The 139,173-nt window shown below is 50.4% G+C and overlaps 7 protein-coding genes across 9 annotated transcripts in view; 3 read left to right on the forward strand and 4 right to left on the reverse strand.

Annotated features, from left to right (window-relative positions):
- Nucleotides 1–5,377: 5,377 nt before the first annotated feature.
- On the forward strand, nucleotides 5,378–66,763 carry Srebf2 (sterol regulatory element binding transcription factor 2). The gene is made up of 19 exons (XM_051160062.1): nucleotides 5,378–5,629; nucleotides 29,532–29,954; nucleotides 30,868–31,049; nucleotides 32,659–32,805; nucleotides 34,981–35,202; nucleotides 37,144–37,258; nucleotides 37,407–37,588; nucleotides 40,443–40,635; nucleotides 41,076–41,257; nucleotides 43,694–43,970; nucleotides 46,505–46,674; nucleotides 53,185–53,353; nucleotides 55,678–55,795; nucleotides 56,784–56,893; nucleotides 57,936–58,068; nucleotides 60,094–60,262; nucleotides 62,146–62,331; nucleotides 65,472–65,583; nucleotides 65,970–66,763. Exons 1-19 carry the CDS (start codon nucleotides 5,542–5,544, stop codon nucleotides 66,188–66,190), a joined length of 3,399 nt encoding a protein of 1,132 aa, XP_051016019.1. The 5' UTR covers nucleotides 5,378–5,541; the 3' UTR covers nucleotides 66,191–66,763.
- Nucleotides 66,764–69,313: 2,550 nt separating this feature from the next.
- Nucleotides 69,314–74,998, reverse strand: Shisa8 (shisa family member 8). The gene is made up of 4 exons (XM_051160063.1): nucleotides 74,064–74,998; nucleotides 70,725–70,858; nucleotides 69,969–70,115; nucleotides 69,314–69,755 (listed from the first exon to the last, which is right to left on the reverse strand). Exons 1-4 carry the CDS (start codon nucleotides 74,585–74,587, stop codon nucleotides 69,361–69,363), a joined length of 1,200 nt encoding a protein of 399 aa, XP_051016020.1. The 5' UTR covers nucleotides 74,588–74,998; the 3' UTR covers nucleotides 69,314–69,360.
- An 8,962-nt stretch (nucleotides 74,999–83,960) lies between these two features.
- On the reverse strand, nucleotides 83,961–85,384 carry Tnfrsf13c (TNF receptor superfamily member 13C). The gene is made up of 3 exons (XM_051159407.1): nucleotides 85,000–85,384; nucleotides 84,593–84,853; nucleotides 83,961–84,214 (listed from the first exon to the last, which is right to left on the reverse strand). Exons 1-3 carry the CDS (start codon nucleotides 85,142–85,144, stop codon nucleotides 84,036–84,038), a joined length of 585 nt encoding a protein of 194 aa, XP_051015364.1. The 5' UTR covers nucleotides 85,145–85,384; the 3' UTR covers nucleotides 83,961–84,035.
- Nucleotides 85,385–93,690: 8,306 nt separating this feature from the next.
- Nucleotides 93,691–109,661, reverse strand: Cenpm (centromere protein M). The gene is made up of 6 exons (XM_051160065.1): nucleotides 109,465–109,661; nucleotides 109,003–109,082; nucleotides 105,611–105,703; nucleotides 101,737–101,816; nucleotides 99,282–99,373; nucleotides 93,691–94,091 (listed from the first exon to the last, which is right to left on the reverse strand). Exons 1-6 carry the CDS (start codon nucleotides 109,519–109,521, stop codon nucleotides 93,897–93,899), a joined length of 597 nt encoding a protein of 198 aa, XP_051016022.1. The 5' UTR covers nucleotides 109,522–109,661; the 3' UTR covers nucleotides 93,691–93,896.
- LOC127201468 (ribose-phosphate pyrophosphokinase 2-like) lies at nucleotides 104,423–109,056 on the reverse strand. The gene is made up of 3 exons (XM_051160064.1): nucleotides 109,003–109,056; nucleotides 105,611–105,703; nucleotides 104,423–105,426 (listed from the first exon to the last, which is right to left on the reverse strand). Exon 3 carries the CDS (start codon nucleotides 105,397–105,399, stop codon nucleotides 104,443–104,445), a length of 957 nt encoding a protein of 318 aa, XP_051016021.1. The 5' UTR covers nucleotides 105,400–105,426; nucleotides 105,611–105,703; nucleotides 109,003–109,056; the 3' UTR covers nucleotides 104,423–104,442.
- An 8,032-nt stretch (nucleotides 109,662–117,693) lies between the features above and the next one.
- Nucleotides 117,694–120,575, forward strand: Smim45 (small integral membrane protein 45). Its single transcript, XM_051159408.1, has 2 exons — nucleotides 117,694–117,811; nucleotides 120,207–120,575. The coding sequence occupies exons 1-2, from the start codon at nucleotides 117,772–117,774 to the stop codon at nucleotides 120,425–120,427; spliced, it is 261 nt and encodes an 86-aa protein (XP_051015365.1). The 5' UTR covers nucleotides 117,694–117,771; the 3' UTR covers nucleotides 120,428–120,575.
- A 12,212-nt stretch (nucleotides 120,576–132,787) lies between these two features.
- Septin3 (septin 3) overlaps nucleotides 132,788–139,173 on the forward strand; it is a 23,401-nt gene continuing 17,015 nt past the window's right edge. For 2 of the 3 annotated variants that reach the window (XM_051160068.1, XM_051160069.1), the window contains exon 1: nucleotides 136,812–136,971. In XM_051160068.1, coding sequence (XP_051016025.1) covers nucleotides 136,962–136,971 — 10 coding nt within the window. In that variant the 5' untranslated portion in view covers nucleotides 136,812–136,961. Of the gene's footprint in view, nucleotides 134,222–136,811; nucleotides 136,972–139,173 lie in introns of those variants that run through there. The other variant, XM_051160066.1, reaches the window with a different exon arrangement.

Genomic DNA, 139,173 nt, shown 5'->3' on the forward strand with positions numbered 1-139,173 from the left:
AGCTGGCCTAAGAGACCTGGGCTGCAACCCCAGCCCTGTCCACAACCCAGCTGATCCCTGAGAGGCTGATATGAGATGACAACACTAGAGTTTGTGGCCATGGGCCTAAGAAAACCCCATCTATTAAACTTGTCTTAGTGCTTGTGGGACCAGGGACCAGAGCCGGCCCCCAGGCCTCTCCCTGTTTCCTTCATTGAGAGAGGTTGTACTTGTTGGCCTTGCAAGAAAAGTCTTCTTGAAGGAAGAGTTTCTAGAGACATTCTTTAGAGGCCAACTTGGCTGTGGATCTGACTTTTTTGTTACCCTTGAGACAGAGTTTCACTGTGTAGTCCTGGCTGTCCAGGAGCTCACCCTATAGACCAGGCTGGGGTCAACCTCAGATCTGCCTGCCTCTGCCTCCCTCCCAAGAGCTGGGCTTAAAGGCGTGTGCTCACTGGACCTTAGAGGATGTGAGGAGGCTAAAGGGTGGTGCATCAAGCAATGCAGCTGCAGCTCTGGCCTAGACTATGGAGTGACTTCTGTGTGCTGTCATCAGCAGGATGTTGTCTACCTCCATTTCCTGAGACAGCACCACATCTGCCCATCAACAGGAATCTTGATGTTTTGATTGTGAGCCTAACCTTTAGCAACTGAGGCCAGGAGTTTTCTAATTTGAGGCAGAGCCAGAGAACTGTAAAAGTGATATGTGAGAGGCTGGGGAGGAGGCTCAGTATTTAAGAGCACTTGTTCTTGCAGAGGACGTGGGTTCTGTTCTGTTTCCAGCACCCAAATGGTAGCTTACAACCCCCGCGAACTCCAGTTCCAGGGGATCTGATGCCCTTTTCTGACCTTGGGCACAAGGCACGGACATGGTACACATACACATATTCAGGCAAAACATTCTTACAAACATAGTATGCATATTTCGGTTGTATGCCTAGCCTTGAACAGCTGAGCTATCCACAGCCCGTGTGTGCGTGTGTGTGTTTTAATTTTAAAAAGTTGAGGGAAGCAGCCCCATGTAATGGGAAAGCCTAGGCTATGCCTCTCCAACTAATGTCATCAAGATCACGCCCTTCTCGAGTTCTCCATCCTAGAATGCTCACGTGTCTTAGAGAAAAAGGCCCTGTCAGCAGAGGATGTCTAGGATCTAGCTGGTTTTGGTGGCAGTTTAGCCTTCTCAGATGTCACCTATTTGCTGTGTGCCCACTGTGTTCAGGGCCTAACAGAAGGGCCCAGGCCTCTGTTTCTGTTTACTCCATCCGAGACCTTTTTCTTGGGTTTTCCCCTCTGTGCTCTCAGTGCCCATCTTGGTAGACTCCATTCTCTCTTCCTTGAAAGAGCCCCGGGGTTTCCATCTGCAACCTTCTGAGAAATAAGCAGCTGTCTCGCAGGCTCCTCTCTGCTGCGGTTGCTGCGGTGTTGATCGCTGTGGTCACTTCTCTGGGAACTCCACCTTTGAGCCTTATGCAGGCACGGAACAGCCCAGCACTCAGGAGGCAGGCCCATCTCCAGGAGTTTGAAGCCTGGTCTACATAGCAAGCTCCAGGCCAGCCAAGGCTACACAGGAAGACATTGTCTCAAAAAAGGTGGTGAGCGGGTGGGTGGCTTTAGAAAACAAAAACAAAACACCTGAGGGAAGGCACTTGCCCCTCCAGCTGTCCCAGCAGCCGGGATTCAATGATGTGACTATAGCTTTACCAATTGTGTGTTTAGGTAGTGGCTGTGCCCTAGCTAACAGAATGTGTTTGTTTCCTAGTGGCCTGGGGGTGGCACAGGGGTTATACTGTGGTTACAGTGATAGTGTGGACTTCTAAGCTTCCACGTTCAGTTTGTGACCCTCAAGACTCTGGGAGCCTCTTAGTTTCCCTTCAGGCAGGGCACCTCAACAGTGGCACTGCTGACAGTTTGGACTACTTAGTTGTGTGAGAAGGCCTGTCCTGAGTGGTGTAGGATATTTAGCATTGTCCCTGGTCCCTACCTACTAGATGCCAGTAGCGGTCCCTCAGTTAGGACAACTAAAAATGTCTCCAGCATGTCTTTGGGTTGACATGCTTCTCCTTCCTCCCTCAGTCCACCATTTTCCTCTGCCTTCCCAGTCATTGTCCAGAGAGATGTTGAGGGCTTTGGGATGATCCTTTCGGGTTATTCCTGTTCTGAGTTCTGTCCCCTCTCTCCTAGGTTTTTTGTTTGTTTGTTTCTTTCTTTTGAGACAGAGTTTCTCTGTGTGTAGCCTGACTGTCGTGGACTCACTTTGTAGACCAGGCTGGCCTTGAACTCACAGAAATCTGCCTGTCAAGTGCTGGGATTACAGGCGCGCACCACCATGCCCAGCCCTCGACTACTCTTTAAATGAATAGGTGTTCTGGCCTAGCTTCCCTCCTCTGCTATTTTCTTCTTGGACAATCAAACCCTCTAGACTTAAGAGTTGGTGGCATCTGCCCTGCTACCACCTTGTCGAGTCCCAGCCCTGGGGAAAAATTGAATCAGGGTTCACCTGAAAGAGGGAGTGGGGATTGAAAGTGGGATACAGAGACGCGAGAAATAACAATCAAGTCAGGACATTTCTGATTAAGATTCACTTTATTGCCGGGCGGTGGTGGCGCACGCCTTTAATCCCAGTACTTGGGAGGCAGAGGCAGGCGGATCACTGTGAGTTCAAGGCCAGCCTGGTCTACGAAGTGAATCTAGGACAGCCAGGGCTACACAGAGAAACCCTGTCTTGAAAAACCAAAAACCAACAACAACAACAAAAAAGATTCACTTTATTGCCAACTTGAAGGAACATATATAGGGCAAGGTCAATAGGATCTATTCTCATCTCACTCACTCTAGCCCCCGGGCAAGAATACAATAGCCTAAATCGCTCCCTGTAGAACTTCCTAGTTCTCTGAGTAGTTCCTTGTAAGAACTTCCTAGATCCTCTGAGTGGTTCCAAGTTGAGACTTCTCTACTTCTTTCAAAGGTAAATAGTCCAAGGACAGCCTAGAACACAAGACCTCGTGGTGAGGTAAAGGTCAGCAACTCGAAGGTTACAGCATACAGCTTAAGCACAGGATTTCTTACATGGCAGAATTTGGCACGTGTCCCCACACCACCTGACAACCATCGTTGCAATCCAGCCAGAGCACTTCCTAGGGGAGGAAGGCTGAAAGCAGAGCTCTTGGAGGAAATCTATGGGAAGTGTTTCTACGATGTATGGCAGCTACCCAACCAATACTAGATACCTAGGTGTAACTGTCAATTAGTTCAGTCTCTTCAAATAAGGTCCTGAGGAGTACCTTGTGCAATGTGATGGGCTGAACCCGCCTCCCCAGGTGGGCGGGAGCCAGCTGGCAGCTGAAAAGACAAGGCTGGAAGGAGATGTCAGTGTTTTGCTGAGGTGTGAGCCGGTACACTGGCCATCTTGTTACATTTCTGCTGAGTCTTAATCTGCGCTTTTTCAGGCCAGTTGGTAAGCACGCATGTGAAGGTCAGAGAACTTAAGAGAATTGGTTGACTCTACTCTGAGTCCCAGGCATTGCACTCAGGTCATCAGGCTAGGCAGCAGCATTGCTACCCACGGAACCATCTTGATGGCCCCTTGACATCCCTTCATGGAGTCTTGACATGAGGCCCCTTGTTAGTTTCATCACACCTTTTACTTTTCCTTGGTTACTTGTACTATTGCCTGTTATTTTTATGTTCAGTGATTTTGTTCTGTTTCCTTTTTCAAGACAGGGTTTCTATGTGTAGCCCTGGCTGTCCTAGAACTCATTCTGTAGACCAAGTTAGCCTTGAACTCAACAGAGATCTGCCTGCCTTTACCTTGTGAGTGCTGAGTGCTGGATTAAAGGTGTGGGCTACCACCAACTAGACTATGTTCAGTGTTTTTGTTATTACACTAGGAAGTACCTAGTGTAAGCCCCTCAAGGTGCATGAGTGGCCAGGCCCCGACCCCAAGACTTTTCCAGCCAAGCTCATCCCACAGGGGAGGAAAAAAAGCCCAATCCCAGGCTACCCTGGGACGCTCCCCTGCCTGACCAAGAAACCCTATATAAAGCCTATCTCCTGCTCAGTTTTTTGTTGCTTCTTGTCCTGAGCAGAAGTAGCCGCTTTTTCGTGCCTATCCTAATAAATCTCTTGTGTGAGGCTTGTGGTGCTGTGTGACTTTGGTGTTCCTGGGCTCCTGGCGGCCAGGACACCTTTCCCTTCAGAGCTGCAGCACTTGCATTGGGGAAACTTTTCCCTCAGAGTAGTTGAGCTGTTTGCTTGCTACGGAAATCCAATAAATGTGAAAATTAACAACTGTGGCCCTGTGCTGTCTTGAAGATGACAAAACAGGCTTAACAACAGTTGCCTAACCAGCCCATAAACACAAGGTGGATTATTGGATCCACAAGTTTCTCCATACAGCCTGTATGTTCTTCGTGTCTGACGTCCAAAACAGCTGCCTCTGACTCACTGGAAGCTCCTACATATGTCATGAAAACCTTTTTCCTGTTAATACACACTTACGCCCTTTTTCTAATGTCCATTCTGTAATTTTTTTAAATGATGCCATAACATACCACAGTGTGGAGGTAGTTTATGTATCTGGTGCCTTAGTGTGCAGCTCGCTTTCCTGTTAGAAAGTTGTGGTGAATGCCTTCGAATGTATGTGTTTGCTCAGCATTTCTTTCAACACTAATCTTTGCTCCCTCAGATAAATTCTTGGGAGTTTGCACCTTTGTGTGCTATGTGGCCACTTGTAAGATGAGGTAGTGAGGTGCCTGCTGGAGTGGGATGATGCCAAATCCTGAGGCCCTACTTCCAGGGGCCATTGGTGGGCTTGGACAAATGACCTTGTCTAAAGGCCTGGAATGCTCACGATGTTCCGAAAGACTGAGGGCCTGCTGTAAGATGTGGACAGCACTAAGGCGATTCAAGGCCCTGTCTAGTGTGACTCACAGGGTCTGGACGAGATCTATCCCCCAATTGTTGGGGTACTAGGATTCTACCCAGGGCTAGGGTTAGAGTAGAGGCATTTGGGGAGATGACGTAACGTGCTCACAGCGTAAAGGGGGCGGTGGTAGGAGGTAGCGCCGGACGATAGTACGTTAACCCTTCTATTTCCGGACTCTTGACGAAATTGCTCCTGGAGCTGATCCAACGGGAAAGTAGCGGCTCCTTTAAACCAGAGGAAGGCTAAGACGAGGACCAGACGGCTGCTCTCCGCTGGCTCTTGAAGGCCGAGAGGGGCGGGGTCAGCTATGCAAATCTGAGCTGCTGATCGATGACGCACCATCACCCCATGAGCCGCTTCGCGCGCCGATTGGCTAATGCAAGCCTGGTCCCATTGACAACAAACATGGGGGCTGCGGAGGCCGGGGGCGGGGCTGCGGTGGGCGCGGCCCTGGGCGGGGGAATCCTGCCCCGCCCCTTCCGTGGAGTCCGGGCGCAGCTCAAACATGGCGGCGGTTGGCACGGGCCGGTGAGGCGGTACCAGGTGGGGGCTGTCGGGTGTCATGGGCGGTGGCGGCGGCACCGCCTCCGCGTCTCCCTGAGCCGAACCTCACGGGGGACTCTGCGCCACGCTGGGCGATGGACGAGAGCGGCGAGCTGGGCGGTCTAGAGACCATGGAGACCCTCACGGAGCTGGGCGACGAGCTGACTCTGGGGGACATCGACGGTGAGCTGCGGCTGTGTGGGAGTGCGGGGGGCGCGCGGGGAGGAAGGGGTTACGGCGGCGCTCGCGGGTGCGCGTGCGCCCACCCCGCGATCGCCCTGGCGTGCGCGGGAAGGAACCCGTGGATCGGGCTGCCCTGGCGGTTCCCAATTCTTCTTGCTTCAGAATCTGATCCCGGGCCACGGTGCAGGGCTCCCGGAGGCTGAGGAGTCCTGGGCGCCGCGGAGCCTGAAGCGGGGCTGGGGGCGTTGCGAGTGCTGCCAGCGGAGGAAGCGAGGCGGCCGCCTCCCTCGCGCGCCCACACGCGCTCTGGTTCGTCCCGTCTTCGCCCGCGTCGCACCTGTCACTCCCAGCCTGGCCCCTGGAGCGGCCTCGGGATTTCCCAGTCTGGGCTCCTGGGCTCTGCTCCCCACGCCCCTGCTCTTTTCGGGATTGACTGACTGCCGGGCGCTCTGGAAAACTTTGGGCAACAGCTGTAAAAGCAAGTTACCGATGGAGCGGGCGGAGTGCGGCAGCCTCGGATGGAGACCCGGGCGCTCCTGCTGTCGCACTGCAAAGGGAGTTGAGCAGCAAGAATTTTGAATTGTGGCCCCCCGGGTACAGACTAGGGAGCGGGTGGCCTTTGTTTCAGCGGCCTTTACGGCGAAGTGGAAGAGCTGGTAGGAGCCCAGGCATCATCTCTTGTAATTCTCTCACTTTTCAGCCACGGGAAGGAAGGTTTGGAGAGGGTCCCAGACTTGCCCTCGGTCTTCATGCTGGTTAACAAAGCCCGGTTCTTTCTGTTTCTGAGTCATTCGTTTCTTTCCACTCCACCTTTGAGGATTTGAAGTTTAATGAATAGGCTAGTAATTCACAGTAGTCGGACGCTCCTGAGATTCTCAGTCCCAAATGCTTTGTGATATTTCTTTTATTCCTCGCACAATCCTGTGAAATAGGTATCGCTCCCATTTTTTTTGCAGGAGGTAATTGTCTGAAGTCACGTACTTTAGAGAGTCCAGAACTCCTAAGCAGTGACTCAGTTTATGGAGGGTTGTTACATCTAGAATCTACAACCTTGCAGGCAAATAACGATGGCTACATCCTCATTTGGCAGATGAAGAAACAGTAGGGAGAAAGAAGTGACAGCAGTTGTTTGAAAAAGGTGTTTGCCAGGTTCCTGTTTTGCTTTTCTAGCATCCACCCCCACTCCTGCTTTGTCCTTACTTTTCCTTTTGGTCATCCAGGCAGTGTGACAAGACCCTGTAATCAAATTCCACTTTTAACCACAGAGTCTTCCACTAAGTATTGCTAAACACAAAGATGGGTTAACAAATGGGAGGAGTTATTTCTTGGAAAACGGGGTAGTTAATGTGTTTTGAGCACTCAGGTGCAAGACACAGTGTTAAGCATTTGCACACACTCTCGATCCTTCTAACAGCCCTATCAGATAAAGGTGACTGTTACACTAGTCCTGTCCCCCCATGGTGCTGAGACAGAAGCCCACCCAGGACTGTTTATTAGCTTACCCAGGGCTCCACAGTCAGCAAGTAGTGCATCTAAAACTGCCTATTAGCTGGGACACAAGAAGAACTTCATGTGGTTTTTTTGTATTTATATTTTATACTGACCTTTATTTGTATTAATTTTCAGTATATGAAATTACCTAGTGGTTAATACTAACTTTGTCTTCATAGATTATTAACTTTATGTATAAATAAAATGTACACTCTAGAGTCTACAGCAGTGAGTCAGAAGTTTCATAGGCCTCTATGCCAAGTTCGGGAAGTGTTTCCTTGCTCCAGGAGCTGGCTTTGGTGTCTCTGTTGTGAGGTGCCATGGAAGATAAGGATGGTATTTTATGGTCACATGGGATTGAGGTGAGTGTGGTAGCTCTGGGTAGAGATAACTTGTATGTGCATAGGGAAGTAAGTGAAAGTCAGAGGTGTGGAAGCTTCCTGGAGGCTCTTTACCAGAAAGATCACCCCAGGGAGATAGCCCATGACCCTTAAAAGACAAGAAGAACCAGTTGGGCCGAGTGAAGGCCAGCGGTCTAGGCACAGAAGTGTCCCTTGAAACCCTTCTGTTCTCCTGAACTTGTTTCTGCTATGAGGGAAAGGGCCTTTCTTTTCTTCCCACAGTTCTTTGTGCCTAGAATAGCAGTTGGTACAGTGAGAATGCTCAGTAAATATTTCTTTTTCACGAGCCTGTATGAATGCCTGGGACAGGGTACTAAATAGCATTAGTTTTAGTTCTCAGGGTTGGATTAGGTCAGGGTGACCAGCATGTGCTTCTAAGAGGAGGAAGAGAGATGATATGGAGGTGAGGGTAACTTACAACCTAGACACCTCACCAGCTGCCTCAAGGGGTTATGAGTCCAACACCACCAGGGACTTTCCTCTCACAGAGCTTTAAGTTTTTGTTTCATCTGAGTGAAATAAATGGTCAGTGCCTAGAAGTATAGCTCTGTGGTGGGGCGCTTGCTTGGGCTGTGTAAAGACCTGGGTTCGATACCCACTACTTAACTACAAAGACAAGCAATGTGAGTGAACCAGGTGGCGCACACTAACAATCTCAGCTACTTAAAAGACGGAGGCAGAAGGGTTGCCTGGGGTTCCAAAAATCCCGGGCAACTTAGTGAGACCCTCACCTCAAACTTAAAAAGTAAAGAGAGGGCTTTGGGGCCAGGGTCTAGCTCAACACTAGAGCTGGTGCTCAGCACACATGAGGGTCTAGGCTCAATCTCCAGTACTGTCTGTGGGCCTCTATGTTAATGAAGTGGGGCCCGGTTATAGCGGTGGCTGAGGTAACCTAGGTTAGCCGAGGGAGCAGAGTGGAGCTTCCTGGAAGAACACCGTTGCCGTTCTCTTTGCAGCAGTGCCAGAGTCTGGATTCCTACCTTTTTTTGAATGTTGGCTTCACTATCTTTTCTCTTGGGCCTGTGCATGTGATCGTGGGCACAGCTGTGCCTTGGCCTTTGAGTGGAGAGTGGAATATGACTTCAGGGGTCAGGTTTTCAGCTGCTTCTTTGCAACAGTGCATTTCTTTTTGTTTGACACTGCATATGCTCTGTGGCCTTGAGCCTTCCAAGGATTCCCCTATCTCTACCTTCCGGCTTTGCAGAGGAGGAGCACTGAGATTATAGACTTGCATTAGCACACGCAACCTTGTGTGCCTTCTATAACTCTCTAGGCCAGGTGTGGTAGCACTAGTCCAGTTAGTGCTGCCCATATGTGCCTAGGTGTGTGAGTTGCAGTCCACTGTAGCGTGGACCACCTTCCAGGAGCCACACCCTTGGGGAGAACTGACTCTATCCCCCCCTTTGGTAAAGATGCTGTAATTGATTGGCCACACCACCAAAACATGGCACATTTTGTAGTTACAAGGGATTGTGATTTTCCTTTTGAACATGTAAACAAGGGAGAAGCCTTAGGAAAATTTGGGAAATTAGTCTCAAAGACACAGAGTTCGTGGGTGGAAGGGACAGAAAAAGACACAGAGAGGGGAACACAAGTAATGACCATTAGCTGTTTCTTCTTACTGTTTGTTTTTGGATAGGGTCTCACTCTGTAGACCTGGCCAGCATAGAATTTGCTGTGTAGACCAGGCTAGCCTGAAATTCACAAAGATTGCCTGCCTTTGTCTTTTAGGTTTTGAGATTAAAGGCATGTGCCACCAGTTCACTGGTCTTGTCTCTCTTATTTTTAATGATGGAGAAACAAACATCTAAATCCAAAGGTTCTGAAAGAACCCCTTGTTTTGACCTGTCTTGTATCTCTCCTCACTTTTCACCTTGGCCTCCCTCCTACCCAGCTTGTGTTTCAGAGTAGAGTCTCAGAAGACATCCTTGTTGACAGCAGCCAGGTCTCCCATAAGGGCAGAAAGACTCTTCTTCTACTGCGATCAGAAAAGGCAAAGCCAAGAAGGTGATCTTTTTGCTAGGCACAAAAGAAGTAGAGGTTGGAGGTGGAAGGTGCTGCAGAGATGGCTCAGCAGCTAAGAGCACTGGCTGCTCTCCCAGAGGACTGAAGTTCAGTTCCTAGCACCCGCATGGTGGCTCACAGCTGTCTGTAACTCTAGTTCTAGGAGATCCAGTACCCTCGTGGTACACGGATATAAGTACAGGCAAAGTACCCATACACATAAAAATAAATTAATTAACTGAGTTTTTAAAAATAAGTGTCAGGAACAGCACTGGCGAGCATATGAAAGAAAAAGCAAGCTACCTTAAAAATAAAAGGCTGCTAAAGATTTTTTGTAATTAATATGTGTACGAAAATAGTACATAAGATCCAAGAGGTGAGTTGGAACTAAGCTGTGCTCTAGATACAGATATTTTGTGGACTATTAGGAAAGGACTTGTTGAGCATTTCTAAGTAGACCTAACTCCAATTGTGGATTAAGAAATTTTAACTCTGTTGATAAGAAACTTCCAAGTGTGAGGGTGTGACCTCTGTGAAGGGTTAGCCCTGAAGACCGAGCTTAGGTGGAGTTGTAGGATTCCACTGGGGCCTTGAGCATGGGCCTTTGAGAAAGCTTAGAAGATAGGTGCAGGAGGAAGGCTTGCTAGGGAGGTGATGTCTTAAAGGGGCATAGTCCCAGAGTAGGAAATGGGAAACATTGAATGGGGATTGAGGTGAAAGAAGAGAGCTGGAAGGGGTCAAAGAGAGAAGCGTAATAAAGGCGTACTAGCAGGCGAGCTTCGTGAAGAGCCGTCAATGCAGGGTGCGCGTACGCGTTGCAGAGGGCAGCAGGGATGGTCGGGCCATGAGAGGAATCAGGAACTGGGCAGGAGGTCAGCGTTTGGTAGAGCTAGCGGAAAGGGAGGGATCTAAAACTAGATAAACCAAGCAGGGGTCAGAAGTGAATGGGTGAGGGGTAAGCAGAGGGAACTGTTTTCCTTGGAGAAGGCTGAAGAACTTCTGGAAACTGCGCGTTGGGCTTTATGCATGTGAGGCAACTACTCTACCACTGAGATGTAGTCCCAACCCTGGTTTTATTTTGAAACATGCGCACACTAAGTTGCTCAGACTGACCTGTCTCAGCCTGCAGAATAGCTAGGGTTGCAGGCCTGTCATTGCCAAGCCCAGCTTTTCTGTCCTGTCTGTATGAGTTGCCTGTTCTAAACATTTCATATGAACAGAGCCAGAGCCTGGGCCTTCCTTCACTTAGCACATGCTCAGAGTCATTCAGGTTGCAGTGTAGTGTTTCCACACAGCTCATTTTGTTAACGTGCTTGTCAGCTGCCAGACACCTGGGCTCTGTCTCCCTTTTGGCTATTTGGAAAGAAGCAACTGAGAAATTTGGTTTTCTGTGGACATGTGTGTTCGTTCTTGTGTATTTGTGGTGTGTGTCCATTGCTCACTTCATTTCTTTTTCTTCTTTTTCTTTCTTTCTTTTTTTTTTTTTGGTTTTTTTTTTTTGTTTTTTTTTTTTTTTTTTTTTTTTTTTTTTTTGAGACAGGTTTTCTCTGTGTAGCCTTGGCTGTCCTGGACTCACTTTGTAAACCAGGCTGGCCTTGAACTCACAGCGATCCGCCTGCCTCTGCTTCCCGAGTGCTGGAATTAAAGGCGTGCGCCACCACTGTCCAGGCTCACTTTGTTCATTTCTATGCTCGCTTCTGGTTTCTTGGAGCCCTCCCTTTGTTTGCCCGCCTCCTGGTCAAGTCAGCCACCTTTAACCACCCTCAGAGTGCTGTTGAGATTCCTTTCCCTAGTTCGTGGTTTGGGGAGCTGGTAGTGTTTGCTTTCTTGTTTTTATGGAGCATATCCCTACTTCTAGAAGCAAGTTGTTGCTGTTTGATACTGGGTTTAATGTAGCCTAGAATGGCCTAAAAAATATACATACATATCTGTCTCTCTGTCTATCATCTATTAATCGATGGATCGTGCACTGGGGCTGACTTTGAATTGTGATCGGCTCACTTCTGACTTCCAGTCCCTCCGTTTCTCTCTGACTGTTCTACTAAAGGCTGACCTCCCAAAGTTCTGGGACCACAGACATGGCTTGGAGGTAAACTTTTGAGGATTGCCTGTTTCTAAGTACGTAGCTAACTCTCACTCAAGTTTAATAGTTTGGTTAAATTTAGAGTTTGAGGCAGGCCCCCCGCCCCTTAATTCAAGGTCTTACTGTGCAGCCCTGGAGCTCACTATGTCAAAGAGGGGCATGCTGGGATTAAGATATGTACCACAACTCCCAGCTAAACATAACATGTTTTGAGACCAGGTCTTGCTCTCTATCTCTAGCCTAGGCTGGGCTTGCCATATTCTTGGCTAGGCCGTCCGAGTGCTGGGGCTAGAACTGTGTACCATGAAGCCCGCTGTAATGGGTAGCACGGAATTTGTATTCGACTTCTGAAGAGCCAGCTTGTGCTTTAGCTTCTAGTAGTTGGAAACTTTGATCCCAGTGTGTAGCACAGGCTGCTCTGGAGCTCACATCCTCTTGCCTCCACCGCCCTCTTCTTGAGTGCTAGTATTAAAGCCTACCCTGCCATCCCCATTTCACCATTGAGATTTGCTGAAAACTGAATTCAAGACCCTATGCCCACCAGGCTACAACCCCAGTCATACCATTTTGATATTTTGTCCTTTTCCTCCGACAGCTCTTGAGAGTTTGCTGTTGTCCGCAGCTTGCTTATTTTGTACAGGCTTTAAGCTCGTGGTCTCATCGACTTATATTTTCTGCAATTTCTCAGACCACCAGCTCAGAGTTCCCTTGAATTTCTCCCTTCTCTGTCTGTCCTGCCTCACCCTAGTTAAACATTCTCTGTGCTCACACCAGGCCTTTGGGTTAATAATGTTCTTGAGCACTGCCTGCCTCCCATTAACGTCTCCAATTAAAACATTTATAGTTCCTATACTCTGCTCAAGATCCTGCTGGTTTTAAAAGTGTGTTCTTGCTTCTATCTCAAGTAGGTCTTATTCTTTAGTGAGTACCTAAAAAGGAAACCCTGACAGCCCTAATCTATCTACCGATCTATCTAGCTATTTTGAGACAGGGTTTCTCTGTGTGGCTCTGGCTGTCCTGGAACTCTCTCTGTAGACCAGGCTGACCTGGAACTCAGAAATCTGCCCCTGGGATTAAGCGCATGTGCCCCCATGCCTGGCCGAGCAACTTTATTTCAGTTAGACTTTCTCGGGGCTGGTTTAGCAGTTCAGTCGGCAGCACCACAGAGAGCCAAGAGCTCCTGCAGTGGGGCGTTTGGGTGGTGGTGCGGTTCCTGACTAGCCAGGCTGCAAACAATCCTGTCTCAGCAGCAGCAGCAACAACAAAAGAACTCCTGATATCAGGTTGTCTGTATCCATTTGCACTCTTGTCTGAACTTATTTATTATTTGGTTTTTCAAAACCGGCTTTCTCTGGGTAGCCCTGGCTGTCCTGGAACTTGCTCTGTAGACCAGCTTGACCTTGAACTCACAGAGATCCACCTGTTTGTGCCTCCCAAGTGCTAGCATAGCATTAAAGGAATGCACCACATTACCTGGCTAGCCAGAACTTTTTAAGTATATACACAGTTGTTATATTTTCACATACAGATTGTTATATGTTGCAGTATTTTTAGTGTAATAGGCATATAATTGAGTATAATCCAGCCAAATAGACGACTTGCAGGCCTTTGGCGCTGGTGAACACTTTCAGTGTTTGTGGTCTCTTGTGTGTAGTGCTGTTGCTGTGAGCACGTAGGAAGAGTCACGTTGGAGTTAGTTCATGGGTATGTGTACGCCAGGGAGAAGTCTTCAGGTTAGAGCTGGATTCTACATTTCGAGCTGTAGCCTTTCCATTTATCACATTTTTCCATTGCTACAAATGACTATGGTAACTTTTGTTTACTGGGGTAGAGAAATGCTGCATTTATATGGATCAAAATTTTAGACATGTGGAACTGGAGAGATGGCTCAGCCGGTTGAGAGTACTGACTGCTCTTCCAGAGGTCCTGAGTTCAATTCCCAGCCACCACATGGAGGCTCACAATTATCTGTATTGGAATCTGATTCCCTCTTCTGGTATGTATGAAACACAGAGCATTCATATGCATAAAATAAATAAATCTTTAAAAAGAAATTTTAGACATGTAAAACAGGACTGAAAATTCTTGCCCTGTCTACTAATCTCCCTAAACTATGCCTCCTTAGATGTAACCAAACTTGAGCTGGAGAGATGTTGCAATGGTTGAGAGTACTGGCTTCTCTTCCAGAGGACCCAGGTTTGATTCCCAGCACCCACATGGATAGCAACCACACGGAACTCCAGTCTCAGGGGATCCAATACCTTCTTGTGGCCTCTGAGGTCACTGCACCACATGGTGCAAAGACAAACATGCAGGCCAAACATCCATACAAATAATACAAATAAATAAATCTCAAAAAAGAAGTCTTAGTTTCTTTTACCTCCTGTTAAACTTGTTATTATAAGTACAAGACAAGACAGGTGAGATGACTTAGCAGGTAAGGAGCTTGTGCTTGATGACCTGAATTCATCCACAGAACCCCTAGGAACTGCACACTGTTTTACACACACACATACACACCACTGTAGCACACAGGAGGGAGAAGCAGGTAGGGCTCTGAGTTCAAGGCCAGCCTGATCTCTATAGTGAGAGTTAACTCACTCTGGCTCACATTAGGGGCACAGTTCTTATGCCCACCAGAAGGATCCAGCTGGCATCTAGTCTATTTTTTCCCCACGTCTGCCGTACTCTGTCAAGTTTAAAGCTGAGTCCCTCCTCCTGTGCTTGGGATATACAGTCTTCCTTCTGTGGTGCTCCTCAAGGGCAGGCAATGGTTCTGGTGTCCAGTCTGTGCTTTGAGGGACTTGGAAATGTTTCTTACACCTCATAGAGATTATTCTGGGGGTTTGGTGTTCTCTTCCTCTGTTTTCAGGGTATCATCACTTGCTGCCTGGTCTTTAGGTACATCGTCCCCTAAAAATTCTTTAGGGCTTTTTACTGTTGTAAATGCTGTTGCACAGTTGCTTCTTTCCACTCTAAATTGTTTGGCCACTTTTCACCAGAATCTCTGGGTAATTTAGGAAAGGTCCTTCTGTTATAAGTCAAGTCTTTTCTCGTAGTATTTTTTTTTTTTTGGATTCCAATTCTTTTTAAAAATATATTTTATTGATTTATTCATATTACGTCTCAGTTGTTATCCCATCCCTTGTATCCTTCCAATTCCCCCCTCCCTCCCATTTTCCCCTTACTCCCTTCCCCCATGACTCTGACTGAGGGGGACTTCTTCCCCCTGTGTATGCTCATAGGGTATCAAGTCTCTTCTTGGTAGCCTGCTGTCCTTCCTCTGAGTGCCACCGGGCCTCCCCATCCAGGGGACGTGGTCAAATATGGGGCACCAGAGTTCGTGTGAAAGTCAGACCCCACTCTCCAGTCAACTGTGGAGAATGTCCTGTCCATTGGATAGATCTGGGTAGGGGTTCAAAGTTTACTGCATGTATTGTTATTGGCTGGTGCTATAGTTTGAGCAAGACCCCTGGATCCATCTCACAATATTTTTTATATTTATTTATGTATTACTATATGTACAATGCATGTACACCTGCAGGCCAGAAGAGGGCATCAGACCACATTATAGATGATTATGCGCCACCGTGTTGTTGCTGGGAATTGAACTCAGGACTTCCAGAGGAGCAGTCAGTGCCTTTAACCTCTGAGCCGTCTCTCCAGCCCCCTTCTCACAATATTTTTAATAAAAAGAATTTCTCTTGAAGGATCTGAGCAGTGGTCCTCAGCCTGTGGGTTGCTTCTCCCACAGTGAGGGATGCATATCAGATATTCACATCACAATTCATAACAGCAAAATTACAGTTAGGAAGTAGCAATGAAAATAATTTAATGGGGGCTGGAGAGATGGCTCAGCGGTTAAGAGCACTGTCTGGTTTTCCAGAGATCCTGAGTTCAATTCCCAGCAACCACATGGTGGCTCACAACCATCTATAATGAGATCCGGTGCCCTCTTCTGGTGTGCAGGTGTATAGTGTATGTGTAGGCAGAACACTGTATATGTAATAAATAAATCTTTAAAAAGAGAGAGAGAGAGAAAGAGACCATAAAATGACTGATTAGATCCCTATTTGCCAAAAACTCACAAGAGGAAAGAAGGGAGCATTATATATAAAAAAGAAAAAAAAAAGAAGGAAAATAATTTTATGGTTGTGGGGTTACCACAACATGAGGAGCTGTTTAAAGGGTCACGGTGTTAGCCTGGTGTGGTGGCACACGCCTTTAATCTCAGCACTCAGGAGGCAGAGGAAGGCGGATTGCTTTGAGTTTGAGGCCAGCCTGGTCTACAAAGCAGGTCCAGGACAGCCAAGGCTACGCAGAGAGACCCTGTCTCAAAAAAAAAAAAAGGAAAAAAAAGTGTCACGGTGTTAGGAAAGTTGAGAACCACTGGACTGGAAAGGTGGCTCAGCAGTTAAGAGTCTATACTGCATTTACAGTGGACCTAAATTGGTTCCTAGCATCCATAGCAGGTTGTCCTCAGCTGCTGGTAATTTCAGCTCTAGGAGTTTGGGTGGGTCCAGTGCCCACTTCTGGCCTCTGAGGGAACCTGCTGCACTGATGCACACATACTCACATACGGATACACACTTACATATAATTAAAGGTTGGTTTTTGTTCTTGTTGTTGTTGTTTTGATCAGCGTTGAAGTTGGGCCTTCTAGCACTTGGGAGGCAGAAGCAGGTGGGTATCTGTGAGTTGGAGGCCAGCGTAGTCTGCATAGTGGGTTCCAGGCCAGCCAAGGCTTACATAGTGAGACCCTGTCTAAAACATTATCAGTCTTAGTAGTTTTTCCTGAGGTAGGTGGGCAGGCTTTCTCTTTATTTCTTGGGCAGGGCTGGGCTGCAACTTGTGTTAGCATTTTTTATGGTGTTTAATTTTTTTGTGCATATATGTACACATAAAGTTACATATAACTGTTTAAAAGATTATTTTATTTGTTTATTTACTGGGAGGGTTGTGTGTCATGGAGTGTTGGAGTGTGGGTGGTGATCAGAGGAGAACTTTCAGGAGTTGGTTTTCCTCTTCCCTTGTTGGTCCTCTAGTTAGACCATGTGGGTCCCAGGATGAGCAAGCTCAAGAGTAAAGGCTTGGTTGCAAGCACCTTTAATACACTGAGCCATCTTGCTGACCCAGGACCATTTGTCTGTGCTTGTAGATGCTGACATTGATGCTCTCCAAGTATATATGACTTGTTTTGTTCTTTATTAATTAGCTGTCTGTCTTAGTTGGCTTTTTTGTTGCTGTGATAAAACCCCATAACCAAAAGCAACTTGAAGGTGAAAGGGTTTCTTCTGCTTACACATCTGGATCACAGCCAATCACTGAGGGAAGGCAAGGTAGAAACGCAAGGCAGAACTGAAGCTGAGGCTGTGAAGGAGTACTGTCTCCTGGCTTGCTTCCTATGGCTTGCCCAGTCTGCTTTATTGTACAATCGAGGCCTGTGTGCCCAGGGATGGTACTGCCCACAGTGGGCTGAGCCCTCCCACATTAATAATTACATTATAACAATTAATCACATGAATTAAGAAAATGCTCATAGACTTGCTTACGGCAATCAGATAGAGGCACCTTTTCACTCAGGGTTCCCTTTCCCAGATGACTGTAGCTTATATCAAATTGGAAAAAAACTAACAACAAACTAGCCAGCTGTCCCTATAGGCAGCACTCACCGTGTGCTCCACACTGCATCTGCTCAGACCTTTACAGGGGATCCATTTTGAAAGGAGGATCTTGGGTGTGACACCATCAAAGGTAAACAGCAGCCCTGAGTTCCAGGCACTGTTTACTTTCTATAACTGTGTTTTCTCCTAATACAATTTTGTTTTTAATCTTTTCTCCAGTTCTCCAATTACTTAGGATCTGAGGCCCTCGCAATACAATTATAAGCGGTGTTGGTGGCCTTAATCCTGATGTGTGTGTGCAGTTCTGACAGCTGTGTGTGTCTTTCCTCTGGCCCATGCCACGTTCCTGTCTGATATAAGCACGCATCTAAACCTCAGGCATGAGGCGGTGGGGTGGAATTGGAAGCTAGGGAGAAGCCAGATTCCCTGCCTTCCGTGGACATGTGCTCCTCCCTGGGGCACTGGAAGTGACTTCCCCTGGGTCCCCTGGTCCTGCTGTGCATTCCCTTCATGCTTAGGGTGGGGGTTGGGATGTCTGTATCTTGGTACTTGAAGATGAGGGGAGCTAAAGCACGCAGTTGGAGCGGCCAGGAACTAATAGGAACTAATAGTTGAATGAGCTTCAATTTGAGCTGACTCTAGGACCAAGGGCATTTTTGAGAACAGTTTTAGAATGTTTATTTTTATTTTTTTCCTTTTGAAAAGGGCTTTTGTAAGTATAGTGGGTGGGACACAGCAGTCAGAGTGTGGTATGAGTTGTTCCAGTTACCTCCACAAGACTCAAGGGTTAAACTTCTTTTTTTTTTTTTTTTTTTTTTTTTTTTTTTGAGACAGGGTTTCTCTGTGTAGCCTTGGCCATCCTGGACTCACTTTGTAGACCATGCTGGCCTCGAACTCACAGCGATCTGCCTGCCTCTGCCTCCCGAGTGCTGGGATTAAAGGCATGCGCCACCACGCCCGGCTTGGTTAAACTTCTCGACATGAGGGGATTTTTAGAGGCTAGCCTGGCCCTCTAGCTAAAACTCCCTGGGGAACTCCTGCTTAGACGCTGGCCTCCCAGTGCTGAGGGACTCACAGGCTGGAAGGCGGCTCCAGCCTTGGGAGTCGCCAATGTCCCGCACAGTCTGACTCTTTCATCTGGCCTGGAACAGGTCTATTGGGTTCAGGGTCTGGTTTGGGTGAGGAAATTCTGAGCTGCTAAACCAGGTATGCAGCTGCTCTGCTGAACTGCCTTCTGCCTAGCCCTGGTTCCTGCCCTCCCACCGCTGCAGAGGAAGCAAGCACTTCCTGAGTGCTAACATTCCTGTGAGCCTTACAGGTGACAAAAATCTGCCTGGTAGCATTTGTCTGTCTTAACAGCGCTGTCTTACTTCCTTACTGCCTTACTTCTGTCTGCAGTTTTCACGGACATGCATAGAGCTCAGTAAAAGAGAAAGAAATGATTTGCCCAGGATTTTCCATGCTGAGCGGGGTGTGCCATTCATCCTTGCCCCGTGGCAACAAGGTGGGAGATGTCCTGATGTAGGAAGGTGACTGTCCAGGAGCCTCTTCTCTGGGCGGAAGTTACAATGAATGAACACAGTAGTCATAGTCCAGTGCTAGAAGGTATTTGAAATTAATGAAACAGTCTTTATTTTCAGGGAGTTTTTTTTCTTTTTGATTTCTGTACTCAGAGTACAAGCTTACATCCAAGTGTTCACAAGGAAAAAGTGTAACAGGAGCCATGGCAGGAAGCATCCAGATGTTTGAGGCTCTATGGAGGACTCAGGGACTGTAGCACTTGGGCTCAGTTGTGGAGGAGGGCGAGCAGATCCATTGTTGATAAACTGTTACCTTCTCAACCAGTTTGGATCAGGTTCTTCTTTGCTTCTTTATTTGACTAGCTTGAACTAAAAGTCAGGGTTTCTTTGGGGGAGGGTAATAGGTGTATTGACCAGAGAAGCCAGGAAGCTAGGCTTGGGAAGTGGATTCAAAACCTGAGAGGCTCAGCAGTGCCAGAGCCCAGCCAGGGTTCGTGTAAACAGCAGCCTGCTTAGGAACCCGCCGTCTTGATGAGCTGTTGTCTACCTCCCTGGGCCATTCCCTAGTAGGAGCATGCTTGGTCAGAGCTGACTTGTAGGAAGCCTTGTCAAGACATGCCTGGGGGGTATTCTCGAGAGAAGACCAGGTGCTCATGGGGGACACTGATGATGGTGGGCAAATGAACCAAAACATGCCAGCTGTCCACTGTGCTTCTACTCTGATGATGCCTTTTGTTTTGGTTTGGTTTTTTGAGACAGAGTTTCTCTGTGTTAGCTGTGGCTGTCCTGAACTCACTTTGTAGACCAGGCTGGCCTCAAACTCACAGCGATCCGCCTGCCTCTGCCTCCCAAATGCTGAGATTAAAGGCGTGTGCCACCACTGCCCAGCCGATTACTGTATTCGCATCTTGCAGGACATTTCTTGGTGCTGTGATTTTTGTTGTTGTTTTTGTTTTTCCCCTCAAACTGTTTGTTTTTCCTTGAACACTCTTCTTTCCCTTTAGCTCATAAAACTCCCTTTATCCTAGATTTAGCTTTCAATCTCCCAAAATGCATTAGTTTTTTACTCTCCCACAGCCTTTTCTTTTTGAGGCATTTGTCTGTTTTTCTTTATGTTGAAGTTTATGGAACTGCTTGGGTTTCTGTCCTCTGAGATTTTCTTAAACAGGTTAGGCAAGCACTCTACCCCCAGTATCACTAAGCTACATCCCTGGTATGTCCGCCTCCCTCTGAGACAGTGGCAGTGCAACAGACTGGCCTCCAATTCATAGACTTTGTTTCAGTTTCCCAAATGTTGGGGACTAAATCCAGGGCCAGGCAAGCACCCTGTCACTGAGCTATATACACTAGTGCTTCTCTGTGAGGTTGTGGGGTGAAAAACAGTTCCTTCCTTCCTTTCCTTTCTTTCTTTTTCTTTTCTTTGAATCTTTTATTATTTTTCGCTCTTCTGAGATATGAGGTTTCTCTTTGTATCCTAGGCTAGTCTTCAGCTATCATTGTAGCTTGTGTTGAGGTTACAGTTGTAGGCCACAGTGCACAGATCAGTGCTTTTCCCCTTGCTCTGTAATGGGGCTCACACAAGGCATTAAAGATCTTCCAAGCTATCAAACATGTAGTAAGCATCCTAGACAAGTACCAAATGGAGGTTTGTATATAACTCAATAACCTACGTTTCAAGTATTCTTGGCCTTCGTTTTAGGAAGATTTGAGAGTGTGCTGGTGAATTCTTGGGTCTTATGTGTTCACCTAATGGTTCTAGTACTAAAAAGGGTTGAGGTCCTTTGCTTTGTGGACTTTGCCCCTAAGAGCACAATCCAGGTGAAGGGCTTTGTGCGTGGCTTTATTGGCAGTGGGCCATCTGCCGTGTGGAACGCAAGGCCTTCTTCAGGCACAGAGTCATGTAGGATCAGTTCCTTGAGCGTCTTGCTCAACTTTTAGTCTGCTGTTTCAAGAGTGAGAGAGCCTTGTAAAACTAGGGTGGGGACAGATAATGAGCCAGGAAAGACAGGAAAGGCTTGGGATGACACATCCTTTCCTTCCCAAGCTCAGGTGTTCACTCCTGCTCACTTGTCAATGCAGCACTCACTAAGTGTCCGCCTTGTCCGCCTGCTACAGACTTGGTCCCCTGAGATCCGTGTGATAGTGGAACCGAAGTGTGCAGTGACTGTGAGCTTGATTTCAAATCCCAGCTCCACTCTCTGCCAGTTGTGTGATGCTGGTCAAGTTACTGTCGCTGCTACTTCATAACTGTAATTTTGCTGCTGTTATGACTCTTAATGTAAACATCTGATATTCGACCCCTGGCCAAGTTACTTAACCTCAGTGCCTTGCTTTCTTATCTGAGAAGTGGGTGGTAATAACACCTACTTCAAAGTGTTGTGGAGATTGCATGAAGACGTCTATGAAGTGTTTAATGGGGTGTTGTCATGAGCTGTTTTTGTTATTACTGTTACTAATCTGCCCAGGGCCATTTCTTCTTGATTGTTGCACTCAGAGTACAGGAATTTCAAAGTAATAACTGGAACTTGGGCTGCCATCAGCCTTAGTTAGAACCAGAGTGCCTGGGTAGGAACTCCCATTGGAACGTTCTAGAATCCAGCTACTGTGAGATGAGGCAGTCCTAGTTAGTGGTAGAGTTCTTCAAGGAAACCACAGTTTGTGTTTATGGGGATAACTTCTGTAGCAGTGAGCCTCTTGGAGGGTGAGGGGGTGTGGAGGCACAGGACTTCCCCAAGAAAGGCTCCCCTCCCTTCCTAAGTATCTATCTTCTCATTTATATGCCTGAGACTATGTGCACAACTCCTCTTTGGACTTGACCTTGTTTTCTTTGGCACTTAGCACCCAGGCAGTATGCACTATGCCTTACATAGGAGTGCTTGAGCAGATACCTTGTGTGGTGGTTTTGAGGGTTATACAACGATGTGTGGAAGTGCCTAACAAGGCAGTAAAAGTAAAATAACAGTGGCAATGCTAATGACGTTTAAAAAAAAAAACACCAGCAAAATATCTATTCATACTTTACTAATAAACATTTACAATCTTGTGCACAAACACGGGTCAAGAAACAGCAGTGAAAACACAACGCCTTTTCAGGCAACAGACCCAGTTTTACAATTCCTGTGCTTTGTGCTTGGCCTTAACACATGTTTGCACAGGCTTTTACCACCAGAATCTGCCTCTTGGAAGCATCTATTGTGTTTGACATGTAATAGGATCTCAGTTCACGTTTATTCCATGCATGTCTTTGCCGCTTGTTCTTCATTAAAGCAGAAGGGGCTAAGGAGAGAGCGCATTGGAGGAAGTATGTTGTCAGAGAAGATCTCCTTTATAGGATAAGAATTTGGGTATGGAAGTATGCCTATTAAAAATGGTGCAAAGAACCAGGCAAGACTATCTGCTTCCTGTTTCTTGGATGAGTCAGTTACACACGTGCTTACCTAAGATAGGCGTTCTTTGCTGAGCTTTGTGGGGGAGTTTGTGTTATGGCGCTAAACATGGAACCCCAGAGTTCACTGAGCTCCATCCCCAGATCTCTTCCATCGACACTGAAAGCAATCTGTGGGTTATTCCCTAAGTGCCTTCTAGCACAGCTTCATGTGGCCGTCATTGTCACTCCAGGCCTGCAATTCATCCTTCCCCAAAGTCGAAATTCATAGAGACACATTTGGGAAGCAGGTGTGGTGGCGCACGCCTTTAATCCCAGTACTCAGAAGGCAGAGGCAGGCGGATCTCTGTGAGTTTGAGGCTGTGAGTCCAGGATAGCCAAGGCTACACAGAGAGACCCTGTCTCCGGGGAAAAAAAAAGAAAAAGAAAAGAAAGAAAGACAGAAACCTTGTGTTCAAGAGCGAGCAGATAACTGGATGTGAGGTAGCGAGTCCGTGGTGGAAGCCATTCCGTAGTTTTGAAGGAGACGGCTACACAGGTCTTAGGGAAGTGTGCAGCTGATCTTAAGGCCAGAGCATGAGAGTGAACCCCCAGCCGCAGGCGTGTGCAGAAAGGGGAAGAGGTACAGGAGAAACTCTGCTGAGTAGACATGGAAAGAAACCATTAAGAGTTGGAGCGTGGCTGGGTGTGGTGGCGCACGCCTTTAATCCCAGCACTTGGGAGGCAGAGGCAGGCGGATCTCTGTGAGTTCGAGGCCAGCCTGGTCTACAAAGTGAGTTCTGGGACAGCCAAGGCTTATACAGAGAAAAAAAGGGGGGGTGGGGGGACGCTGAAGAAATGGCTGAGAGGTCAAGAGCACTGGCTGCTCTTCCAGAAGGCCTGATTTCAATTCCCAACAACCACATGGTGGCTCACAGCCATCTGTACTGAGATCTGGTGTCCTATTCTGGTGTGCAGGCAAATGTGTAGTCAGAACACTAGTAAATAAATAAATCTTTAAAAAACAAAACAAAACCAATAACAACACAAAAGAATTGGAGAGTGTGTGGCTGGAGAAACGGCTCAGAAGCTAAGAGTGCTGCTCTTCCAGAGATCTAAAATTCAGTTTCCAGCACCCACAGCGGGTGGCTTACAACCACCTAGAATGAACAAGCTCAAGGAAATCTGGCTGGTCCCTGGAGCACCACATAAGCTGGACGGATGGACGGACAGACACACATACACACCACAAATCTTTAAAAAAGAAAAAGAGAAAGAGTTGCTCAGAGCAATTGGTAGGAAGCTCTGTGTGTTTAAGAAATTTGTTTTAGACAGATGCAGTGGTGCATGCTTATAATCCCAGCACTCTGTGAGTTCGAGGCCAGCCTGCTCTACAAAATGAGTCCAGGACAGTCATGGCTACACAGAGAAACCACGTCTTGAAAACCAAAAAGAAAGAAAGAAAGAAAGAAATGGATTTGGAGCTGAAGAGATGACTCAGCAGTTAAGAGTACTTGCTGCTCTGTAGAGGACTTGAGTTCAATTACCTTGGCTTTTTTGGTCTTTTTGTTAGTCTTTTTCTTTTTCTTTTCCAGAGCTGAAGACCTAACCCAGAGCCTTGTGCTTACTAGGCAAGTGCTCTACCACTGATCTAAATCCCCAACCCCAAGGCTTGAGTTCACTGCCCTGCACCACAGGGCAGCTCACAACCATTTAACTAGTTCCAAGGTGTCTGATTTGAAACATGCTTGTGCCAGTCAGCTACTCAAAGCTGATTGCTATCCGACAGGGGACTAATTGGATTCAAAGCAGGGTGTGGAGTGGAGTGATAAGATGCAGGACAGTTTTAGGGTGAACTTGTGGCAGAGAAGAAAACCGTTGAAAATAGCTCTCCCACCGAGTGTGGTGGCGCACACCTTTAATCACAGCACTTGGGAAGCAGAGGCAGGCAGATAGCTGTGAGTTCGAGGCCAGCCTAGTCTACCAAGCAAGTCTAGGACAGCCAAAGCTACACGGAGAAACCCTGTCTCAAAAAACCAAACAAAGAAAAAAGAAAATAGCTCTCCTGGGTGAGACTGTCAGAACTGTCTCTAGGACTAGAGAGCTGCAGAGGTACCTCCTGGGAGCCTGGGAAAGAAGAGAGAGCAACCAGGAGACCACATTGAGAACTGCTTTAGCGGGGCCTGGAAAGATGGCTCAGGGGTTAAGAGCACTGGCTGCTCTTCCAGAGGTCCTGAGTTCAAGTCCCAGCAACCACATGGTGACTCACAACCACCTATAATGTGATCTGGTGCCCTTTTCTGCATAATAAATAAATAATTAAAAAAAAAAACTGCTTTAGAGCCAGGTGGTGGTGGCACACACCTGTAATCCCAGAACTCTGGAGGCAGAGGCAGACAGATCTCTGTGAGTTCGAGGCCAGTCTGGTCTACAAAGAGAGTCCAGGACAGCCAAGGATACACAGAAAAACCCTGTCTCAAAAAACAAAAAAAAATTCAGGACAAGGTTTTTCTATGTAACAGAGCCCTGGTTGTCCTGGGCTCTCTTTGTAGACCAGATTGGCCTTGAACTCAAGAGATTTGCCTGCCTCTGCCTCCAGTGTTCTGGCATTAAAGGTGCGTGCCACCACCGTCCAGCATAAAAAAAATTTTTTTTTGCTCTAGATTTGTGTGCCTTTGCTCCTAGTAGTGTGGGGTGTGTATGTTATGCATGTCAATGCACTGTTATGTGGAAGCCAGGACAGGCCGTGTCTTCCTGTCCTAACCTCTTACTGAACTGGGAGCCAGCTTGGTGTCTCTACCTCCTAATTCTGAGGTTAAAGCACACGCAGCCATGCCCACCTGTTTATGTGATGCTAGGATTTGACCTCAGATTCTCATACTCACAGAGCAAGCACTCTTGCACTGAGCCAGGTCTCCTCCTCCTCCTCTTCCTCCTCTTCCTCCTCTTTCTTCTTTTTGTTCTGGTTTGTTTGTTTGTTTGTTCTGTAGACCAGGCTGGTCTCCACCTGTCTCTGCTTCCCAAGCACTGGGGTTAAAGGCATGTGCCACCACCATCTGGTCTATTTTTCTAAATTTGTCTGTAATGAGTACATTCTTTTCATGATTTATTTAAAATATTATCTAGGCCTGAGAAGTGTCTCAGCAGGTAAAGGCACTTGTCACCAAGGCTGATGACCTGAGAGAGTTCCATCACTAAAGCCTACATGGTGGGAGGAGAAAAGTGACTCCTAGAGGTTGTTCCCTTGCCTGTACACATGTGCCCTGGCATGCATAAATCCCGCCTGAGGTAAATAAATATAATTCAAGGGTAAAAAAAGCAAATTAAATTAATACAACACTCATAATTAGTATAAAATGTGAGAATAACATTGTATGAAAGTCTCAAATAATTAAGAAAATATGTATTAGAAAAGTAAATAGTAGGGCTGGAGAGCTTGTAGAGGGCCCATGTCTAGTTCCCAGTACCCACCTGGCAGCTAATTACAGTCTGTACTCTAGGGGATCCAACGCCCTCTTCTGTCCTCTGTGAGCACTGCTTGCCCATGGTGCTCTGATACATGCAGGCATAGCACCCATACGATAAATGTAAATGACTTGTGGTGTGGTCACTCACGCTGTAATCCCAGCTCTGAGGAGGCCAGCTTTGGCAACATGGTAAACACCCAGTAACGTGGTAAGTTGTGTGGTAAGGCTCTCTCCACCCTACTCCCCCGACCCCGCAAAAGCAAAAAAGCAAAAAAACAAAACAAAAACCCAAGAATTAATGACCTTTGTTCTTCCTTCACCTCTCAGGGCTAGATAACAAATACCTTCAGGACTATTAGCTGACAATGTCATTTGAAGACATTCTTATTCCATTTGCAGGCTTTGGATTTATTCCTAATCAAAATTAATCTGGTGGGGGCCTGGAGTGATGGATTAGTGACTGAGTTGCCCTGGCTGCTCTTCCAAAGGATCCAGGTTCAATTCCCAGCCACCTACATGTCCGCTCATAGCCATCTGTTCAGGGCATATAGCGCCCTCTTCTGGTCTCCATGGGTATGACACAAGCACTTGGGGTTCAGACCTACATGTCGGCAGAACACCCATACATACATAACTGAAAATAATAAAAATGGAGTCTGCTCATGCTTCAGGTTAGTTTATGAGTACCAGTGGCTGCTGACTAAGCCAGCCAGGTAATTCATGTTGCCTCTGGGACATAAGCTCCACCGAGTGACCGTGAACCTGCATCTCTTTAAGGCATGAAACCATGAAGAATATGGGTGCTAAACAGTGCCTCTGGTTTTGTTTCCTTGCTTTTAAAGAGACTGAACTGACATGTCTCTTGGCGCCTCAAGGAACAGCTCTAAAGGGGACATGGTGTAGAAGGGAGTGAGGTGAGCTTGGGTGTGCTGGCCTACTTCTGGGGAGCCTCTCCGCCCCTGTGCTCCCTGAACTGCAGCTGGAACACAAACTCCATTTTCAAAGCTTCATAAACCCTTCTCCCAGACCTCACTTGTCCTGGTTTCATGGTTCTCTGTGGAAATGAGAGCCTGTGTAATTGCCTGACACAGGGCATGGTGCAGGGAGCAGTAAGGAGGCATTCCGATGCTCCCACACAGTGGGGCGTGCGTGGAGCTAAAGAGCCTAACTGACTGTTCTGGAGCCTGCCCTTTAGCTCACTGGGGTCCCTCTTGGTGTCCCTGTATGGAGCATCTTCCCACAGTGCCCATCCTTCCTTACCACTTGGTTAGGGCCTGCTGCCCAACTGACTGGAGATGCCTTCACTGCAGAGTTCTCTGAGAGAGTTAAAAGGGATTTGATTTCAAGAGAAAAAAGCAGCAGCAGCAGTTCAGTTCCATCTGCTTACATACTCTTTTTTGAGACAGGCTTTCTCTGTGGCCTTGGCTGTCCTGGACTCAGTTTGTAGACCAGGCTGGCCTCTAACTCACAGCGATCCACCTGCCTCTGCCTCTCGAGTGCTAGCATTAAAGGCGTGCGCCACCATGCCCAGCTGCTTGTATACTCTTAACCTGCTTGTGAACTAAAACCTGTGGCCTTTGCACACCAGCGTGTGTGTTCGCAAGCAAAGGGTTTTTTGAGAGCTCTTGGTGAAATAAACTAAGTGGGCCTAAGGGCCTGTGTAGTGGGTGCCCTAAGGGTGCCTGCCACTGAGGAGGGGCTTCATAAGGGCCTGCCCCTTAGCAGCACTTTGCATAAATGGTCTTATTTATCCTCAGAGCAAAGAATCAAGTGGGTTTTTATTTCCCAGACAACCTTTTGTGGTGAGGAAACTGTATAGAGAAGCCATTTGTCTGTCCTCACAGTTTCTTGGGCTGCCTTCCTGAGACCCTGGCCCACACAACACCAGAGCCTGCATGTCCCTCCCTCAGATTGCTCTGCTGTGTAGGTTTTGTTAAAGTTTTCTATGATCTTGTGCTCTGCTAGAAATGTACGAGCACTAGATTGGCATTTTGTCCTGAGAGTAAGGACAGTGCTTAGTTAAACAGTGTTCAAGGAATTGACAGAGTTGCCGCATCTGTGGCATCTGCCCACTTCAGAAGTTCCGCCCGGATGGTTAACTGACTGAGTGCCTGCAGTGCTGCCATTGAAATGCTAAGCTACACTTGCTCCATTTCAACCACACTAGGACGCTCCAGTGACACTGCTTGTCCCACACACAGCTCTCCTTCCTCAGACATCTCCCCCTGAGGCCCCTCCCCCCTTTAAAGGCTTGGAAGGGGCTTGCTGGGAGGGATTTGGGGAAATGAATGGAGGTGGTGAGATGGCGCTTTTTTGTTTGGGTGGCTGTGTTTTGTTGTTGTTGTTGTTATTGTTATTATTATTATTTACTTTGTCTGTGGGTGACACATGGAGGGAGGTTGTAGGACACCTTGTGAGAATCAGTTCTTTTTTTCTACCATGTGGATTCTGGGAATCAAACTCCAGTCATCAGGCAGAGTAGCAGTGTCTCTCTTCCCACTGAGGCATCTTGCTGGATGTGGCGCTGTTTTGGTTGCGGTGGTTTGTTTGGTGTCTGCGCGACAGCATCGCTACCCGAGGAAGTTTGGAGATTCAAGGGTGATAGACAGTTGGAATATGATCTAGAAGGGGGAGCTTGGTTTCCAAGTGCGCACATCTTGGCCCCACAGCCAGAGGTCCACAAGGGCCCTGAAAAGCATGGAATCTGGTGCAGGGCCAACTGCTGTGCCTTGGCCTTCAGGCAGGGCTCTGTGGTACCGCAGGTGAATGAATTGGTATGGCAGAAAACTGGATCTAACCCTGGCTGTGTGCTGACAGGTTGTTACCATGTTCCAGTTACTTCCAGGGCTTTACATACCATCTTTCCATCCTTTCTTCTCCTAAGAATTCTTGGCAACTTAACTGCTGTAGCCTCAAACTCATGAGCTGAGCTCGTGCCTCGGCCTCCGGAGTGCTAGAATAACAGGCATGTGCCGCCGGGCCTTGCGCTGCCTAGGTTACCAGTGATAGCCAGATTGGTTGGAGAGATGACCAGAGTGCGTGCCTGTAAGGATGAAAAGCTTACGAGAAATAGTATTTTCGTACAGCTGCAGCCCAGCATAGCTCGAGCACTGCCACTGGGAGCAATGCTGAGCCTGGAAGGTTGCTTCATGGCCAGGGCTTCTGAGTCAAAGCTTTACGACAGTGAAGACCTACTCTGATCCATTTCTGCTATATATAGTCTTAGAAAAGTCATTAGCGAGCTGGACATGGCGGCTTCACACCTGGACTGTAAGCACTCAGGTGGCAGAGGCAAGAGGACTGATGCAAGTTCTAGGCCAGCCAAGGCTAGTAGGAAAACCTATCTCAGAAAAGACAAGACATGACATTAGATTGTCACACTCTCTATTTTCTTGCCCAGCGTTCTGTTGCTTCTGGAGCCCAGAGCCTTGTACGTTTACATAAATGCTAAGTGTCACCCTCCCCCTCCAACTCCAGGGCATCAATTTGTTCATCAAGTTTAAAAGTTAGTGTTTGGGGAGCTGAGGATAGAGCCCAGTGATAGAGCACTTGCGTAGCATGCACCAGGCCCTAGGTTCAATTTCCCAGTACCTCAGAAGAAATCACCAAGTAATTAATAACCAGAACCATGTTAAAGACAAGTTGGCTGTCAGTTCAGCTGTTGGTTACCAAGGATACTAGACTCTAGGCAATGGGATTGCATACAAATCCACAGGAGCCATTTGGGCAGGGGTTGGGGAATTACAAAGTGAAGATGTTTGTGTTTCATCAGCGTGCTGTGGTGGCACCTCCCTGTAATCCCAGAGCTTGGGAGACTGAAACAGGAGGATTGTTTTGAGTTCTCAGGCCAACCAAGTCTACATAGCAAGACCCAGTATCCAAAAGACAAATCCAAAAAAGTTTATATTTTGGGTTGCAATAAAATTACTCCTTTTCTTTTGTTTGCAGAGATGCTACAATTCGTCAGCAATCAGGTGGGAGAGTTCCCTGATTTGTTTTCAGAGCAGCTGTGCAGTTCCTTCCCTGGAGGTGGTGGCAGTGGCAGCAATGGCGGCGGCGGCAACAGCCATGGCAGAGGCAGCAGTGGTGGAGCCACAGATCCCGCAATACAGCAGTCATTCAGCCAGGCCCCGTTGTCTAGCTTCTCTCCCTCAGCGGCCTCCCCTCAGGCTCCAGCCCTGCAGGTCAAAGTCTCTCCTACCCCACCAAGGGCAACCCCTGTTCTCCAGCCCCGACCCCAGCCCCAGCCTCAGCCTCCAGCTCAGCTGCAGCAGCAGACAGTAATGATCACCCCAACATTCAGCACTGCTCCCCAGACGAGGATCATCCAGCAGCCATTGATATACCAGAACGCAGCGACCAGTTTCCAAGGTGATTCCCAAGTCTCGGACCCTGTGTGCCAGGTGTGCAGTCAGACTGCAGATCTAGCCTCTGAGCATCATAGAAAATTTCAGTATGGTCCTGTCTGGACAAGTTTCTGATCATTGGCAGTACGGTGCAGGAAACTGTCTCCTTCCTCAGAGAACTGAATGTCTGTTAGACCTTCTTCCGAGTCCAAACATAGTAGAGTCAGGCTTGTTCTGATAGAGGTAGAATCCTGAATAAAATTAGGTCCAAAACTTAACATAGCCCTAGATCTGAGCATCCACAGATGAGACCTGCTTCCTAAGCAGATAACTCCTAAGCAAGCACTGTGGAGATAAATACCATTTTTAAAATAGGTGCTACATCTCTAAATAGCAGCCCTATGGCGGATGAGAGGTATATGTTGAGTGAGCGACTGAAGAACTTATTCTTCCTGTGGTGTGCTATATCCCGTGACAACAGGGGGCCCTGGGTAGGCTCAGAACTGCTCTCAATTTGAAGACACACATAATTTTCCGGTGGGTTTTGAGACTTTGAAGGAGGAGGCAGAAAGCAGAGACCATGATCCCAAAGCAGATTTCCATCTAGAAGGGATGGGAAGCAATGAGGCTCCGGGGGGCTGTTAATTCTCAGCGTCTATTAACTCTATCTCCGTGCAGCCATTTGCCGAGTAGCTTCCCTTACGTTCACTCCAGCACCCAGCGTAATAAAACAATTTGTACCCATTCCATCAGATACTGATGCGGTCCTTATGGGATGTGCTGTTCTCTATAGCAGCTTGTAAATGGCTGTGCGCATCTTCCTCAGCAGCAGGTGGGAGGCGAGGTCATCAGGAAGCACTCCATCCTCAAGTCACGCTGCAGCTGCAGTGACACCGTGCACTCCGTATCTGCGTAACTTTTCCTTCTCTTCTCCGAAGTCCTGCAGCCTCAAGTGCAAAGCCTGGTGACGTCCTCACAGGTGCAGCCAGTGACCATCCAGCAGCAGGTGCAGACGGTACAGGCCCAGCGGGTGTTGACCCAGACAGCCAACGGCACGCTGCAGACTCTTGCCCCAGCCACAGTGCAGACAGTTGCTGCACCCCAGGTGCAGCAGGTCCCGGTAGGTGTCTTGGAAAGGACTCAAAGAGGAACAGGCGGGGGGGGGGGGGGGGGGGGGGGGGGGGACGGGGACGACACACTGACTCTGAGCTAATCCTCAGTTGAAACTTTGACATGCTAAGAAGGGTCATCCAGAGTGTACACAGAGTAGCTGGGAGGCCTAAGAAGGGAACCTGGACACTAGGCTATACCTGTGAGTACCATGGGGAGATCTGACAGAGCCTCACCTATAGATAGGCTCTAGCAACCTATGGCTGCTACTATGACTGTTGACACATATGATGGGCATAAAACCAGAAAGAGATCTACCAGGTGGCTCTGTGGACACTGACGCTTGTTACCAAGCCTGAGAGCCTGAGTTCAGCCCACATAGTGAAAGGAAGAAGCAGCTCTTGCACGCTGTTCTCTGACTCCTACACCTGAGCTGTGGCGCGCGCATCTGCCTCCTGCCCCTTTCCCTGCAGTAAAACTGGAGAGAAACATGCTAAACTATCTCAGTTAATCTTTAATTTTGCTTTCCCTGTTTTACAGTGGAGGGACAGGGGAGGTAAATGTGCACTGTTTTTAGGGGGGCTAAGGAGATGGTTCAGTGGGTAAGGTTGCTTGCTCTGTAAGCTTGATTTTTGGTTTTTTCGTTTGTTTGGTTTGGTTGTTTGGTTTGAGCTCTCTCTGTGTAGCCTTGGCTGTTCTGGAACTTACTTTATAGACCAGTCTAACCTCAAACTCACAGAGATGCATCTGCCTCTGCTTCCCAGGGGCTGGGACTAGAAGTGTGCACCACTTCCATCAGGACCTGTGTTTGAACCCCTGTACCGTATAGAAATGGGCCTGCTGCTCGTGCCTGTAAACCCAGCCTGGGAAGGGCAGAGGGGCATGTCCCGAGAGCTCACTGGCCTGCCAGTCCACCAGAGGGGCAATAGCCAGATAGGTGTGTGTATCTGCACATATGTGTGCATTTACCACACATGTACAGTATAATGTATGAACTTACATTTTCTTACTAACAAATGAACCTTTTTATTGTGTTTGAAGGTTTTTATTTTGCCTGCATGTATACGTGGGTGGGTGGAGATGAGCGGACAGCCTGCAGGAGCTGCTTCTCTCCTTCCACCTTGTGAGTCCTGCGCCTCAGAGTCAGATCACTAAGCTTGGAGGCAGGCACATTTACTACCGAGCAGTCCCTGGCCCCAAATCAACTTACCTAAAAACCAACAAAAGAGAAACAAACAAATAAAACCTGGGTTTATCGTTTTTACTTCTTACCCATGTTTCTGGTTCTCCCAAATCTATCCGAAGCCAGCTCTCTCAGCCTTCTGTTGTGACCCATCCTTGCTCTGTTGCTGCCACACAGTCGCATTGCTTGCCTGAAAGCCTGGAAGCCCTAAAACTCTCTTCAGCTGTCTCCTCCCTCCCCTTCAACAAAGGATGGGAGCTGCACAAAATAGCCAACTTTGGGAATTGTCTGTAGGGGATTTTCTTTTTGTTGTTGGTTTTTGTTTGTTTGTTTTCTGTTTTGTGAAAGTGTTTTCTTATTCTTTTGTGATGAGTCTATGCAGCAAGAAACAAATAAAAATTATGAAAAATAATGCTACTTTTTGTCCTTTTTCTAGGTCCTGGTTCAACCTCAGATCATTAAGACAGATTCCCTTGTTTTGACCACACTGAAAACAGATGGTAGCCCTGTTATGGCTGCAGTCCAGAACCCAGCCCTCACTGCCCTCACCACCCCCATCCAGACGGCCGCCCTGCAAGTACCAGTAAGAGTCGCATTCTCCTTCCACCGGGCTTGAGGGTCTCTAAAGCCCACTGCTGAGAAGAAGTTGGGAGCTTTATAAGATGTGCTGGTTAGATTGTAACTATCAGTCCACTTTTAGTCTTGTTTCTTCCCTTGAAGCAATGTTCCTGGAGTGTGTTAGATTAAGTCTTGGGATCTTGCAAGGGAGTGGAAAACAGTTCCACATGAGCCCTGCTACTGAGCAACAGCTCCACACAACCGTCATCTTTTAGGCACTACAGTTGCCATGAGGTTTGACTTCTTTTTTTTTTTTTTTTTTTTTTGAGGTTTGACTTCTAAAGGATAGTAGGGCCACTAGACAGGAGAGATGTCAAGAAGAAAGATAAAGAAAGCACCATCGTCACTTAGGGAATCCCAGCCCCTTTGAAAGAGTATTGAAATTTTGGAAAGCACTAGCTTCATTCATAAAAACCAAGAACTAGGGTTGGAGATGTAGCCAGTTACTAGAGTACTTGTCTAGCGTGCTTGAGGCTCTGGGTCCAATCCCCAGCAACACAAAAATGGTGTGCTCTCACACGATTGTGATCCCCAAACTGGGGAGGTAAAGGTGGGAGGTTTGGAAGTTCAAGGTCATCCTCAACTGCATAGGCAACCTTGGCATTTCCTGGGCTATGTGAGACCTTGTCGCCAAACAAAATAAAAACTTGCAAGAACTAGAAACAATCCAAATGTCTATCCATGGGTGAATAAACAACTCACAGTGCACCTGTAAAATGAAAGTGTTCCCAACAATAAAAAGGGATGGTTTATGCACAAGGCAGCCAGGCTAAACCTCAAAGTGACAGAGAAAAAAGAAGCTTGTCTCAGAAGTTCAGCTGGTCATTCCCTTAGTTAGACGCTCAAGAGATAAAACATGCCTGTGGTGATCGCCAGCAGGGTGAGAGCGCAGGGGATGAGTGGCGCTCTCTACAGTGACGGGCCTCTGTCATGACTCGGATGCTACAGAGAACACTCATGTGTAAAACTTCATCAGAGTTCTAAAAATGGTGTTTGTTATGTTCAGATTATTCTTTCTTTTGTTTTTGTTTGTTTATTATGTGCATTCATGTTTTTCCACGTGTGTGTCTCTGTGAGGGTATGAGTTCCCCTAAAACTGGACTTAGAGGCACTTATATGCTGCCATGTGGGTGCTGTGAACTGAACTCGGGTCCTCTGGAAGAGCAGCCAGTGCTCTTGACTGATTAGCCACCTCCCCAGCCCTGTTTGTTTTTATATAGAGTCTCTCAAAATAGCCCAGGTTGGCTTCAAGTTCAAAATCTTCCTGAACAAGCCCCTGAGAGCTGGAGTTATAGGCATGTGCCACCATACCTGCCTTTTTTTGTTGTTGTTTTGTTTTGTTTTTCTTTTTTTGTTGTTTTGTTGTTGTTGTTATTGTTGTTGGGTTTTTTGAGACAGGGTCTCTCTGTGTAGCCTTAGCTGTCCTGGACTGGCTTTGTAGGCCAGGCTGGCCTCGAACTCACAGCGATTCACCTGCCTCTGCCTCTTAAGCGCTGGGATCAAAGGCGTGCGCCATCACAGGCAGCCCAGTGATTTCTTTCTAATTCTAATGAAGTAGAGCAGGTTTCTTAGTCTCCTTATTGACCATCTGGATATTGAAGCCATTTATTGAAGAAGATAAGAATTAGTGAACATAGAAATAGGACAAAGTAGGAATTAGCAGGAGCCTCTGTGGCTTGCCTGACAAAGTGAGAGAGCAGCTCTGAGGGAGACCGTGTAACCCTTGCAGTCTGACGGCCGAACTATATAGAGATGTAGGGGTTTGCCTGTCATTTGAGAAAATAAAAACTACGTCAAACACTCAGAGATTTTCTCTGGGCCCAGCTAATGTCGTTCACATGTGTGTGTTTAGAGTGGCTGACAGTTCGGCAGCAAAACCATACAGCTTTTCCCTAGCAACCCCAGATGAGAAGGGAAGGCTCTTCTGGAAGTACAGTTTACTGACAGTGACCCTGAAAGGAAGATAGGAGCTGGTGTGCCATAGCTCTTGAGGTCTTTTGGAACCTAACCTCCTTAGCCGAGGAGGGTATCAGGTGACAGGAAGCACTGCCAGGTGACACCGCATATGCAGGAGCAAGCCACTGTGTTGTGAAGTTACCATATTTAAACTAACAAAGGGGAAATTCTGCCGTCGTTCTAGACCCTGGTGGGCAGCAACGGGACCATTCTAACCACAATGCCTGTGATGATGGGACAAGAGAAGGTTCCCATTAAGCAAGTGCCTGGGGGTGTCAAGCAGCTCGAGCCCCCCAAAGAAGGAGAGAGGCGGACAACACACAATATCATTGAAAAGAGGTACCGATCCTCTATCAACGACAAAATCATAGAGTTGAAGGACTTGGTCATGGGGACAGATGCCAAGGTAAGTGCCACTAACAGTGTCTCCGCTGTCCTCGTCAAGAGTTAGGGAAGATTCAGGCTGAGTGGACACAAAGTGAGTTAGAGGTACATTTCTGTTGAAGTATCTTGGTGTTTGAAGGGATTACAAAATATTGCCCAGGTACGGTGGCATATGTTTATAATCCTGGCATTCGGGAGACAAGGCAGGAGAATTGCAAGTTCTAGGCCAGTCAGGCTAAAAGTCAGTTTCATAAATGAATGAATGAGGAGGGCTAGAGAGGCAGCTCAGCAGTTAAGAGCAAATGCTGTTCTTCCAGAGGACCTGGGTTCTGTTCCCAGCACCCACGTGGTCACTCACAATAGACTATAACCTTAATTCTGGGATCCAACACCCTCTTCAGGTCTCCTCAAACACCAGGCATACATGAATGGCAGGCAAAGTACTCGTTCACATAAAATAAAACTAAATGAGTCTTTGATGAATAAGCACAGGTTATCATCTACCATAAATGGAATGTTGAGAGTTGATGATGTATGTGGCAGCCTCCCGGCCCCTCTGACTCCCTCAACTGTGCTGTATTGTGGCTGTCTATGATACCCAATGTAAGAGGGAGTTACATAGCATCTTACCTAGTAGCCGGGTACAGGATGGTATGTACCTTGAAGGCAATGGAGGGCATTCTTGACATTTTTTAAGTTGTTTCCTTTTTAAGAGTGTTCCCTTTTAGGGGAGAAGCAAGAGTAGAGATTGACTTTGTCCAAGAGCAAAGCAAAGGAAGTTAATTTTTCATACATAATTTTTTTTTTTTTAATGAATGTGTCTCTTGGGAAAGGGAGGAGTTTATTTAAAATAATAATCTGCCAAGCGTGGTGGCTTATGCCATTAATCCCAGCACTTGGGAGACAGAGGCAGACAGATCACTGCGAGTTCGAGGCCAGCCTGGTCTACAAAGCGAGTTCAGGACAGCCAAGGCTCATAGAGAAAACCTGTCTCGAAAAAGCAAAAAAAAAAAAAAGAAAAAGAAATCTTATTTTAAAAGGAAGTTCATTGTTTTCCTTATAGTTAAAAGAGTATAAATACAAATATATAGTTATTTAAAATAGCTATCCAGAAAGCCAGGCATGGTGGCACACACCTTTAATCCCATCACTTTGGAGGCAGAGGCAGGTGGATCTTTGTGAATTTAAGGTCAGCCTGGTCTACAGAGTGAGTCCAGGACAGCCAGGGCTACACAGAGAAACCCTCTCTTGGCAGGAGAGGGAGGAATAGCTGTCCAGAAATGCTCCGGGGTTTTGTGGTATTGCTAGAGATTGATGCCATGGTTTCATAAATACCGAGTAAGCACTGGATCACTAAACTATATTCCCAGCACAATACTGGGTTTGTTTGTTTGTTTGTTTGTTAACCTGGGTCTCATTAGCCCAGGATAGCCTGGAACTCTCCATGTAGACCAGGCTGCCTCTGCCTAAGTCCTGGATTAAAGGCTTATATCACTGCACCCAGCGTCCAATGCTATTCTTTTCTTGTTTGTTTGCCATTTGTTTCCCTTAAAGTTTGTCTTTATGCTAGATTATTATAAGAATTATCATAGCCAAATATTTATTGTGTGTCAATTCTATGCCAGGATCAAGGCTAAATTCTTAGCATATCTTGTCTCATGAAGACCTTACTTCCAGCCTGTGGTTTACATGCTATCATTCATATGTTAAGGATGAGGGGGAGAGTTAGGGTCTAGCTCATGACAGCGCTAGAATGTGCCAGACCCTCTGTCTAGTCCCTAGTATTGCCACCACCCCACCAACCCCCCCCCCCAAAAAAAGGGCGAGTTTTGTCCCAGTTCTCCCGTGTTTGAAGCAGTGTTTGACACCTCACTACTGTGTTCTCCACTCATGAACTCTGGGGGTCCGCTCTTTGCTCCAGCATGCATGGCTGTACCTGTATTTCTTCTGTCCTCCTTCCCAGATGCACAAGTCCGGCGTTCTGAGGAAGGCCATCGATTACATCAAATACTTGCAGCAGGTCAATCACAAGCTGCGCCAGGAGAACATGGTACTGAAGCTGGCAAATCAGAAAAACAGTGAGTGTGCTATCGAGAAGGGGCTGTCAGACCTCACAGTTGTTTGGAGAAGTCCTCTGTGGGCACTAGGGCAGACTCATGTGCATATGGCCCTGCCCAGGTGGGACTTCATACAAACAGATAGTTTCCTACGGGGTTTTCTTTGCAGAGCTCCTGAAGGGCATCGACCTGGGCAGTCTGGTGGACAATGATGTGGACTTGAAGATTGATGACTTTAATCAAAATGTCCTCCTGATGTCTCCCCCGGCCTCTGACTCGGGGTCCCAGGCAGGCTTCTCCCCATATTCCATTGACTCTGAGCCAGGAAGTCCTCTGCTGGATGATGCAAAGGTATGGGCTTTTGATATTTCTCACTCTCAGAATCTCTTGCTTTCCATAAGGGAATAGAAACCACAGAGAGATGTTCAGTCCAGTGGTTAAAATAATGTGGGGTGGAAAGGACCTGGAGTTCTGTGAAAATAGCTGTATTTGAAGATGGGGGGAAACTGCTAAGTATGGTGGTGCACGCCTGTTACCCCAGACTGGGGAAGGCTGAGACAGGAGGATCATGAGTTCTAAGCAAGCCTGACCTCCTTCGCAAGACCATCTCAAAAACAAAAAACAAAAAGGAGGCCAGGCGTGGTGGTACACACGCTTGTAAAGGCAGCACTCAGTGTGGCAGAGGCAAGTGGATCTCTGTGAGTTTGAGGCCAGCCTGGTCTACAGAGTGAGTCCAAGGCTGCACAGAAAAACCTTGTCTCGAGAAACGAAAACAAACAAAAATCTGAGAGGGGACAAACTGACTCTGGATAGGACACAAACAGACCCCCAGATTTAACAGGTCCTTATCAGAGGCCCATCCGATGGGTGGAGTGCCAGCTCTTGAGTGCAGACACAGAGCAGCTGCCAGGCGGGTGGGCTCTGGGAGCAGCTGGATGCCCTCCATCACTTTCCCTGCCCATAATAGGCCTGGCGTGACCACTTTCCGAGAGGGCTATGCCAGCTTAGAGTGTTCTTTCCAGAAACAACTACAATTTGCAATCAAACAGATAACACTCCACCAACCAAGGGCTCTTAAATGATCCCTGAACCAAAATGCCCATGGTGATTGAAGTTTTAATGGAATTAGTTAGAAGAGGCTCTAAGCGCAATGACTTTCCTGGAACCTTTGGAGACACTGGATCCTGTACTGAATTTTGACGCTAGAGTTTCTAACCAGAAGCACATGGTTTCATTCCATGTGGTTTTGTTAGATTGAAGGCTACCATGTTTCTCTGGCTGGCGTAGAGGTTGCTCTGAAATTAGGATAACCTTGACCCCCTGATCGTCCTGTCTCTACCTACCAAGTGCTGGGATTGCTGCCATTGCCAATACCTGAGCAGCCATCTGCAGGACTTTGTGTATGCTACATATGTACTCCCCCCCCCCCCCCCCCCCGCCTTTTTAAAGACATACTATGTGGTCCTCCATGTTCTGTATTTAAACCAGGCTATCCTCAAACTCACAGAGATCCACCTGCCCAGCACAAAGCAAGCATTGTTTTGAAATGTTTTTTTATATATGACTCTATTCGGTTGTAGTAGTTGGGGTGTGTGCATTGGGACTTGAGGAAAAGCTTGGCTCCAGGGCCCTGCCTCACCCCTTGTCAGTTCCCTAGGGCCTCTGCTTCCAGGTCTGTCTGTAAAGTGAACGAGCCACAAAAATGCTCATTCTAGATTTAGTAAGCTAATTCAGTCACAGGGTTCTTTGTCCTTTTCTGTGTTGAAGAGAAGCTGAGGAGACAAGCCGCTCAGCTCTGCCGCTCAGCTCTGCCTGGTATGGTAAACTAAACCTTAGAATCCATGAGCAAAAGGAAGCCTCTCCTTTGAAAAAAAATTACACTCCTTTACTCTAAAGCATAGTTTTTCATCATTGTTAAGATACAGTGTAAATGCAATGAATCATTAACCTATTTTAAAAGGCTGGTGGAGCCAGCCATGGTGGCCCACACCTTTAATCCCAGCACTCAGGAGGCAGAGGCAGGCGGATTGCTGTGAGTTCAAGGCCAGCCTGGTCTACACAGTGAGTCCAGGACAGCCAAGGCTACACAGAGAAACCCGGTCTCGAAAAACCAAAAGAGAGAGAGAGAGAGAGAGACTGGTGGAATGGCTCAACGGGTACAAGTGATAACCACACAACCTTGACCACCTGAATTTTAGAACCCACATCAAAAAGCCAGATGTGGTGGGCCAAATTTCTAATTCTTTCTATAGGACTCTTAATTTTTTTTTTTTTAAAGCTGGGCATGGTGCTGCACACCTGTGATCCTAGCACTTGGGAGGCAGAGGCAGGCAGATCTCTGTGAGTTCGAGGATAGCCTGGTCTACAAAGTGAGTCCAGGATAGCCAGAACTACACAGAGAAACCCTGTCTCGAAAAAGGTCACTCTGGCTCAGGTACGCAGCACAGTGGTTTGGTTTTTTTGTAGTCTTGAAAGTGCTGTTTGACCTTTACATCTCCAGCGCCAGTTTGTTTTCTGTTGTTGTAGAAATTTTTTTTGTAAGAATGTTGGCCTGGTACTCAGGAGGCAGAAACAGGTAGGTCTAGGAGTTCAAGGGTCATCCTGGTCTATAGAGAGAGTTAGTTCTAGGCCAGCCAGAGGTGCATAGTGAGATCCTGTACACCTTGCTTTTCTTTGGAATACACTCAGTCAAAACCAGAAAGGTTAGTCCAGTGTTGGAGCAGTGGCCTGTGAATCGTGGACCCCTCAAGGTCCCTCTTGACTCTACTCCTCTCTACCTTACTGGTTTGGTTTAAACCTCACGGTCTGTTTCTTGGCGTATGTATAAAAACAAAGTGTTGTGTTTGACCAAGGCAATTTATTAAAAAAGAGAAAGTGTTGAATTGGACTTAGAAATTTAGAGGGTTAGTGCCTGTGATGGCAGAGCAAAGAAAGGCAGTGCAGTTAGAGTGCACATCTGGACCTCCCAGCAGGAGGCAGAGAGCACACCCTGCTATGTGTGGCAGGAGCATTTGAAATCTCAAGCCCACCCATGTGACATACTTCTCCAGCAAGACTTAGCCTCCTACTCCTCCCCTAAGCCACCAGCTGGGTACCAAGTACCAAATGCTCAAGACTTATGGGGGACATCTCATTCAACCCACGACACAGAGTGCCATAGAAACGCAAATGGTAATCATCCTGACCGTGAGTTGCTGTTTTGAAGGTCAAAGATGAACCAGACTCTCCTCCCGTGGCGCTGGGCATGGTGGACCGATCTCGAATTCTCTTATGTGTCCTCACCTTCTTGGGCCTCTCCTTTAACCCCTTGACTTCCTTGCTGCAATGGGGAGGGGCCCACGACGCTGACCAGCACCCATATTCAGGCTCTGGCCGCAGTGTGCTGTCACTGGAGTCAGGTAGGTGGGTCCCCTAATGCTGCCTTGGCTTAGATGAGCTGCGGTGGCAAAAAGAAGCCCACGTAACAACCATGTGGTATATCTACCCAGTCCTCCTTGCTTTCCATGGGGCTGTCCTAAGTCTCCAAACTTAAGTTCAGTTGCGATAAGCAAAGCCAATCTTTTTTAGCACGGAGCAGGGGGGGCGGTAGCATGGGGGGGCTGTGCAGCATTATGTCAGGTGGGAGGTCAATGTTCTAGTTTCCTTTAATGGGGTCTTGTGGAACACAGCCCATGGTACCAGGAGGCAGAAGGATTACTGTTTAGGCTACAGAACCGTCTGCCATTTCCTCTGAAAATGATGCAGAAGGCTCTTTGATCTCGCACTCTGGAGTCCGTCGGGTGCCTTGCTGTTCCGCAAGGCCCTTCCTGGTCTTCTCAGCTGAGATGCCCGTCTTTAGGTTCTGGGGGCTGGTTTGACTGGATGATGCCAACTCTCCTCCTATGGCTGGTAAACGGTGTGATTGTATTGAGCGTCTTTGTGAAGCTGCTGGTCCACGGGGAGCCAGTGATCCGCCCACACTCACGACCCTCAGTCACCTTCTGGAGACACCGGAAGCAGGCGGACCTAGACCTCGCCAAAGTGAGTTCAGTTACCCACCTTTCTTTGGCTTCTTCTATACTCAGTCAAGAGCCCAATGATTGTTGTTGAGACCCCATGTGTATGAAGTCCTGTGGGGGTACTGGGGTGACTGAGGAGAGAAAAGGCCCCCGTGCACGTGACAGCCATAGGGCAGTGAAGGAGAGTGCACCTGTACACAGATCGTGCTGTGGGCACAAAATGACCTTTGTGTTAGGACATACAGTGCTGTGAGTCTTGGAGTGCAAGTGGTGCTGCCTTGGTCAGAAAAGATGGGCAGGCAGGCATGGGGGAACCCTCAAAGCTCATAGTGCCGTGAGTGGTGCATCAGTCACTTTGGCCTTGCTATAACCAAATACCCAGCAGAAGCAATCTAAGTGAGATTATTCAAGCTTACAGTTCAGTCCCTTGTTGGAGAGGCTGGTGGCCGTGCAGCAGAGCTTATGGCATGGGACCTCATATCTTGGCAGATCAGAAAGCACCCGAACTGCAAGTGGCAGTTACTCGCAAGAGCTGCCACTTGCAGTGCCTTTCCATCAGGCAGGCCTTAGTCCCAAAGGTTCCGCAACCATCTCAGGCATTACTACCAGCTGGGGACATGTTGGACTATGAATCGTGGGGGGCATTCGCATTCAAACTGTGACAAGTAGACCATTTGAGGATATGTGTGTCTATGTCAGAGAGATGGCAGCAAAGGCTGGTGGTCCAGCTAGTCACTCTTTGCAGAGAGTTTGACTTGTAACTGAAGTGGGTCTTTTTTTTTTTGAGCCTTATTTTTCCATGTGTGTCTGTGTGAAAGCATATGCATATGAGTGCAGATGCCCTCTGAGGCCAGAAGAGGGCGCCAGATCCCCTGGCTCTGGAGTTGCAGGTGGTTATGAGCCTCCTGGTGTGGGTGCTGGGAACTGAACTGTGGTCCTCTCTCTGGGAGAGCATCAAGTACTCTTACCCTCTGAGCCATCTCTCCAGCCCTCTGAGTTAGGTTTTGATTTCCAGTGACCCAGGGAAGATTTTGGGCAGGAAAATTAGCTGAAAGTTGTTATTTGGAGTCAGTATAAGGAGAAATTATAGGCGGGTTCTATGGCACCAGATGACAGTGAAGAGGTTAAACATTTGTACTTGAGGAGTCATGTGACTCAGAACATTCCTGAGCAACAGCAAATCTAGAGCTTATTTCTGCAGGCTGTCACGCCAGAGTCAGGCCCCCTCAGTCTGTTCCCAGAACCCTGGGTCCTAAAATACAGGGTTGATTCGGGAACAGCAGTTCACAGGAATATTCTAGAGGCAGATTGAAGGGTATCTGGAAAATGCCCTTCTGGTGGCCGTGTGAAGAATGGGTTGGGGACAGGTACAGAAACAAGTTAGGAGCTTCTTAGACCAACTAGTCCAGACAAGAGATAAAGACCTGGAACTCAACAAAGGGTAGAGGTGAATAAATATTTTGAGATATAAATTAAGTAATAACAAAAACTCAAAGGTGGGAGAGGCTGGAAGATATTGAGGGCTCTTTCTAGGTTGTTCCTGGAAATACTCGGATGCCTTTGCATAGTGAGCAACAGCCAGGAGGCAGCTGGCAACCCGGCCCATGGTAAGAGTCCGTGCTGAGGAAAGCTACAGTCTGACTGGGAGAGGGTGTGTGGGCAGAGTTGCACTGGTTGAGGCAAAGGAGTGAAAGCCAAAGCCAGCCTGGAAGTCAGCCAGGAAAGGAACTTCTGGCTGCCATTGATAACCTCTCTCCATCGCCAGTGTCAGCAGGGTGCCGTACACTCCATTAGCCCCTCAGCTTGGCAGAGATCACAAATTGAGGCAGTTCAGCATTTAGCAGGGAGTTTGCCTTAGCACTGTGGTTCCTGGGCCGAATCACAGGCTACAATCCCAGAGCCCTGACTGGCAACTCTGAGGTGGGGCACAACAGACTCCCAGAACCAAAGTGTACACGTTGTCCAAAAACTAGTACTTACTTATAAAAGCTGCTGTGAGAGCTGGGCAGTGGTGGCGCATGCCTTCAATCCCAGCACTTGGAAAGCAGAGGCAGGTGGATCTCTGAATTTGAGGACAGCATGGTCTGCAGAGTGAGTTCCAGGTCAGCCAGGGCTATGCAGAGAAACCCTGTCTTGAAAAACAAACAAAAAGGCTGTTGTGAGAAACTGCCAGCATTTGCTCAAAGACAGAACACGGTACAGTTTAACAGTAAAAAGGTCAGGGAATTTGTTATACTGTCCACAGTAATGTTTGCAGAGGATGAGATTACAGGTGGCTGCTTTTTATGTTTTTGTAGCTTTCCAGTGTTTCTCAGATTTTCATAATGGAAATTATGTTTTATTCTACTAACAAGCATGCTTTATTCTGATAACAAGGTGGGTAAAATAGAAGAAGTGTGTTAAAACCGAAATGCCACAGCAAGGCCAGTGACCATTATTCCCACTTGCTGCTTTATAGGGCGATTTTGTGGCTGCTGCTGCCAACCTACAAACCTGCTTATCAGTTTTGGGCCGGGCACTGCCCACCTCCCGCCTGGACTTGGCCTGCAGCCTCTCCTGGAATGTGATCCGCTACAGCCTGCAGAAGCTGCGCCTGGTACGCTGGCTACTCAAAAAAGTCTTCCAGCGCTGGCGGGCCACTCCCGCCACTGCAGCTGGCTTTGAGGATGAAGCCAAGAGCAGTGCGAGGGATGCAGCCTTAGCCTACCACAGGCTGCACCAGCTGCACATCACAGGTGAGGCGGGAGCGGAGCGCTGCACGGTGCCTGCGCACCTCTTCCTTAGATTGCTTCACTAGAGCTCAACCTTGACTGAAACCATTCTCCATGGCTTCCAGCCAGCCATCAGCCTGTGCTGTCCACACCTATAGTTTACTATTTCTTTCTTTAAAAAAAAAAAGGTATTGATTTTATGTGAATAGATGCGCACCACATGTGGGCAATGCCTGGTGGAGGCCAGAAGAGGGCGTCAGATCCCCGGAACTGGTTGTGAGCTGCCATGTGGGTGCTGAGAATCAAACCTAGGTCCTCTGGAAGAGCGGCCAGTGCTCTTAACCACTGAGCCATCTTTTCTAGCCCTGAGCTTAACCATTTCTAAGATGGAGATGGGCATGGTAGCACAGGCCTTTAATCCCAGCTCTCAGAAGTAGAGGCACACAGATCTCTTGAGTTCCAGAGCTACACGTTATGCTCTGTCACCAAAAAAAAAAAAAAAAAAAAAAAAAAAAAAAAAAAACAGAACAAAACAAAAACGTTCTAAAATGGATGTTATTCACAGTGACATCTCTACGTGCTTAATTAAGCATGGCCAGGAGGCACATACATGTAATCCCAACACCAGCATGGTTCAGGAGGCTGAGATCATCCTTTGCCAATCTGGGCTACATAAGACCTTGTTGAAAAAGAGAGCCAGAGACAGAAAGACACAGAGACAGACAGACAGACAGACAGACACACACACACACACACACACACACACACACACAGAGAGGGGGGGAGAGAGAGAGAGAGAGAGAGAGAGAGAGATAGATATGGGACGGTAAAGGCACAAGGTGGCTCAGTTGGTAAAGGCCCATGCCACCAAGCATAGCGACCTGAATTCAATCCCATTGACTCCCATGGCAGGGAAAAGTAACTCCTTCAAGTTGTGCTCTAATTTACACACACACGTTACAGCACGCGCGCGCACATAACATAAATCAATAAATGTTTAAAATAAAAAAGTGTTGCTTAGGTTGGCTTCCTGGCTTCCTGCTCAGGAGTTCGGTGAACAGTGGTACCACTTGCAGAACTGAAAGAAACAGGAAGAGAAGCAGTTTTCCAAGGAAGGATGTGATGCACTGTTTTGGACAGTTGCTTATGAGACACAGGAGAAATCTTCTGTAGACATTGGACCTGTGGGATCTGCAGCCCAGATCATGGGCCCTGAGCCTGCAAGGGAGAGTGAGAATCCAGGGAACTGATGAAAGGAAACCAGAATATCTCACACAAAGGACAGGTGAAGCAGCGTTGTCAAGACTGGCACTGCCTAGCTGGGTACGGTGGCATCATCTAATGCCAGCACTCAGGAGGCAGAGGCAGGTGGGAGTCTGGGTTTGAGGCCAGCCTGGTCTACAGAGTGAGTTCCGGGTCAGCCAGGGGTAAATGGTGAGCACTTGTCTAAACAAACAAAAAGAGACTGCCTGAGAGGAGCGACAGTCAAAGGTCGGAGGAGAACAGAGGAATTTGGAGGGTGAGAGGGACAAGGTGAGGACAGGTGGTTGAGGCGAGGTTGCTACTACTGTGTCCACTAGCAGTAAATGAAGTCAGAGGTACCTGTCCGGTGTGGTCCTCTTGTGGAACATTCCTGTGCCTTTGAGCTTCATCCAGAGGGGGAGCAGGCCTAGTCATTGAGGATGGAGATGAAATTGTGGCCATCAGCTTTAGCAGGAAATCCTATCTTCAGATCTCGTTTTGGTTTTGGTTTTTTCCCCTCACAGTGCCCTTATAACAACCCCCCTATCCAGATCTCTAAGCAGCGATCCAGCTGCTAGATTCTAAAGAGTTCAGGCAGAACCTTCACATCGCCCACCTGCATTCACTGAACATTCCTACCGCAGGATCTAGGGGGCCCCTGAGGGGCTGGGGCGCCCACAGCAAGGTATGCGTGCTGTGCTTTGTCTTCTCCCTGAGGAGAAAGCTTAGAGCTTTGTGGGGAAGCGGACACCCCTGCCCTAATACAGAGTAAACTCTGGAGAGTAAGTTCCACATGCTGGTGATGGAGTGGCAGCTGGGGGAGAAGGACCTCCGCTAATGAGTGAAAGAGGCGTGGAGGCCCTGAGGTCAGGAGACGGACCTGAGCTTCACGGCGGTCACGCCCTTGGGACCTAGGCCTTTGTCCACTGATTTCATAGCGTTAGCCTTCTACCTACCAACCCAGTGTGTGTGTGATTGGCGTCGTTTCCTTTTCTGGGAAGTCTGTGGGAGGAGGGTAATGAAAACAAAACCCACTTGGTTTTTGTGTTGTGTTTTCATTTTCTTTCTTCAAATATTTGGAAATTTAGACCTTTATCAACAGTATGTGGCCCTGTTATTGACAGTGCTTTGGGAAGTGTTGCACCACACACCTGAATTCTATCCAGTAATAGCAATCCTAACGGTTCTCATTGTCACAGAATCAGATGCCATGTCCCAGTCCGTTGGGAGGTAGACATAATGGTTGTGCTGGACAGGCAGAGAGCTGGTTGTCTTGGAGACCCTGTCAACGTTGTGTCTGTTTCTGCCCATCCTAGGGAAGCTTCCTGCAGGCTCTGCCTGTTCAGATGTACACATGGCTCTGTGCGCTGTGAACCTCGCTGAGTGTGCCGAGGAGAAAATCCCACCAAGCACACTTATCGAAATCCACCTGACAGCCGCCATGGGGCTCAAGACCCGATGTGGAGGCAAGCTGGGCTTCTTGGCTGTGAGTACCTTCTGTTCCCATCACTGTGGTAAAGTGCCTGAAAGAAATGCCTTAGAGAAGAGGATTTACTTTGGAAAGGGTGTGGTCTGTCATGGTGGCAGCAGATCATGCTAATTACAAATCAGTATGGGGGCTGGAGAGATGGCTCAGCAGTTAAGAGCACTGATTGCTCTTTAAGAGGACCTGAGTTCAATTCCCAGAACCCACATGGCAGCTCACAACTGCCTATACCTCAAAGATCTGACACCTTCACAAGACATACATGCAGGCAAAACACCAATGCACATAAAATAAAAATTAAGAAAAAAAATAAATTAAAACAAACAAACAAACAAAAAAAACAAATGAATAGCAGTTAGGACTCAAGTACTCCAGGAGCAGGGCCAGCCTACAGCCCTCAAAGTTACCTCCTCTGTAGGCCTGTGTCTGCCATCCAGGCCCCATGTCCAAAAGTTCCACAACTGTCAAAACAGTGCCACCGGCTGGGGACCAAGTCTTCACACACACAGGCCTGTGGACAACATTTTGCATTCACCCATAACCTTTCCTTCCCACAAGTTGCCCCAAGCACCTTCTCAGCCTGGCGAGGTACGTGCCCTGCCACTTTAAGGGGTAGGTTTTCACTTACTTTTTCACAAATATTGAGAGCACTGAAGAAAATACAATGTGATGTTTCCCTTGCAGGGTTTTTCAGGCATAAAGCCTTACGAGGACATTCTGGTGCCCTGCCGTGAAAGTACCAGTTCACAGAAGCACACAGCATGGCTGTGCAGGGTTCATGTATGACTTCAGTCCTCGGCACTTACTGCATACATCTCCTGTCTCTTTAATTCACTCAAACCTTATATTGATCTCAGCCCTTTAAATCCAGAAACAAAACAAAACAAAACAAAACCCAGTAGCTCTCCGCAGAGAGCTCAAATCAGATGCAAGGTGGCAACTGAAGTTAGGAAGCACTGTCCTACTCGCCTGGCAAGGTGCCGGGATTGGCTGTTCACAGCTGGCTGATCCCCAATCCTTGTTATCAGCTAGTTTGGAGCATCTGCTGACCACAGGCTTTCTCTTACTCCAGCAGACACAGGCACATTTAACTATGCCCCACTTTTCATAGATAGCTGAAGCCATTAGCCGTGTTGAGAGTGGCATTATCTTATGTCTGTGTATAGCCACTTGGTACCGCAGGTGATATGCTGAGGGCAGACGGAGAGCGTGCCTGTGGTCACACTGAGCAAGTGTGCTGCTGTGCTGTGCTCTGCTGGCAGAGCTCAGGGAAGCTCCACTCTGATCTGTGACCATAAATGAGATATCCATTGGTTGATCTAGCAGCACAGTTTACCTAGCTCCTGTTCTGGACAGGGCTGCCAGTGTGGAGAACACAGAGAAGCGCATTCACTGGCAGGAGACTCAAGAGGGTTCAGGCTTTCAGAGAAACACACGGCAAAGTGTCGAGACACAATCATCTTGCTACCCTGAAGCCCCACTTAGCTTTCAGCTGTCATTGCTAAGGTGCAGCTGCCAGTAAGAAGGGCTCCGGCTGTGAGGGAAGCACACACAAACTGGCCACTGGGGGGTTGAAGCGGGAGGATCGATCCCTTGTGCCTAGTCTGGGCAGATAGCAAGATCTATCCATCTTGGCCTCATACCCTCCCCCGCCCCCCAAAAAAAGATAGTAAGACCTTATCACAAAGCAGGAAAGAAAGAAAAACCCTCTGCCTGTGGCTTCCCCTGAAAGTATCTGTGTGTCTACTCTACCGTCAGCAGAAAAACCCATGTAGTCCCTGCAAGTCTTCCTGCACGTGCGTTATATTCCACTCCAAGTGGTGGCTTACACCTTAAACCTTAGTGAGTGGCGGTGGGCATCTTGGTGTACAGAGGTAGCTGCCACTGCCCCGGGTGTTGGAGCGCTCCCTGTATTAGCTGTTACACACTGCTGCTGAGAGGAAGCTTTTTTTTTTTTTTTTTTTTTTTTTTTCTTTGTTTTTTTTTGAGGCAAGGTTTCTCTGTATAGCCTTGGCTGTTCTGGAACTTTCTTTGTAGACCAGGATGGCCTCAAACTCACAGAGCTCCGCCTGCCTCTGCCTCCCAAGTCCTGGGATTAAAGGCATGTGCCACCACACCTAGCTTTCACCTCCACTTCTTAAGTTTGGCTGTTACAGACATGCACCACCATGTCTTCGAATCAGATTGGACACAACACCCCCATTCCCTGTTCCACACTGATTTTCACACACTAATTGCTTTTTAAAAATACTTTATTTTAGCCGGGCGTGGTGGCGCACGCCTTTAACCCCAGCACTCAGGATGCAGAGGCAGGCGGATAGCTGTGAGTTCGAGGCCAGCCTGGTCTACAAAGTGAGTCCAGGATGGCCAAGGCTACACAGAGAAACCCTGTCTCGAAAAACCCAAAAAAAAAAGAAAATACTTTATTTTATTGTGCATGGGTGTTTTGCCTGTATGTATGACTGTGTGAGGGTGTCAGAAGCTCTGGAACTGGAGTTATATACAGGTATGAGCTGCCATGTGGGTGCTGGGAATTAAACCTGGGCCCTCTGGAAGAGCAGCCAGTGTCTAACCACTGATTCATATCTCCAGCCCCACTAATTGCTTTTTAAAACAAAAACAAAGCAAATAAACAATTATATAAAAGCTTCTTAAAATTCATCTTTGCAAAAAATATGTTGTCATTAAAGGAAGGTAGTGTAGTTCGGCTTTTGCCATGTGAAGCACATCATGTCCACATGATATCAAACATTCGTATTTTCATCAGAAATATCAGATAACTCTTGGCTTCCCTGAGCACTCACTGTGGCACTTAGGGTGCACGGCACACAATTGTGAGCTGTAATGGAGGGCTGGAGTTGGTCCAGGCATACTGGTTCGCTCTCAAGATCTCAGCAGTTCTGGGCTGCTGCCTCGCTTCTCATGGCAGGCTGTTAGCAGACGAGCTATGTGCTGCAGCTCAGGATAGGTCTGGTGTCTGTAACATTTAAAGGAAAGGTATATTTTTTAAAATTAGAACAATATAATTAGGCTATAAAGCAAGAAAATTAAAAGAGCAATAAAAATTATTCTCACAGTTTCCTTTCTAGAAGCCTTTATAGTTGTGCTGTCTGTCCTGGATTTATATTTCTTATTAGTTCAAACCACTAAGCTAATGCTTCTTAAACATTTAGTCTACAGGCCTGGAGAGATGGCTCAGAGGTTAAGAGCACTGGCTGCTCCTCCAAAGGTCCTGAGTTCAATTTCCAGCAACCACATGGTGGCTCACAACCATCTATAATGAGATTTGGTGCATTCCTCTGGCCTGCAGATGTACATGCAAGCAAAACATAAATAAATAAATCTTTAAAAAAAAAAAAAAGTTTAGTCTACAGAAACTCAGACACTCTCTTCTGGCCTCTGTGGGTACTGCACTCATGCACAAACACACAAGTAAATCTTTGAAATATTTAGTGTCAGACCAGGCATGGTGGCTCACACTTTTAATCCCAAAACTCAGGAGGGGCACATGTATCTCCATGAGTTCAAGGCCAGCTAGAGTTAAAAGGCAGACTGTTTCAAACAAAAATCTTTGTCTACAACATGATTTTTTTTTTTTTCGAGACAGGGTCTCTCTGTGTGGCCTAGGCTGTCCTGAACTGACTTTGTAGACCAGGCTGGCCTCAAACTCACAGTGATCCGCCTGCTTCTGCCTCCCGAGTGTTGGGATTAAAGTGTGCACCACCATGCCCAGCTTCATGATTTATATTTTAATTTAATAATTTCCTAAATGTCTTCTGTAGGTTCTTCTTGCCATGTGACCTAAAAGGCTTTCTTTGTACTTCTCTGTATTACAGTTGGATCCCTAAAGAGACCAGTACTCTTTCTTTTTTCTTGGGACAACCATCATATTACCTTGCTAATGAAGCCTATGACCTGGAGAGAGTTGGACTCAATTATTAAAAGATTCTGGGATATAGAAGGCCCTGGAATTACACACACGCGCACGTGCGCAGCTTCTTTTGTCCCACAGTTGTAGTTATCAGTTGAGCTGCAGTGAACACTTTGAAGGTCACAGCAGATCATAGGTTCTGCTGTATTCGCCCTCACAGTACCCTTTATCAAAGCTAGGCAGTACAGAAGAGGAGAGACGGTCACTGTCCCGATGAATTTAAGAGAAATGCTCTCTTGGTACAAACTGCTGTGAAAATGCCAGTCAGTGTCTGTAGAGCAGTTTAGCCAGATAGTCTTCTCTCATCCAGTCAGCTGCCCCCATGTCACTCTTCAGAGTCTCCCCAGCGCATCCTTGAGCGGCTGCGCTTTGGCTGTGCTATTTCTGACTCTGGCATTCAAGTTTTCTGAAGCTGTTACATTAGCTGATTGCTGCTTGAAGTCTACTAAAGGTCAGACCCATCAGACTCCAGACCCTTAGATGGATGCCCTCATTAGAGCCAGTGCCCGAGCTTGGGAAGGGAAGCTCCTGACCGACAGCCCTGGCTGGCCTCCCCGAGCTCCACAGATGCCTCTTCCTTCCCATCCACCGCTGCTGTGCTCCATATTCAGACTAGTTTTATAGAGCAGAACTCACGGGTTTAGAATGGAGATGCTATCACTCGAAAAATAACAGAACTAGGGGCCAGGGTGGGGGAAGAGTTTCTAAAACCACAGCAGACAGCGTGCTCTTGTGTGTGTCTTATACACAAGGGGCCCTGGATTGATTTTGTCCTGCCTAGGCACTGGTGGTTTGAGTGCCAGACAGACACTTGAAACATCCTTTTGTTGTTTTTGTTTTGTTTTGAGACAAGGTCTTCCTATGTAGCCCTGGCTGTTCTGGAACTCACTATGTAGACCAGGCTGGCCTCGAACTCACAGCGATCCGCCTGCCTCTGCCTCCTGAGTGCTGGGATTAGAGCCGTGTGCCACCACGCCCAGCTACAGTGAGCTATTCTAACCTGACTGTGGTGAGCTAGTCTCCTTCCCAGCCCTGTTACCTGCAGTCTTATGGAAGTTCCCCCCTCTCTCTCCTCCCCCCACCCCTCACCCCTGCATGTCCTGCCTTACCCTCTCCTGCCCTGCTCTGTAGGCTGCTTAGCTCTTTATTAACCAATCAGAAGTGCTGGAGAACAATTTTCACACAACACTGAGTTAAGAGATGCTTCATAAAGATGACAATGGCAAAGTCTAGACTGCAACCAGAGCTCAGCCTTTGAATACACAGTGTACAAAAACATCCTCCAGTATATACAGAGATTCACCTGCCTCTGCCTCCCAAGTGCTGGGATTAAAGAACGGTGTATGCCACCACACCCAGCTCAACATCTCTTTCTCATGGAACTAGCCTACATGTCCATCAACAGATGTTGGTAGGGTAATGAGAGACAGCTCAGAGGTTAAGAGCACCACCTGCTCCTCCAGAGGTCCTGAGTTCAATTCCCAGCAACCACATGGTGCCTCACAACCATCTATAATGTAATCTGCTACCCTCTTCTGCAGATAAAGCACTCATATGCGATAAATAAATCTTTTTTAAAAAAAGAAAAAGAGGAGAGAGAAAAAAACAGAAAGGAAACTACTGGAAGTGGACAGGTATGGGGTCGGGGAGGAAAAAAATGGAAGAGAATCCACAAAAAACGCAATTTGTTTGAAGCTGCCTTGATGAAACCTACCTAACCCTTTGTATGTTAATTAAGAGGGAGGGGGAGAGAGAGAGAGGGAGGGGCCAGCCAGAGAGCCATTTCAGCTGTTGAGAGTACTTGCTGTTCCCTTCCGCAGCCACACCCAGGGCCTCACGCCCACCTGTTCAGTTTCAGTTCTGACACCTCTTCTGGTCTTAGGGGCACACACGTGGTGAACATACACATAGAAAAGTGTTTAGGTCATTTATATTATCATTTTAAGCTTGCCTAGAAGAAAAGAAGGCCCTTTCTGGTCTTTCCTCTCAGAGTGGGGCTCACACAAGGAAGGCATGAGACTTTCTGTAGAGACTTCCTTTCAGGTCAGACATAAACATGCCATGGTCCTGTGCAAGCCTCCTGCCTCGTGTGGTACTGAGAGCTGGTCCTGAGCGTGTATTGCTCTGTAAACTTCACACAAAGGTAAGAGAGCTGAAAAGGTAGCCAAAAAAAAAAAAAAAAAAAAGATACACAATTTAAATGACCTGAGAAGTCCCAGGATTGAGGGGCCTGCTTGGCTAGGCACTCACAGGGTCACAGATGGAGTCAGGGACTTCCGAGGCTCCTCCCTGTGTTACTGCTGAATACCAGCAGGTGAAAGAGAAGTAGATTCCAGAAGGCTTAGACAGGCTCGGCAGACGGTGGAGCAGGAGCTTCGCTGCCTGTGCGGTGGCCTGCTGCTTGATGGTAAGAGGACTTAGTTACCTCACAGGATCCCCAGGACCTTGTGACTTTCTCTAGTTTCCGAGGTGGGATTGCGTCAGGACTCATTCAGGGCCTGCAGCCTTCAAGGGACCCACAGTAGCTGCAGCCAGCATTCTGCTGCCTCCACATCACCCCTTGTTCTTCTCTTTTACAGAGCTACTTCCTTAATCGCGCTCAGAGTCTGTGTGGCCCAGAGCAGAGCGCTGTCCCTGACTCCCTGCGCTGGCTCTGCCACCCCTTGGGCCAGAAGTTTTTCATGGAGCGAAGCTGGTTGATCAAGTCAGCAGCCAGGGAGAGCCTGTACTGCGCCCAGAGGAACCCAGGTGAGGCTGCTTTCTCCAGAGCTGTGACAGGCGAGCAAGGGACACAAGGCCAGGTGTCTCTGCCTTATTTAATTTTTTTTTTTCCCCTTTTCTGAGTCTCATAAAGGTTGAGTAACTTTCTTGAGGTCAAGTGTGAGCTCTGCTGGGTGACGCAGGCAGAGTCTGTGGTCACCCATGACAAGCTGTGACTAAGCACCAGCTATGTTCTTAGCCCACATTCTAGACACTTTGGGGACATCAAAGGTGTGGAGCTTGCTGTTTCCTGGCCTCTGGGCCTTCGGGTCCTTTGGGACAGCACAAGGACATTGTAGACGAGCAGCGAGAGAACAATAGGCGCAGGCAGCCATCAGTGCTCAGGACGGTGACAGGGACAGGGCTCCAGGCGTCGGCCGGAGGTGCGGGCTTTCCGTGCCTGGCGTTTGATGGTGATCGGAGCTGACTTGCGGGTCTTACGCTGCAGAGGCTGCCAGGGTAGACGCACACAGGGAGCACTGGAGTAGATGTCTGCCATGGCTGCTCTGCTGAGTGGGGAGTCTGGGACAAGGAGGCGTGCTCTGTGAGTACAGAGGACAGAGTCGAACGTGGGGGTGGGTTGTTTTGTGTTCTTTTTAAATAACTATTGTACAGTGTAAGGATTATACTTGACACCAAAAATTGAATAAAAAGAAAGGAGAATGAGTGTGAATCCTCTGGGAGCTCTATGCACAGGGTACACTCCCACAGACCTGCTCCTCCTGCCTTTCCTAGGGAAGGTGTCCAGAAACAGCCCTGTCCTCTTGGTCACATCAGGGCCAGGACTGGAAGGAGCTGGTGATGGCATGGTGAGGGCCTGCCAGTAAAGGGACTTGTCAGCCATTAACGCTTTGCAGGGCCCTTTGTCCAATCCAAGCTGAGGCAGAGCATGGCTGACCGCAGCCACTGCCATAAGGAGAAACAGGGTTTCCTATAGTCAGGAGCACTGCAACCCGCTGCCATCCTTCCCTTCTTGGCTAGCACTTCTCACCTTTTTGTTTTGGTTTGTTTTGTTTTTTTCTTTCGTCTGTTTTTTGAGACAGGGTCTCTCTGTGTAGCCTTGGCTGTCCGGGACTCCCTTTGTAGACCAGGCTGGCCTCGAACTCACAGAGATCTGACTGCCTCTGCCTCCTGAGGGCTGTGATTAAAGGCCTGGGCTACCATGCCTGGCCCGGTTCTCACCTTTTTAGTTTTCCATTTCCTGATAAGGCTTACAGCCATTACCTTATAGCTCCAACTTGGAACTCCAAGCCCTGCGCCAAAAGATGCCATTTCACAGGGTAATTTTTCTCTTTCCCTCCTTTCTTTCTTTTCTTTTTTTTTTTTTTTTTTAATTTTATGTATTTTTGATAGGTATCTGATAGAGTTTGTAGGTAGTATATTTGATAGGTAGAGTTACAGCACCAGATGATAGGTACTCTCCATCAATGAAGTGAGCCAATTCGAGCCAAATTAAAGTATAAATGCAGGTTAATTGGGGATAGCTCTTGGGTGGGTTCACTTGTCCCAGGGAACAGGCAAGCAAAGTCATCACGCAGACTGGAAGCGGGGAGAGAAAGAAAGAGCATGCTTGTGCAGAGAAGAGGGAGAGAGAACCACAATGCTGGGTTATACAGCAAAGAGCCTGTTGGGGGAGAAGGAAGCCCAGCCCAGGGCTAGAAAGTTCAGATCCGGACTGAGGGATGCTAGGAGAACCTGGAGGCCACGTCCTTTTGGTATGTTCAATAGACACCTCAGCCAATTGTCCCGGGTCTGAATCCCAACAATTTTGTGTGTGTTGGTAGGGACAAGTGTCACAGCACACATGACATCAGAGGACAATTTGTAGGAGCCTGTTCTCTCCTACTGTGTGGGCTGCAGGGTTTGAACTCAGGTCATCAAGCTTGGTGGCAGGCACCTTTACACACTGAGCCATCTTGCCAGCCCCTAAAGGGTAATTGAGGGTTTGGTTGGGGAAGAGTTGGTCCTTGTAGCGGGCCCAGCTCTTTCCAAGGCTCTTTTGCTACCTTTTTTCACCGTCAGAGCTCTTAGTTTTTTGTTTTTGTTTTTGTTTTTTTTTTCTTGCTGTACAAGAGAGACCTGAAGCATCACAGGTGCTTAACGTGTGCTCTCACTGAGCTGCACCCTCAGCTCCAGCGGGGCTCATAAGTAAGACCTATTTAACCAGGTGGATCTCTGTGAGTTCAAGGCCAGCTGGTATACAAATGGAGTTCAGGATAGCCAAGGCTACAGAGACAAGCCCTATTTTGGTCAGTTTTATTTTGTTTTGTTTTTAAACAAAGACCCATTTAACCCTTCTTCTTTCTCTCCAGCTGACCCCATTGCCCAGGTATACCAGGCTTTCTGCAAAAACCTCCTGGAAAGAGCTGTGGAGTCCTTGGTGAAACCTCAGGCTAAGAAGAAGGCTGGTGACCAGGAAGAAGAGAGCTGGTAAGTTCCCAAGGCCTCCGGTATGTCTGCCTTGGAGCTAGTCCCCTCAAGCAGCATTCCTCAACCAAAACAGCCTGTCAGAAAATGGAATGTGAGGTTATTTCTCAAATCTGAAGTCTGGCTCATAACCTCACAACGTCCTTTTTTTGCCTTTTACATCCCTTCACCAACTGGGGCCAGTTGTCAGAGCAAGTTAGAAATTGGATGGATTTGCTTTGCTTTTGGGGACAGAGAGCAGTGAACTGTTGAGAGAGACAGGAGTGAGATATGGTGAGCTTACCAGGCACACATCTGGCCCAGAGAGCTTGGAAACCCAGCTCTGCAGTGACCATGCAGTTTTTAAATTCTTAGTTTCTGAGCACAGCCTTTCTCTCAAGATTAAGACCCAGTAAACAAAAAAATATCAAAATCACCGGGCGGTGGTGGCACATGCCTTTAATCCCAGCACTTGGGAGGCAGAGGCAGGCAGATCGCTGTGAGTTCAAGGCCAGCCTGGTCTACAAAGTGAGTCCAGGACAGCCAAGGCTACACAGAGAAACTCTGTCTCGAAAAAAACAAAACAAGCAAACAAACAAACAAACAAACAAATCAAAATCACTCATACCAGGGCCAGGCCCTGACTGGAGTGCTCCTGAGGAAAGAGGGAGGGACAGTTCTACCTAGGCAGTAGACAATTTCTGGAAGAATGTGGCACTAGAATCTACTGGAGGAAGATTCAGGGTTGTCCACAAGGATGAGAAGGCTGGCCCTCAGGGTGAGGAATATCAGCGAAATGCTGGCCTGTAAAGCATGTGTATGGGCAGAACTGGTGAGCCCGGGATGGTGGGAAAAGGGAGCCAGAGAGGGCCATTCAGCCTTAGAACTGGATCCCTACGCAGCCAAGCTTAGAGGTGTAAGTATGCAGGGCAAACGTGTAAGGCCGTACATAAGTACGGTCTTCTGTATGTCATAAACGTGGACTTTTTTTTTTTTTTTTCTTTCTATTTAGTGAATTTTCCAGTGCTCTGGAGTATTTGAAATTACTGCATTCTTTTGTGGACTCTGTGGGATTTGTGGCCCCACCACTGTCTAGCACCTCTGTGCTCAAGTCAGCCCTGGGTGAGTCTCTCTGGCTGGGTCCACAGTCCAAAGAGCGTTGACTTCACTCTGTTCGCCTCCGCCCGGCACAGTTAGTTAGCAGTGTGTCTTAGGCATCTTCCCTAGTCCTAGGTTGCCCCAACCCACAGTTAACCCCTCATGGACCACATTCTCTGAACAGAAAATAATGGTCCTTCTCTAAGTGGACGGGTGAGTGGCTGGGTGGCTTAGGTGAGGCTCTTTCCAGATGCACAGGACAGGCTACAGAGGGTCCCTGAAGCAGGGTCCTAACACTCCCGGCTGGGAAAACACCCATCTGTACCGCCCAGCTCCCACTCCCTCAGCTGTCATCTCCCTGCTGACTACAGAGCTGAGCTGTTTGTTGTTTCTCCCTCTAAACTGCCATCAGAGTGACAGCACATCAGCTGCCACTTCTCAGCGCCCAAAGCACCTGGGAGTCCGGGATGCCAGGGTAGCCTCTCCCTGCCCCTCTAGGGAGAGAAGGATTCCAGAAAAGCAGCTGTGGTGGCTGGACTGCAGAGTTTAAAGGAATGCATGTTCCTGCTCCTTTTCTGTCACCCAGCTGTTCCTCGCTGGTTTTGTGAGGTCCCTGATAGCATAGTGGAGAAACCGGAGACTCAGAAGGGAAACTGCAACAGTAAAAGTGTAAAGTAAATAGGCTTCGCTGGGCAGTGGTGGTGCACGAGCCTTTAATCCCAGCACTCCGGAGGCAGAGGCAGGTGGATCTCTTAGTGCGAGGATAGCCAGGGCTACACAGACGAACCCTGTCTCAAAAAATAAACAGATAAAATTCTAACATTAAAGTGAACACTTTTGTTAAGCTTCTATTCAGACCAGCTTCCTAATGACAGAGCACCAAAGTGAGCATCTTAAGGTCCTAGATATGTGTTGGCAGATGGGGTGGGTGGGAGGCCGGAGACCTTTACCCAGCACAGCATTACGGTGCCACATGCCATGGAGGGTCAGGTCCCGCACCACAGAGCTCCTCAGACCTGCTTCCTGTGGGTCCTAATGGACGCCTCCTGCTGCTCTTCCCATCCAGGTCCGGATGTCATCTGTCGGTGGTGGACTTCCGCAATCATGATGGCCATCAGCTGGCTCCAGGGAGATGATGCAGCCGTGCGCTCTCACTTTACTGAAGTAGAATGGGTCCCCAAGGCCCTGGAAGTGACTGAGTGCGTAAGCTCCTTGATTGTTCACCTACTTCTCTTCAGGGGAGTCTATGCAAGGAAGCAGAAAGGAGCAGATCCAGAGAGCCATGCTGATCTGGGGTCGGAAATACGTGACAGATGGGAGCTGGAGGAGGGGCAGAGGGACCACAGAGAAGCGATCTGGGTTGGCACCGCCCTCTCTGTGTTCTGCTCATGGCTCTCCAGGCGCCCTAGCTTATCACTGATCCCTAGGGTGCCGTGCCATCTAGAGGAGATGGCACCAGCATAGCCCCTGGCAAGCCAGGAAACAGCAATGTGCACCCTGCAGCTTGTACAGCTTGTATGAGCTGCATTTCCAGCCTCCATAGAGCTACTCTACTCCCTGCAGTCATCTCAGCGCGCGCGCGCTCGCTCTCTCTCTCTCTCTCTCTCTCTGGTGTGTGTGTGTGTGTGTGTGTGTGTGTGTGTGTGTGTGTGTGTGTGTGTGTGTGCGCACAAACATGTATATCTGCTCAAATGTGTGCTTATTATGGCATACATGTAGAGGTCAGAGGACAGCTTACAGGAATGGGTCCTTCCTTCCCTTGTGGGTTCTGGAGACCAAAAGGTCATCAGCTTTGTGACAAGTGCCTTTACATGCTGAGCTATCTCTCCATCCCCCGCCTTTTTTTTTTTTTTAGATAACTAAAGTACCAATAGCATGAAGCATAACCAGAAACTTTGCCATTCTTTTTGACCCTTGTGTCAGCCCTACCTGGTTTTTGGGTAGATCTGGGTGCTCTTGGTAAAACTATAAAATGCAATGAGGCAGAAAGTGCCCCTGGGGTCCTGTCTTGAAAGCCAAGACACATTTCTTGCCAAACAGAATTCTACCCAGAGCACAGAAGGGCTGCAGAGAGTGGGCGGGAGCCATTTGAGCTGTCCCAGTTTTACTTAAGTAGCCCTATTTTTTATTGTTGTTGGTTTTGGTTTTGGTTTTTCGAGATAGGGTTTCTCTGTGTAGCCCTGGCTGTCCTGGACTGGCTTTGTAAACCAGGCTGGCCTTGAGCTCATAGCAATCTGCCTGCCTCTACCTCCCAAGTGCTGGAATTAAAAGCATGCGCTACACTCAGCTTAAGTAGCACTAATTTTAAGCCCCCATCCATTAAATAACCAGCCTGTGCAAGCTGAGTGTGTCTGCCTCTGACTTCTCCAGAAGATATTGAGGCTTCAGCAGGTAGGTTAGCTAAAGTCACTTTGCCGCTAAGCCACAGAGCCACAGCAGACGCTAAGTAAATGCCTAGCAGGTCTCCCTCCCCCTGTTCTTCCTGGATTCTCTGCTCTTCAGAACTGTGATGAGTGGGCACCCTTGTAGCCAGCCTTTTGCCTACTTTATTCGGTTCTTTTTCCTACCACCCTTCTCCACCCCAGTCACTTCCAAGCCCCCAGTCCTAGGTAGGAGAAAGAGACGGCTAGAGGAGAAAAGGGGTATAGATCTCTTTAAACTACTTCCTGCTGATTAGGGGCATCGAGTTCTTGGGGCAAGTCCATGATATCTCCAACCAGCCATCCAAGAGTGACAGCAGCCACCAGAGCGCCTCTGGGCATTATCTACCCCCTGAAGAGTCCTCAGAATCCCAACTGTAGACTATCTGCAGCTGGTAAAAACATGCCCCTGCTAGAGCCCAAGACAATTCATAGCTGCTGTGGTCAGCCTGAAGCAGCCTCATATTCCACACCTGGGATTGAAACAAAATGTTTCCAACACAACTGGGCTTTTAACCCAAGATCCTACCTCCACAACCCCCACTGTCAGCACTGGTCATTCTCTCCGCAGTCCAGAACCTTGACACTAATTCTGGGTATCTAGTCACCTCCAGCACCAAGTAGGAGGACTGAACAGGAAAAGACTTGACTTGCCTCAAACCCAGTGTTTCCTATCTGGTGCTAGCCACTGTGACAGCAGATGCCGCAGTGATAGAGGGGTAAGGAGCCCCGACTTAGGCTCTTCTGTTTGCTACCCAGCTAACGGGCTGTCGTGTGCTTCTCCCCTCCCGCTCTCTGCTCTAGGAGCCCCTTGGTGAAGGCCGTCTTCTATACCTGTAGAGCCATGCATGCCTCAGTCTCTGGAAAAGCAGATGGGCAACAGAATTCCTTCTGTCATTGTGAGAGGGCCAGTGGTCAGCTATGGAGCAGTCTCAATGTCAGCGGAGCTACTTCTGACCCTTCCCTTACCCATGTGAGTGAGACCTACCTAGCCGCCCCTCAAGGCAGCACTGAGTCTGGTCCACATGAACACTCCCACCCCAGCTTAACCAGCCTGTTGGGCTCTCTTAAGACACAGAAGCCAGAAGAGTAGTTCCCTTCCCCAAAATGGAATTTACTGGGGCAGACACACCTTTTGATTCCTGGGGCAAATGTGTTCGTACCTCCTCCATTTCAATCCTAGATCCTGCTAGCAGGCAGCTTCTTATAAGCAGCAAATAACAGGCCAGGACTCCGCACTTGCACTACTCCGCCAGTTTCCTACTCTCCAGCCAGCGGCACAGCTCCCGCCACAGCCCCCGCGGGCCGCTGCGGTGCATTGTAGTTGCATTGCATGTTCTGGCAGCACGTGTGCAATGTTCCCACAGTGCATCCCAGAGGCCTGCCCCGACTTCCCAGCGGGCTACGGCCTGGCCGCATCACTTGGCGAGACGACCTTGATTTAAAGGCACTGCTGAAGGCCTGCCTCTCCTGGAGAGTGAGCTGGTCACAGCTGCTCTCCTAGGAAGATAGTGGTGTGACCCCAGAGGGGAGGGCCAGGGGTCTTTTTGGAAGGTTAGAGCTAGCTGCTCTCTGGGGTATTGTCCCAAGTGGCTGGGCTGGAACTTGAGATAGTAATTGTCAGTAGAGTGGGTGACCATCACCTCTACAAGGATAGGCAGTGTATAGATCACAGGCTAGGTGGCAGGCCACTGCTAGGCTTCCTGTTGGTCTCCTATGGTGTCTTCATGAGGAAACCACTGTGAGCCTTAGTTGAGGAACTGGAGAGCTTCGTAGTGGCCACCCTTGAAGCTGTGGTTCCTGGGTAGCAGTTCAGGGTGGGAGAATGGACCTGGGAGAGTGTGGTCAGAGAACAAGATCCAGTCCAGGCTTAAGAGATGTTCCTTCAACACCTACAACTTAGAAATGCCAGCTTTGGGGCCTGGAGAGATGGCTCAGAGGGTAAGAGCACCTCCTTCCAGAGGTCCTGAGTTCAGTTCCCCAGCAACCACACAGTGGCTCACAGCCATCTATATTGAGATTAGATGCCCTCTTCCTGTCTCCTGCTGTCTTCTGTTATGCAGGTGTACATGCAAATAGAGTGCTCATATACATAAATAAGTAAACCTTTTCAGATGAGAAGTGGCCCTCAGGGAATCTCTGTGGCTACGCCCCCTTTACTGCTACAGGTGGTGCTGATGGGCCTCTGGAAGCCCAGTAGGCAGCCTGGCCTTGTCAGCACTTGTGCAACACATGCAGCTTGTCCTGTGCGTGGTGCACACAGTGCTGTCTTGTAAAGTGTTCATCACATTTTACAGATGGGGAAGCTAAGGCTTAAAGCCATGTGCCAGGGTCATGGAACTACCAAGTGGGAAAACTGGGGGTCGTTCAAACAAACATGACAAGCCCTTGTGGTTCTGCATTCATGGTGCCCCTCCTCCTTTGTTCGGCTGCCTTCTATCCCAGGATCCACTGCTCCATCAGTCAGCCCTGTGATTCCCCTAGGAGAGAAGCCTTGGTACCTTTGGGTGACTTACCCTGCAAACCAGTCATGGGAGATTTCCCAGGAGCTGGGAAACCTGTGCCCTCCACCCTGCAAGAGTTTTCTCCCTGCCCCTGCCACCTGAGCTGCGTCCCTTTTAGAGAGTTTGTTTTCTTACCTGCAGAATGAAGAAGACAGACCTCCCACCTCAGGGGCAATGGGGGGGGGACAGGATTAGTATCCCCCAGAAGTGTTTTGCAGACCCAACCCCTGGGTTTTGCACCTGGGTTCAGGCGCCAGAGCTACTGAGCGTTGGTCTGAGGGTCTGGCAGGGTGCTGGGATCCTTGCATTAGGCATAGGCCAGTCACCTGTCTCCCTTCGGTTTATCCCATAGGTGGTCCAGCTGCTCACCTGTGACCTACTACTGTCACTGAGGACTGCACTCTGGCAAAAGCAGGCAGGTGCCAGCCAGGTCCTGGGTGAGACCTACCATGCATCAGGCACCGAGTTGGCTGGCTTCCAACGGGACCTGGGCAGCCTGCGCAGGCTGGCCCACAGCTTCCGCCCAGCATACCGCAAGGTGAGGCCTAGCAGGCTGCTGGGATGTGCAGCCTGGTGTGTGTAGGCCTGAGCCCCAGGTCTCTTCATAGGCTACTGTGGTTGTGACACTGGAGATGACCAGGTGACCTGTCAGGCACCCACTCGGGCCCAACACTGAGCTAGGTGCATGGGTTCCTTTGCACTTGCTGTGTGCCCAGCCCAGAGCCATGTGTCACCAGCCAGATGTACAAGAGCATTCAGAGGGAGAGAGGCAGCTAAGGAGCTGCTTCTGGCCACAAGGGAGCCTGGCAGTCATAACTAGTTGTCAGATTGCTGGTAGCCTTGCCTGAGAGCCACATTCAAAGGGAAATTCACTGTAATTTATTTTCTGAGCCACTTGGGAACTTTTCAGCAATACTGCTTTCCCACCACAGCACCCCTAGCTCAGGCTACAGCATCTGCAATAAGCCTCTGAGGACGGTTGCACAACCACACTTCTCTAAACTTGAGTCATTCCTTCTCTGTATTTGCTCATTAGAATAATGTACTGGACATTTTTGGTTTTGTTTGTTGGTTTTTCAAGACAGGGTTTCTCTGTGTAGCCTTGGCTGTCGTAAACTCACTTTGTAGACCAGGCTGGCCTCGAACTCACAGTGATCTGCCTGCCTCTGCCTCCCTGAGTGCTGGAATTACAGACGTGCACCACCACACCCAAATTCGTTTTTGTTTGAAGTAGTCTCAATATATTGCCTAGACTGGCCTTGAGTCTGCCTCAGCACCTTGTGTATAGAATTACAGGCACACACCTCCAAGCTTAGGTTGTATTGAACATTTCAAGTGGCATGTAGGAGAGTGGCTGGAACTTGCTGTGTCAGCCAGGCTGGCCTTGAACTCACTGAGATTCATTCAACTCCGTCTCCCAAATGCTAGGATTAAAGGTATATACCACCATGCCCCGCTTAAAAATATATTTAAATTTTTTATTTGACACATAATAATTACATATATTTATAGGTTTATATATAAGACATATATATTGCAAGTTAATATATACATAATATATCATAATAATGGCATATCGTTCACTTTATTTTTTGTTCTTATTAGCACATTTTAATTATATATAATGGTTTTCATTATGACATTTCCATGCATGCATACATGTGCATATAATGTGCTTTGCTACCATTCACTCTGTTACCCACTCCTTCCCACTCTGCAGCTCCCTTTCCTTGTCCCAACTGGTCCTGTTTCTACTTTTTTTCTGTTTCTTTGCTTTTTAATGGCCCAGTGAGTTTCCCCAGGTTTGCTCGTAGGCACGTGGGACCTTACCCGTGGCTGCACTTCCACTGCTGATGCTCCATCTCCCATAACTGCATAGAAGTCTCATAAGAGGGCTGAGACCTCACAAGCTCCACCCCTCTCCATGACAGTTGGTGAGACCAGGCTTGTGAGGGCGCTGGTTGTGTCCTGCCCAGAAGTCAGTGTTCCATGGCCTTACTTCCTCTGCTTCACCACTAACTTTGATTATTGTGTGAGGATCCACATACTGGTGCCTGAATTACTTTACGAGACCAAAAGAGAACATCACATCCATAGGAGCCAAGGAAAGGAGTGGGCCGAGCTGGAAGGGCACTCAAAGGAAAGGCTGCCGCTGGGGAAGAAGTCCCTTAGCCTAAAGTGCACTGAACACTGTGCAGCAGACCAAGACAGCTAGCACGGTAGAAGGATACAGCCATCAGCACCTGCACTAGCCATGGGAAAGCAGCCTAGTTGATAGCATGCTTGCCTAGAATGCACAAAACCCTGCAGCAACCCCAGCACCAAATAAGTCTCAAAGGTCATGGCACACACCTGTAATCCTAGCGCTTGAGAGATAAAGGCGGAAGGATCAGGAACCCAAAGTCATCCTTGGCCCATAGTAAGTTTGAGGCCAGTGTGAGCTACATGAGTCCTTACCTCAACAAGAGGGGGTGAGGTATGCCCCCAGGCTTGGCCTACACCCATTCAGGTCAGACCTCTGGTCTGCTCACAGACTGGCTGGCACCCAAAGCCTTCCCTGAAACGCCTTTCTTCATGCTGGTCCTTGCTCAGGAGGCTTTGGTGCTCCCCTCCTGCTCACCGTCCCTGCGGAGCATCACTAGCTACTCCAGAGGCTGAGTGTTGCAAATTCAAGGGCAGCCTGGCCAACGGAGTGAGACCTTGTCTCTAGCACTGGGAAAAGAAAAGTTAGAACACTAGACCTGGGCCTCCACCCCCAGTGGGCTCTGTTTAACTAAACGCGGCTGATTTAGGCCCCTGGATGGTTCAGCAGGTAAAAGCACATGCTATCAAGCATGAGGGCTTGAGACCCACAGATCGCCCTCAGACTTCCACATGCATAGAGTGGCATCTACTCGCTCACACACGCACATCCACACACAAAACAAATAATTTTTTTTGAGCTGACATGGTAACTCATATCTTTAATCCTAACACTCTGTGGCAGAGGCAATTGGGTCTCTGAATTTGAGGCCAGCCTGGTCTATGCTGGGACTACAGTGTGACCTAGTCTCAAAAACAGAAAAAGAGACATTGATTTATCCCAGGAAACATGGACCAGGTCTGACCAACCAATCTGAAGACCCCATGTGACCAAAGAGAACAAGGACACAAAGCCAGACACTTCAACCATGAGATGCCTTGGGGTGAGGAATTGGCTCGATTGTACCCCTTCAGCGTGACCCTTGGAGAAGACAGCGCTGTGCTGCAGTGTCAAAGGGCCGAACCAGACTGAGAGTCTCGGCTTCTGTAGAAATAAGATAGTGAACTTGAGACCAACCTAGCTGTTCTCCTCATCCCCCCCTCTCTCCTCCTTTGTCCTTTTGTCTGACTGGGACAGAGCCTTCAAGGACAAGGTTTCACCCAAACTACTGTCTTCAAACTCTAAAGGGCACCTGCAGGGGAAGTCACCTTTGCCTCTGGAGCATCCTGTATTGTTCCCGCTGGCAGCTGGCCTGTGCTCTCTGTCCACTTTCTTACTGCTCGTGTCGCTGTCTAGCTTGGCTTGAGGATAAGATGGGTTGTTTTCCAAGAGCAAGAAAGCAGAGTGACATGGCGGAAAGAGGGAGGCATCGGGGAGCAGAAGAGATTGCTTGAGAAAATGCCTAGAGTTTGACTGATGTCCCCTGTGCTTGCTAGGTGTTCCTGCATGAAGCCACTGTGCGCTTGATGGCAGGAGCCAGCCCCACCCGCACACACCAGCTGCTGGAGCATAGCCTAAGGCGGCGCACCACCCAAAACAGCAAGCCGGGTGAGTGCAGCAGCGCCCCTACTGCAGGTGTACCCGTGTGGCCTTGCACTCAGGAGCAGAGAGGATGGAGCCCTGGCATCTGGCCAGGTGCTTCAGCGCTCCTACACACTTGTCGGCTCTCTTGGCTACTTACTGGGGAGGGATGAAAGGAGCTGGCACTTGGCTCGGTGGCAGCAGGAATGAGTTGATGTCCTCCCACCACAGGAGCAGGGTGGAAGTTGCATGGCTTGGAACATCTCAGTCAACACAGTTGCCAAGTCCATCTCTGTCCCTTGAGGAGGGCTGGGGAGAGCAGAGCACACCTCCTCACAGGGAGAGGGGGGAGGTCAACAAATGAGGTCACAAAAGTCCTTGGGACAGTGCTTACATAAATCTCATTCCCACAGGAGAGGTAGACTCCTGGCCTGGCCAACGAGAACGAGCTACTGCCATCCTGCTGGCCTGCCGCCATCTTCCCCTGTCTTTCCTGTCTTCCCCGGGCCAGCGGGCAGTGCTGTTGGCTGAAGCTGCCCGCACCCTGGAGAAGGCGGGTGACCGCCGGTCCTGCAGTGACTGCCAGCAGATGATTGTCAAGCTGGGTGGAGGCACCGCCATCGCTGCCTCCTGACCACGTCTGGGGCTTGGCCCCCCTCTTTCCGCTTTCGCCCCTTTCTCCCAGCTCGTCCCTCTGTCTCCCCACCTGTTTTTCTCCCTCCTCCAAGAGCTGTGAGAATGAAGGCAAGACTGATTTTCTGAGCTTTTACCTGCTGAGGCTTTTGGAGCATTTTAGGCCAGTAGGACCATGGGCAGAGCTCCTTAAAACTGTTGTGATAAATCCATGGTCCACGCCCAGGTGGGCCGAGAAGAAAGATGGCCTGAGCAGGAATGGGGTGATCTCCCCACTTGACAGTAGCATAGGGTGCTGCCCAGCCCCCTCTTTCCCCAGCCCTCTAGACACTGTCCCCCTTTCTGCCTCTTTGGGTTTTGTTTTGTTTTTAATTATTATGTTTTGTTTTGGTTTTGTTCTGTTTTTATCAGGCTTTCTCTGGGAACTAGGTCTCTATACACCAGAGAGCATTTTGCATTCTGGACTTGTCTGACGTGCCCATTTTTATACAAATGTTTTTATATGTGTGTGCTTGGGTCTGCCATGATACAGGGCAAAGTTACTGTGGCATCCTTTCATCCTTTCCCTGGGCCTGACTGAGGCCGTTCCTTGTTCTCTCAGTGTTATAGGGACAGCGGGGGAAGGGAGCCCGGCCCTGGGGAAGTGGGTGGGAGGCAGGGCCAGGCCTAGGGATGGGTGAAATGATGTTGGCATTGTTTTTTAATTTTTTAAAAAATAAATGGTATCCTATTTAATTGTCCTGTTCCTTCCCACTCGTCCACCCCCTGAGATGGCAGCCTGAGCTCACGGTAGGCCAAAGGGGCTGGCCAGGATGAAGCCACCAGTGGGGCTGAGGTCCAGGGGTCTTCAGCATGATTTATTTGTTCCTACCCACACCCTAACTCCTACCTCCCATATAGTTTATTTTTATCCTTAATTCCTGTCTGTGAATAAGCCAGGGTGGCAGACACTGGTCCCAAGCCCTCCCCAGCAACAAGCCTCTTTCAGGGTAGGCAGCAGGAATCAGGTCTCTTGCCTTGGGGTGGGGGGGGGGGGGTCCTAGGAAGAGTGGTCCTGCTCTTGTGGACTGCTTGGCTCAGGGCTTCCTGAGAGACTTGAGAGGAATCTTCCTCCTGTGCTTCTCCCTTCAAGCTGGGTGAAGCAGAGAGCGGGTGGTGCGGGCCTTCCTCTCCTCAGACTCCACCCATCTCTCCTCCGCCTCTCCCCCATCACTGTAATTTATGGCCCCTGCCCAAGGGGCAGCCCAGCCCTTGTGTCTTGTGTATATACTGTGCCTTTTCTCCTTGTTGAGGGGCGGGAGGGTGGTTTTTCACTGAACAGGGGATATACCTATGTCTTCCTTGATGTTGAAACAGTCACGTGTTGGACATAGGTTACTCAATAAACAGATTGGTACCACCTAACACACGGCTCTGTGAGTCTGTAGTGTGACCGCTGTGGTGACTTAACTATGGTGACTTGACTGTGTGACTTTGCCAGCATTGAGCTAGGGACTGAGGGCACCCAGATGGTTGCAGTCTGATGGACCTTTCTTGCCCGCAGGTGTACCTGACATTCTAGGGATGGGTCGTCCAGGTTCCTGCCCTTGCTGCTCAGCTGGCCGGCCAACTGGCTGTTAGTAGCAGTTGTTGGGAACTTGAGGTCTGAAGTCACTTCTCTATCAGGTAGTCCATTCCTTCACTTGCACTTCCTGTAGGCGGGGCCCTCCTAAGCATTTCACTGTCTGCTGGCCACATACAGCTATTTTCTGGTATTCCCCAGCTGAGTCACTTTGGTAAACTGGCCCCTCACCATTGCATGTGTGCCTAATGGGACACTAACCCCTACCTCCCCGCCATAGGGTTACTGCTCAGATGAGAGCAGTGTGACCTGCAAGTACTGAAGTATAGCAAGTGCTTTGTGAAGTGGGTGAGAGGCTGGCAGCTTGAGGTAGAGGTAGAATGGAAGATCCAATGTGAGAGTGAGCCAGGGGCTGAGCTGCAAAAAAAACATTGACCCATACCCTTTCCCCAAAGGGCATTAACAGCAGATTACACTCCCCTAAAGAATTGGAGCAGTCAGGAGGGTCCCACCTGCAGTGGTCACTCAAGTCAGCGTGCAGTAGCAGCCCCTGCCCTTGGCCTAACCCTAACCCAGTGAAGATCTAAGGCTCTGAGCAGAGAGGTCATGCTAACCGCAGCACAGTACAACCAAGGCTGCATCAACATGGCAGAGGCCTGAGAGGCTCTGGACAAGGTACTTAGGTCCCCAAACCTTAATTTATCTGCAGACAGCCCTGTAGGTCTCTTAGGACTAAAGAAACAGCAACAAATGGTGGCGGCTGTTCAGACAGTGTGTCACCCCTGGGAACACAGGAAGTGGTTTCACTGAGGTCATGTACCTCACCTGGCTGTAGCCCAGGTGTCCCCACACATGCCAGAGCATAAAATGCAGAGATGCGCTGACAGCACCCTAGGCCTCAGCCAGGTCCTGGGAGCCTCTGGCAGGAAGGGGGAAAGAGCTGCCAGTGCCAACCCTGCAGTGGGAGCACCCCAAGGGAGGGAGGGGCATTGCTAGGCTCCCATTCCAACATCTCCATCCCCTTAACCCCAGAGCAGCTCCTGGGAGGAGGCCCTTCTATCCTGAGCACCAGATGTCCATGTGGCCCACGCCCATTAGGGGGGTGGCCCTGAGCCAATCTAGCCAAGCAGCCAGCAAGCCAGGAGCCGGCCCAGGGCCAGACTGTGTCAATGAGGATCAGCCAGGCTGGGCTAACTCAAAACTGTTGAGTGAGAGATCACCTGCATGGGGGGAGGAGGGGGCTAGCCTCCATAGAGCGCATGGACCCCTGTAGGGGTAACACAACACGCCTGCTCCCCTGAACTCAAACCTTAGGGTGACGGCTCTGAGCATTGTTTGGCATTCAACCCCTCCACCCTATGGCCACTTCTCTCTGCCTTGGATGGCTGTCTGTACAGTAACTGATGATCCCCTTCGGACAGGAACCAACCACATTGGAAGGTTTATTTACACAGGTAAGGATAGCCCTACATTCCCAAGGACAGAACACCTGGCGGTACCCTTGTGGCCCCTTAGCCACAGGCTCCAAAAGTCCCCAAGTCCCCAAAGCCAACACTGTAACTCCACGGCCTGGGTCCCTGGGCCCCGCAGAAGGCTCCATTGGTTCAGCTTCAGACAGTGACCTCAGCTTTGCTATTGGTGCTCAGGTGCCGTGGCCCTCTGCCTGCGCTGCTGTAAAAGCTGCCAGGCTGTGCGCTGAAGGCCTCGGGCAGCTTCTCCACACTGAACTGACGCCGCGGCGCGTGGCCGGGTCGCCGAGGTGCAGGGGAGACCTGAGCCACCAAATGGCTACGGGGAACCGGCCGAGTGGGGCGGCCCGCGGTCCAGGCCGCGTAGGGGACCGACGAGACCGGGCCGGCGGGAGGTACGTAGCCAGGAGGGGCCCAAGGACAGGCATCAAGCAGTGCGGGCAAGTCCTCCGTAGGTCGGGGGACCCGCGCCGGGAGGGTCCGCGGGGCCGTCTCGGTAGAGGGAAAACGTTGATAGAAGTCCTGGGGTGCAGCCTCTGCGAGGGGGGCGGGGGACAGGGAGGGACAAGGGGGAGCAGGTCAGGATGCTGCAGCACCAGCTTTAGGTGACCGCGGCAGCGGGCTAGGGAGGGAGCCGATTGGCTGCTTGGGGACATCCCCTGAGCTCGAATTGGCCGAGCCAGGCTGCCTTTGAGGTGAGGAAGGTCGTAGTATCCACGGGGAACTGGCACCAGCAACATGCACCTCACCTGTGGCCTTGAGCGCAGCTGCTTTGAGAGTAGCGAACTTGGCATAGTCAGACTGCAACGTATGGCTGCCACCACCCTGTAGCCGCGAGCCACGCAGGGGTCCCGGGGTGGCAGACCCCAGAGGCGCGTTATTGAGGCGTTTCTTGTCTGGAGAGAGAGGAGGGTGGACTGTTTAAAAAAAAAAAAAAAAAAAAAAAAAAAGCTGAGCTTGCCTGAGGCACTACTTCTCAAAGCACTCCCTGACACTAGCTCCAGGCAACTTGGGGGGGGGGAGGGATGGCTCTCCAGAATGTCCTAGCTTGGCTCAGAAAAACAGGAATAATGGCAGCAAGCCCGGAGGGGTGCTACCCTAACGGATGGCTAAGGCACTGAATCTCTGGACCACTCCTCACAGAGATGGAGGGGCACTGAACCCCAGAACCTGACATGTAGAAGGTGGGAGAACCACCAAGCAAGACCAAGGGGGTGGGTTCCAGACCCACAAGTCAGAGCTTCCAATCCGCAGCCTTAGCTAGCGTATCCTGAATCTGGAGCCTTTCTCACACTCTCCCTGCCCAGGAGAAATACAGGACTGCCCATCTGTAGTCAAACCTACCAGGGCTTGTCCGACTCCTGCACGGGCAACTACTCAATTCTATATGGCAGGCAACAGTTCTACCTTCACTCCCTAGCCAGCCAACCAACACCCCGACACACACACACCCCCCACCCCCACCTTGCCACAGATGAACCAATGTCCGTCTACTATCGGCTCACCTGTGCTGTTGTGGGGGGAACCCCGAAGAACGCCACCACCCATTTGTACCTGGACACAGTTACCCAGGGGTGGACCCAGAGGTGGAGGCAGTGGTTCCTGAGGGCTTGGCTGTTTGAGAAGTTCTGTCAGTGTCCTGTGGAGACCAAAAGATGTTGAGGGGACTTGCAGCCCCACCCCCGCCTCTCCATCAGCCAGATGCTAACACTATCAAAGGCTGGCTGGCCGTAGCCACCGTTGTCTCGCTTTGTTTTGTTTTTTAACTGTTTTGTTATTTTATGTGTGTGAGTGTTTTGCCTGCATGCATGTCTGGGCACCACAAGCATGCCTGGTGCCCTCAGAGGCCAGAAGAGGGACATCAGAGTCTTGGAGCTGGGCTTACAGAGGATCAGAATAAGCCAGTGGTTGTCAACCTTCCTAATGCTGCGACCTGCTAATAGAATTCTTCATGTTGTGGTGACCCCCAACCATAAAATTATTTTCTTGCTACATCATAACTGTAATCTTTTTTTTTTTTTTTTTTTTTTCGAGACAGGGTTTCTCTGTGTAGCCTTGGCCATCCTGGACTCACTTTGTAGACCAGGCTGGCCTCAAACTCACAGCGATCCACCTGCCTCTGCCTCCCGAGTGCTGGGATTAAAGGCGTGCGCCACCACGCCCGGCTTTTTTGTTTTTGTTTTTTGTTTTTTTATAACTGTAATCTTGAAAGTCATCCAGTACTCTTAAGCTCTGCGCTATCTCTGCAGTCTCCCACAGTCTCACTTTGTTATCTCTGGGGAGTCCTTTCCAGCTCTCTGGGCACCCTTTCTGGTCTTTCAGCTACCTCATTTCCCCTCCCACGCATGACCTGTCAACCCCACTTGTGGCCCCAAGATGGCCACCTCCCAAAGCAGGTCAGGGAACTAATGAGGTCATGTGTAACTAGGGCTACCTTGTGTCCCTGAGGCTCCCTCCTGTGTTTCGCTCTCCAAGACCCTCCATGAGCTTCCTGTCCCAATGCAGCCCTCTCTGTACCCCGTAACCTTTTTCCTCATCTCCTCCCATTCTCTTATTTTATCAAATGCTACCAGAGTGCCTCCTCCGAGGGCCCCTCACCTTCCCTGCACTCCTCCAGTGTGGGCTTCTGCCGGGTCTGGGGCCTAGCTGGCACACAGGCAAGGAAGGCAGAAATAAAAAGAGTGGAGCGACGGAGAACTCTCTGTGGCAGCCCAACGCCAAAAAGCTGTGTGACCTTGGGCAGCTACCTCCCTGGGTACCCACGACACCCAGCCCCCACCCAGCTGTGACAGCGTCTGGCTGAGCCTTCCCCGCCGTAGCCGGCCTTCAGCCCAGCTGCCTGCAATGCCCAAATCCCATGATTTTCTTCCACTCTGCCTGACCCTCCTGGGGATGGGTTATGGCTGATTAAGGAACAGGGACACTGGAAGACACCCGAGGTGGCCAAGGATTAGCTGCAGGGTGGCGGGGTCCAAAAGGGTCTGTGCCTGCCTGAGATGACCTCTCCCTTCCCATCCTCAGTGGCTCCCACCAATTATCCCATCACTGGGCAAGAACTGATAACTCAGTTATCTGAAGTAAAGGAGGATTTGTGCCTCTGGGCCTCTGCACAAGACTCTCCAAGGCCTGACGCCAGTGGCCCCCAAGCCCACTTAGGAGCCTTCCCTACCCGTCAGCATCAGTATGGCATGTTTAAAGAGAAACGCAGGCAGGGGTTCAGAGCACACCCACCTAGGAGTCCAGAGAGTCAAGGCACCTGGCTAAGGGCACATAACCAAACCTGAACTTACAAGTGGAGTGTTGCAGTGAACAAGGCATCTACAGTCCAGACCAGCCACCCTGTACCACAATGGGTCTTGGCTCCCACTGCCTCTCGGACCTCCCTACTGCTTTTTTTTTTTTTTTGGTTTGGTCTGGTTTTGGTTTGTTGTTGTTGTTGTTGTTGTTTTTTAATCAAGACAGGGTTTCTCGCTGGGCCTGCTGGCGCACATTTTCAATCCCAGCACTTGGGAGGGCGAGGCAGGTGGGTCTCTGAGTTCAAGGCCAGCCTGGTCTACAAAGCAAAGTCCAGGACAACCAGGACTACAACAGAAATCCTGTCTCAGTGAAAAAACAAAAACAAAAACGAAACAAAAAAACCAAACAAAAAGACAGGGTTTCTCTGCGTAGCCTCGGCTGTCCTGGACTCACTGCAGTCCAGGCTGGCCTCGAACTCACAGCAATCCACTGCCTCTGTGCTGGGATTAAAGGCCTGCGCCACCATGCCCCACTGCCCTACTGCTGCTGCCTTTGTCCTTCAAGAGAGATCTCAAATTCAGAGGTTGAGCTTCAGCCTCTATGGCATTCAGAAACCCCAGCTATGGCCCATGGTAGCAGTGCACTAGCTCCGGGAGAGAAATACCAGGTCTTAGCTCCATGTCTGCCCTCCAGCTGTCTGGAAGGGATGGGCAAAATGGTGTGGTGGCAGCTACTCTCCAGACCACGTCTGGTCTGGGGTTGAGGGTGGGGGTGGGGGATGGGGGGGTGCTTCTATCTATGGTCACTTCTCTTGCAGCCTGTTGCATTTGGTGTCCACAGTCTACATGCCCAATGGAGCTGGGACGTGGGTAGATAAGGACAGCACAGGCAGGGGTACAAGTGGAGGAGGTTGAGTGGCGGCCAGACAGAATCTCAGCTCTCGGCCTTCCCATTTCGGCTGAAAATTCAAAATAAGCTAGAAACTTAGCCAGCAGCTGGCCGGGTCTCTGAAACAGGCAGGTCTGTTCCCTCCACACTTGATCCCATTCTGAGCAGCTGGAAAGCCAGACCAGTGCCTGGGGGTTATTGGGGGGGGGGGGATGCTTCTGAAACTCCAAGGAATGAAGGTCAGGTTTGAGTCACACTGGGTTGGGGAAATGGATGAAGGTGGGAGGAGGGAGAGGAAAGTGAGAGATGCAGCAGGAGAACCAGCCAAGCACTCCCTTTCTCTAAGCCCAAGACCACCCGTCGGTGTCCCGCCTGGCCATCGTCCTTGCCCCCTCCCCTGGACGCCGACTTTTCGTCTTCTGCAGAGGAGGTTAAAACCACAAGGAGGACGACCCAGAGCCCAGTATAGACAGGGAAGGTCAAGGGAATTGAAGACTATCAGGTGTCTCCCTCTGTGAAGAGGGGACAGGGGAGACAGAGACACAGAAGGGAAAACAAAAAACAAAAACAAAAACAAAAGAAAGACGGAGGCTGTCGAGAGCTCTAAGACTTAAAGGGAGGGGGTCGAAAAGGATGCAGTTGCCAGGGAATTTGGACCCAGCCGAGGGCTGTGAGGACGCAGAAGGCAGGAAGGCGGGCAGGCGGGCGGGCGCGCTCACCTGGTCACCGTGCGCCGAGCGCGCGGGCTGTGCGCTCTCTCCAGGCCCAGGCGTGCCCCGATGCCGACCAGCACGAGTAGCGCGGCGACACCGCACACCGCGTAGACCGCAGTGTGGCTGCGCTCGCGGGCTGGGTCCCGCGGGGCGGTGGTGTCACGGGCGCGGGCGGGCGGCCGGCCAGTCTGCACCCAGGCCGGCGTGTCGTAGTTGGAGCAGCGGCTCTGGTCCAGGCGGCGCGGGCCGTCGTGGCAGCAGAAGCGGTAGCCGCACGTGCCGCAGCAGAAGCTGTAGACGCCCGAGCTGCAGTTGAAGGGCGGATCCCACTGCCCCATCACGTCGTAGTAGCCGCGGCAGCGGTCGCCCCCCGCCGGGGCCACGGTACCAGACGCTGCGGGCTCCTGCGCCTCGGGAGCCCCCGCGCGGCCCGACGGCGAGCCCACCAGCAGCAGCGCCAGCCGGAGCGCGAGCGGGAGCCCATGCGGGCGCCGGCCACCGCGCTGTCCCTGCGCTCCGGCGCGCTCCATGCGGCTCGCTGCTCTTGCTATTGCTCCCGGCGCATGGTTCGGCGCTCGGCCGCTCTGCCCGGCTCCGCCGTGCCCTCCGGGACTGGTCGCCCCGCTGCCCGCGCTGGCTCCCGGCCAAAGCCTCCTAACGCGTCCCCGGCTCCGGACACAAGTGAGCTCGGTGTGGAGTGCGTGGGGCTGGTCCTCCGGTGGGCGCACCCTCCTCTGGGGCTCACCTCGGACTGGTCACGGTGGAGCCGGGCGGCGGGTGCTCACCTGCACCGTCCCGGCTCCCTCTGGCCCCGGCGGGTGCGCGGGGCCTGGGTCTTTCGGGGACTGTGCGGGGCGGCGGGTCGCTGGACACCGCTGCCTTCCCGCCGCCCGCTCCGCGGTGCCCGCGCTCTGGCTCCGGCTTCAGCTCCGGCGCGGGCTCGGCGCGGGCGGGAGAGGGAGCGAGGGGAGGAGGGCGGGAGGGAGACAGAACCCGGGGGGGGGGGGGGGAGCGCGGCCTCTGCGCTGGGAGGGAGGGGTTCTGTAGGGTCAGAGCAGTGGACCCACCCCACCAGGGACCCTCTCCAAGGCCTCCTTTAAATTATTCTCGGAATTGGGCCCTCGAGGGCGCTCAGCTTAAAGCTCTGGGGATCTTGGCGGCCTCGTCTGAGGGATTCCCTGCGTTTTAAGTAAGGGGACCGAGGCATAGAGATCAAAGCAGCCTGGTTGAGTTTATAAGGAGTATATGGCCCTGCTGCCAGAAGTTGCTTCTCCCGCCTCAGTTGCTACTGTTACAGTCAAAAGGTTTCCCTGGTACCTGCAGTGACGTAGCAGTAGGAAGCCCACTTGGGCCCATAACTTTGACCAGCCTGGGCAACATAATTAAGATAAGACCCTGTCTCAAAAAGCAAACAGCAAAACAGTGTCGCTTCACACCCCCAAGGATGACGCAGGAGTTCGTGAGGCTAAATTAGTGTAAATCGGTGGCTCTCAACCTTCCTAACGCTGCGAGCCTTTAATACAATCCCCCAAGTTGGGGTGACCCCAAGCGTAAAATCGTTTCGTTGCTACTTCATAAGTGTAAGTTTGCTGCTGTTATGAATTATAACGTACGTATATGACATGCAGGTCTACATAGTGAGTTCCAGGCCAGCGGGGTCTTTATTGGAAAACTCTGTTTCAAGGGAAAAAAAGGGGGCGGGGGGAAGCTAGCAATTTAGTTTGGTAATGCATACCTGTAGACTTGAGGATTGAGAGTTCAAGACCAGCCTGAACCACATGAGACCTTAACTCAAAAAACAAAACAAACCAACAATCAATGCTCCCCCCCCCCACCCCCCCCAAAAAAAACAGTTAAATAAGTCAAGACCTTTCCTGAAGGGCAGACTCATAATCCATCCCTTCCTGGAGGTGGAGATCACCTCTCGCTCTCCAGATGGGGGCTCCGGGACAGCAAGGGCTAGGTTTCCAATTCACCCTAGTGTCCTTCTGTCCCCAGCACAACTCCGGTGCCCAGTCAATATTTGCTAAAACGAAAGAGTGAAGTGATACTTGCTTCTAGCTCCCTTAGGATCAAGAATTTAGCCACCCGAGGGTCCTTTCTTCTCCCTCTCCAGCCCCGCCCCCTTCGGAGCCTGGAATCAGCTTATGAAGGGAGGAAGGAGGAGGATTTACATCTTAAGGAGGATCAAGTGCTTCTGCCGTGTGAGGTGAGGGGCTGGCAGGCTAACGGCGTCGGGCATTGGTGGGTTAAGGCTGGGAGGAGGGCAGCTAACCCCCTCCCACGCTGTATTCATTCACCCTGGCTAACACGGACCTGCCCCCTACCTGTACACATGCGCGCAGACCCACGCGATTCCCATCCAGACCTGAAGACCCCCTGTTCCCGTAAAAAGACTTTCTACATTGTCATGGGGGCGGGGGTGAGGGGACAAGCTGGACAGAGACAGGAAGCGCTTTCATCTCATCACCAGGGACAGCCCACCACAGGGGGCATCGCACTTCACAGCGTGTGTCATGGCTGGTTTTTAGCTGGGGGAGGGGGGGCTTTATTGCTCTGATCAGAACTCCATGGCTGTGCTTTCTGACGCATCCTTCCCTGCCTTTCTTTAGGATGGGATAACACACGGCCAACTGTGCTACATGTGTCAAGCTCCTGTGGCTCTGCCAAGCTACCTTGGGGTTGCAGGGGTTCTGAGGGTGCCCTCCACCCCCATTTCTGAGCAGTGCCTTGGGACTGTTCCGTCTCCCTGTGTTCAGGGAGTCTCCTGTGGTTGCGTCTCCTCTCCTGGGGCCTTCTCTTTTGCCCTGACTTGGCATTTGCTCAGCACCCACCTCATGCTGACTCCTCTCAGGACCTGCAAGTACCTGTAGGGTAGAGGGAGTCCATTGGTCCAGTGAAGGAACTGAGTCTAGCTCTGCCCCCCCCCCCCCATGCAGGGACTGATTCCAACCCTCACCTCATCCCCAGCTCTCTCCCCATCGTAGCTTGCTTCTGTGGATTCTGTGGTGTGCCAGCAACTACAGGTTCTGTGCCAAACATTCGATGCCTGTGTGTATGGACACATGGTCTTGGGGTGAGGGGCAGCAGGGGACAGTAGCTACAAGACACAGCTTGTCCTTTCTTCTGGGGTCTGACCATCCATGCAGCTGACACTCCCACTTCAGGTACGTGGCCATGAGCCCAGCTTGGGGGGTGGGGGGGGTGGGGGGGAAGGTTCTAGCAATATTGCAGCCCAGTGAAGAAGAGACCCCTTTGCCCCGACCCCAGGGGCTCTGATCACAGCAAGGCTCTAGGGCACCCGCCCCCTGTCTCTTCCCCTCCAAGCCTGTGTCACCAAAAAATCGTCCATTGATCCAGGCTTAAAATAACCCCTGGCATCTGCAGTGAGCCCCACGGGGCGGGCAAGAGGAGCCGGGTGTCTGCCTGAAGGGCACCCGCCCCGCCCCCAGCTCCCAGTGTTGGCAGCTGAGTGCATTAGAGTGTAAGTGTGCAGGCAGTGTCGGAGAGTGCTCTTGGGTGTGAGTGAGAGAGTGCATGTCGGGGGCAAAGGTGACTCTCAGGGCCTTCTCCTCACTGTGGGTTTGCATGGGCATTTCACTGCCTAACTCTGGCTTGCGGGAGCCTGGGGCCTCCTGTAACTCTGTGGACATTAGCAACAGCTGGTGTTGGGCCTCAGCGTCCTCGCCATAGAGGTGACCAGTCTGCCACTCTGTACAATTGTGGACTAGACAGAGACCTATGTACAAGATGGGCGAAATAACTTGCTATGAAGGGCGGCACACAACCAGAAAGACCCCGGGGTCTGGCCTGGAGCCATCCTGTGAGTCCCAAGCCTGCCTTTGGCCAGCTCTGTAGACAGTGATAGCCACCCCCACTGTCCCAGGAAGGCATTTCTTCCTCTTGACCTGCCCTCGCGATGCTGTCCCTACCCACTGTGGCCCAACACGAAGTTCCAGTCCCACCCTACCAGGGCCCATCCAGCTCCATAGACCTTGGTTTTCTCATCAGCAAGACGGGCAGCTGGCAGTTCTTTCACAGAGCTACAAGTAGAAGCTGAAAGGCGGGGGGGGGGGGGGGGGGGGGGGGGGGGGGGACTGGAAACACCCAGTATAGCAGCTACCTGCTGGGAGTGTCCCTGCAGAAGACAGTGGCGGCGGGTGCCTCTCAGTTCAGAAGGTGACACCTAAGTTCAGCGGCTTCCAATTGCTCCAGGGGTTCCAGGGAAGTTGGGCTCCCTGCTAGTGCAGATGCTGGCACCAGGAGGGGGTCTGGAGGGAGGGCCCTGGGCTGCCTTTGTCTCCTGAGAGGCAGCTCGTGACTCAGGCTCCAGCTGCCTGTGGGAGGGAGGGGGCGACCGGGCTTCTGAGGTCTCAAGGGAGCAGCAGGATTGGGGGGGGCTGGGCTCAGAAATTCAGCTAGCATTCCCCTGTTCCCCCTGTTTCATGCACCTTATCCCGGCCTTTTGCCCTCCCCTGCTCAGGTAACCCCTCTGTTTGCACCCACTGGGTTAGTCCCAGTTCAGGACCCTCCAGAGGCCAGAGCTGGTGAGAACGAGCACACCGCTCCATGGAGGTTTGACAGCAAGGCCACCGGGTCAGGAAAGTCCTCCTAGCCCAGGCTGCCCATGTCTGGGGGCAACTCCGAGTCAGCTCAGAATGTGAGGGTGTGGATGTGTCCTGATTCCCCCTCATTTGTACAACGTCCTAAAATGTGTGACAGCCCACATCCAGGCCCCTCTTGCTCCAGCCGCATTCATCTGAAGGCGCGTGAAGACGCGGACCCCTCGTGAAGAGAGCTAAAAAGGGGAGCTGGCATTTGTAGCTCAGCAGCAGAGAGCTTGCCCTTGCCGAGCTTCACCATCCTCAGCACCATGAAAAGGGGAGAGAAGAAGAAGAAGAAGAAGAAGAAGAAGAAGAAGAAGAAGAAGAAGAAGAAGAAGAAGAAGAAGAAGAAGAAGAAGAAGAAGGAAGAAGAAGAAGAAGAAGAAGAAGAAGAAGAAGAAGAAGAAGCGGCAGCAGCCTGGCGTGACTGCGAACCCCATCACTTATAAGGGGAAGAGCAAATCAGGAGCTCAGGCCATTCTCGGCTACACAGCAAGTTCGAGTCCTGCCTGGACTACATGAGACCGAATCTCAACAACAAACACAGTTTTCTCCTACGACCAGGCTTTTATCAATCTCCGCCCCGGGCCTTGCCTCGGGCCACACCCCTTTCCTGCAACCTGGCCAGCCCCTCAGCCCCGCCTCTCTGACCCCGCCCAGGTCCGTCGGGGTCCCTCCATTCCAACCCAGCAGCTGGTGGTCGGTGCTGACCTCCGGACCTGCGCAGATAGACTCCCCCCCGCGCCCCCCATCGTGGCGCCCCCGCGCCTGATGGACTTGCATGTGGCGTTGGATCCCAGATTCTCTATCGCTTAAGGATCCGTCCCAGCCCTACCACTTTCCCTGGCTGCACCACTCTGCGGGGTCTTGGGAGGACGCGGTGACAGCTCAGCGGTCTTCAGGAGCCTTTTTTGTTGTTGTTGTTGTTGTTTTATTTAATTAGTCATTTTTTTTTCGAGGCAGGGTTTCTCTGTGTAATAGCCCTGGCTGGCCTGGAATCTCTTTGTAGACCAAGCTGGCCTCGAATTCACAAAGATCCGCCTGCCTCTGCCTCCCAGTGCGCTGGGATTAAAGGCGCGGCTATTGTTTTGTTTTGTTTTGTTTTGTTTTTAAAGACAAAGTCTCATAAACTGGATATGAGGATGACCTTGAACTCCTGACCTTCCTGCATCCATCTCCCAAATGCTGGGATTACAGGTGTGAGCCACCCACCGTGCAGTGCAGTACTGGGGGTGGGAGGAGCTTCATGGGTGCTAGGCAAGCACTGTACCAACTGAGCCGGAGCCCCAGCAGGAAGATACAGAGGCTGGCCTTGAGACATGCTACCAAACTCCTAAGGATGGCGCTGTCTGGATCCATCCTTGCTGACAAGAGGGGCGGGGGTGGGGGTGAGGGGAGTGTCGGTCAGCATGCCTTTTTCTCAAGCCCCACCTTCACCTTGAGCCCCCAGGCCCGGAGCTGCCAGGCAGGAAGTGAAAACAGCCTGCAGGAAGCACCAAGAGGAACTGAGACTTCTGCCCTCTGCCCCCACCTGTTAGTCCCTGGGGACCCCCGGGGGGAAACCAGACCCTCCAAAGGGAAACCCAGACAGAAGCAGGCTAAGGGGTGTCCGCCTGCTCCCCCTGTTCGCGTTTCATCCAGTGGGCCATCCAGAATCCACCTTGGGCCAAGAGTTAGCTCCAAAGACAAGAGTAGTGATGGAAAACAAGCCGTGGGGTCCGGCCTCAGTGCCTGAGCCAGCCACTCCCAAGGACCTAGCTTGGGTAGGAGACTGCCATGTTGCGTAGGCATACCAGGAACCTCAGTTAAGTGATTTGTATCTCAGAACCACGCGTACTCGCAATTGTAGCTGTGATTCATCCCACAGCCAGGAACATGGTGCCACCCACAGAGGTCATTAGGAAGGTCAAGGCCACCATCACCGTGGTCCTTCTGGAAATAGAGAGATTTTTGCAGAAAGGAGGCGTTTGCTCCCTGCCTGTGCCACCAGCAGAGTTGGCAGGGACCAGATGCACAGACAGAAAACTTGACAACCGTCGAAAAGCCCAAATGGGAGGGTTTTAAAGACAGAAACCTACTGTATGTGACTATAAAGATGGGACTTAAAGGGAAAAGTTGGGGGGGGGGTGGGGGCGGGGGCAGTGCACACTTGTGGAGGTCAAGGGGCAATTTGTGGGAGTCAGTCCTCCCCTTCCATCACGTGGTTCAAGGATCAAACTCAGGTGGCCAGGCTTGGCAGCGAGCACCCTTACTCCACGCGCCATCTTGGCCCAAGGATCACGGTGATGGGCAGCATACACTGCACACGGAGAGGGAGGCTGGTGCTCTGGGTCATCACACTCAGCTGTCCTCAGCCTCCACTCTGGACCATCCCAAGGCACCTTCCAGCTCATATGCAAAACGAGCATCTTGATTTATGTTTAATAATTTTGTTAACCAAACGCGAGTCCTTTCCCCCTTCCAGGTGTCGCTAAGATGATGAAGGGCGGAACAACCGACACAGAGACTCCTTAAGAGAGTGACACCTACGGGGCAAAGGAAAGGGACCTGACTGACTTCATTGCCTGGCAGCTCTGGGGGGAGGGGCCCTGCTCCTTGCCCCCTTCCACTCGCTTTTACGGCTTTCCCAAAGCGCTTCCTTCTTGTTGCTTACGATGACGCTGATGACAGGATCTCTGTTTAGGACTCAGTTTCCTCACCTGAGAAATGAGGCCATGTGTGCTGCTTCTCTCAGCTTCCTCCCGGCCTTTCTCCTTCAGGGGTCAGAGAACAGGAAGAGAACTTTGTGCCCTTCCCCCGTTTCTCAAAAAAAGAAAGAAAGAAAGAAACTGAGATTGAGAGAAACTATGTACCAGCCAGAGGCTTAGCTGGGATGGAGAGGTGCCAAACTTTTGTATGCCATGCCCTACGGAGGCTTTAATAGCCTTTTTCACCTTCAGAGCCTAGACCCTGAATAGGGCTGATGCAGCTCAGGCTCCTCCAGCCCCAGGCTAGAGTGGACAGCAATAGCCTGTCTGATGCCTGTCACCTACTGCTGCCAGCTGACTTCACCCCGACCCCTGGAGAAAGGGAGCATCTTGGAGGCCCTAGATGTCACTAGATACTGTTATCTAAACCAGAAAGGGAGTAGGCAGGAGGGCTGCGTGCCGCCAGGCAGCTGTGGTGGGCTCAGAGAGACTGGGCCAGAACTGAGCCAACACCCTGCACGGGGATTCTATGTCTGACTCTCAGGTCAGAGCTGGTTCCAGCGGAGGCTAAGTGGTGACAAGGTCCAACAAGCTGGGCCTCAGCTTCACCCTGAGGAGGAGGGCAGGCAGGAGGTGTGATGGCTGCCCAGTGAGTGCATGGTGTGGCCCAGAACTAGGTGGAGAAGATCAGTGGCTTCAGAGCAAAGAGCACCACTATCAGGGGACAGCTTCCTCAGGAGTGGTGTTGAGCCTGGGGCTGGCACAAGCTTGGCCAAGAAAGCCCAGTTCAAGGGGAGACCAGTCCACAGAGGGAGCACGAAGGACCTCAGCTCGGCCTGCTTCAGGGCCACAGGCCTGCCCTGGCCTCTCTCTGAGGGAGTGTCCTATAGGTCACTGTCCTATGCACACCTGAGTGGGCTTGCCTTGGGGAAGGGGACAGCTGGGCTCCTGGCGGTCTCAGGGGGAAGATGACTTCCAGGGTGTCCCTTCAGCTTGAGTTTGCGTCCAGCCTGAGACTACAGACCGCTGCCTTTGAATCACAGCTCTCTAGAAACTGCTATTGTGGCGACGATGACATCTTATGTTCCTCACCGACTCAGCCCAAGAAATCCAAGGTTATTCCTGGGTTTCCGACGCCTAAGAATCTGTACTAGCCTGCCCAGTCTTCTCCCACACTCTCTGGTGGTTTCTGAAAAGTGATCTTACATTTGGGGTAGAGCTCACTCCAGAGTGCTTGTTTAGCATAGGTCTGGTCCCCAGTACTATGAAAAATAAAATCACAGAGAATCCTGTACTAAATACCACAGCCAAACCATCTGTCATTGGGGGCACTTGAATCAGCGTCAAAGCAGGACAGCGTTGACAGCAAGAATTAAAGCCACGGCAGCCAGGCACAGGTTTAAGTGTCTCCCACCAACCTTTCTTTATTCAGATTCATTTTTGCTCAATGGTTCCTCTCCTTGCTGAAAGAAAAAAACCTTTCCTCCTGGTACCTGTGTTGGTCTATCTCATATTACTGTAAACAGCTAAGGCGAAATAACTTTACAAAGAAGTGAGGCTGGTTTAGCTTACAGCTCTGAAGGTTCAAGGGCCCAAATCTGATGACAGCCCTCTTGCTGGTGGAGTCCAGAGCTGGCACTGTACATCACATGACAAGAGACAGGGCATGTTCACTGTCCTTTGTCTCTCCTTCTCTTAGCAATCCACCCAAGCACACCACTTCTAAACACCATGAGATTAATTTTTAAAAAAAAAGAAGAAAGAAAAAAATCAAAACTTAAAAAAGATTTTATTACTATTATCTTGAAACTTGGTCTCACTATGTAGCTCTCGCTAGTCTTGAACTTGCTATCCAGACCAGGGTGCTCTCCAGCTCACAGGGGTCTGCCTGCCTCTGCCCTCACGGTGCTGGGATTAGAGGTGTGTGTGTGTGTGTGTGTGTGTGTGTGTGTGTGTGTGTGTGTGTGTGTGTGTGTGTGTGTGTGTGTGTGTGTGTGTGTAGGAATGCGCAGGTGAATGCAGGTGCCCATAGAGTCCAGAGGCATTGGATCCCCTGAAACAATGAGTCACCTGAAGTGCATGCTGGGAATCAGACTCTGGTCCTCTAGTAACACAGTAAGCGCTCTTAACCACTGCGCAATCTCTCCAGCCCCTATTTTTTAACATTTTAAAGTGTGTGTGTGTGTGTGTGTGTGTGCGCGCGCGCGCGCGCACAAATGCTTGAGCAAATGAGTGCTGGTGCCTTCAGAAGCAAGAGGTATCGGCTCTCCCTGGGGCTGGAGTTACAGGTGATTGTGAGCTGCCAGACGTGGGTACTGGGGTCTGAATACCTGGCGTCCTTTGCCCAACAGACCATGAACTTCACTGAGGAGGTATCTCTCCAGTCCCCCATCCAAAAATGTTAGGAAGAGATTAGGTTTCCAGTCAGAGATTAATATTTAACACTCAAGTCTTTCCAACCTTTTGAAAGCATAGGGAGCTTAAAAACAACCTCCAAACTGGAATGTTCTTAAGCCAAAAGCTAACACGGAAAAAATCGCACTCTGGCGGAAGTCTGTAGCCTGTAGTGTCCGCGCTTATCCTGGGCTCGCAAAGGCTCCGTCACTAAAGGGGCTGAATTCCTTTTCCAAACCTTTGAGTGAGAGTCCACAAGCCCGGTGGGGCTCCCTGGGTTCCCGCCACTGCCGCTATTGCTCAGGGCCCGCCGTCTTCGTGGTCACCAGCTCAGTGGAGCCCAGTTCCGTGGCCGGCACTGGGATGCTGTGGCCTGGCAGGGTGCTATCTGCCTCTTCTTTAAGGGGAGGCCAGCTAGGAGCTGAGGCCTGAAGGGTCTCTGGGGAGGACACGTAGACATTGTCTAGGGTCTCTGGGGAGATGAGGGAAAGGCAAGACAGGTCAGGATTGAATCACAGCCTCCCCCCCCCCCACTCCTGTTCTAGAAGGGTCCTCTGGGACAGCCCTGGGTGGAGGAAGTGGGACAGCACATGACAAGTCTTCAGGACAGGAAGTGCTGAGTCCAGAGACTTGAAGAGGAGGTGGAGGGACGCTGACATGATGAGAGGTATCTGCCCCAAACTCTGGGTCTCCTTGCTTGGGTTTCCGCTTGGGCAGTGCTGTCCTCCCTGAGCCATTTGGCAGCCCCAGAGCTGACTCTTCAGGACCCCCTAGTCCTGTGCCTTCCCCCCCCCCCCGTTAGGACCTCCCCTAATCACCAAGGTCTGTGCCCTCCACCCACTCCACTCACCTTCCTGGACTCCGTCTGGAGTGGCAGGGGAGGCCATCCGGTGCTGCTGCCGCCACCTCCAGCTCACCAGGGCCACCAGGGCCAACGCCAGCACCAGTCCCAGGAGCGCGGGAACACCGAAGAGCAGCCCGGGCAGCGGCAGCGCCACGTCCGGCCCCGTGCCCACCGACTCCTGCGGCTGCAGAGCGGTCCCGGGAGCCAGGCTGCTCGCTGCCGACGGAGGGGATGCAGACGGAGGGCGGGGAGCCCAGGGGACAAAGGCTGGGCGGAAGAGGGACAAAGAGAGAGAGACAGACGGTGAGGGCCATGGGGACCCGCTGGCCCCAGGGTCAGCAGAGGCGCGCGCGGCGTTGGTGGGCTGGGGGCCTCCGAGTGGGTCCCGCGCCTATCCTCACGGTCTTGCTTACCTTGTTGAGGGTCCGGCGTGCGGAGGAGATTACAGGCCACGCAGTGTCGCACCAGAGGATCGAAGCACAGGGTCTGAACGCAAGGCGTAGGCACCGGGCTGTCTCGGCTCCTCCGGCTTCTGGCCCTGAGCCGTCTGGAGCCCATGTTGCCGCCACACGCAGCTGGGACAGGTCTGAGTCTGGGCTCTGGGTCCCTCTAGTCTAGAATGAAACCCGGACACAGCATCCTCCGGCCCCGCCCTTGCCTGCTGGGGTGGGACCACTGGGGTGGAGCTGCAACCTTGCCTGGAACCCCAGACCTCTTTCACCTGTGGTTCCTGCATTAAACCACTCAACTATCACCGCAGACGACAGACAGCTGAGCATTGCCTGCGCTGGGGGTCAAACTAGAGCCTGCTCTTAGACAGCAGAGGAGATGGACCCTGTGTCACCTACCTCCCTCGGCGTCCCTGCGGCCTCTGGTGTGCCTTATTAAGGCTAGTTGCTCTCACTAGCCGCTGCCCCCAGTCCCTCTGCCCTTCCCAGAGGCAAGAAGCGTTTTTTCAAGAAGGATTACTTTGTGTAGCCTTGGCTGTTCTGGACTCGCTTTGTAGACCAGGCTGGCCTTGAACTCACAGCGATCCACCTGCCTCTGCCTCCTTGAGTGCTGGGATTATAGACTTGCGCCACCACTGCCCAGTTTAAACCACCTTTTTTTTGTTTTGTTTGTTTTTGTTTTTTTGTTTGTTTGTTTTTGAGACAGGGTCTCTCTGTGTAGCCTTGGCTGTCCTGGACTTGCTTTGTAGACCAGGCTGGCCTTGAACTTACAACAATCCACCTGCCTCTGCCTCCCAAGTGCTGGGATTAAAAGGTAGGCCCACCACGGTGGGCTAAACCACCTTCTTGAATTTTTAAAAATATATTTATTTATTATTATGCATACAGTGCTGAAAAGGGCATCAGATCACATTATAGATGGTTGTGAGCCACCATGTGGTTGCTGGGAATTGAACTCATAACCTCTGGAAGAGCAGTCAGTGCTCTTAACCACTGAGCGATCTCTCCAGCCCCACTTCTTGAGTTCTTGAGTGGCTGATTAGAATGCCCACAGTGATGGAGACTCGGGGACACAGAGATCTCACCGCTTTCTGGTCCTCTGTGTCCTTACCCAGCCCTGCCTCCTTGTCCCCTTTGAGGACAGCGGGAACAAGTAGCTGGGCACCCTGAACTCCACAGGAGTGAGTGGGCATAGGACCTGGCCTGAGGTCACCACCAACGGTGACAGGAAGATTTAATTGAGAAAATGACAGGATGTTGGTAGAGAGATGGAGTCTGGGGACCGCTGGACTGTGAGCAAAAGCCTGGTGGCACAAATGGGAAGGCCAAGGGTACAGGGACCTGAGGGGACAGGCTGGAAGAGCAGGAAGCCTGGACTCTGGCAGCAGGGTGCTAGGGTGTGAACTTGCTCACACCTGCCCTTGTTGGACCCCTGCTGGGTCAGGCTCTGATCCCCAGTGTTTGTCTCCCCACTTGTCTCTTATTCAGCATCTCTCAGACCCAGTCTCAGTCACATGGATATACACAGTCTTGGGACATATACAGCCTGGTCCGCAGGAGTCATGGACTGGGAAGTGCCAGGGGGAGACCCCAGCTAGGAACTGGGGCCTAGAATCCCCTGGCGTGCCTCAAGGTGGGCCCTCAGGGTTAGGGGCTGAGGGATATCATTAGCAGCTGCAAGGGGCAGGGAAATGTGGCCTCCAGGTGATGCCATGGGAAGCGCTTCACATACTGGGCCCAGGCATGGCCACTGCCGTGGGGTTCTGGGAGAAAAGAGAGAGCACCGCCTTTGCTACTGACTGATGAGGTACAGCTGGAGCACGAGGCCTGGCCGCAAGAGGAGACCACCTCAGGTGTTTCAAGTGGGCGTCTCTCCACCTTGAGCTTTATTCGGAAGGGCCCTTTGGCTGCTTCTGCTGGGAGACTGGATGGAGAGGCCTGGCGGGCTGGCGCTCTAGGTCAGGACATGCATGGGATGACACGGAGCTGACCTCTTGGGACGGAGAGAATCAAAGCTGGTAACAGGAGACCCTGAGGACCCACACAGTACCCCAGTCAGTCAGCCTCTAGGGGTTCTGGCCCGTTGCCTCTCCATCCCCTATGGCCTATGGGCCAGCGACTCCACCGCAGGAAGGAGTAGGCGGCGGGGTAGCTGCAAAAGAGAAGTGGGTCTAGGGAGGTGGGTGTGGGTGTGAGTGTGGGTGTATGGGGAGGTGGGGGGAGGGGGAAGGAGCTTGGAGGGGAGCCAGGGGAGGGACGGCCCTTCTTATAGGACAGAGGCATGAAGGTAGGACCAGATCTGCCCACATCCACCTCTAGCACCATTGGGGCTGCTGTTGTCCATCACTGTGAGGGTCATGGAGCCCTGCCTATGCCCCAGGCATCTTAGCTTTTGTGTCACACACTGGGGCGGGTGGCAACCCAGGGTGGGGAATCTACCCTGGGGGAGGGTAAGCCAGGAGAGTCAGGGCCAGGGTAATTCACACAGACCACGCCAAGGAAGCCAGCCTGCAAGCAGGTGTTACTTCATTACAGGATGAAGACCACTAGCTGCTCCAGTTCCAGCAGCTGAGGTCGGTTGTCTCAGGGTATCAGGCAAGGGTGTGTGTGTGTTTGTGTGTGTGTGTGGTGTGGGGGTGTGGTGTGTGTGTCACAGTCACAATTACAAAGTCCTTCACCTCAGCCCAGAGAGGGAGGTAGGAAGTCTGGAAGGACAAAAGCGAAATTATTTATTTGACACCGAAGTTTATTGGGCATTTCCTAGGGGCCCCACTGAGACAGGTGCCAGACTCAGCCAGGGACAGCAAAAGTCTTGTGGGGTTCACGTCTGTGGTGTGTACAGGTGCCTGACCTGAGTCAGATTATTTTCACCTACGCCTCTAAAGTGGGGGTGGGGGCAGGGGCTGTGGTAGTCCTTGAACCTCTGCTTGGATGGTTTCATGGTTAAGAAGAGAAATTTGGGGACTAATGATATAACTTGGGTGGTAGGACGTCTGCCTAGCAGCACGGAGCTCTGGGGTCCATCCCCAGCACTGCACTGCATAAGTAGGGCAATACTGGGATACGTCCGGAATCTCAGCACAGCACTAGGGGGGCCCAGAAGCGCAAGGCTGTCCTTGGGCTATATAGTGGGTGTGAGGGGTCATTTTGAGCTACATGAGACCCAGAGAGTGAGAATTAAGACCAAGAGGGGAAGTGAGGGAGAGGATGATGATGATGATGATGATGATGGTGTGTGTGTGTGTGTGTGTGTGTGTGTGTGTGTGTGTGTGTGTGAGAGAGAGAGAGAGAGAGAGAGAGAGAGAGAGAGAGGAGAGAGAGAGTCACCAATACAGAAAATGTTAGGCTACACCTCAATGTATTGTTTATTAATTTTTTGTTGTTGTTTTTTGGGGGCAGGGTTTCTCTGTGTAGCTCTGGCTGTCCCAAAACTCACTATGTAGAGCAGACTGACCTTGAACTCAGAGATTCATCTGCCCCTGCCTCCTGAGTGCTGGGACTTTTAGGTGTGTGCCACCACCAGCAGCAGCGTTCTTTTCTTTCTTTCTTTCTTTTCTTCTTCTTCTTGTTTTTTTGAGACAGGGTTTCTCTGTGTAGCCTTGGCTGTCCTGGACTCACTCTGTAGACAAGTCTGGCCTCGAACTCACAGAGATCCGCCTGCCTCTGCCTTCTGAGTGCTGGGATTAAAGGCGTGAGCCACTGCCCTAGCGTGATCTGAGACTTTTTAAATTTTAAAACAGCAGGATGATCAGGAGTCCAAAACCAGACTGCGCTACACAAAACCCTTGCTTCAAAAGACCAATGGTTTTTTGTTTTGTTTTGTTTTTTGTTTTTTGTTTTGGTTTTTCAAGACAGGGTCTTTCTGTGTTAGCCTTGGCTGTCCTGGACTCACTTTGTAGACCAGGCTGGCCTCGAACTCACAGAGATCAGCCTGCCTTTGCCTCCTGAGTGCTGAGATTAAAGGCGTGAGCTACCACGCCTGGCCTAAGACCAATGTTTTATTTTATTATTATTTGTGTGTGTGACATGTGTGAGTGGAGGCATATGTGTGACACTGTGCACTTGATGTCAGAGGACAACTCTTGGGGGTTCTGGGAGGCACACTCAGGTCCCAGGCTCCTGAAGCAAGCGCCCTTTGCCAGCCTGTATATATTATATTCTTGAATATGAAACTAGGGACTTTGAAGCTGGGTGGCAACGGTGGCCCACACCTTTGATCCCAGCACTTGGGAAACAAGCTGGCCGATCTCAAAAAGGTGATTTAATTGGGGATGGGGGTAAGGGGAGGAATTCTTGCCCTGAAAACTTCCCCAAACAGCTTCAGAGGAAGACAGGAGCTTTCAGGGACAGAAGGCCTTTAAAGGAATAGCCAGCAGGAACGAAGAAGGCCTTGATGGGGTCCGCACGCACCTGACTGCAAAGCATGGCCCACGTGCTCCACGCTTCAGAGGCAGGGTCAGGGAGGTAAGGCCACTCTGTGTCTATGGGACAAGCCCAGTGTGGTGGGGGAGGGGGAGGCAGTCCCTAGGGGCAGAGAGGCACAGCCTCCTAGATCTGGATGTGAAACTACTTTGAGACCTAGGATGTTCTCAAACATCAACGCTAGCTTTAGCTGAGTTACTGCAGTCTCATGAAAAGCCTGTCAGCACCACACTGGTAGTTTCTGAGTTAGACGTGGTGGCAGTCCCCCCATGCTCTGGAGACTGCTCACACACAGGCTCAGGTACACACATGCAAAGGCTTTTTGTTCTTTTGAAACATGAGTCAGAACATGGGTTGCCCTGGGGGCTTCCCAAGCTGGTCCTTAAACTTAACGTCCACCCTTTCAGCTCCACCTCATTTTTTCAGTGTCTAGTTCTCGAAGCAGAGGTTCTCCTGTCCACCCCACCCCTTCCTTCTAGTTCTGAGAAACAAGGATGTTGGAGAGTCCCCATCAGTGGGGACAGAGTGAAGGACAGTGTCAGGCTTTCTGTTCACTGAGGTGGGGTGGGGGGTGCGTCAGGACAGAGTCTGCAGGCCTGAGCAGGAACTCTAGGCAGAACAGTGGTCAGGGAGGGAGGGCCCTGTCCTCTCTCTTCCATGGAACAGTGCCCCTCATTCTCCACAGCACGGGCCACTCACTCCCAGTCCCCTCTCCCTGCACACCCACTGTGCAGTCATGACTAGGTTCCTGTTGGCCTTCTTTAAAGCATGGCCTTGGTGTGGGGGCACGGGGCCTTCAGTACCCCAGATCTCCAGCCTCTCGGCTGCCCCAGTGGAGCCCCGCCCAGGGGCCCAGGGGCCAGTTGTTGAGGAGGTGGAGGAATGGGAGCCGCCCTAGCTGCATTCAGGGAACCACAGTGTGAACAAGCGGTGGCTGGGCTCTGGGCCTCCTGGAGACCCCACACACGGCTAGTTTACCATGCACAAAGTACACTGCTAAGTCCTGGAGCAGTGAGCAGCAACAGGCAGCCGAGGGCCAAATTCCAGCAAGGAACCAAGGGTGAAGAGGACTGGAGGGAAAAACTCAAGGAAGGTAGCGGGGAATAAGGGGTGTGGTTTTATCTTTGAAATTTACTTTGGGTCCTGTGAGAGATGCAGACCCAAAAATAAGGTGGAGAATAGGGGACACAGTCACAGCAGGTGGAGGGCCAGGTTTTTATTTTCAGCCTTAAAGAACCCCAAGAGACAGAGCAATGAGGCTCAAAGCAAGAAAGCGCAGAGCCTGGTGGTGAGACTTGCAGGCCTGGTCCTTTCCCACTTCACAGCTTCCTCTGTGGCCAAGCAGCCCAGGCCCTGGGTGGGGGGTGGGGAGCGGGGTATGTATGCACGTATGGGGACGTGTCAAAGGACATCTCACAGGAAGGAGTGAGTTCTGGAGATGAAATTCAGGTCATTGGGCTTGGCAGCCAACACTCAGGCCATCCTGCCTTGCTGGCCCTGGTTTGCTTCAGACAGGGTCTCATGTAGCCCAGACTGGCACCAAATGTGGCTGAAGATGCCCTTGAACCTCCCGAGTGCTGAAAGTAGTGGTTTGAGCCACTATGCATGTGGTGCTATGGACTGGAGTAGGGCTATAGGCATGCTAGACAGGCACTCTACCAACGGATCCCTTGCAAAACACATCAGGAGTGGACGATGTATGTGAGGCCAGGGGACAAGTTTCAGTGTATCCTTGCCTAGCTTTACAGGGCACAGCTAATGCTCGTGCCCCACAGACCATCCCATCAGCCTCCCCTTTTCAGAACTGGTCCTACACTGTAGCCCACACTGCCCTAAAAAAAAAAAACATGGGCCCTCTCCCCTCGGTGGCCTACAGAAGCGAGCCACACTCAGCCAGGCAGAAGATGCTGCTGCCCCAGTGCAGCTTCCTCTCCTCTATGGGAATAGCCCCACCACCACCACTTAGGCAGGGACAAGAGGCACTAACACAGTACTGCCACAGCACTTGGGTCCCTGCATCATCCCACAGAGACTCAAACTTCCTGGAGGGTGTAAGAACTGCCCATCTGAGATAGCCTAGGGACAGACGTAAACCAGACTCTCCCTGGGACTCTTGGTTCTAACTCAGGTAGCTTGGGGGGGTCAGTTCAACTGAGTCTTTGAGCCATCCATCGACTGTGCATCAGCACCAGGCCCCAGTGCTGGGTACACCAGTGCCTTTCTGTCCTCAGATTTACTGCCAGGAGCAACTGCTCCCTGCTGTCTTCGGGAAGGTCTGAAGGCACCTGACTGCCATTTAAGTGTCACTCAGCTCTGCTGTGCAGCAGGGGCAGGCCAGCTCAAACCCCAGAGAGGCGCCTCCAGTTCCAGGGTGCCTGCCAAGCCTGGCAGGGAGCTGGCAGGAGCGACAGCCCCAAGCTCCCCTAGCACTTGGAAGGCTCCCAAGCCCTCACTGGAGTTTGTGATGCCATTTCTCCTGTTAAATGGCACCAGGTGGCAAAGACAATGTGGCACAGGGGCCTGAGGGAAAGATGTGCACATCGTGCTAGGAGAGGGGTAAAAAGTGACAAACGGGAGAGCTGTGCCCATGTTGCTCTCTCCTCTAGCTCAGGTGCCACTCCAATAGCCCTCCCACCCCACCTTAGGACCCAGGGCACTGAGGTGTCGGGGGACAACGTTAGTCCCCAAGAGTCATATGCCATCAGAGAAGGCCGGCCTTCCAATTGTCTCCTCTAGGGTCAGTGTGTATTTTGTCATTCGCTGCTGCCTCTTCCTTTTACCTTTATCCACCTGCACTGGCCCCCTTGACCAAATCAAGGTTGGTCCCAAGCTTCAGATCTGTGTTACTGGCAAAGCGCTCTGACAGTCTACCCTGAGGAAAGGTCTATGGTTGACAGGACTGGGGCTTTAAGGACTGTCCTCAGACTAGTGCTTTCTCGGGCACCAAACCTGTTCCCATCTCAGGCCCTCCCAGAGGAGATGCCACACCTTTAGTGAAGCACACAGAACCAGGGGCAATTCAGGTCTGCCATCCATTGGCTGTGACTCTGGACACACCTTCAGTGATGTCTGTCTCATGAACTTGCAACAGGGCAATCAGCAAGCCTGCAGGCCTGCTGGGAGGACAGCGGTTAGGAGCTGCTGCTGTGTGAGCACAGCTCTGTGAAGCATGAAATGCTCTGCAGGCGCCAGGTGACATGTGTGGCCTCACAGGAACCTACAAAGCTAAGGTCCCTAAAGGCCCTAAGGGACCCAAGGGGCTGCCTTCAAGTCACAAAGGTATGTCTAGCTGGGCATGGTAATGTACTTAATCCCGGCAGAGGCAACGGATCCCCGAGTTCAAGGCCAGCCTGGTCCAGGACAGCCAGAACTACACGGAGACACAAAACACCACAACACAACCACCCTGCCTCCACCAAAGCACACACACAAAAAAATCCAACAAAACCCAGAAAGATAAGTCTAATGTGTACTTCATACTGGGCAGGGCCTTGGGCTGTTCTGGAAGGTAGCTACAGTCCTTGTAACATCCAAGCAGAGGCTGTGCCTGCTGCCCACAGCTGAAATGCAGGCCCAGGCAATGAGTACTGTGAGATGAGGACTTGGCTCTCCTGCTCTCTCAACAGACCCCCAACTCCGTGCCCCAAGCTCCTGTGTGCTAAGCCACTTTCAGCACTGGGAACTCTGACTGGGATGACAGGACTTCCTCAGTCCACCCTGGCTCTTCAATCTCGCTGGTGTCGTTGCTGGTGAGAATAGTTTTTAAAGTAATCCCAGAACTCAGGAGGCAGAGGCAGGCAGATGGCTGTGGGTGCGAGGCCAGCCTAGTCTACAGAGTGAGTTCCAGGATAGTCAAGGCTACACAGAGAGACCCTGTCTTGGAAAACAAACACAATCAGCTCAGTCTGGTTTTCTGTGGTTGTTGCCATCTGTTGGATGCCTCACTGTTGCGGTGTGGGGCATGACATGGTATGTGTGATTAGACAGACAGACAACCACAAGGAAGGAACAACGTAGTCTCGGGCAGCATGCTACCTGCCATTTCATTGAATCCCCTCAACATGACATCAGTAGAACCATCTTCACTTATACCAGGGAAACAGGCTCCAGGGAGCAACAGCGAGGCTGTAAGAGAGGCAGGGCCAGCACGGAACATCTCACTGGGCTCCTGGACGCCACACTGTGTCCCTTAATTGTACTGAGTCACTTTCCTTGGCTACAGAGAGGGTGGTGGGTGAAAGAGATCTTCAGTTTTTTTTTAATTTCTTAGCAGAGGCTCTTTGTTCCAAAGCAACCTTAGGTGGATGTCAGACAGGTAGGCTGGGAAGCAGGAGGCTGCTGGGCTCCCTCCTCACTCCTGCCCAGCATCCCTGGTGGAGTAGGTCTCAGCCCTGAGTGAGCAGCTGCCTCCAGGCCTGTCAGACCCTGACTGGCCTTCACTAACGGTGCCTGCTTATGGAGCTGGCACCAAACGTGGGGAGGGCAGCAGTGCTCACAGCTCCTTGGGCGGGGGGGCTCTCGGGGTGCCTCAGCAAGGACAGCAGGTTCAGCGCTGAGATGCCTGGCACGTGGCCCGCGCAGATCTGCAGCATGCGCACCAGGCGCTGTGCCACGGTGGCTCGAAAGCTTTCCACCTTCAGGGAAGAGCAAAGAAGAGCAGTTAGGGGGTGGCTGGGATGCAGGGATACCTTACGGCCACCCCATGTTTGTGCCACACCTCACTAGGCAGCTTCCTACCTTGTTCTTCAAACCCAGAGACACCTGGAAGCTGTGAGTCCTGATCAAGCAGAAAGGGGGACTGATACAAGTACAAGGTCACAGGAGTGACCTCAGAGCTTGTCCCAACCACTGACAGGCACTCCAGGAAGCTATAGGGACAGATGGGAGGATGGACAGAGTGGCCCTCCACACAGATAAGGACTTGCCACTCACAAGTAATCCCTTTATTGGGATGGAGGGCCCAGGGGAGTCGGGAGTTAAGAAGCTGTCCTGGCCCTGGACCAGTGAGTTCTGGGCAAGAGACAGACATTTGCCTAAGAACAAATGATGCTCCAACAAGTGGCCTTAGGGCACTGTCAGCCCATCACTGACTCTGCTCCCACAACCTTGCCTCATCTCTGGAGGCAGCACCATCATACCAGCTGTCATGCCAGAAGCCTTGGCTGTCCCTGACTTGTCTTCCTGTCACCTCACATCTGGCCACCAGCACATTCTGTTGACTGCCCAGGAAACAGCAAAGACTATGAACCATCCCATGTCACCCTCCCCTGGACACCAATGGATGCAGGCCACTCAACCCTCCGAGAAAGATCTTTTAAACTTGTCCTCATTTCTGCCCTCTCTCCAGTTGCTTTCACAGCCAGAGCAAAGACACATGCCTCCTAGGCCCCAAACTTCTAGCAGCTCCAGTTTTATTCAAGTAAAAGCCAGAGCCTTTACTGACGCCAGGACCTAACCCCATCATTACTGACATTTCCTGTTGCTCTGCCCTCCAGCGCTCAGCTACTCCCGCCCAGACTCCCTGGAGGGCCGTCCACACACCAGCACTTCCCACCTTCTGACAAGCACCCTGCTGCCAGCTAGCACCATGGCTGTTGCTCGGACACGAGCTCTGTCCCCTCTATCCATTCTACCCACACAGCTGCATCCTTGGCCTGTTAGCGTTCTTGACTACAGTACAGTATATACGGGTGTGTGTGGGTGACTATTCCGTGTGGTGTCTCTAATGCCTACAGCGGTGCTTGGCACACTGAATATGTGAGAGGTGTTTTAAATGCCGCTCCTTGAAGGTCTCTCCAGTCTACTACTGCTCTAGCCTGAGTCACAGCTGCCTCCTGCCACTCATGCCCTGCCTGCGCCAAAACCCTGTTCTGACCACAGCCATGACTTTGTTCATGTCATAGGGGAAGACATGCTCTACCAGGCTGCCAACCCCCTCACTCAATTCTGAGACGACAGGGCCAGGGCTTGGTTTATTTGCATTGACAAGCACCAGCCTAAGCCCTGTATGGAGACAACTGCCGTGGGCGAACGGCTCTGGGAGTAGCGGTTCTCAGCCTTCCTGCACTGCAGCCCTCAGAACATTCCTCACGACGTGGACCCAACCATAAAATTATTTTGCTACTTCATAACTAATTTATGTAATGTATGTCGTAATGTAAAAACCTGACATGCAGGAGAGACAGGTTGAGAACCAGTGTTCTAGAGTGTTTCCCAGTCTATAAAAGAGCTAGCAGCTGGGCGTGGTGGCTCACGCCTTTAATCCCAGCACTCGGGAGGCAGGCAGATTGCTGAGTTCAAGGCCAGCCTGCCCTACAAAGTGAGTCTAGGACAGCCAAGACTACACAGAGAAACCCTGTCTCGAAAAACAGAGAGAAGGGGAGAGAGAGAGAGAAAGCGAGCGAGTACGAGCGCAACCCTTGCCACACAAAGGCCTCTAAATATGCTGAGCTTCCAACTTGATCAAAAAACAAAAAACAAAACAGTATGTGGGGCTGGAGAGATGGCTTAGAGGTTAAGAGCACTGTCTGTTCTTCCAAAGGTCCTGAGTTCAATTCCCAGCAACCACGTGGTGGCTCACAACCATCTATAGTGAGATCTGGTGCTCTCTTCTGGTGTGTAGGTGTACATGCAAGCAGATTACTATATACATAATAAATCAAAAACAAAAAACAAAACCAGTATGTTCTGAAAAGAACAACTCAGAACTGGGCGTGGTGATGCTCACCTGTAATCCCAGCACTTGGGAGGCAGAGGCAGGTGGATCTCTGCGAGTTCGAGGCCAGCCTGGTCTACAAAGAGAGAGTTCCAGGACTACACAGAGAAACCCTGTCTTGAGAAAAAAACAAAAAAATCTCAGACACGCAGAGAAACCAAGAATCCAAAGATGGCTCCTCATCTCAAAGGATTGAGGCCTGTGTTCTGGGCAGTGATTTGTAGCCCTGCTGCCAGCGGGGAACAGACCTTGGCCTCTGCTCTCCTCTACATAGCTGGTCCCAGGACGTTCCCTTTTCTTTTTGGTTTTTTAGACAGGGGTTCTCTGTGTAACAGAGCCCCGGCCATACTAGTGTCCTGCACCACCATGTCCAGCACACTTACTTTCTTTTAAGCTTAGCACTTGGGAGGCAGAGGCAAGTGGACCTCTGAGTTGGAGGCCAGCCTGCTCTATAGAACAAGTTCCAGGAGAGCCAGGGCTACACAGAGAGACCCTGTCTTGAAAAACAAACAAAACTATTTAGTGCTCATGTGTACGCCCATGCATGAAGGTCAGAGGTCAACTTGCAAGGAATAGCATTCTCTCCTCCTCCCATATGGCCCCAGGACAGAACTCAGGCTGACAGCAAGAGCCATTGCCTGCTGAGCCACATCTCCGCCCTAGTCTAACCCGCAAACACCAAGAAAGTTCAAAAGTTGGTGTGGCCTGCCACCTCGTGGCCACTCAGGGAACTACAACCGCACCTGTCATAAGGTTAGCAGGCACCATAGCCACCCACCCGGACCTGAGTTGGGAAGCAAAGAGGATTCTTCAGTAAGGTCATAAAACTACTAAGTGGATGTAAGGTGACTCACTCAAAGCCACAAGGCCAGCAGGCCACAACGGAGATACAGCTGCACGCTAGCCGGCTAGCCCTAACTCACTAGCTTGTGTGACTAAGCAAGGTGAGCCCTTTTGGAGTGTTTTCTCAGAAGTCTATTATGAGGAAAGCCTGGCAGGGGAGACTCTTCAGGTGTGCTGGGGGCACAGGGCACCACCTGTGAGAGCAGAGCTCAGATCTAGTCAAGGATTCTGAAAACAACAGTAAGACAGACAGATGTGGGCTGGAGAGATGGCTCAGTGGTTAAGAGCACTGACTGCTTTTCCAGAGGACTGGGTTCAATTCCCAGCAACCACACGGTGGCTCACAATTGTCTGTAATTCCTGTCCCAGGGAATCAGACTACCTCACACACACATACATGTAGATGCAGTAAAAACACCAATGTATGCTGGGCGTGGTGGTGCACACCTTTAGTCCCAGCACTCCCGGAGGTAGAGGCAGGCAGATCGCTGTGAGTTCAAAGCCAGCCTGGTCTACAAAGCAAGTCCAGGACAGCCACGGCTACACAGAGAAACCCTGTGTCAAAAAATAACCAGCCAATCAAAGAAAAAACCACCAATTTACCTCAAAATAAATAGATAGAAAGATAAGACAGACAGATGCGCCAGGGCACAAGGTTCACACCTGTAATCCCAGCACGCAGGGAGGCAGAGGCAGGTGAATGTCTGTGAGTTCGAGGCCAGCCTGGTCTACAATGAGGGTCCAGGACAGCCAGGGCTACACAGAACATGCCTTGGAAAAGAAAAAAAGGACAGCCGCATAGCAAGCAGAAGGTAAGCCTTGATCAGTGCTCTGGTCTCGGTGTGCTCTAGGGGGCCCTGTAGCAACCAGGACCTAACACATCAACGGATGCACCAGTGCCTCTTATGTGTACAGGCATTCTGCCTGAATGTATCTCTGTGCACCATGTGTGCGCCTGGTGCCTGAGGGAGACAGAAAAGGGCATCAGATCTGGAGTTACAGATAGTTGGGAGCTGTTATGAAGACCCTGAGAAACCGAACTCAGGTCCTCTGCAGGAACAGCAAATGGGCCCCAGCATCCTACTAGAGGGTAACTGCTAACACAGCTGCTTCTACTGACACTCTTGGCTGACTCATGAGCTCAGTTTCAGCCAGAGGTTAGTACGGTGCTAAAGGGAGAGGGAGTAAGTCCCACTGTTCAGCTATGGGTGTAGATCACCTGAATTCTGCCATCACCGATGGAGCCCATAGACTACTAACACCCTGGGCCACAGCATGTGTAGAGTTTTGCCCTGCCTTGGTTTTCACTGAGTCACTTTGTTTTTGGGAAAAGGTGCCAGACTCAGGACTTAACTGTTCAAAATGAACCTTGGAAACCAACGAAAAGATCCCTTAGAGCAAGAGAACAAACAGGTCAGGCCTGCGGACGGCTCAGGCCCACAGAATCTCCAGTAGTTCTCCCAGGGAGCACACACTAACTCCTGCTGAACACCACCAGGCACTGTAATGCATGTCTAGGGCTGCAGAACCCTCAGTGGGTACATGTGCCTGCTGTACAAGAATCATCTAGGTACTGGCACCAATGTCAAAGGCTGTATATGGCTTTGTGTGCCGGTGACCCTAGTGCTGCCTACAACGTGGAAGGGAGCAGCAGAGGCAGGAGGATTGCTGGGACTTCCTGGCCACCAGTCTAGCTCCACATTCAGTGAAGACCCTGCTCAAGGGAAGAAGGCAAAGCGAGATAGAGACGGACACATGACATCCTTCTTTGGCTTTTAGGCATGCACGGGTACCTGACCCCACACACACACACACAATAAAAATACACCTGCTTTGCTATGGACAGACAGGGCTCACCTGGTGAGCACACTTACAGAACCTAGTCGGAGTAGAACCAACACACCCAGCTACATACCCATCCATCTAACAAATGCCCCTGACTTGTGTGTCCTGCCCTGTGACACTACATGACACTACAGACAAGGTCTGCAGCCCATGGAGGTCAGGATGACATCAGGCCCTCTGACTTCCAGAAAGACATGGGGATACACTGGTTCATAAGACAGATACGACACCCCATCTCATAAAGACTTATCCCCAGCAGGAGAGTGAGATAAACAGGGACTTTCTGACATATGCACAGACTTGAGCCAAGCTTCCGCCATGCCTCCCTGCACCCAGTAAGCATTCCCGAGATGCTCACTCTGTGCTCACTGCCCTCCCTGTGCTGAATTACAGTCCTGGCCACAGTGACCAGGGCTCTCACCTCTAAGTCACAGAAGAGCAGGGGGCTTCGGTAGGTGTGGGCCAGCTTCACAACTGTGTTCCGGTGAATGCTGCAGTTGCTCTCCCGTCCAGCTGCAAAGAGCCCAGGCACAGTTCAGGCTACATGAGTCATAGATCTGCCTGCCTCTGCCTCCCAAGTGCTAGGGCTAAAAGCATGCCCCACCACCGCCTGGCCCTTTTCTGAGCAGTCAACACCACCGCATTAGACTATAAGGCTGGAAGGCCTTGGTGTGCTCTGTAGATAATTGAGTTTCTTCACTTTTTTGTTTGTTTGTTTGTTTGTTTTTGGAGACAGGGTCTCTCTGTGTAGCCTTGGCTGTCCTGGACTCGCTTTGTAGACCAGGCTGGCCTCGAACTCACAGAGATCCACCTGCCTCTGCCTCCCGAATGGTGGGGTTAAAGGTGTGCGCCACCACTGCCCGGCTGAGTTTCTTCACTTTTTAAAAAAAGTTTATCTATTTTATTTATATAAATGCCCTATCTCCACGTACACCTGCATGTAGGCCAGAAGAGGGCACCAGATCTCATCATAGATGGTTGTGAGCCACCATGTGGTTGCTGGAATTGAACTCAGGTCCTCAGGAAGAGCAGGCAGTGCTCTTAACTGCTGAGCCATCGCTCCAGCCCCCGAGTTTCTTCACTTTTGAAATGAGGATAAGAGCATCCACTACGCTGAGCTGCTCCGTCAGTGACTTGATATGGAGGACCCGTTTACCAGTACACACTGAGAACTACCACCATCACCACTGCCACCACAGTTCTCAGTGCTAGACTACCTCATAAAGGACCTCAGTGTGGCAGGGAATGCAGGCAGATCAGACCTGTGGCTGACCCTGTGTGGAGTGTTCTTGCAGGAGGTAGCAAGACAAAGAGGAGGAACAAAGTACTGGACAGAATCCCCATAGTAATCAGAGAGCAGTCCTGACACCAGGCATAGTGGCGCATGGAGTTGGAGGCTAGCCTGTGCTACATATTAAGTCCTTGTCTCAAAATGCAAAGGAGCAAAATGAAACAAAGCAGAACCCCAAACAAAAGAGGCCAATGGCCCAGTATCTGGCTGTCCCGTTTAGCTATAAGGCCCCCTGGGCAAGTCCTTTAACCTTATACTCCTCAGCTGTAAATCTGAGGTAGAGCCCGCCTCAAAGAACACTGGAATAAAAACCAGCGTGTTGGGTGTACAGCAAGAGCTGAGTGATTACCAGTAGCACTGCCCAGTCTCAAGACCAGCAGGCCCTTCTTCAGGGACCAGCAGCTGACCCAATGATGAAAGAAAATGTAGCAGGGGGCCAATTGCAAGGTATTTGAAACACAATCCTGCCAGGTTGTCAAGGTGGCCTCTCAGCAATCCCCCTGCATGCTGTCCAAGCAAGAGCAGAATTAGCCTCTTGGATCAGTTAGAAAGCCAGCACTGCCTGGTGTGGTGGTGAATGCCTCAGCCTTTAATCCCAGGTGGACCTTTATACATTTGAGACCAGCCTGATCTACATAGTGAGTTCCAGGATTATACAGAAAAACCTTATTTCAAAACAAAAACAGAAGTGTGTTTTTAGTTTTCTTTTTAGACAGGGTTTCTTTGTGTAAGAGCCCTGGCTGTCCTGGAACTCACTTTGTAGACCAGGTTAACCTTGAACTCAGGAAGATCCCCTGCTTCTGCTCCCTGAGTGCTGGGATTAAAAGTATGCACCACTATGCCTGGCTCAAAAGTGTATCTGTATATATGTGTGTGTGTGCGTGTGTATGTTTTGTTTGGTTTGGTTTTTCAAGACAGGGTTTCTCAATGTAGCCTTGGTTGGTCTGGCCTTTTTTTTTTTTTTTTTTTTTTTTTTAATATTTTTATTTAATTTTTAAAAAAATTTATGGACATTGGTGTGAGGGTGTCAGATCTTGGAGTTACAGACAGTTGTGAGCTGCCATGTGGGTGCTGGGAACTGAACCTGGGTCCTTGGGAAGAGCAGACAGTGCTCTTAACCACTGAGCCAACTCTCCAGCCCCTGGACTTTCTTTATAGACCAGGCTGGCTATGAACTCACAGAGATCCAGCTGCCTCTGCCTGCCACGTGCTGGGATTAGAGGCGTGTGCCACTATGCCCAGCCTTAGAGGTACATTCTTTTTTGATTGATTTGTTTTGTTTTCTGAGGCAGGGTTTCTCTGTGTAGCCCTAGCTGTTCAGGAACTTTGTAGATCAGGCTGGCCTTGAACTCAAAGATCTGCCTGCCTCTGCTGGGATTACAAGTGTGCCGCCCCCTCTCTGTACAGCTTCAAAAGCACACCCTTAAATGGGGGCTGGAGACCTGGGTTTGATTCCCAGTACCCTTGGCGGCTCACAATCATCTGTAACTGTCTACAACTCCAGAATGTCATGCCTTCTTCTGACTTCATCATGAAAAAAGACCCATGTACATAAAATAAATTAAAAACAAATAAAATCACTTACCCCCTGTGGCGAGGAAGCAGACTTTCCCCAGGAAGAAGCTGCTGTCCACATGGTTCAGAGACTCCTCCACGTTCTGGAGGCTGGGGTGGACAGGCCAAGCAAGAATACAAGCATAAGACAGAAAGATGCACACCTTCAATCCCAGCACTCAGGATGCAGAGGCAGGCGGATCTCAAATTCAAAGCCAGCCCAGTCTATGTACTGAGTTCCAGGACATCCATGGCTACTTAAAGAGTCCCTGTCTCCAACAACACCCCCACCCCATCTTGTTTTTTGTTTTAATAGGCTTTCACCACATGAGTCAAGCTGGCCTCTATCTCCTGATCCCCCTGCCTCAGCCTGAATGCTGAGATTATGACACACACCAGAATGCTGAGCTGAAATAAAATCTAGGTGATTTTTGTTGTTGATGACATTTACTTATCGTGTGTATACACATGCATGGAAGGCACCATGAAATCCTCGGCTGGGTTAAACTCAGGTTATGATAAAGCTATCCATCCTGCCACTCATCTTCTTCCTTCTGAGTCAAGATCTCATGTGGCTCAGCCTAGCCTTAAAATGACTTTGATCTTCTGACCTTCCTGTCTCTATACCCCAAATGCTGGGATTCCCCACCCTGCTTTATTTATCATTACTTTTTAGAATTATATGTAGGCAGGTGCTTTGCATTAGTTTAGGTACACGAGTGCTGGTGTCTGTGGAGGCCAGAGGCATTGGGTTTCCTAGAGGTGGAGTTATAGAAGGCTGTGAACCATCTTGTCGGTCCTGGGAACCAAGCTTTCATAACCACTGAGCCACCTGTCCAGCCCCTTATACCCGTTTTAAGAAATTTACTTTTACTTAGAAGTTTATGAATGCTTATAGAATTCTTCTCTTACCATCACCCTTAGCTGCCAATTCTCAAGAAATTGTTGCCAAGTTTGGGTTATAACTTTTCTAGGGCTTTTCCTTCCTGTGTAAATACAGTGGTGTGTTTAAAAGAGCAAGCAGTATTTTTCTCAAATACCAGCCTACATACTGTCCAACTCCTGACTGCTGTAGTTTTGATATGGTTTAGTGTATCTAAGAGATCATGTACTAAAATCTAATCCCCAGCTTGTAAACTTCAGCAGGATACTCAACCACAGGGCACACAAGGGCCTGTGTTCTATCACTAGTGTTACCAACAAAATAAATTGAACAAGGGCAGGAATTTGGGTAGGAGGGATGGGTCAAAGGTCAAGAGCATTAACTGCTCTTCAGAGAATCTGGGTCTGCATCCCAGAACCTGCACCATCTGTAACTAGAGTTGCTGGGGTAGGATGTTTTCTTTTGGCCCCCTTAAGGCACTAGGCATGGGTGTGGTGCACAGGCATATATGGAGTAGGAGGACCTCAAGGACAGGGGTGTCTCCTCCGATGCTGCGTGTATAGTACCTTCCAGTCAACAGTAGCTAGATGAACAGGTGGCACTGTCATGTTATTTGCCTTTCTTTCACATTTTATTTATGTGGAAAAAACCAAAATAACAATCAGCTTAAAAAATGTACAAGGACTTCAAGGAGTCTTTCCTTTGGCAGACAATGAGCCGGGCGTGGTGGCACACACTGTTAATCCCAGCACTCAGGAGGCAGAGGCAGGCAGATCACTGTGAGTTGGAGGCCAGCCTGGTCTACAAAGCAAGTCCAGAACAGCCAAGGCTACAACGGAGAAACCCTGTCTCAATGGCCCCCGCTCCCCCAAAAGAAATTACTGGGGAAAATGCAAAGTAAAGGCTATTGTTAAACCCTGAGAATAAGATGATAGGACATGAGCTGCCTCTTAAAGAGCAATTCTCCTAGGATAGACAAAGACGTGCGTCAGTGTGGCCATCAACTCACTGACTACAGCCTGAAGTGGCACCCAAAGCTCAGTGACCACTGATCATAATTGGGAGTTTCAGATAAGTTAACAGTTATGATATATCCTCACCGTGGCAATTAAAAATGATACAGCCTTAGCTGGGCATGGTGGCACATGCCTTTAATCCCAGCTCTTGGGAGGCAGAGGCAGGTGTGAGTTTGAGGCCAGTCTGGTCTACAAACAGAGTCCAGGACAGCCAAGGCTACACAGAAACCCTGTCTTGGGGAAAAAAAAAAAAAAAAAAGATACAGCCTTATATTGTTTTCAGTATATTTAATATCTACTTAGGAAAGTTAATGTCAGTCACCATCTTAGGCTCAATAAAATTCACTTCCAATTAAGGGCAATAATAAACCCAGTTCTCATTAAAAGAAAAACACAAGAAACAAAAATTTGAAATGCATGATAGTATAAATTTTCCAAGGTTCACTCTTAAGTAAAGGTTATTTAGGATTCCCCAAAATGTCCACATGCATTACCATTATATAGTTATACAGAAGGCTTTCATCTGAAGTCTCCTCAGGCAACCTCAAGATATATATATTTATGTGATGAATTTCCACAGTGGAATTTTAGGCTTAAAAGTTGTTGCCTCAAAGTTCTAAAAAGGAATAAAGGACCAACACCATCCTCTGGCCCCAGCTCCAAACTGGAAAGAGGCCGTCTTGCGTATTAGAAGGGTAGACAAGGAATCTCAGAGTGTACATAGATAGTATTTGCCAGTGATTGTCCTAGAATTGCTGAGTCCTAACGCTAAAACAGCAGGCAAGCAAAGACGGTGAGAAGTGGGAGGCTCACTCCACCTTCAGTGTCCCTCTGCGGACTACAGTGGGACATGGCTGAACAGGTAGGACACAGACTCCCCATTGTGGGTTCTTCGAATGGCCTCAGCCAGGATCATTGAAATGTCAATCACCTGAATCTTGGGGCAGTGTTTCATTTTGTCCTCTTGAGGAATTGTGTTGGTGACAACAATAGCTTCAAAGGCAGCATTATTTATTCTGGAAATAGCTGGCCCAGAGAAGATTCCATGGGTAAGGATAGCATAAACTTTGGTGGCACCCGCTGAGAGCAACTTATCTACAGCATGGCAGATGGTACCACACGTGTCAGCCATGTCGTCCACCAGGATGGCCACGCGGCTCTTCACATCACCCACCAGAACCATCCGGTCCACTTCATTTGCTTTCTTTCTCTCCTTGTGAATCAAAGCAAACTCCACATTCAGCCTGTCTGCAATTGACGTAACCCTTTTGGCTCCTCCAGCATCTGGGGAAACGATGATACAATTTTTCCATTCGGCGATATTCTCCCGAATCCACTGAAGAACTGCAGGCTCTGCGTATAAGTTATCCACAGGAATATCAAAGAATCCCTGGATCTGAGAGGCGTGCAGGTCCATGGTGATGATGTGATCAGCCCCAGCGACCGACAGCATGTTGGCCACCAGTTTAGCAGAAATCGGGGCACGACTCTTGTCCTTCTTATCTTGCCGGGCGTACGGGAAGCAGGGTATCACAGCAGTTACCCTGGCGGAGGATGCGATCTTGCACGCGTTGATCATAATGAGTAGCTCCATCAGGTTGTCATTAATCTCCCCGCAGCCGCTCTGGATGATGTAGACATCTTTCCCTCTCACACTTTCGCCAATCTCAACACTGGTTTCCCGGTTGCTGAACTTCTTGGTGACCACCTTGCCCAGCTCCAGGCCCAGGCGATCGGCCACACGCTGCGACAGGTCTGGGTGAGAACTCCCACTGAAGAGCACGATGTTGGGCATGGTGACAGGCGGGAACTGAGGAGTGTGCTGGGAAGGAGAAAGCGACAGCAACGTAGACTGCTGCTACTGGTGTTGCTGCGGCCCATGATTTGCCTTTCAAACCCTCAGGTCCTCCATGCTCAACCCTGCAGCCTCACTGCCTCCTGCCCTGGCTCTCACCTGTGCTTACTGCTCTCGCACACGCACAATCTACGGCCCTGCCCTGGCTCACCTGTATTTGCTGTGGAGGTTAATCACAAACACAATCAGGTCGATTCGGGGCCGCTTCGCATTGGAGGACAAAGGGAGGGAGTTGGCCAAATGGCTGAAAGACAAGAAATTACAGGACTAAAGACACAGACCCGTGTCACTGCCTGGCCACACACCATCTGTTGACATCCTGTCGCCTCTGACAGAGCCAGTTCTACCCAAAGCTCTCATCTGACTCCTCCTGCCAGAAGGAGTTTGCTAGTAACCACGGTGACAAGAGGACCCAAAAACCCTGCCTACTGGAGGGAGACCAGGCTCAGGGGAGGGGTGCTGGATGGAGATGTTTAGGGGATAAGACTGAATCCATTTGGTATGAGGCAGATATGGGCTTGACCCAGTTGTCAGCTATATATATTTATTTTTTTAAAGATTTATTTATTGCTCAGTGTTCTACCGGCATGTACACCTGCAGGCCACAAGAGGGCACCTGATCACACTATAGATGGTTGAGCCACCACATGGTTACTTGGAATTGAACTCAGGACCTTTGGAAGAACAGACAGCGCTCTTAAACTCTGAGCCATCTCTTCAGTCCACTAAATCTTTATTTGGGATTGATCTCTAGTTGCCAAACACCCACCCGAAGGCGTTTCTTTCTCTCTTTTAAAAAGATTGACTTAGGCCGGGCGTGGTGGTGCATGCCTTTAATCCCAGCACTCGGGAGGCCAGCCTGGTCTACAAAGTGAGTCCAGGATGGCCAAGGCTACACAGAGAAACTGTCTCGAAAAAGAAAAAAAAAATTGACTTATTACATATACAGTGTTCTCCTTGCATATACACCTGCATGCCAGAAGAGGGCATTAGAGCACATTGCAGATGATTATGAACCACCATGTGGTTGCTGGGAATTGAACTCAGGACCTCTGGAAGAGCAGTCAGTGTTCTTTTTTTTTTTTGGTTTTTCGAGACAGGGTTTCTCTGTGTAGCCTTGGCCATCCTGGACTCACTTTGTAGACCAGGCTGGCCTTGGAACTCACAGCGATCCGCCTGCCTCTACCTCCCGAGTGCTGGGATTAAAGGCGTGTGCCACCACGCCCGGCCAGTCAGTGCTCTTAACCTGAGCCATCTCTCCAGCCATCCCCGTCTCCCCAACCCCCATGTTTCTTGACTACTTCTAGCCATTCTTTGTATTTATGGCACTCTTTTGTTAAAGTACCTTTTATTCATCTCGGAGGCTTACTGTCTCTATCAGCTAACATAGGCCTAGTCCTGGAAGCTTCTAGCCTCCATACAATGTAATCTAGGCCTAGAATGTTTTCAGCTTCTGAGACTTACTACTGAATAAGCTCACCCTTTCTAGCTCTTTCTGAACTGTGGCAGGCTGAACTCAGCTGTTCTGGCTCAAACTCCTCTCCTAAATAACGAATTCAATCTGGCTTCCCTCTTGGCCTGACTGAAATGCTCTGCTTGGCCTCAAACTAACTGGTCTAACTACAATCTGATCTAATCTTTTGGCTCCTTCTCATTTTCTGGCTTGTTCTGTCTTTAAATGTGTTGAGTTTGTTCTCTCTTCAACCTGTCTCTGTAAAACTGCCTCTGAATGCCAGGAACTTAACTGCCATGAGCTCAACTTCACTGCTTCTCAACTCACCGACTCAACCATACTGACTAGACCTCAGGAGATCTGCCTGCCTCTGTCTCCAGAGTGCTGGGATTAAAGGCGTGTAGCACCATACCAGGACCTAAGCTTTTCTTTACCTGAAACTTGTTCTATACCAGGCTGGCCTTTTGTCTCCTGAGTAAAGGCGTGTCTATATTCCAGCAGAATCACAGACCTAGAACGCCTTTGAATGCGATCTCTTGTCAGAGCAGCCATATTCTGAACTAAAATTCCCCTACATTCCCCCCCCCCTTTTTGGGGGGTGGGGGCAGGGGGTAGTTTGTCTCTACGTAGCCCTGGCTGTCCTGAACCTTGCTATGTAGACCAGCTTGGCCCTGAACTCAGAGCTCCACCTGCCTCTGCCTCCTGAGTGCTGGGATTAAAGGTGTGCATGACCACGCCCGGCACGGAAAATGAATTTTTAAAAAGCCTTTTCTACTTCTGAATTTTGAGCTTGAACTGGTGTTAATGTTTCATATTTTCAAGCCTGAAAGACTGTTGAGGTTGGAAAAAAGCAAGAATACACAGTAACTACTGTTCCTCCTAATTTGGGGGCACTAAAGAATTCTCAGAATTTTCTTGAAGGTTCTACAAGCAGTTAAGATTTGGGGTTTTTCAGACTTTCTAACTCACTAGTTCGCCTCCACTCTACCACGCCTGCTCAGAAATCTCTGCCTCGGGGACTGGAGAGATGGCTCAGTGGTTAAGAGCACTATCTACTCTTTCAGACGCCCTGAGCTCAATTTCCAGCAACCACATGGTGGCTCACACCCATCTACAATGAGATCTGGTGCCCTCTTCTGGCCTGCAGGCGTAGATGCAGGCAGAACACTGTATGCATAATAAATAAATCTTTTAAAAAATTCTCTGCCTCATTTTTTTTTTTTTTGCATTTCTTGGATCATGAATTAACCAGGTTAACAGCCATTAATTGAGCATTTACTCTGTACTAGCTTCTATTTAAAACCCTGGGGTTCACCAGTGAACAAGGGTCAACATCTCTGTCCTTAGGGGCTGGTTTTGTTGTGTGTTTGGGGGGGAGAACCAGAAAAGAGCAAATAGGTGAGCAGGTGACTTTTTTTTTAGTGTTTTGATTTGTTGAACCATGTCTTATGTAACCCAGGCTAGCCTGGAACCGGATATGGAACAGAAAATGGCCTGCAGCCTCCTCCTGGCCCCACCAAAGAAATGCTGTGGTTTCAAGTGTGTTCCCCCCCCCTTCCCCGCCCTTGTGTTGGGTTCTAAATTGTGTTTGTTTTCTACTCCCGAGTTTCGGCAACCCGTCCTTACGGTTACTTTTAAATGTCAATTTGACACAATCGGGAGTCACCTGCCCTCAGTGAGGGCCTTTTTAGATTACCTTTCCCTGTGGGCACGCCTTGTGAGGGATTTCCTTGTAATTTCTTAATCGGGCTGAGCAGGGAAGGCAGGCGCACCACAGGCGGCACCGCTCCCGGAAGTAGACTGTGGCTGGTCTAAGCGCGGAGAAAGGCGGCTAAGCACTAGCATGTTCTTTGCTTCCCCCTTGCCTGGCTAACTGCTTTTAAATCCCAAGCCCCTAAGTGGTTCTTTTTTCTTTTTTCCTCTCCCCCCGCCCCGCGTCGGTGTTTGTGGCTGTAAAGGGAGCCAGCTCGGCGCGGATGGGCAGACGACTGGCGGCCACGAGGAGTCCGGCCACGTCCCGCAGGCTTCCCTTCTTCCCTCTCCCGCAGCCAGCCCGGAGGCCCGGAGCCCGGGCTCCCTCGGCAACTTACACTCTCAGCGCGGACGCACAGCCGTCTTTGAGCACCGACTCGGCCAGCTGCTGCAGAAGCGCGTCCTCCGTGCTCACCAGCTGCGAAGGGAGAAAAAGCAGGCAGGTTGAGACCCGAGCGGAGCGATTTTGAATCCCTCCTAGGGCACACACTCAACCGGAGACGCCTCGGAGGACGCCGTTATCCCGAGAGCGGCCGCCCCAAGAAGCCACCCTCCCAGGGACCACCCGGCCTCTCCCTCGCAAGGCGGGAAAGCGGCGTTCGAAGTGGAACGCCTACTCAGACCGGTTAAGAGTCAGCCGCACGCCTATTGGTGGAGGCGGCCATCAGTCTCTGGAGCCGCCGTTCCGATTGGTTCAGAGCAGTGCGCCCGCCCACCCACCGGTCTGAGCACGCGATGGCTGAGGAAGCGTTCCGGCCTAGGCTGCCGGAAGCCGGCCCATGGGCGCTGCCCGCACCTACCAAGATGGTGGCCGTGTTCAGGTCAGGCAGCTTGTCTATCGCCCTCAGCACCGACATCTCAACGGCCGCACAGCCACGCAGCTCAGCGCGCGGATCCTTCAAACCACCGCGAGTCCCGCCTCCAGTGGGCGGGGCACGGCACGCATTCCGGGCGGGCTTTCTGAGTGGTCACCCTTAAAGGAACCGCTTCCTCTCTGCCCGCCCTCTCGCGTCTGTGAGTGTGCACGCGCGCTCACGTGAGTAGAGGTGGCCGCGGAATGCAGAAGACGGAGTCGGAGTCCCTGAGACTCCATTTACGAACAGTTCTGAGCCACCCGACGTGGGTGGATGGGAACCAAACTCAGGTCCCCTGTAAGAGCAGTATGTGCTCAGCCATCTCTCCAGCCCCTAACCATCCTATTTAAAAGATGACACACACACACACACACACACACACGCACACTTTTTTTGAGACAGGATTTCGCTGTGTAGCCTTGGTTGGCCTGAACTCCCTTTGTAGACCAGGCTGGCCTCGAAATTACAGCAATTCGTCTGCCTCTGCCTCCCAAGTGCTGGGATTAAAGGCGTGCGCCACCACGCCCAGCTCCTTTCTTTTCTTTTTTCTTTATTTCTCTATTTCCTTTCTTTTTCTTCTTTCTTTCTTTCTTTTTTTCTTTTCTTTTCTTTCTCCAAGACAGGGTTTCTTAGTGCAGCCCTGGCTGTCCTGGAACATGCTCTATTAACCAGGCTGGCCTTGAACTCAGAGAGAGAATGTAGGGTAAAAGGGCCAGAGGAAAAGGCCCTGACTTGACCCTGAGCTGTTCTGAGACTTGGAACCACCCTCACGCCACCCGACCCTGTGAGCAAGTCCCCAAAAACGTATAAAAGCCTTCCCCATCTGTGCAGCCCTCAGCTACTTCAGTTCCCAGTCAGAGGCAGCTGCCATTCTGTGTTTCTCTCCAGTAAATATCTCACGTGAGGTTTGTTGCCTGCTGTGACTTTGTGTTATCCCTACTTCCTTTTATTTGTTTAAAATAACAATGTACTTATTTTGATGTGTGTGTGTGTGTGTGTGTGTGCATGCTCAAGCACAGGCCCAGGTGTAGTGGAATTCTAGAATTACTGTATCTAGGGTGAACATTAGAGTGAAATCGTTTTTTCACTGCATCTAAGGTTAATATCAGAATGAATAGTTGTTTTCTAGAAGTCCCTAGACAGTGAACACATCTTTGTGGAAACCAGTGATTGTTTTCTGTGATTTATAGAGCTGTTTTTCTGGTTTTTTTTGTCTTTGTTTGTTTGTTTGTTTTTTTGGGGGGGTTTTGTTTTTGGTCTTGTTTTGTTTTTTGTTTTTTGAGCCAGGGTCTCTCTGTGTAGCCTTAGCTGTTCTGGACTCACTTTGTAGACCAGGCTGGCTTTGAACTCACTGAGCTGCTTTTCTGAAGGAGCTTGAGAGCCTTTGCATGACTTTGGTCACAAGACAGTCCTGGCGCCCCTGGAACGTCTTGCATTTCTGGGTCCTGCAAACGGTGCACAGTGAAGAGTAAGGTTCAGGGGTGCACTGTTTTCCTTCATGAAACACAGAGATTAGATCAAGGGCTTTGGCATGAGGAACTGGGTTTACAAAAAAACAAAGCAAAACAAAAAATAACGTTTGTGTAACAGTCAATGACTATGCTTTTGGGAGGCTGTTTGAGATTCAGTCTACAGAGGCTGGGTCTCCCTGCTGCCAGCAAGGCCTTACCATCCGGCAGTGTCTCTCTTTCTCCAATGGACCCGTGAGCCTCAGACACCCAGGAAGACATTGTGTGGCTTATTTCTCTGGCTTATTCCTCTGAGACAAAGTCTCTCAGTGAGCTGCAAGTATGCTGTTTGACCCTGGGACTGCAGGCACAGGCAGAGCCTTTTACACGGATGCTGGGGATTTGAACACAGGTCTTCATGCTCCCCCAGCAAGTGCCCTTAACCCACTAAGCCATTTCCCCAGCCCCACCCCACTCCCTTTCTAAGGGGACATTTCAGCTCTGGCACCAGACACAATATAGTGCTAGACAGGCCTTTAGGTTACCTGCCTCATTCGTGGTGCTCCTGCCCCAAAGCGAACACCGTGCTTAAGGTTATACAGAATAAAAACTTGAGATGACTTTGTTTGTTTGTTTGAGTCAGAGTTTCTTTGTTTTGGTTTTGGTTTTTTGGAGACAGGGTCTCTCTGTGTTAGCCTTGGCTATCCTGGACTTGTTTTGTAGACCAGGCTGGCCTCGAATTCACAGCGATCCGCCTGCCTCTGCCTCCTGAGTGCTGGAATTAAAGGCATGCGCCACCACGCCCGGCGAGTCAGAGTTTCTTTGTATAGTCTTTGCTGTCCTTGAACTTGTTCTGTAAACCAGGCTGGCCACATCTCAACTCATACTGCTTCCGTAAAGCTGATAAAGCTATGCATCCTTTGTCTCTTCTGGAAGCTCTTGTCTCCCGGCAGCCTCCAGGAAACAGGCATGAGCCTTTAGCATGAGCATTAGTTTGTAAGTAGGACAGACTCTCAGAGGCTGGGAAGTCAGGGACACTGACGTAGAGATTAGTGCAGTGGATCTCTGTGAGTGGGTTTCTCTGTGGAGCCTTAGCTGGCCTGGAACTCACTCTGTAGACCAGGCTGGCCTCTTTGAGCTCAGAGATTCACCTGCCTCTCATGTGCTGGGATTAAAGGTGTGAGCCACTACTGGTGAGTAGCTTTATAATGGCTGGTAAATGTGTCTGCTCTTTGCTTAGAAGGCCATGTGACCTTATTCCTTAACAATTCTTTGCTACAAATGTTACTCTGAGCAAAGGCCTGGGTACAGACCTGTTGGGATCTTTTTTCTTGGTCTATCCCGCAAGGAACATTCTGAAAATTTCAGGGCATATAGCAAATTGCGCGCTCTCTCTCTCTCTCTCCTTTGAAAAATGGTTTTCTTTTCCTTTCTTTTTTATTTTGTTTCAGTTTTTCAAAACAGGGTTTCTCTGTGTAGCCTTGGCTGTCCTGGACTTGCTGGCCTTGAACTTACAGTGATCTGCCTGCCTCTGCCTCCCAAGTGCTGGGATTAAAGGTGTGCGCCACCACCAAACCTGGCTAAGTCAGGCCTTCTTCAACTGTCCCCACCTCCCATACTCTTGGCTTCCCAATGGCTTCGGTGGACAGTTTCCACTCTCCACAGATGGTCTTTAGGGTCTGGCCTCACAGTTGCATAGAATCCCCTTTCCACTCGCCTGCAGGAGGAAGCCATGTAGAGTTGGTTTTTTTGCTTTTTATGTGTATGAGTGGTTTGCCTGTTAGGGAACCGCATGCATGCAGTACCTGTGCAGCCAGAACATGGCGCCAGAACTGGAGTCATAGCAGGTTGTGAGCAGCTGCCATGTAGGTCCTTGGCAAGATTAGCAAATGCTCTTAACCACTGGGCCACCTCTCCAGCCCCTAGGCTGCCTTTTGTTTTAGTTTTTTGAGACAGGCTCTCACAAGGTAGCCCCAGCTGTCCTAGAACTCTGTGTAGACCACGTTGGACCTGAACTCACAGAGATCTGTCTGCCTCTACCTCCCCAGCACAGGGATTAAGAGTATGTACCATCATACCTAGGTCTAGATTGCTTCTATTGTCTGTCTGTCCAACAAGAATACACAAACTCAAAGACTTGGTCACTTTGTATGTCCAATTCTCTAAAAGTGGTACACTGTAATTGCTAATAAATACTTGTGGAATGAACAAACTACTTTCATTCATTCCTTCACTCACTCATTCATTCATTCATTCTTATTAGTCAGTCATCCATAAATACCAGATTGAATGTCTGAGTTTGGGGTTACAGATTCACCAGACATTATGTCATTCCTGTGGTGGAAGGAGACAAGAGTGTCATCCTACTTATTATGGCATCTGAGAGAGCCAAGGCCTCCCTCCTTGACCAACCTAAATCTTCACCCAGAAAAAGGAACGAAATGGCTCTGAGGAGCTGCTGTCCCTCACACAGGTAAGCAGTCCTTTGATCCTAATGCATGGTGCTTCAAGGGGCAGCCTGAAAACCAGACATGATGGGTGCTGTGGGGATAGAAACAAAGCGGATGAGGGAGGGAGTAATGGGCGGGGCGGCTACTTCCGGCCAAGGGAGGCCTCTCTAGGAAAATATTGGGAGTCCGCTGCTGTAAAGGGTAAAAAGAAAGATTTGAAATGCAGACACCCGCAGTGGTGAGCACTGCTGAGAATGACCAAAGAGGACTAAGTCTGGAGTAAGTGAAGAGGGATGCAGGGGAGATGGGGCGCCAGGTGATGCCCTTTTACAGTCACAGGCCATGGGAAGACTTTGGATTCTGCTCTGGGCTTTGCAGCAAGTTCCAGGATGAGGCCGGGTCAGTCAACAGATGCCAGGCTTGGCAAGGACCGGTGTGGGAGATGGGGGCCTTGGGTCTCAGGGGTACCATCGGCTTCAGGGAGTCATCAGCAAAAACAGCAGCAGGGCTGACATGGAGAGTCATCAGGGGGCCAAGGTGAAGGAAGCCAGATAAACACGCGCTAACTGTCCCGGGGGACCCACACACAACATGCTTCCCTGGGGAGATGACTGCTGGCGGAGGTGCCAAAGGAGAGCTGGCACATGTCAGCGCCATCAGTGGCACGGAAGAGGGTTGTGTGTAGGCTCCTACACTGTGGTGAAGGGCCAGAACTGGTGGGAAGACTAGGCCCAGGCCTCAAGGGATTTATTTCAGGAAAACTTGCAGTGAGATTTCTGAGTCAACATTTTTGTTTGTTTTCAAGACAGGGTTCCTCTGTGTAGCCTTGGCTGTCCTGGGCTCACTCTGGGGACCAGGATTGTTGGGCCGATCTGGAGCTACTGTGTATTCAAATGTTAATTACTTGCCCCCTAAGATCCTTACTGTCTTATGAGCGAATCTCATGTATCCAAAATGACATGTGTGGACCTTGCCTCCCAAGCTGTCCCTGATTGGCTAAGGCAGTTGCCTACAGCCTGGACTTGGCAGAAGAGAGAAGGCAGGGCAAAGATTCTCTGGCTTCTGGGGTCACAGAAAGACCATGAGGAGGAGGAAGAAGAAAGGAGCAGGTCACCATGGGTAACCAGGGGCACATGGCCAAGAGCAGCTTGCTCTGAGGACTGGCCTGATGGAGCAAAAGCAGCCCAAGTGGAACATGTGCAAGTGTTTCCGGGGGTTTGGCTGGGAAGCAGACAAGATAGTTTAGAGGGCTGAGATCTCCCCAGCCCTAGTGCGTTAAGGCTTATTAAAAGTCTAACAAGTTTCTAAATATTTTATTTATAAAATAGCGGGTTAAGGAATAATTGCTGCTGTGTTAATAATAAACTCTAATTAATATTAATAGAATAATTAATTCCACTTAGGGATGCCTGGTAACTATATGAACCAATATTAAATATTAATAATCATTCTATCCAGGCTGGCCTCCATCTCCCAGAGACCACCTGCCTCTGCCCCTTGAGTGCTGGGAGTAAAAGTGTGCGCCACCACGCCCGGCTAGCATTTTCCTTAAGACCGGCTTCTGTGAGGTTCTGATGGGGTATCTATGAAAGGTGAGGGAATCTGAGTACTGTGGCCCAGAGATTTTCCCCTTAACAGAAGTCAGCCTGGCTTCGCCTCTGTTACATATTAAGGTTCCATTTTTCTATCTTTATTTTTTTGGTTTTTTAAGACAGGGTTTCTCTGTGTAGCCTTGGCTGTCCCTAACTCGATATGTAAACCAAGCTGGCTTCAAACTCACTGAGATCCACCTGTCTCTGCCTCCTGAGTGCTGGGATTAAAGGCGTGTGCCACCACACCTGCCCCGCCCCCCCTTGAGCTTTTCTATGACTAAAAGAATCCGTGGCTAAAACAAATATAATATAATAAATATAATATCATATTTATATAATTATATAATAAAAGCCTAGCACACAATGACTGCACCAATTTAAACAAGATCCATGGGTACAATGGATGTAACCTTACTCAAAGGTATGCCTGTCCTGGCGTACTTGAAGTTAAAAAAACCTCCAAAACCTCAGCTCACTCCTCCTTCACCTACATGTGTCAGGAAAGACCCACTACACCTGTAGAGCCCCCGGGCGGCATGTTGGCATGTTAGGGGACTGAAGATCCCAGAGCCACCTCACCCAGAGCCGCCTTCTCCCTCTGCTTGCCATCAGGTTTCTGGGAACAGACTCTGGGGAACTGGGTCCCCAGAGCTTCGTCTGCACCTCTGGGCCCTGGGGGCTGTCTGTCCTATCCTTTTGAGAGCACAGCCATTGCTGTTGGTGGAATGCGGACCGGAGGAGACACCTCTTGGACTACGGACCCTACCTAGAGCCCACGGCAGGGAGAGTTGAGGCGGAGAGCTGAGCCTCGTACTCCCAGGCTTGCTCTTGACTTTGAATCCAGCAGTTTCACTTCTCTGAGCCTGGGCTGACTTATGGCCAAGGAGGCCAAACCCACCCAATGAGAGGGCTGAGGGGGATGTCAGTGCCTGGTGAGATAAGGCAGAAGGGGGAGCTGTCGGGGCCCCCCTGAAAGCAGGCTAGTGTGCCTACCTTGGCAGTGGGCTTGTTGAAAGGAAAGACTGAAATCAGTGACCAAGAGACCCACTGAGCCAGCGCACTGGCCCTCAGTCTTAGTTCTGGGTCATCCCTTTATAATAGGGAACCCTCATTAGCTCTGCCTGTTACTGGTGGCGAGTCCCTGTCCACCTGCCAGAGACCCTAGTATGTCCTGGGTTTCCCCCTTCTCTGCTTACCCTCCTTGGGATTTAGTCATCCCCTGGATGCCTCTCTGCCCTCCCTGAATTCTGCCCTCCCTGTCATCTGCTGTACCACGTGTACAGTAGAGGGATCCAGAAAAGAAAGCTGGTTGCCAGGGCAACAGAGGATAAAGCCCTTGTACTGTCTGGCTGCTGATTGGTTGAGACAGGTCCCACCTCCTGCCATCCTGAATGTGGGGGTGCAGAGGGAGGGTCTCTAGTGGTAAGGAGAGGTACCAGGATGCCAAGCCAGCCCAAGACTGCTGCCTCTTGACCCACTCAGAGGCCTCCAGGCCAGAGACGCTCCATCTCCCATGGGAGTATTGCCCTGTCACTCTCTGCCTCTAGCTTCCACAGTGGCCACAGATGGCAGTGTCCCTGGGGACAGCAGCTGCAACTGAGTCCACTGGCCAACACTGAGGCGCTCAAGGCTAAGGCATTGTGCTCTGTGCAGAGACTGCAGAACGGGCATCTTCGGGTATGAGGTGAGTCTACAGGCATGCTGGGGGGCCACCGAGTGTTGCTGGTGGCTTGGGAGATAGGGAGTGGGGCTCTGCAACCTTCACCCTGTCCCAGGCAGGACCTGGGGCTGAAACAGGCTTGGCAATTTTCTTAGAGATCATCTGACAACACCCATCCCCTGTGCCGTTGTGCACACAGAACCCTGCAGCCCCTTAGAAAGGGGGGGAGGTGATCCAAGGTCATGGGGTTGGCCTGGCAATGTTTTTCCCCTTCACCTGTGTCAGTCCCCCCAAGAAATCAGGAAAAAGTCTAGGAGTCTGTTGTTGCCCCATAATGCATGGATTTTTGCTAGAGTATTTGGAACGGGGCCGGGGGACCCCGTGCTCTGCTCCACAGATCTACAGTATTGCATGAGAAATAGATACTGCTTCGTCCCACACTTAAGTTTTGTTCTGCTCTGGGGCCGCTTCCTCTCCCTCTCACCACAGCGTCACCACCCAGCAATTCTGCACTCTTTACATGGCTCTCCAGAAAGGATGATGTGTAGGAGGCTTGGGGGGGTGTGTGTGTGCACACTGTCCTCACCTCTGCTGCTCTAGTCCTGACTCAAGACAATTATCGCCCTTTAACATATCCCTCCAGAAATAGGGCACCTTTAGTTGTTGGCCGTATTTCAGGGCAGCCAATGGAAACCCAGGGGAAGGGGGATCCAGATGGACACAGGACCAGGAAGCAACATCTCTCCATTCCCCCCAAGGTTACAGGTCATCTGGGAATGCGGGGGGTGGGGGTGGGGTGGGAGGCGGGAGGCAGCGGGCAGGAGGAGCTGGAGTTTGGAGGTCAGAAAAACGGCATTCCTCTTCAACGTGCTCTAGAGGTGATCTGTCCTCTCCCCTGCCCCACCAGAAGCCACAGTGGCTCAGTTCCTCACACTGTCTTAGAGGACTCAAGCCTCTGGCTGTGACTGGGAGTGGGCTCTAGCTCTGCCATTTCTCGGTTGGGTAATCCTTCTCTTTTTTTGGGGGGGGGGTAATCCTTCTCAAAGTAGCTTGTCTACACTTCTGTTTTGTTCTCACTCTATGGACAGTGACACCCAGCCAATATGCCCAGGCCAAGCTCTGTGGAAATGCTGGCCCTGCCAGGTATGCTTCCCTAGACCTGAGGAAGGTGTTGGGGTATGGTAAATGAACCCCACATCTTTCCATCCCTGAAGAAGTGAGGTAGGGAGGCTGGCAGAGAGCAGATATAGTTGTTACTTTTCTATTGCTGTGACAAAAATATCATGACCAAGGAAATTTAGAAAGTGAGTTGAGGGGTAGAGAGATGGCTCAGAGGTTAAGCACACTGACCGCTCTTCCAGAAGTCCTAAGTTCGAGTCCCAGCAACTACATGGTGGCTCACAGCCACCTATAATGTGATCTAATGCTCTCTTCTGGCTTGCAGGTGTACAGGCAGAGCACTGTATACATAATAATAAATAAATCTTCTTAAAAAAAAAAGTGAGTTGGGTTTGTGGTTTTAGAGGGCTAGAGTCCATGATGGAGGGACAGAGGCATGACAGCAGGAACAGCTGAAGGCTCACAGTTTGATCCACAAGTAGGGAGAGAGAGAGAGAGAGAGAGAGAGAGAGAGAGAGAGAGAGAGAGAGAGAGAGAGAGACAGACAGAGAGAGAGAGAGAGACAGAGAGAGAGAGAGAGAGAGAGAGAGAGAGAGAGAGAGAGAGAGAGAGAGAGAGAGAGAGAGCACACTAATTAACTGGGAATGGTGTGGGCTTTTGAAAACTCAAAGCTCATCCCCAACGACACATCTTCTCCAACAAGGCCACACCTCTTCATCCTTCCCAGATAGTTCCACCAACTAGGGACTAAGTGTTCAAACATAGGCGCCTATGTGGACCATTCTTTCAAGCCACCACAAGGACAGAGTCCAGGAAGTCTGGGTTCACATGACTTTTGTGCAGCACTTTACATGCCCCCCTCCATATTCCTGCCTTCTCTTTTTGTGGATGCACAAGTTGCTAACACTGTAGAGTGCAGATTATATGTCAAGGCCTGAGATGGCATTGTGTGAGACCCACGGTGGAGGGCTAAGTATATATTTAGAGGGATGTTTACCTGGCCTCATGAACCCCTGGGATTGGTCCTCAGTACTGCATAAACTAAGTACGGTGTCATACTCCTGAAATCCCAGCCCTAGGAAGGCAGGAGCATCAGAAGTTCAAGGTTATTACTAACTACAGAGTGAATTTGAGGCTAGCCTAGGCTATATATGAGACCATTTTTTCCCTATTTTTCAATACAGGGTTTCTTTGTATCCCTGGCTGTCTTGAACACAGAGATCCTCCTGCCTCTGTCTCCTGAGGGCAAAGATTATAGGTGTGAACCACCACGCCTGACTAAAACTTTTCTTTTTCTTTTTCGAGACAGGGTTTCTCTGTGTAGTCCTGGCTGTCCTGAACTCACTCTGTAGACCAGGCTGGCCTCGAACTCACAGTGATCCGCCTGCCTCTGCCTCCCGAGTGCTGGAATTAAAGGTGTGCGCCACCACACCTGGCCTAAAAATTTTTTTTAAAAAGGGGAATGAGATGGAGTTACTTCCTGTCTTGCCTGGCAACCTGACCTCAATCCCCAGGACCCATATGGACAACTCAGCAGCTGGCAGTTATCCTCCGACTACCACACTCATGCTATGACACTCATGTGCATATGCACATGCTTGCATACATGCACACATGTGAGCACATGAACGCACACATACATGATAAGTAAAATGTAATAAAAATGTTTAATTTACAATGTACTTGGGAAGTGAGTCCTAGTCCAATCTCTCTCTCTCTTTTTTTTTTTTTTTTTTTTTTTGAGACAGGGTTTCTTTGTGTAGCTTTGACTGTCCTGGACTCACTTTGTAGATCAGGCTGGCCTTGAACTCATAGAGATATGCCTGCCTCTGCCTCCCTGAGTACTGCGATTACAGGCATTAGCCACCACACCAGCTCTCAATCTCTTTTTGTAGGTGAGAAAATCAATGGTCAGAGCATTAAACGTCCCTTATAGCACTTTATGGCAGGCACTGGTATGAGAAATCTTACAGATGGCAGCCACTGAGTCCTATCACTCAGGAACTGTTTTTTTGCGTCAGCCAGAGAAACCATGATTGTACCCAAGCTATATGGCACTAGTGGCGTTGGCCCCAAGATTACAAAACTGGGCTGTGTAGACTCTGTCGATAACAGATCAGGTGCCCTGGGGATGTATCACCAGGTTGCACCTGGAGGAGGTCTGGTTACTGCAAAGACAGGGTTCAGCCCCGCCTCAGGGTGCATGGAGACTAGAGGCTCCTCTCCACCATGTCCTCCTACAGTGAATGCTTAGCCCTGAACTGCTATGTCACGTTGAGGTCTTGGTCAGGAGCTGTCCCCGCACTCCCCTAGGCAGCGTCTCCACACCTGTAATATGGTGCTGGAAGGCACGCGAGTCTCTCTCGGGGTTGGTAGTACTAAGGAGCTTTCTTGTGTCTTCATGACAGTGTCTTGGCAGCCAAAGCCGCAGCGATGCCGCACTTTCTGGACTGGTTCGTGCCTGTGTACCTGGTCATCTCCGTCCTCATCCTGGTGGGTTTTGGAGCCTGCATCTACTACTTTGAGCCTGGCCTGCAGGAGGCGCACAAGTGGCGCATCCAGCGCCCCCTGGTGGACCGTGATTTCCGCAAGACGCTGATGGTGCGGGACAACCTGGCTTTCGGAGGCCCAGAAGTCTGAGGCTGCCTCGGTACTGGAGATGCTCCAAGCAGACGACTCCTTGATCTTTCCATCCATCTGTAGCCCAGTAGAGGCCCTTGTTGTTCAGGGAGGCCCCTTTCCCTAGAAACCAGGCACTTGAATATTTATTGTTTGTTTGTTTGTTTGTTTGTTTGTTTTTATTTTTTGAGACAGGGTTTCTCTGTGTGGCCTTGGCTGTCCTAGACTCACTTTGTAGACCAGGCTGGCCTCGAACTCACAGCAATCCGCCTGCCTCTGCCTCCCGACTGCTGGGATTAAAGGTGTGCGTCACCACACCTGGCTTTGAATATTTATTTAATTTTCTGCTGTGGGCTCATAATCTTGGTGTCAAAGTCGCTCAAGCTCTGGGAACATCCTCCACTGGCCCTCAGGGCCTCTGTGCTGTCCAGCCCTCTGCCCCTCCACCTGGAGTCAGGTATGACTGGCTCAAAGAATTCCCAGCTGCTTTCTGCTCCCATCTCTGCCTCGCAGCTGTGCTGGACAGGCCTCAAAGCTGACCCCCGGAAGAGGATCTCATTCAGGGAGACACCAGCTTGGTTCAGACCAGCCCCACCCACCTCCATGGGCTCAGGCTTAGAATAAGTGACCGTATATGGTGGGGGTATGCAGACTTTGGGAAGGGTGTGTGTGTGTGAACAGGCAGCACTAGTAGGTGAGAAGTTATGTGGGAGAGTGAATGGGGCCTCAGGCAGAGCAGAGTGGGTGGGGCTGGGCTCTGTGTGTCCACAGGAGGTTCCAGGCCCTTCCTTCTGCCGGACACTTCACCCTTTCCCCTAGGCTGTGGTGGCCCACAGGAGCCGCGCCCCACCCCCACCCCTTTTCCTTCTCGGTCTGAGCTCCACGTCCAGGGCTGAGCCTAGCCCTGCCTGCCCACCCGGGGAAGCTGGTCCTGTGTGAAGGCTTCACTTACTTGATTTTGCATACAAACGGGCAGCTTGCCCATCCTCTTCTGTTCTGGCTTCCATTTTCATTTCTTCAAAACGAATAAAGGTTTCACAGCTACCTTTGCGAGATTGTTCTTTCTGAAAGTAGGACTGTGTTCATCCGGTCTCTGTGAAAAAATACGACAACTTAGTGGTCCCCACACTAAAGATGGTAACACCAAATCTTAGCCAAGGTGAACTGAGATTCTCAATGGACAACATAGACCAGACCTTTGTTGGTTGGGGCAGGAGAGTGTCCTGTGACCACAGGAAGACCCTGGTCTTCCTCTTACCGCTACCCCCCAGGTGCTGGATCACAGGCATATGCCATCATGCCTGGTGTCCATGCCAGCAATTTTCCCCCCTGCCTTGTATCACCAGCCCCCTTGGACAGGCTCACCTGTTCCAGGCTCTTGCCGAGGCACCAATAGCTCAGGAAAGGCACTCATCCCTCATACTAGGTCAAGTGCCCATTTTGAACCAATCACCTGAACGTGGGGAGCACGGCCCTACACATGGGTCAGGGCCTGCTAACCACCAAGGTGGGAGGAGAAAGACCACCCACTCACCCAAATCACCAAGGCTAAGTTAATTAAAGCAAGATTTTTTATTCATGTATACAGCTGCCTCCCCCAAGGCAGGGATGGAGAGGTCAGCATTGGATGTGAGGAAGACAAGGCTTTTATAGCTCAGGGGTAGGGGGTTCCTAAATGGGGGGGGGAGGAGTAGGTGGGGCCAGGGGACAGAACATAACAGGTGGTCAAAACAAGGTAATCATCATAGGGGACCATATAACCTTTAGCATTGCAAGATGGTTATAAATATATTTTTGAGACAAAAGCACGGCTGCTGTTTCCTGGAACAGGCGGTACAGAGCCATCTGTAGTTAAGGCTGCAGATGGAGCAGAGCCCAATCCTTGAGAAACAGGTTTAATCCTAAACAGGAACGACCCTAGTTTGTCTTCACCATAAGATAGCTTTCCAGCCTAAGACAGAGGCAGGCTGGTCCTTCAGGTCGACTTGGACTGACATTTGCCCTGGACTTGAGTTGTCTCAGAACAGGCAATTCCCACAATGTCTCGAGGGGAAGGAAGGTTCCAGAAAGAACACTAAAACTCACCCCCTGTCCACCGTGTCATACCAAACAGGTCCTTTGGGAGTAGACTGGGCTTGAGCAGCTGAGCCCCAACATGGTCCGTAGCACAGTAAGTCTGGTGTATTCCCACAGCGTTTTGAAAAGATGCAATTGGTCGGCAGTATTTGCAAGTCAGGAGGTTTCACATTTAAGCCTCACTCCTGACTCCTTTAAAAATAGAATTTGAGCCACTTTGGGTCTGAAGTGTGACATTCATGGCTATGAGTCTGACACCGTGTTGACTGGGAGCCGCCGACCAGAGTCTCTGAGATAATCCAGGCCCCTCAGAGCAGCTGCCTCTGTCCAATGCCCGCCACCACGAGTTCGGTAGCCAGGGAGGGTTGCGGATTCATCACGCCTTCCCACCGCAGACCTACACCTCTTGTCAGCCTCACAGTGGGCCTTGTTACATAATGTTTTCTAACGTCTGCTGTTTCCAGAAAGAACTACGAAGGCTTCAGCTGATCCCTCTCACGTGTCCAGGAGATCCAAGTGTTCCTCAACTCACTATGGTTTGACAAATTTCCAGCATTATGATGGTGCAAAGAATGGCGGAGCGGGCTGGGCCGGGTCGGGCTGGGCTGGGCTGGGCTGTGGAGCCCTGCTGCTAAGAATGCTGGCCTTGTGTGCCCAAAGCTTTGCATTCAATCACTATGCTAAAAACTATGCATAAAGGTTCATTTCTGTAATGCCAGCACTTGAGAGGTGGAGTTAGGAAGAGCAAGAGTTCAAGGCCAGCTTGGACTACATGACGGGACACCCCGCCCCCCTTGAGAGCAAAACAAAATAAAAACAAAAACAGAAAACAGAACACCAGTATATAGTCAGTAGAAAGCATACTTTCAATTTTGTTTCTGTTGTTACTGCTTTGGTCTTCTTTAGAAACAAGATCTCATTGTGTAGATCTGGCTGGCCTGGAACTCAGCAGGCCAGATTCAAGAGATCTGCCTGCCTCTGCCTCCTGAGTGTTGGGACTAAAGGATTGTTACCACCACGCCCGGCTTAAACTCTTTTTCTTAGTGGAGTCCCTCTCCAGGTGTTTTTTTGTTTGTTTTGTTTTGTTTATTTTTTTTTTTAAGACAGCGTTTCTCTGTGTGTAGCCTTGGCTGTCCTGAACTCGCTTTGTAGACCAGGCTGGCCTAGAACTTACAGAGATCCTCCTGCCTCTGCCTCCCGAGTGCTGTTCTCCAGGTGTTAAATGGAAGCTTCTCTCCCTTTAAGGCCTGCCATGCCTTGAGGCTTTCCTCCTTCAAGGCTCTCCCCTAAGAAGAGTAGGGTAGCTGGTCTCAGCTCCTGTCTCAACAAACTCACATTTCTTTTATTATCACAAGGTGCATTACATCACTTACATCTTATGATGGACTTGTCGTGATGTCACCCTGTCACAAGTCATGAAGCATTTGTCATCTTGAAACACTTGTTCCTACTGTTATTATTGTCTTCAAGTATCTTGATGGACAGAGGGAAAAAGAGAAGCACGAGGAAGCATCATCATCACCATCACCACCATCACCGTCATCACCACCATCCTCTTACACTTGGGAGGGTGTGGCTTTTCATAGAAGGCATCTTTTCTTCCTCTGAATGGTGGAAAGGCATGTTTCTGATAGAGTAAGAGCAGCAGAGCCAACTGTATTCTCAGTGTTTATTCATTTATTTTTCGTTTCTTCGAGACAGGGTTTCTCTATGTAGCCTTGGCTGTCCTGGACTTGCTTTGTAGACCAGGCTGGCCTTGAACTCACAGCGATCCACCGGTCTCTGCCTCCCAAGTGCTGGATTTAGAGGTGTGTGTCATCATCATCCATCATCCTGCCTGATTATTATTATTATTATTATTATTATTATTATTATTATTATTATTATTATTATTATTATTATTTTGGTTTTTTGAGACAGGGTTTCTCTGTGTAGCCTTGGCTGTCCTGGACTCGCTTTGTAGACCAGCCTGGCCTCGAACTCACAGCGATCCGCCTGCCTCTGCCTCCCAAGTGCTGGGTTTAAAGGTGTGCGCCACCACGCCCGGCTCTCTCGGCATTTCTTCTGGGGTTAGGAGGTGTAACATCCTCCAGCCACAGGCCGGTTCTGGTGGAGGCAGTTTTTCCATTTGCCTGGGCATGCCAGAGGACAGGACAGAGAGCAATCTGAAGCCAGGGTCTGACAACAGGAAACCCAACAAAACTGGGAACTGAAGAGGCATATCCTCAAATAAGTTTCCTGAATCCACACAGTGCCTGTGTGCCAGGCACTGTCACAGATGAATCAGTCCCTTGTCCCCTCCCAACATCTGGCCCCGGGCTCAGCTCATGCCACCTTCTCTGTAGACACCTGTTCATCCTTTCTTTTTTGTTGTTCTTTTTTTTTTTTTAGAGTCAGGGTCTCTTTGTGTAGCTCTGGCTGTCCTAAAACTCTCTGTAGACCAGGTTGGCCTTGAACTCAGAGTCTGCCTGCCTCTGGGATTAGTGGTGTGTACAAGCACCGCTTAGCCTACCTTGACACCTGTTAATTTTCATGGCATGAAAATAACATACTTATTTTCTGCTTCACTGGGTGGTAGCAAGTGTTAAAGAAGTCACGGAGGAAGAAAATGCTATATAATCATGGCGTGTCATTTAGCCTCAGAGGCAAGTCAGAACCTATTCTGACCCCATGCTAGTCCCAGTATGGAGGCTGGAAAGAACCAGAAGTTGCTCCTGACTGCAAAGAGCAAAAAAACGCAGGAGAAACAGATAACAGTAATCAAAGCATGAGCGAGGAGCCGAAGACATGACCGAAGAAGCTCCCAAGTCCCCAAAATGGGGCTGTCAAGGAAGGCTCCCCCAAGGAAGTGACCAGTAGGCTGGGGTTTTGAAAGTTCTATCAGCACTCGGGAGGCAGGGGCAGGCGGATCGCTGTGAGTTCGGGGCCAGCCTGGTCTACAAAGTTGAGTCCAGGATGGCCAAGGCTACACAGAGAAACCCTGTCTCAAAAAACCAAAAAAAAAAAAAAAAAAAAAAATTCTATAAGAGTTTGTCCTGTAAAGGAAAAGGAACATGCAAGTGACAAATTATGGTGTCTCCAGGGAACCTACTGAGAACTGGGTGGTGCCATGAGAAGCATAGAAAGCATGGCAGCAGGAGAGCTGGAGGGAGACAGGGTCTCTCTGTGTAGCCTTGGCTGTCCTGGACTCACTTTGTAGACCATGCTGGCCTTGAACTCATGGAGATCCCCCTGCCTCTGCCTCTCAAGTGCTGGGATTAAAGGCGTGTGCCATCACTGCCCGGCTCAGAGGTTGGCTTTTCAAGTCAGCTCAGACCCAAGAGAACTGAGGAACTTCCAGCTGCTACCTCTTTCTGACCCCACCAGCAACTTATTTCTGCTTTAGTTTGTATGTGGTTTATTGACATGTCACAAAGAAATGTCTTGTCTTGGCGGCTAGTAGGCCTGGGTTTCAGCAGGGACCCCTGGAGGCTTGTCAGGGGCAGCTGTCTGTTTAGAGACCAAGGTTGGGGGGGGGGGCACTTTTCAAATGCTCCAGGAGGCTTTGTGGTGTGCCGGGAGCTGGCAGGACGTGGCAAGGTGGGTGTGTCTGGGCTCAGCCTAGCTCAGCTGGAGGACAAGGAGAGAGAGAATGCAGAGTCCAGAGTGGGCGTGGCCGCAATGTGCGGATTCCAGCTGAGGAGGCGGGACAGGCTCCTTTTTGTTCCTCTCCCACTGCTCTTCACTCTGCCTGAGCTCAAGGGCTGGAAGAGGCCAAAAGACCAGCTTAAAAGAGTGGAGGCTGTCAGTGCCACTCAAAAGAAGGCCACCGGGAGCTGGGCGTGATGGTGCACACCTTTAACCCCAGCACCCAGGAGGCAGAGACTCAAGGACAGCCTGGGCTACAGAGCCAGAGACACAGAATCTGTGTCTTGAAAGACAAAACCAATCAGCCAACCAAACACAAAAAGATGGAAACGTTTGCTGTAAATGCATGAGTTGGATTCCTAACACCCACAAAAAGTCAAGTGTACCTGTACTCCCGGCACTAGCAAGACAGAGACAGGAGGTTCTGTGGAGTTCACTGGGCAGCCGCCCTAGCTAAATTAACAAGCTCCATGTTCACTGAGAGGCTCTGTCTCAAAAAATAAGGTGGAGCGTGGTTAAAGAAGACTTCCAGCATTGACCTGTGACCTCTACATGCAGGCACACATCAGTGCATGCACAACATACATGCATTGCGTACACATATGTGAACAAATACACGATGGCCACAGTCTCAGTTCACACATCTCTCCAGAGGATTTAGGTAGGTGGAACCTTTCCCCTCTCGCCCGTACGGAGATCTGAGTGCCTCGCCAGTGTTTCGTTGTGTGAATGTGGCAAGTCCATGTCCCTTCTTGGTTTTGTGGCTTTGAGATGGCTCAGAGGTTAAGAGCACTGTCTGCTCTTCCAGAGGTCCTGAGTTCAATTCCCAGCAACCACATGGTGGCTCGCAGCCATCTATAATGTAACCTGATGCCATCTTCTGGCCTGCAGGTGTAACATGTAGACTAATGTATAAATAATAAATAAGCAAGTCTTAAAAAAAAAAAAAAAGAATTCGATGACCATAACAGTGAGTGTGTGTGTGTGTGTGTGTGTGTGTGTGTGTGTGTGTTTATGGCTAAATTCGGGATCTTACACATGCTAGGCACACAATCCACCACCAAGCTAACCTCAGCTCCAGAGGCATCAATTTTCATGGCTCACACAGAGTGAGTGCAATGTGCCTGAACAGACTTTGAGGCTCCCTAAGCTCACCCTTACAGCAACCTCAAAATGGCCCACACCCCTGCTCACCAAATCCTCCTGGCTCCCCAGCTCTTGGCATCCTACCTTCTTGTAATGGGTGGGTCATCCAGCTGGTTCTGGCCAATGAGTTCTAATTAAGTCAAATCTGGCCAGCAAGGGATTCACTAATCTCCTTCAGTTTGTAGCAGCCGCTGGCAATGATCTGGAGGGCTCTAATCAGGCTGGGTCCCAGAGTGAAGATGACACGGAACTCAGTGGGTCCACACTGTGTGGGCAGGAGGCATGAATGAGAAACCAGTCTTTGGGGATGGTCTGTTAGCCATGCTGTCTAATCTAACCCCTATTAAAACACGAAGTGGAGCTCAGAGAGAGAAAGAGATGTGCAAAATCACTCGGCTGCAGGAAACACGTATTTGAGAGATCTCATAGCATGTGCCCCCTGTCAGGGAGGCCACCATAATGACAGGTGGACACTTGTGGTCCTTGGAGGACACTTGTAAACATCTCTCCATTTTTGCCCAGATGCAAAAGAAAACATTATCATTTTTGGCCATTTTTGGCCCAAGTTGTAACCGTTGGACGGGCAGTGAACTCTGCTAAGCCCAGATTCTAAAAACTGTGGGTGGCCACCAGTAACCGAATGTGGGAGTGGTGAAAATTGGGCAGCAGCAAAAGGTTTCTGAATGCACAACAACCAGAAAGTAATTCAAAATCAAATTCAGAAATGAATCTGTGGTGTTTCTGCCAGCTCTCATGTGTTGGTTGGGGCACTCTCGTGGCCACCTTCATATCGAACATTCCATGTGCACACTTTGACCTGCACACACCCACACTCCATATACCAATATGAATGCCACCTAAAACCTCACAGAGACTATGGTATATTGTAAATTGCAGGGTTTTTTCTTTCTTTCTGCTATTATAGAAATATAATGGTTTAATGACAGAAAGTGAAGTCAGCATTTTCCTACTGTTATTCCTCATCGGCTAAGTATAAAATTAGCTCATACCAGAGCTGTACATAAACCAGGTACGGCAGCACTCGCCCGTAACCCCAGCCTCCTTAGTGAGACTCCATCACTGTCCCAGCTGCCGTCTGCTGCAATTTCGTAGGAATCATTGAGGCAAGTTTGGCTTGGGAATATGGAACAGTTTTTCTGCGATTTTTTAATACATCCCTGCTGTTGTTATTTTGATTTACACAAAGTGGCACTCTCAGCACTGCCCATTGTGAACTCAAAATATCCATCCATTCTGAAAAACACTGAGGAGACTATCTGTTCTCCAGTGGCAGGTAAACAGTTAAGAGTTAATTCTTTATGTAAAAACAAACAAGCATATCCATCTCATTAGTATGCAAATTTGCTTTAGTCATTAACAAATGGTAAAAATTTCATGTGTACCAAAGAATTGTTTTAAAATAAATTTCCTTTTCAAATTAGTGTTATTTGTTTATTTATTTATTTATTTTGTGGTTCTGGAGACTGAACTCAAGAGTCTTACACATGCTAGCTGAGAGCTCTGTCCCTACACTAAATCCCCAGGCAAATTGAATTTCTATGAATTATCGGTAAGTACTCGATTTATAGAACTATATTATATACTTGTATACATGATGTTGAGTACAAATACCTTGGCTACAGGGGCTGCAGCTGGGAAAAATGATAAGAAGCTTGCTCAGAGCCGATTGGCACCCGTGGGAGCTGGATGGAGGAGAGGCAGACAAGCAGGTGGAAGTCAGACAAGGCTTGCTCTGAGAGGGAGGAGGAGGGTGGATTCCAGGTCTTCAGGCTGGAGGAAATCATGGGAGGGCGCCTGATCTCTGCCTGAAAGGGCAGCTGAGACAATCAGGCAGGAGTCTTTTTTCTTTCAGTTTTCAAGATAGGGTTTCTCTGTGTAGCCCTGGATGTCCTGGAACTCACTCTGTAGACCAGGCTGGCCTCGAACTCAGAGATCTGCCTGCCTCAGCCTCCTTGTGCTGGGATTACAGGCCTGAGTGCCAACTCTGCTAGGCCTGTCGGATGGGAGTACTGTAGTGAGTGGTCAGGCAAGGAGAACCCAGGGCCCCCTGACTTTGGCCTGGGCTGTTTGATTTCCTGGAGGTAACGTGGGCCTTACAAAGCCTGCTCTCTAGCTGACCAGGCAGATTGTGTGTCCTCCTCTTCTTTTTTTTTTCCTCCCCTTCCCCCCTCAGGGCCTCAAAACATGTAGGGAGGGGAAAGAAATCAAGACAGCGCCCCTCCCCCTCCCACTGTGATTTCTTGGGGGGTTGCCTGGTAACCAGAGCTTAGCCAGCTTTGGAAACCTAAAGCTTGAAGAGGAGAGAATGAATGGGGTGGGGGGACCCCAGGCCCATAAAGTTACCATCCAGTCACCGTGCAGACGCATACCGAGTGATTCTTGTCAGGCCCGGGGACCCAGAGAAGAGTAAGATCTACGCCTTCCAGAACTGTGCTGTTCAATCTGGTAGACACACATTCAAACAAAATTAAAAAAAAAAAAAAATCCAGGTCCTAGGTCACTGGAGAGTGATGGTGAGTGCTCAGGGAGGGGCCACTTGTGGCTAGTGGCTGTTTTCCTGGACAATGGAGGAGGTATAGAACGTTTCCATTATCACAGAATGTTCTATTGGCCGGCCAGAAGCTCACTCACCAAGGAGAGCAGCACATAGCAGAGTAGACTGGCAAGCGGCAAGGTGATAGATAGTTAGTGGGTGTGCTGGGGGGAATGCTTGGCGTAGCTCCTGGCTCAGAGTGAGTGAGGCGGGGAATGTCCGTGTCATGTGTCCTGTGGCCAATGCTGTGAGGATCGACTTACACACCTGCCCTCCTGAGCAGACTCTGAGTTTCCCCAGCCTGGCTCAGTGCCTGGCACAGAGTAAGTACCCAGGCAATGGTGGCTCTTCCCACCCACGGTCCTCCTTATACCTCAGTGTGACAGTGCAGCCTAGTGCTGGGGAACACAGGAAAGGGCACTTATCTCAGTCCTGGGGTCAGGGGCTGCAAAGAATGTGCCAGCTCACCAGAGATAGCTTGGGTGGGTTTGGGGATCTCTTTGACCTCTGCTTGGGGCTGCCTAAGTCTTGGTTATAGGATCTGTTTGAAGCAAGCTCGGTCTCAGAGAGTGGATTTGAAGGGTACAGATGTTTAACTCAGAGATTCCAACTTGAGGCATGAGCTTAAGAGGATGGATGCTGATGACCTCAGGGTCAGCAAACTCGTAGCGGGTTGCAGAGGGAAAACAAGAGGGGAGTTGGCCTAGGGGGGCGAACAGCGATGTCATCCTTGGAGAAACTCTGTTCTTTCTTACTGGTGACACCTCTCAAGGGGCCAGTCTTGGATTCAAGAACACACGGGTAGGTGTACCACCAGGGCATCCCCTCCCTTAGGTGGCCCTGGGTTTAAGGCAGTTCAGCTGGCTGACTCCCATAGCTCTGTAGGATTCCAGAGACTCAGAGCAGCCATTCACTGCCACCCACTCTCCAGGGGCCTGAGCCTCCCAGCCCAGAGCCCAGCCCAGCCCAGCCTGGCCGCTGCGGATGTAGTTAGAGGAACAGGTCAGGAAAGAGCTGGGTCCTCAGCTTGGGGACTGTGATCAGGAGGCTCAGCGAAAAGCCCACGGGAGGACCCAGAGAACAGAGACTTCTTGAGCCAAGCCACATGGCCAGCCTCTGGGTGCAAAGGAGGGGGTGGGGGCTGCAATTGGTCAAACGTCCTTGACTGAAAACCATGGTCCTTTTTCTGTCTTTCTGATCAAGGTAGGTGTGTTTGTTTGTTTGAGTGTGTGCGTAAACGCACCAGCATATTGGGTAGGATAGGTCCAAGGTGCTCATGGCACATGGGGGGCGGGGTGGGGGCTCTGTGGGGAGGCACGGATCTGGTGACACAAGAATAAAGAGGTCTCAGAAGTTCCTGCCCTTGGACTTGTGGCTAACTGCAGTATGAACATGGCATGCCCAGGTGCAGGTGGTGCGGACAGTGGGCAAAAGGGCAGAGCTGCAGGGATATGCCATGTGGAGAAGGGGCAAATGCTGGGCAGTCTTGATATAAATGCATGGCTAGGGATGAGCGGCTGGGGGCATTGCTTAAGGCACAGGGAGGGTCCTGTGCTTTCTGCTTCTCCTATCTCCTGTTTCAATCTTCAGGGAGATGGTTGTGACACCGCTACCCTCTGCCAGCCCGCGACATTCAGATAACCCTCCCTACCAGCATTGCCCTGGTTCCCCGAGCAGCAGCTTGTGGTGTTGAACATAATGGAGATCTTTGTCCTAGAGGCTGATGCATGCGTGTGTGTGTGTGTGTGTGTGTGTGTGTGTGTGTGTGTGTGTACACAGCACCAGCCAGCCACCTGGAGATGTAGTTACAGGGACAGGTCACCTTGGGGAGTATGGTTCATCTATCCGGACTGCCTGGCAGCACCAGGGCATCGACCTGGGCACCCCCTTTCCCCCTAACTCCCTGCTTTCAGGCAGCCTTTTCCAAGCCCATCCCTAGCCCAGGGTACAGCCCACAGAGCCCTTCAGTCATGCCCCACATTATCTCCCACTCTCCACCCCACTCCCAACAAGCCCCCTTTCTGGTTTTTTTTTTTTTTTTTTTTTGGTTTTTTCGAGACAGGCTTTCTCTGTGTAGCCTTGGTCATCCTGGACTCACTTTGTAGACCAGGCTGGCCTCGAACTCACAGCGATCCGCCTGCCTCTGCCTCCCGAGTGCTGGGATTAAAGGCGTGCGCCACCACGCCCGGCTACAAGCCCCCTTTCAACCTGCCTTTGAATGGCTGTCCTCACTGCAGAGGGGACTAGGTTATCATGCGGGACTTGGACAGCTTGGCAGCCCGGCCTGGCCCCTTTTCTCCTCCAGCCTTACCGCCACCCTGCTACCCACAGCCTAGGAGCCCTGGCTGGATTTTCTGAAGGAGGCTTCGCCTTCTCGTCTGCGGGTTTTCCTTAGGAGCTGCCCAATGCCAGGTATAGCTCCCTTCAGCTGACATGCAGCCTGATTCAGGCTTGCTCCAAATGTCTCTCCCCAGCATTAGTCCAGCTCAGGGGCTCCTTCCTGGTTTGGTACAGGATCTCCTGGTTCAGACTCTGTTCTCAGGCCATCTGGCCATTTCACGGCCTATGACCCAAACACCTGGAGTCTTGTTTTGGTTGCTGTGGGTGGCTTCTGGAAGAGAGAGGCAGACTGCCTTCCTCCAGGGTCCCTGAATACGTCTGCAACCTCCACAGAACTGCCCAGGGAGGGCGGTCACACTCAGAGCCCCCAAAAAGAGAGAGCTAAACCCCATCTCTCACGTCAGGGGCAAGTTGCTTATTGGCAGTGCCTATATTGTGGGTGCTGAATGGGCAGGTGATGGTGTGTATGTCAATCTGTGGCAGATGGAAACTGTTGGGCTATTAGGAAAACACACACTCCCCTAAGGACTCAACGGTGTTCCAAGTAAGGCTCTTTCAGGCTCACAACGCCACCTGCTGGTTGGGAGGAGGAGAGCTGAGACCTCATCCTTGTCTCTCTTCTGATTGCCTTAGGGAAGGCTGGACAGCCTGGATGGACCACGACTTTGCATCTACTCCTCCAGAGATGCAGCCGCACAGGGCTCCAGGCCACAGAACTTCCTTCTCTCGCAGCCACATGCTGGGGCGCCATACCCATCAAAAGCTCAGTGGAGATGTGTCCCCCCTCATCCCTGTCATCAAGAAGACTGTCCATTTGGATGCCTTCCCCAAAAGCAGTGTCTTACAGAATTCCAAACAACCAAGCATTAGGTCCAGGGCCTGGAGTATGTCCCAACAGGGCACTGCCATGGGATCCTTGAGTCCCATGCCTCCCAACAGCTTTATGCCCAGAAAACTCAGCTCTATTTCCTTAATGATTCACCAGAACGTTCAAACACAGCCCCTAGAGGCCTCGATTTCTCACTGGGAAGAGGTACCAAATTTGGGTAACAAGGCTCTCACCCAGAGGGAAGGGACACTGTCCACTTCAAGTGCACCACTCATGGCTCAAGTGCCAGAGGTCGGGGCCTCCTCTGAAGACCAAAAGAACACAGACCTGACCAAATCCAGCAGGACATCCCTAGGGGATAAACCCCTGGCATATTCATTTCTGTCTTTACCTTTCCCAGTTCAGGCCACCCAGAGTTCACCAGGCCTTCCAGGGACAGGCCCTGTGGGTCAAGTCTATACCAGAACTTCTCCAGGAAGAAGCAAGTCTAGGCCCAGGGGTATTCCCAGGCCCCGAGCATACCTCCAAAGGACCACGCCCGCTGCAAGTTTGTCTGCTGTGGGCACAAAACTAGATATAGCCAGAAATTTAGGCACGGTAGCCATCAACAGGCCTGAGTTAGCCATCAGCATCCCCACACCAAACCCATGCAGACTGGTCAAAGGCACAGAGCTTCCCGTTCTGGATGCCAAGATGCGCATGGCCATTGACTTACGCTTAACATCCAAGTCAGGAAAAGCCACAGACTCGGTCATAGCAGGCCCACCCAAATTAGGCAGAGCCATGAATTTAACCAGAGCGGGGACAACCAAGCCAGGCCAAGGCATGAATTTGGTAACTGCAGACTCAGACAAGCTGGAAAATGTCATGTTTATGACCATGGAGGCTTCAAGCATGGCTTTGGCAATGTCAGATGAGACCAATCTGGACATAACCAGCTTGGACACAGTCACAGCTTTGGCTGGAGCCAATATAGGCAAGCTGGACACAACTACAGATTCTCCTGCACTGCACACAACCAGACTGGGTACAGCCGAGGATTCAGTTGTGCCAGGCTGCCCAGACCCAGCCACTGATGAGACCAAGCCAGATGTTGTCAATAACCTGACCATCCCAGACACTGCTACTTACCCTCTAATGCCAAGCAGAAGCACAGACCCAGCCCAGGACCATGCCACTGTGGATGCTATCACAGACAGCGCCATGGAACCCGCCTCACTGGACCTGTCCAGAGAACCCAAAGGTAACTGCAAGAACTTGGTTTGGGGGAGGTACTGCTGCTGGGGGAGGTACTGATGTTGGGGGCCGGGAGGATGCACCAGTCTCAACAGGTTGTGAAAGTGGGGACTCGAAGGACAGAACTGAGTGGGTGGCAGAAGAGGGACAGGAGCTGAGGAGCTGAAGACAAGGAGAATTGCTGGCCTATTAGAAGCTGGGCTGAAGCAGCGTGCTGGTGGCACACGCCTTTAATCCCAGCACTTGGGAGGCAGAGGCAGGCGGATCTCTGTGAGTTCAAGGCCAGCCTGGTCGACAAAGTGAGTCCAGGACAGTCAAGACTACACAGAGAAACCCTGTCTAGGAAAAAAAAAAAAGGTTCGACTGAGGGGAGCCATCAGGAGGAAGGTTCATGGCCCCAAACATGGCTTTTGACCATAATGTATGTTTGTTTCTTAGTTCTCTGAAAAGTCAGGATAACTGAAAGATTAATAGGCGAGTCCAGCTTTAAGGAAAGTCTATCTGAGTTCGAGGCCAGCCTGGTCCATAGAGCCAGTTCCAGGGTGGCTGGGGCTACACAGAGAGAACCTGTCTCGATCTCAGCACTCCTTCCCCAAGTCTAATGAAGAAAAACATACACAAGCTCTTCAGTAAGCTGTGGTTTATCTAACAGTGGTTGACATCCCAGGGCTTCTGTGGGGGTGGGGGGGGGGAGATAATGACCTTGCTGAGACATAAGTCAAATCATGAATAGCTTTGTAGGAGATCTGCTACTTAGAAGGCACATTAGTGACTGGGAGGTAAAGACAGGAGGAGAAGGAGTTCAAGACCAGTCTTACCTGGAAGTCTTTCTTGGCTCCAATCCCCCCCCATGTGTTTGTGTGTGTGTGTGTGTGTGTGATAAGTCCTGCACAGATCTATAAACAGGTCTGCACAAGGGCTAGACATTCTATGGATGCCTCAAGAGAGATTGTAGCATACCTAAAGTCACAGCAGAGTTAGGTGGTGGCAGTACATTGATTGGAAACCAGACCTGGGCACTCTACTTTGAGCAATCTCATTCTTAACATTTCAAAATCTCAGATTCTGGGTCAGGAAAAAGGCTTGGAAAGTATCTAGTCCAGAGCTTGAGCTGCGTCCTCGGCTTGTCAGAGCCTCTCTCATCCACCCTGCACACAGCCTCGTCTTCACGCTTTGCTGTGTGACCTCTGCCCCCTATCTCCAGCTCAGCTTCCTGTCCTGACAGAGAGAGCCACATGTGCTGGACCTCTCCACCTGGACATCTCCAGGACATGCCCAGAGGCAGAGGCAGGGAGTCCTATTCTTCTAGAATCAGCTGCTGACCTCTGCTGACCTCTCCTATCTCCCTCTCTCATCTGCAGGCACCACTGGTGGTTGGGTCACCAGGTAACCAGTCTTCCTCATTTCCCCTACATCCCATTCATTCTATTCCCAATCTAGTTTATGTACCTCCTCTGTACTTGACCATGTGGCTATCACTTTTTTTTTTTTTTTTTAATTTTTTAGATGCCTCTATGAAGCCCTGGCTGTTCTGGAACTATAACTATGTAGACTAGGCTGGCCTCGAACTCACAGAGATAAGAGATCTACCTGCCTCTGCCTCCCAAGTGCTGAGATTGAAGGGCGTGTGCTACCACACCCCGCAGCTGTCACCACTTTGTAGCCTGCTTCTTCCCTCCTCCAGGAAGCTGCCACAGGGATGTAGCTATTTGGCGGCAGATGTTTCTAAAGCCACACTATTCCCACTGCTCAGGCCGCCTCTTCACCCTCTTAGGTGGGGCCGCCTTGTCCGGCATCTTTCTTTCCTCAACCTAGGCCCACGGTCTGAGTGATCACCTGCACAGTGCTCTGGCGCCTCCGGGCTTCCCTGGCTAAGACGCCCTTCTCTGGAAAAGGTCCTTTTATTCCTTTTCTCCGGTCCGATTTGCCTTTCCATATTAGCCCTCACCTGCTCCAAATCTTACATTATCTCCACAGTGCCTGCTTTGTACTCCATAGCACCTGTGTGAACTAGCTTTCTGTTTCTCTGTTAGACCCAAAACCACTGAGGTCAAGATGCTTTCAGGGTTGATCAGCTAGCCATCGTCGATGCATCAAAGACTTTGAGGGTGGGTGAAGGAGGCTCAGTAAAGTTCCTGAGTAGTTCAAGGTTATAGGGTTCAACACCCAGGCTGGGAGCTGGGCCTGGAACCCAGTTCTCTGATTCGGAGCTCTGTCAGCAACCGCGCCTGGGCAGAACCACGGTGAGCCAGCGCAATATCCCCATCACCGCGTGACTCACGCACGCGCACGGTCGCCGGCAGCTGCCCCCGGGTGTCCTGCGCCCTGGACCCGGTAAGAGGCTGGGGACAGGATGTAGGGAGAAAGACAGGGACTGCGATGCAGGCACCTTTCCCGGCCGGGCATCCAGAGCTCCGGTACCCGCTCCCGCGTGCAGGCGCGGGAGCTGCGGGAAGGGGAGGGCCCCTCGGCAGAGCCGGCAAGCGCGCGGGTCACGTGGTGCCGGTGGCAGCGGCGGCATCGGTGCGCGCAGGCAAGGGCGGCGCGGCGACGAGCGAGCGGAGGCGAGGTCCCGGGTGGGCGCGGGGCGCAGGGGCGGCGCGGCCGGGTGGCGGGTAGGCAGACGCCGCCGAGGGGCGAGGCCCGGCTGCAGGGGCCGGTTGGCCCAGGGGGAGCCCGCGCCCGGCTCAGCCTTGCAGCCCTGAGCCCTGAGCATCTCCCGGAGGACCCGAGACAAAGGAGGATTCATGTCCAAAGGTAGGGCTGTCGCTTGGGCGCCTGGCACCAGACTGGAGGAGGCTGCGGCCCCAAGCGCTACCAAAGGGAGGGTTTGCTGTGCCAAGGACCCCACGTGCAGTGACATATGCATGGACACACGCACGCCCAGTGGCACACACTTGGAAGCATAGTCTCAGGCAAAGGCACACACAGGAGCTTGGGGCAGTATGGAGACCCAGATGTCTAGAGAAAGGCTCCGCTGGAGCACACCAGGATACGCACACACATGCACAGCGTGTACTCAAAGCTCGGGTACCAGACCACCTACAGCCAGTAAGAGACCTGTGCGCTGACACATCAGTCAGTCCCCTTCCCCCACACAGAGACCAAGTGCAGAGACTGGCACCAGCTGGTGGTCTCCAAGGGAACTCATTGGCTTCCTGACTAGCACGGGGGAAGGAGGTGTCCCAGGGCCCTTTGCTTCTTTTAATGGAGAAAGATTTGCCCCACCCCCCGCTTTTTTTTTTTTAAGCTGCCCAGGGCTGGAGCCCAGATAAACTGGAATTGGCTCTGAATGGGGGTGGGGTCTTAGAAGCTGCTGATTACTAGGGCCTGGGTAAGACCCCTCAACTTGAGAGGGAAGAGAGATACTAGTATTAAGCTAAGGAGGCAGGCACTATTCTAGAAAGGTCCCCTTCCCTCATTGCCACCTTTCCAACAGAGGGGTGGGGTCTCTGGACCAGACAAAGCCAAAGACATTCATTTTCCTGTAGGAGAACACATTACCTCCTTAGGGATGGAGTGTGTTGTGTGCTGTGGGGCCAGAGCTGAGTCAAGTGGACTGTTTCTTCCCGGAGCACTGATGTGGCAGGTGGTACCTAGCAGGGGGTGCTGCAGACAGATGCAGCTTTCTCTGGACGCTGGGAGCTTAGGAGGGGCCCCCTAAGGACGATCTAGCTGCTTTCTGCTGTGAACACTGTTATGAGCTTCCCCCCTTACGCTTGGGAAGCCCCCTCCAATCTCAGATCAGGGGGCAGAGGTTGTCTTTATAGGCGTGCTTACCTTAACTGTGGCTCACACAACAGCTATTTGTTGGTGAGGGATGGGGTCCAGGTGCTCTGGACAGTTAGCATCTGAGGACGGAGAACGGTGTCTGCAGTGACACCTGCCTCGTGGGGCCTTCATTCATCCACCATCCATCCATTCATTGTTGAAGGTCTGGGATGTGCTAGGCGCACTGGACACAGAGAACAGGAGGGAATGACTCTTTCCTCAAAGTGGGCTAGAAACATGCACATATTCAGTGACAGGTCATTTACATTCATGGTTTTGAATGACTTTCCCAGTAAACCCGGAAAGACAGGTGCATTCCCCTCTCTTCTGAGGGGGCAAAAATCCCTGAGGCTTATAGGAGACACCTTGCTAGGCTTCATGCCTGTGTCAGCTACCCATCCAAGGATGGCCTGGTGGGACCTGCAGGGGGAACGGGAGGAGCAGATGACCCAGCCACAGAGGCCAACTCCAGAGCACCTTTGCTCTGTACCCTGGAGGTCTTGGTGTACTGGTTAGGTACTTCACAGACAAGTGCTGGGGGGTTGGGGTGGGGGGGGGGGGGGGGCGGGGGCGGGGAGTGACCTTGTCTTGGATACAACTGTATCCTTGGCATTTAATGTAGTGCTTGGTTTAGCTAGGCTTTATTCAACAGCATATGGAGCCGCCTGGAATGAAAGGCTAGAACCTACAGGGGACTGAGGCAGCACAGGAGGGAAAGCCACACCAAATGGGAAGGCTTTTGGTGAGGAGTTGCTACTTAGTTGGGGTTTTGAGTGGGGACAAGGTGTTGCAGCAAAGCTTGTGACACAATGACCAGCAGCACACCTGTCATACTTGTAGCTGATCAGTGGCTATTGTTAGCCTGTGACTGGCACGTAATTGGCATGTGGTCAGAAGGAGGCTGACTTGTAGGTGTTCTGTACCTTGCTCATAATAGATGCTAACACTGCTCCCTGGAAGAATGAAAGTGAGAGCTACTCATGCCCCGGGCTTGCGTCAGGCTGGCCATAGAGCTGTGAAGTTGTTTGGGCATCTGGTCAGCCCCCTCTTTCAATCAGGGTCAGACAGTCAGACAGCTAGGTAGGCCACATGCTTTATAAGTATACTTACAACCTCCACGCATGCCAAGTAGCCTTGCCGCCTCCCCGGTGGCTTATGTCACAACACGGGCTGTGGGTACCAAATGTG

Source organism: Acomys russatus, chromosome 17, assembly GCF_903995435.1.
Source record: "Acomys russatus chromosome 17, mAcoRus1.1, whole genome shotgun sequence".
Lineage (NCBI taxonomy): Eukaryota > Metazoa > Chordata > Mammalia > Rodentia > Muridae > Acomys > Acomys russatus.

Bases quoted from the DNA above. Each gene is read 5' to 3' on its own strand.
- Srebf2 (XM_051160062.1), top strand. From the start codon at position 5,542: ATGGACGAGAGCGGCGAGCTGGGCGGTCTAGAGACCATGGAGACCCTC. The intron at 41,258-43,693 runs GTGAGTTCAGTT...GCTGCTTTATAG, and splicing joins CGGACCTAGACCTCGCCAAA to GGCGATTTTGTGGCTGCTGC. The intron at 55,796-56,783 runs GTAAGTTCCCAA...CTTTCTATTTAG, and splicing joins GACCAGGAAGAAGAGAGCTG to TGAATTTTCCAGTGCTCTGG.
- Shisa8 (XM_051160063.1), bottom strand. From the start codon at position 74,587: ATGGAGCGCGCCGGAGCGCAGGGACAGCGCGGTGGCCGGCGCCCGCAT. The intron at 70,859-74,063 runs GTGAGCGCGCCC...TGGTCTCCACAG, and splicing joins GCTCGGCGCACGGTGACCAG to GACACTGACAGAACTTCTCA. The intron at 69,756-69,968 runs GTGAGGTGCATG...CCCCCCTCGCAG, and splicing joins AGCTGCGCTCAAGGCCACAG to AGGCTGCACCCCAGGACTTC.
- Tnfrsf13c (XM_051159407.1), bottom strand. From the start codon at position 85,144: ATGGGCTCCAGACGGCTCAGGGCCAGAAGCCGGAGGAGCCGAGACAGC. The intron at 84,854-84,999 runs GTAAGCAAGACC...TCTTCCGCCCAG, and splicing joins CACGCCGGACCCTCAACAAG to CCTTTGTCCCCTGGGCTCCC. The intron at 84,215-84,592 runs GTGAGTGGAGTG...TCATCTCCCCAG, and splicing joins TCCAGACGGAGTCCAGGAAG to AGACCCTAGACAATGTCTAC.
- LOC127201468 (XM_051160064.1), bottom strand. From the start codon at position 105,399: ATGCCCAACATCGTGCTCTTCAGTGGGAGTTCTCACCCAGACCTGTCG.
- Cenpm (XM_051160065.1), bottom strand. From the start codon at position 109,521: ATGTCGGTGCTGAGGGCGATAGACAAGCTGCCTGACCTGAACACGGCC. The intron at 109,083-109,464 runs GTAGGTGCGGGC...CTCCCTTCGCAG, and splicing joins TGAACACGGCCACCATCTTG to CTGGTGAGCACGGAGGACGC. The intron at 105,704-109,002 runs GTAAGTTGCCGA...CTTGTCTTTCAG, and splicing joins TGTGCGTCCGCGCTGAGAGT to CCATTTGGCCAACTCCCTCC.
- Smim45 (XM_051159408.1), top strand. From the start codon at position 117,772: ATGCCCAGGCCAAGCTCTGTGGAAATGCTGGCCCTGCCAG. The intron at 117,812-120,206 runs GTATGCTTCCCT...GTGTCTTGGCAG, and splicing joins GGAAATGCTGGCCCTGCCAG to CCAAAGCCGCAGCGATGCCG.